A 132,062-nucleotide genomic window follows, 5' to 3' on the forward strand; every position below is an offset into this window, starting at 1 on the left:
CTTGACTGTCAAATTGACTGAATTTACAATCATGATTCTAAATTTGTTGGCTCATGCCTCTGGACATGTTTGGGAGGCGGTTTCTAGATTGGCTGGTATAATGGGTTTCTCTAGAAAAAAAATGATAAAATGAATAAATATAAATTTATATAGCTGGATATATATATAAATAAAATTATTTATTTACTTAGATTTATTGGAGCAACTTACAGGCTGTGGTTCAGATAGTCCAACCATGGCTGTCTCTGGACAGTAAAGTCAAAGAATCCAATAGTTGTTCAGTCCAGGAGGCTGTTGTCTCAGCTGGTCTTTAGTATATATCTTAATCCCAAAGAAATAGGCTCTAATACCAGAGAAGGAATGCCTCAGCAGCAGGATACATGAACTAGCTGGTTAGAGTGAGGGCAAGTGGGCAAAAGCTTCCTTCTTTCCTGTCCTTTTCTGTGGGCTGCCACCAGAAGATATGGTCCAGACTTAGGGTGGGTCTTCCCACCTCAAATGATCCAATCAAGAAGCCTGAAAGAAAGTTCCCTCACAGGTGTGCCCAACTGTAGCCATAAGTTTCTCTAGTCCCACCTGGCCCCACGGTCTCACAGCTGATTATAAAATAATCACTCAGAGGCTTAATATTAATTGCAAATTATACAACTTATGGGGTCAGGCTTCTTGCTAGCTAGCTCTTACAACTTAACCCATTTCTATTCATCTATATGTTGCCATGTGACCATGGTGTTACTGGTCTGCTGGCATCTTGTTGCTCCTTTGGCATCGGGCTGGCACCTCCCCGACTCCACCCTTCTTCCTTTTGTCTTTAGTTTGAATGTACCGCCTAACCTTATCCTGCATTGCCCTTACAGGCCAATGCAGCTTTATTTATCAACCAATCAGAGCAACACACATTCACAGCGTACAGAAAGACATCCCACAGTACCCAGCTGTTTGGGTTTTAGTTAATTCTAGATGTAGTCAAAAGTAGCTATCACAGCTGGGCGAACTGAGGTGGGAAGATACACCCTAAATGAAGGTGGTACCAATTCCATGGATTGGGTCCTCAAACTGCATCAAAGGAACTGAGCATCAGCTGCCACTCTCTGCTTTCTGACTGAGGATACAAAGTGATCAGCTGCCTCACACTCCAGCTGCCATGGCTTCCCTACATGATGGACTGTACCCCCAAATTGTGAGGGAAACCCTCTTTATTTCCTTAAATTACTTTTATCAGGGGACTTGTCACAGCAATGCAGAAGGGAACTAAGGCAAAGCCATCAGGATCCATGAACCTCTCATGGTTTGCTGGTAACCAACCCTTGAATGTATGGCCCTACAGATTCAAACAATAACATGGAAACAGAGGAGGAATGGGATTTGATTCAATACATGAAGTTGAGGCCAACAGGAGTGACAGATGACAAATAACAAAACTGGGATCAGTAGGGACCAAGGAGTGGGCACAGTAGGCAAGCCCACCCAGTCATTCATCAAGGAAACTGTTTTAGCACTTGGAAAAGAGCATGGCACAGTATTACAAATGGGGGCTAGAAAGGCCACACTCATACACTATTTTTCAATGATTCTATTGAAACTATGCAGGAGACCTACTTGAGAGACAGTTCCTCCTTCATTTATGACAACTGGGGAAAATCCCTAGTGAGCACTTTGGTTGAGATGAAACGAACATGGACATGAAAATACCCGAGAAGTGTAAGAACTTAGCATCGCTCTTGACACCTTGCACTTCAGTGAGTACAAAAGCTTTCAATGCTGTTGAATAGAAAACTCCACATCCTTATGTGAGTAATCTAAGAGGTAAAAATGCAGCTTCTGGACTACGTTTGCACCTTCACTTGTGTTCCTTGCAGTGTTTATGCAAATGTCTTTTCTGAGCTTCGGTAACCACACCAGTAAATGGGCTTACCAGTCATACAGGACTGAGAACTAAACGAATGTTAACTTAAGGTTACATTCGATAAAATACAGCATAATATGATGCATAGCAAGTTCTCAGTAAACATTACTCCCATTATTGCCTCAGCCAGTATTGCTGGCATGGACAGTCAGTAGCATCAGCCAAGGTTAACTTTTTCCTTGCCTTGCCTCCTCAAGTTCTTCCAGCTGGACCTTGCATCAGGCTGCACACAAGATCCTCGTTTGTGCACCAGGACTGTAGGTAAAAAATAGGAAAGAAATGACAGCTCTGACCTGGGAAGTAGTAGACTCTTTACTCTTGAGTGTTAGCCTTTGCAAGGTTAAACAAGTAACTAAATGCCTACTTTGTCACACTTTATGACACCCACGTGTGTACCAACGACAGTCATCATATAGGTTATGACCATATCTAATCTGTAAGCTAGCTTTCGTATTTTATTTTACATCCGACCACAGTTTTCCCTCACTCCTCTTCTTCCCCCAACCCCCAAATCCACTCCTCCTGTTTCTGTTCAGAAGGGGCAGGCCTCCCATGGGTATCAACAAAGCCTGGCATATCAAGTTGTGGTAGGACTAAGCATCTCCCCTTGTATTAAAGCTGGGCAAGGCCACCCAGTATGAATAAGTTCTCAAGAGCCAGCCAAAGGTTAGGGACAGCCCCTGCTCCCACTATTAGGAGTCCTACTAGTAGATCAAGTTACACAACTGTCACATATATGCAGAGGACCTAGGTCAGTCCCATGCCGGCTCCCTGGCTATTGGTTCAGATTCTGAGCATTCTTACCGGGCCCACGGTTAGTTATTTCTGTGGGTTTTCTTGTGATGTCCTTGACACCCTGGCTTGTATAATCCTCCCTCTCTTCAGCAGGATTCCGAGCTCAGCCTAATGTTTGGCTGTGGGTCTCTGAATTTGTTTCCATCAGCTACTGGATGAAGGCTCTCTGATAACATTTGGGGTAGTCACCTATCTATGAGTACAGCAAAATATCAGTAGGCATCATTATATTGACTTTCTTTTTCCAGTCATGTTTGGTTCTATCCTAGGTCTCTGTCTGGGCCATCCAGCCTCTGGGTCCTGACACTCCAGGCAGTGTCATGGGTAGGCTCACTCTCACGGCATGGGTCTGAGGTTGGATCAGTCACTGGTTGACCATTCCCACAATCTCTGTGCCACTCTTATCCCAGGACATCCCATAGGTAGGACAGACTGTAGCTCAAAGGTTAGGTGGCTGGGTTGGTGTCCCAATCCCTCCACTGGAAGTCTTGCCTGGTCACAGATGGCAAGTTCAGGCTATGTATTCAGTATTGCTAGGAGCCTTAGCTGGGGTTTTCCTTGTAGATTCCTGGGAGTTTCCCTTGCACCAGTTTTCTAACTGACCCCCAAATGCCTCCCCCTCATTTCCAGGCATCTCTTTCAGTACTCTCCCCTTCCATCCACCCCCAACCTCACCCCTCATATTCCTATCCCCACTTGTCCCCAGTCCACCCACAAGATCTCTTCTATTTCCCCTTCCCAGGGAGACCCATGAGTCCCCCCCCCCCCCCCCCCCCCGCCTTGGCCCACCTTGTTACTTACTCTCTCTAGGTCTGTGGATTGTAGCATGGTTATACTTTCCTTTACAGCTAATACCCACTTATAAGTGAGAACATACTATGTCTTTCTGGGTCTGGGTTACCTCACTCAGGATGATTCTCTTTCTAGTTCCATCCATTTGTCTTCAAATTTCATGATGCCATTGTTTTTAACAGCTGAGCAATACTCCATTGTATGTATGTACCCTATTTTCTTTATCCATTTTTTTGGTTGAAAGGCATCTAGATTGTTTCCAGGTTCTGGCTATTATAAATAAAGCTACTGTGAACACAGTTGAGCAGGTCTCACTACCCAAGCTGGCCTGGAACTCTTAATCCTGTTGCCTCTCCCTCTCTAGTATGGCATTCTCAATTATTAACAGTTCAATGACCTTTTAAATAAATATACTCATTCTAGCTGTAACTTGAACTCCCCTTTTATGTCTTTATAATGCAAGCATTTATGTGACATTTGTTATAGTTTTTCTGTAACTGGTGTGCATTCTTAAATGATGACATGTAACTGCAAATTCAGAAGCAGAATTTTCATCTTGAACACCAGTTACATGGCTCCACAGTTACACCTCCAGAACCAGGATGTCAGACTGTGTGGGCTGCTTTAACGAGATGCCCCAGGCTGGGTGGCTAATATTAAGGAATCTCAAGATCAATGTGTTGGCAGATCTGGTGTCTTCGAGGCGTGCCTCCAGGTTCAGAGACTGCGCTTCCTTCCTGTGTCCTCCCTCATATGGCGACAGGCATAAGGAACTCCTCCGTCAAGGCATAATCACCTCCCACAGGCCCACTCCATCATTACATTGAAGATGACATTTCACCATGTGAAGCTTGGGGTAACACGAATATTCAGACATATCCCAAAGTTTATAGGTAATATTATTTTTCAAGTTACTGTATGATGCAGTAAATGCATAAGACAGCAACAACTTTCTACTGTTTTTTTCTAAATTCCAAGTATTTTGAAAAGGAGCAATGTCATGGTTTCTGAAAATACTGAGTAGCATATAAAGTTTATGAGTGTTTCAATAAAATTATATCACCATCAACAAACAAATATTCAAACCACATTGAAGGTGAAATATGTTTACTGATTAGTCACTAAGGGATGAAAAGAAATCTTAACAATTTGGTGGCACCCTCAGCTTGAGCTGAAAGCAATTACAAAGCATCTGCTATGAGTGACTTAAATGAGTTGGGAAGTGATGTTATCAGTGTATGAACAGCAGCTCTCTGTGCTTTCCAGACAGAGCTGAAGAGGCTGTCTCACACCAGTCGGAAGGCAACACTGAATGTGTTGCCCCGCTGTCCACGCCAACCACAAAGCAGAGGCACTCTGTGAACCTCCACCCAGTACTGACTCGGTCCTTAACAACATAGCACCGCTCCACGGTCACTGCATTTTTCTTTACTCTTCAACAACTCCATTTGGGAACAGAGAAAATGAGGAAGCCAATGACACACACATGGACGCACACATGTGCTTGCTTTTAGTTCTTATCTTTAAAACAATGTCATGTAGTCTTACTCCTAATTTCAGTATTTTTTCCAGTGGAGTATTTTCTAAAACATTTAAACAAATTTTATAATGGATCTGCTATCAAATGCTCAAAGATATCCCTTAACCTATGTTTACTTTAAACAAAGTTTAAACTAAAAATCTCATATTGTCGAATAAATTTCCAAAGATCTTAAAGAAATAATTCAAAATGTGATACAGTCTAGTGTTTATTTATGTTATGGCAGATACACTTGAATTTCAAAATTTAAAACATATAAAAAGTGGTTTGGGACTAACACCTGTATCAACAGTTGACAAGTGTCTTGGTTGTTATTATACAGCAGGGTTGTGGTTGTGCTGATGCCAACTGGGGGCATGGGATGAGATCATCAGTAGGCTTTCTACAGGCAACAGCGTATGCTGCTGTTTGAGAGATTCAGAATCTGCTTCCAATGCTCACGCTGTCTAACATCTCTAAGGTTAAATAGTGTTAGAGTATTTAGTTTGGCAAATGTTCAAAATAAAGTAGAAATGTATTCGTAAGCATCACAGAAATGAACATCCAGTCTTGATCTTAGTAAGAACCATAGGTACAGATCAGAACTCTCCCTATATGAAATAATTTACACACAGATGAATGCTATCATATCACTAACTAAAATAATCACTAAATACAATTCATTTTCAGAAATAAACAAGCAAGGATTTTTTTCATTATCAGTTATCAAAAACATAGTGTTATGGTATTTCAAACAAATGATACTCTAAAATCATAGAATTTCACTGAGTTTTGAGAATGTGCAACTAAATCAACCAAGTATACCTTAGTACAACCATATTAGGAAGCCAATGATCAGAAAATACAACAGCATGAAGAAAATTTGATCCACAAAACTGTTTTCAGGCTTTAAGGTAAAAGAGTTCCACAGTTTACAGATAAACAAGGCAACAAACACTCGTGCTTGTCTTGAGTAAGTATTCTATGCAGAAGATGTAACACTTTGTTTGTAGACAGCATGGTATGCGTTTCTCAGCAATACATAAGGAAAACAAGATTCCAAGAGATCCATTGTTAGGAATGGTGATTCTTGTACAATCTGGAAAAGTGAAAAAATTTGTCAAAATTCAAGTTACTCAATGGGAGTAGTAAACAGCAACTCTAGATTCTTCTCACTAGAAACAGACACAAACCATTTTATTTCAAAATCTAAAATACAAATGTGCCACAGTGAATTCTATCAAAATACTTTTAAATGCTACTTTCAAGTTTATCAGTTAATCAATAGGAACACATGAACATAAATCCTTGGCAATAGTCTAAACATAAAGATGAATACAAAAATATTTAAAATATAATGGCACATTTTAAGAGGCCCAAAACCAAGCTAGAAAGTCAAGTAAAAAAAATAAGACCAACTATAATTAAATGGAGAGCAGTAAATTCTAGAGTTCAAAAGGAAGAGAAAAAGACTAATACAGGCCTGTGTGACTGGAAAGATCATCAGGGAAAACAATGGAGCTATGAGTTCTGCTGATTTCCCAAGGCTAAGGAAACTTCTCTGAGAAGAGCCTCAAGGCAGATTCACAGCCACCAGGAAGCTCAGAGAACCGAACTTGACATATTAGGCAAATACAAGGCCTGTGCACATCCTTACAGGACGTCACACAGTTACTGCTCACCTTTGGCCTTATTACTTCCTATTACTGACCTATGGCTAAATGGGAGTGGCGTCAGTCTTTGCAGGAATTTTTAGAAAGTGTATGGTTTGGGTGGAGTGAACATAGAAATGGAGAAAAACCAAAAATCACAAAAGAAACAAAAACAAAACAAAACACCAACAAAACTTTTACTTGCCAAGAAGGGGCAAGTTCTAAGAACTGGATCTTTTTTTGTTATCAGTAAAAGTTAATTAAACTGAAATGAGACATACCATATCCAGTAGCAAATAAACAGACTCTCTATTTCTTGTTGTAGTTTTATCTGTCTCTTGGCCGATTTTCAGTAGACTGGAAGACGCAAGCTTAAAAGTACATACATGTAGTCAATGAGGTTGGCGATAAAACGCTGCTCATTTACTTGTTCATTTTCAGTATGGTTCAATTATTCAATGTATCATGTATGATGAGCTAGAGACCTTACATCAATCAACAATTAAGGTACATATAATCAAATATTTGTTAAAACTGACATTTTCCTCACGTTTACCGAATTCAAACACATGGTCACTGAAGGATTATAACCTCTGCATCAAAGCTTTCATGAGTTAAACATACAGTAACTGCTGATTACAGTATTCTTCTAAAAGGTTTCTGTTAAATGCTGCTGAGAATCCCCAACTACCAACAGTACCTGCTACTAATGTCCAAGAACTTCACCAAACCACATCTGACCGGTGAACTTAGCACTAGTCTCTTTTGGTAGCAAGTCATGATAATTTTATAGATATAAGTAGATCATTGAATCTACTCTGAGAAAAAAGATAAATAATAGGATAAATGGGTAGATCATTGAATCTACTCTAAAAGGAAAAAGGGAAGATATAAAAATGACAAAAGGTAGATTATTGAATCTATTATGAAAAGAAAAAAAGAGAATATGGATATAATAAGATAAAAAGGGAGATTATCAAATCTACTTTTAAAAAGGAACTACTTGTTTGAAATAGGGTAAGTAATGAAAATTTTTTGTCTGAATTTGTCAAATGTTAATGGACTGGACATTGTTATATATTAATGGAGTTTTTTGTCTGAATCTGTCAAATGTTAATGGACATCGTTAATGTAATTCTTGACTGTGTATATTGTATATACTTATTCTTTTTCCTCTGTGTGTTGTCGCCCCCACCCCCTCCCTGAGCTGAGGACGGAACCCAGGGCCTTGCACTTGCTAGGCAAGCGCTCTACCACTGACCTAAATCTCCATCCCCAACATATGTGGTTCAGTCCTATCCCCTGGCTTCAGGTATCCTCTTGAGGTGAGAGACTATGAATGCATATTTTATTGATAAGAGGGAAATTTATTGTGTATTTTTTAGGTCTTAAATAAGAAGACAATTTCAAACTAGGTTTGAATTCATAGTTTGAATTTGCAAGGAAGGACATTAAACCCAGAACAAAATACAGCAAATAAAAGGAAAACAACTGAATTGTAATACTGTTTTCAAACTTAAGTTTTCTCCTTAAATTATATATATTTTAAATTTAAAGGCTTACAGAATTTTCAATAAAGAAAAAAACTCAAAAGAGTCTAGAGATTTTTTTTTAAATCTCTTTTCTTTAAGCAAATATGAAAAAGATATGCTGTCTGACAGATTTAACACTACTCTCTTTTAGTAGCAAGTCACATTTTTAAAGTTTATTTTTGTTTATGTGTGTATTTATATGCCTGCATGAGTTTGTGTGTAAGTGGGCATCAGATCCCAAGAACTGGAGTTCAGAGGCAGTTGTGAGAAGTCTGATGTGGGTGCTAGGAACTGAACCTGGCTCCTCTGGAAGAGCAGTAAGCATCCTTAACTGCTGAGCCATCTCTCCAGGCCCGCAAATCCTATTTTCATTGTTGAGTTTGCACTCATTAATAGTGTTTCTTCAACTAAGTGGAAGTAAGGAAAAATACCTTTTGCTACTGTTTTAAATATTTATTTTTCTTTTACATGTGAGTGCCTGAATATGCCATGTGTGTGCCAGTGCTGGTCAGAATGTCAGACCCCTGGAACTGGAGTCACAGCTGGTTGTGAGCTGTGCAATGTAGGTCTGGGAACTGAGAAGCAAACAATCGTAACTGATGAGCCATCTCTCTGGCCCCTTGTTTTTTGGAGAGAGGTTCTCACCCTTTAGCTCAGGCTAGCTGGCCTGCAACTTGTAACCCTATCTCTGCCTCCCCATTAGTCAAAGTATAGGCGGTCCATCACAGCTCTCAAGCAGTATTTTATGGTAGAGTTTGTCACCATGTGTGATCTTTAGCTAAGTAACTGGAAATGAGTAAATTGTATCTTTTAAAGGACACATTATCTCTCTTTGCTTCCATTTTTCCTTTAAAGGAAGAAAACAATCTTTCAAATGTGGAGACAATCTCTAGTCCAAACATTAGTTTAAGCAAAAAGGTCATATGGCAGAGAAGGGAAGACATCCAAGCAGGAGAGAAAACAATGATAAACTTGATGTAACCTGTTCTCTTTCCAAAAACAAAACATTAAAAAATAAGTGAGATTTATATATTAAATAAATTGGGAACAAAAATATCACTGGAAAAAACTAAATAAAATGTAAAAGTAATGGGAATTTACTGTTACGTAAATTTTGTTTGCTTTGTAAAATGTCATGAGTTCTGATATTTGAATAGACATACCGCCAGGAATTCTTTAAGTCGGTCTTCAATACTTCCTTTGTGAATTGTAAACAAAGCTGCAGCGATCTGGTTGATGGCTTTGGCCAAACAATGTATATTGTTGCAGTGTCCTGAGAAAGTACAAACAGGATTGTGTGTAGTTTGTGTGACCCCAAAACTTTGTAACATACAGAAGGCAAGCCTTTAATGACTCCTCAGGCTACATAAACAGCAGTATGACTGAGTTAGGGTGCAAAGTGATTTACTCTTCTCCTTTTATGGGCATGAGTGCTCTTAACACTCACAGCAAAGATGCATGTAATGATCGGTCAGTATTTCATTAGCAGGCAAACACTCACATGTACACCCTGGAAATGTTAACGGCTAAGCTGCTTTAGAGCACGACATCTCTCAGTCCCTAAAATCACCCCATGATCTGGGCATGCTCACCATCCTCTGCTGTACTTTCTAGCTGACCTACACACATGTCATAGTTTAGAAAACTATGACTTCAAAAAAGAAACAGATGCCCATTGCAAAGCTACTGTTTGGCAGAATATATTTTATCAGAAAAGAACATAAACTACCAGAACACAAAGCAAACAGTATATGTTATATTAAAACCAATGACCCTTCAGTGTCCCAACAATTTTAAGGCAGGTACCTTCTATAGCAGGGCTGTACTGCGACATCACATTGCTGGCCAGAGTAGGCAAGGAAACTGCTACAAAGACCATCAGGAGACAAGCAATCTTATACTCTTCTTCTGGACTAATGTTCTCTAAAGAAAAATGAGGAATAAAGATCAAGCTTTGCTTCAAGATCATTTAGAAGCTAATAATCTAACCTAGAAAAAAATAAAGGTAATAAAAATTTTTTATCTAAATTTTCTAATTGAAAAGTGATGAAAAATTATGAGAACACTATATATATTGCCATTTATAATTTTTTTATATCTCATAATCTGAAAACTCACTGAAAGAAAAAAATGTCTTTCTTTCCCCAAGACAGCTATGAATAATATCATTTTAAATACATTGCTTAAAGGACACCAATATTAAAAAGGGGACCGCATTACCTATTTCTCCATTCTAGAAAACAAAAGGAAGCAGTTATGAATGAGAATATCTAGCATGCTCTATAGCTGTAAGACAATAACCTTTACAAAAATATTTACGGTATTTAAATTGTTCTGTCTAGCACCTGACTTCTTACCTGATACCCGGGAACTTTGAGTTACCCTGAAGTTTGCAATTACACGTAACTATGGATTGATCACAGGAAAAAAACCAAATCACATAGTATTTTAAAATTTTGGGTAATCATAAGAAGTACTTTTAAGCAATAATAAATCATTTGAATGATGAAAAAAAGCATAACTAATAGGAAAAGTAATGAACTCAGAGACTATACTTTGGCTCAAAAGAAATTGAAAAGGGGGCTGGAGATGGCTCAGTGGCTAAGAGTACTTGCTACTCCTCCATAGGACCTAGGTTCAGCTCCCAACACCCACAGGGTGGCTCACAACCATCTGTAACTCCAGTCCCAAGGGCTGATGCCCTTTTCTTCACTTCTTGGGCACCAGGTATGCACGTGGTACAGATACATGAGTGCAGGCAAAACACTCATACACACAAAGTAAATAAAAATTTAAAAAATAAAATAAAATCAAGAGTAGAGAAGGGCATTTCAATACAAACAAAATAAAACAAAACTTTTTTACACAGTGGACAAACCTTGAATTATATGGAACATTTTTGGTACTATGTTTCAAAGGATTGGCCTTAAAATTTCTAAATGATCAGTATTACATATCTTTTTTTATGGTGAATATCTATTCCAATTAAAAGAGGACACTATTTTCTAGTTACCAACTTCCTAGCTATCATAAGGACAGTCTTCCACCAGTATACAAATACTCTCAACTTCTCCATCACAGAAAGTCCTTTTCATAAGCTAGGGCATAGCTCAAGCACACAAAAACAAAGCCTTGATTTTCCTCCTTCCTCTAGCTATTATGACATCATGTCCTTGTTCCAAACTTACTATGTGCAATCCCTTTCCTCCCATTCATCTGAGTGCTGTGTAGGGAACTCCACTGACAGTGATCTCATCATCACAGCTCACTACCGCTACACAGCTGATAATTCCCTTTCCACTTTCTAAGGAGCTTTCTCCCCAGTGTTCGTTTGTTTTTCTCTAACTCCACTGGTCCTTCCACTTCCCTGAGCTCATTAAAGCTGAAATGGTGTTGTTCCTCTGCACTGATGCATCTATCTACACTAAATAGCTCTGACAGACTCATCTGGAGTATGGCTCAGACAGTATGTATGCATGTAATGACTACACTACAGAAAACTCCAAACAGCAATTAAAAAATTAAAGTTCAATACTAAGAAGGCATTTGCAAAAGTAAGTACCACGTGCACACCTAGGCTGCCCTATAACTTTAATAGGAATACTACGTATCTGCTAACGCATTTTACCTGATTTTTGTGAGGAAAGAGCTACGACTAAGGCAGGATCAATCTCACACGGTAATCCAGCAGCTGATGACAACTCATAAACATTCATTGCAACCTGACAAGATACAAGAATTACAAAGAAATCAATGTTTTAACAGACTTGTGAGAAAGTTTACTTTAGTAAGAAAATATTTATGCCAATAAACATGCTAGAAGACTTCGGCAACTTGGCTGAAGCAGGCAGCTAACCCACAGTGGACAACGCTCTAACACTGCTCCTTCTAACTTCCCACTGTGCAGACCAGCGAGATCTGCAGCCCCTCTGTGGCAAGTTCCACAGGTTCATTCTCCAGTTACGGTTTGTCTTAGAATCACAGATGTAAAACATTAAGTCCAAAGGAATGGATAAACGAAGCCAGCTGTAGTGGCTCACACCTGTACTACCAGCACCTCGGAGTTCAAGGCCAGGCTGGGGAACAGAACGAGTTCCAGCTCAGCCGGGGTACAGTGACAGCCAAGAAAGGAATAAACACACAAAAGTGAATTAACATTACTGAATCTATGCTGAAGTCCACAGTTACTTAATGAAAAACTTTAGAGAGTCAATGCTTAATCAGTTATAGAAAAATTCAAGAAACACCACTTTAAAAATCTGATAAAGCAATTTCTGGTAAGAAATTTTCTACATCATACACGGACTCCAACTATTCGAAATAGTCTGACTGATACTTTAGTTAAAAACTGTGTACATAATTAGTTACCTTTGATATTACAGTTACTAAACCACAGACAAATGGAAACAACCATGCACTAAGATCCAGAGACATACACTGCTCACCACACACAAACACAAATTCAAAATGTGTCAAGGACATAAATGTAAAAGCTAAAATTTTAAAAAGTTTGGAAGAAAATACAGGCATAAATCTTGATGGCCTTTGTCAAGACAGTGCTTGATAGCAGAACTACAAACAAAAGCAAACCAGATAAGCTAAAGTACACTGAAATTAAAGAGTTCTGTGCTTCTTGGATACCATCAAGAAACCGAAAGGGATCAGGTGGTGGTGAAATTAAAGAGTTCTGTGCTTCTTGGATACCATCAAGAAACCGAAAAGGACCAGGCGGTGGTGGTGCACACCTTTAATCCCAGCACTCAAGAGGCAGAGCCAGGCGGATCTCTGTGAGTTCAAGGCCAGCCTGGTCTACAGAGCAAAATCCAGGACAGGTACCACGACAACACAGAGACACCCTGTCTCAAAAAAACCAAAAGAGGAACTGAAAAGGTAATTCAGTGGGGGAAATGTACAAATAATGATTCTACCGAGGATACAGTATCTCTTGACATTCAAAAGTAAAATGATGTGGGCCAATGATGACTCAGCAGAAAAGGTGCTTGCCTAAGCCTGGCACCTGGAGGTCAACCCTAGAGCCGGGTGAAGGTGAAAAGAGAGGGCCAACTCTGCACTCACAGATGACAACACGGTGTAAAAATGGCACAGGGTCCAAATCAGCTTCTCTCTAAAGAAGCCATACAGACACAACAACAGATGAGTGGCATGCTCCTAAATGAAGAAAATGCAAACCAAAACAGTGTGATACCACTGCACACCAACTAAAATGGCTCTTATCAAGTCGACCCGGACTGGATATAGGAAACCCTGGCACCTTCATTCAGCGTTGATAGCCATATAAAACAAGTTGCCATGGCCAATCAGTTTGGTGGTTCCTCAAAGCTAAATAGTTTCTACAACCCAGCAATTCCATTCCTTATACAAGAGAACAAAAACATCAACACAGACAAACGAAATAGCATTATTTACAGCATCTAAAAAGTAAAAACAACCCCTATCTCCAAATGATGGCGAATAAGCAAACTATGGCATATTCATACAATGGAACATTAAAAATTAAGTGCTAACACATGCTGTAACATAGTAGAACATGAAAGCATGCAAAGTTAAAGAAGTCTAAGAGTCAAAAGAATAGTTGTTGTGTGATTTACATACAGTACTCAAAACAGGCAAGTCTGCAGTCAGAGACAGTTATCTAGGACTGGGGGGTGGGATGAAAGTCAGGAGTGCCTGCTATGGGTACTGATACTCTTTGGGGATGATAAAAATATTCTGAAACTGATTGAAACTGTGATGGTCATGTGATTAACTCAAAAACCACTGAACCAGTTTAGATGAGTAAATTTTATGACATAAGAATAAAGTTGTTAAAAATCATGCTTGCATTCTTTAAATAAAGTAAATTTTATTGACAGTTTGCTAGAAACTAAATATAATTATACCTATACCAATGAATAAGAATTAGATGATTAATTCAACATGGGCAGAGTTTTAGAATTCTTAGCACCTGTACGTTAGTGAGCTCATAAGAACGGTTTAACCTTGTGCTTTCTGCAGTATTTCCACTTAAGAAAAACTCATTTTTGGCTATATTCATAGTTTCAGTCATAAATTCACAGGACACATTGCTCACAAATGCTTATTTCTGTAAAGCATTATAGGAAAATCAAAAATTAAAAGAAACAAGGCCTTGTCCTTTAAGATGTTTATTATCTAGTATAAATACAGGTAGAAGAACAAAAGTTCTCCACTAGCACTAAGAAAAAAAACTTGAACTGGGAACCTAAAAATGGTTTTTAGAAATTGGCAAGGGAACCTGGCCTTGACAGATAGGCAGGACTTCCAAACGCAGAAACAGAAGAGGGCAATGTTTCAAGTACAATAAATGAAGACGGTAAATGGATACACGAGAGAATGCTTACAAATCTGATTAGCTCAGATGATACATATGAAGAGAGGGGCAGATAAACAGAGCAGTAGATGATAAGCCATTTGAATAAAGCAAGCAGGGTGGCATAAATCAGTAATTGCAACATTTGGGAGGTTGAGGCAGGAGGGTTATTTAGAGTTCTAGGCCAGCCTGAGATACGTAGGAAGACATTCCAACCCTATCCCACTCTAAAGTTTGGAAGACATCACTCTGAAACTTGAACACTATTCAAGAGTCAAAATATGCAAGGATGTTGGCAAGATGGTTCATTGGGCAGAGGCACTTGCCACCAAGCCTGACTGACAACTGTGTTGATCCCTGGGAGACAGACAGACAGACAGTCAGACAGTCTCTCTGTCTGTCTCTCTCAACCAAGTATAAAATCATCTCTCAAACATGGACACTTGACAGTAACTATGCCTCCTTGTTCATCACATGATTTAAATACAGTAGGAAATCACAGCTGGGATTAAACCAGTGGTTGGATCACATGGACCAGAAAATTTAAAACAGATAACTATAGACCTTTAAAAAGCTATTGACTTCCTATCTTATATTCATTAATTAAAAATTAAGATGCCTACAGTATGCCATTATCAATGTTTTCCATTATGTATTTTGGATTGCAAGCTACTTACAGGAAAGCAACATATATACTTTTCAATGAGCTTTGTCATATTGCACATGATAAGATGTTCTTGTTATACTCATCATTTACTTTATTAAAACTCCATTTAATACTTAAAAAAAAAAAGACGCCAAAGAAAACTGGTTTTGATTAGACTACAGCAATCTTCTATAAGACTTTTAAATATTTATTTTGAAAACTGACTACAAGTGAATTTAAAACAACTCATCTTGTTGCTTTATGACCATGCAAGAAAAAGCTGTCATAATTAAAGGGGAAAGATCAATTTTTAACAAATTTTATGTCCTTTTAGTTGATCAAAATGCTTAAGAAGTTTTGGTGTTGTGAGCTCAGAGAGGAACAGCACAGGCATGCACGCTATTTTCAGGTTTGTTACATTTGATGAGTTCACATGTGGGCGAACATCTCACTTTCAAACAACAAACTACAAAAGCTCTACCTTCATGTCAGTTTCCCTTGGAATGTGATCCTTGAAATCTTCAATGGAACTCACGAGGAAAGGGATGTGGTAGGATAAAACCTAGGCAGGACAATAAACAACAAGGTCAGCACTGTACACTGATGATATACTACGATTTGATAAGGTCAAGTTTGCACACAGAAAGCACTTATCTACTTCACTGGACCTTTCTAAAAGGTCAAAATACATGGAAATGATACATATTCAGTGCTAAGATGAGTATAGTTCAAAAGGAACACTTTAATATAGAGCAAAGCTGAAATAGTGTATTATCCAAATTCCAATACCAAACCAAAAAACACACTTTATTTACCATTACTATGCAAACTACAATTTGACTCTTAATATTGCTGTGAATTTTAACTTGTGGAAAATAAAGAGATGATATGGAAATGATTTCTTACATCTCTCAGTGCTTCTTGTGCCAATGACCGGAAGGATAAAATGACACCGATTATCGTCATCCTTTTCAAGACACTGTCAACAGCTAAATTACAAGGAAGGCGAGAAGGAAAAAAACAACAACCATTAACTGACTTTTTTTAGCTTTTAGAGAAAATTCTCAAAATCAAAATTTCTAGAATAAATACTAAGACTAATTGCAACTTAATTCAACAGTGTTTAAAGAGGTAAATGTATTGATAGCCAATATTTAAACTTTAAATTATTTATCAATTCACACACATATATTAAAACTCTTTTCTTGTAAATGTATTGGAGGGTTGACATTCATCAAGATCTTGAAATACTATGCAATCCCCTCATAAACTTGGTGGAGGCAGGAGTAAGGGGAGAGCTGGGGAGAAAGCCATCAGGACGGTTAGGAGTTAAACCCTCAGATGGTACAGGAACTTTGAATAAATTATTTTATGTGTATGGATGTTTTGCCTGCATGTATGTGTGACAGGTACTTGCAGAAGCCAGAAGCTGGCATCAGATCCCTGGGACTGGAGTTACAGAGGGTTATGGCGCCATGTGGGTGCTGAGAGCAGAACCTAGGTTCTCTGGAAAAGCAGCCAGTGCTCTTAACCTCAGAGTCATCTCTCCAGGTATTTTAATTTTGGGGGGTTGGAGGAGGTTTCGAGAGAGGGTTTCCCTGTGTGTATCCCTGGTTGTCCTAGAACATGCTCTGTAGACCTGCTGACCTTGAACTCAGAGCCTGCCTCTCATGTGCTGGGATTAAAAGTGTGCACCACTGCCGCCTGACTTCCCATTTTAATTTTTTTAAACGCTTTTTTAAAAATGTGCATTTCTATGAGTTTCTCTATGTGACATAAATGTGTGAGTGTCCAAGGAGGCCAGAAGATGGTGTCAGATCCCTTGGAATTGGGAGCTGTGGTTACAGGCAGTTGTGTGCTACTGATGAGAACCCAGAACCAAACTCCAGTCCTCTGTAAGAATAGCAAGTACCTTTTAACTGCTGAGTTATCTCTCTAATCCCCTGGGGAAAATTCCTAAGTTGTGGCCAAAAATGGAAGAACTGCTTATTAAGTTCATAAGCAGGTCTATGAAAATACCACCCTGAACACCTGTGGTCTCAGAAGCTAAGCAGAACCATCCTGATCAGTGCTGGATGGGAAGGAGATTATAAATAGGTGGTGCAGAGCTAAGTTACTGGAACCCATGGTGATGGACTTGATCATGTGCATGTTGCTTAGAGAAAATAACTTTGAAGATGATTACTATATACTTAATACTCAAACTGTGCTAACAAAATAAGAGAGTGGGATTCAAAGGGAATATTTTACTAAGTACCCTATACAAGGGAATGGACTATGGACTATGTAATGACATAAATATAGAAAATGCACTGGGCGGTGGTGGCGCACACCTTTAATCCCAGCACTCGGGAGGTAAAGGCAGGCGGATCTTTGTGAGTTCGAGGCCAGCCTGGTCTACAGAGCGAGCTCCAGGAAAGGTGCAAAGCTACACAGAGAAACCCTGTCTTGAAAAACAAAAAACAAAAAACAAAAAAAAAAAAAAAAAAAGAAAAGAAAAGAAAAGAAAATGCAAGCAATCTAAATCAATAAGAAAGTAGGAGGCTAGGGAAAGAACTCAGTGCATAAAGTGTGGTTTGGATCTTGAGCACCCACATCTTGACCTGGGCATGGCTGCATACTCATGTAATTCTAGTGTCATGGAGTAGATATGGGAGGATCCCTAGGGTGTACTGGCTAGTCATCCTGTATGATTGAAGCTCCAGGTTCTGGGACAACCTCATTTCAAAAACATAACATGGAGAAACAATCGAGGAGGACACCTAATATAAGCTTTGGGGCTCTGGAAATGTGTATCCATGTACACATTCACTTAAATATCACACACACACACACACACACACACACACACACACACACACACACACATACAAGCCTCTAAAATTTGACTGCATTTATGTTAGAAACAATTCAAATAAGCAAATTTCTAGAAAAAGGTGTATAAAAAAACCACAGATGCAAGTTGAAGAGAAGGGATTGAGGTGTTCTGTCTGGACTTTCTAAGAATTTAAACTCACACTATAAAGTTTTTATTAAGCAATGAAGCAAGAATAATATGAGCTAAATGTGATAAATGTAAAAACCACTAACAAAATGACACAAATACATGATCAGTTCCACAAAAAGCAATCTATTCATCTTTTTATCTGTCTACAGTATGTTAGTACCTGCTGACCAGCAGACTAGCAGACAATTAATGAAAGCAATGTAACAGAAAACTAAGGAAACGCTTCTACCAGAGGAAAGAAATGAGTGGAAAACAAAAACAAACAGAAGATTCATCTGAGAAAGTTTCATCCTAGTTGGCATAAAGAAGGACTAAGAAGAAAAGACATTCCATTCCAAAAAGCTAAGCAGGAGGCACTGAAGGGGCTTGACGCCAAGCCTGTCAACTTGAGGTCAGCCTCCAGGACCTACATGGTTGAAGGAGAGAACCAACTTCTGACCTCCACACAACCTTCCACATACACAGATACACTCTAAGCGTAATTAAAAAAAGAAAGCTTCACTAACCACAATTTATAAAAGGGAAATAAAAGAGAGGGTGATCTGGAGAGTCAGAAACATGGGTTTTAGTGACTGACACAAGACCACCAATGGAACGGAGCACGGGGACACAGAACTCCAAACTCCAACAGTACTTTAGAATTATTTCCAGTGAAGTCACCATCTTCAATACTGCTCTGCAGAAACATGTATCTTTAGACAGGGTGATAGGAGGGCAAAGGTGAATGAAATAAATTCTCAAAAGGAAGAATCACAGCAGAAGGCTAGAGGAGAATGGTCTGGAATCAGGGGACAGCCTGGCTCCAAGAGAGATTGTCAGAGGACAGAAAGTAAAAACTGGGGACGCCATGAGATTTGCTTGAATGATACAGAAACCCTACAGTGAAATAAAAAAGAAGTCCCACACTGACTCCCAATTCAGAGCCACTTTTAATAAATCATAATACCTTGTCTCTTTAACAGAATGACTTGCTGATTCTAAAATAAACTTCTGGCTTTCTGCATATGGGGTGAAGGAAGCTCAAGAGGGGGTCAAGGACAAAAGCATTTTGGAAACATTTCACCCCAAAGAATAGACATCTGCTCGAAGAAGCCTCTCTCAAGCACATCTTTTCTTTTTCTAATAAAACACAAAATAGGCTTAATGTATTTTATTTAAAGGCTAATTTTATAAATATAGGTCACAAAGAGTCAGTTTAAATTTTAGTTTTACCAAATCCCCAAGTCTTATTATACATAAAATTCAATCATATAGAATCTCAATATGGGACAATAAATTTTATTTTAAAAGTCTGCAAATTCCCTTTGAAACTTAAATATGTTCCATTTTGTTTCAACTGCACAGGTAGAGTTAAGGACCAGGGTATTAAACAGCTCAGTGTATTAGTTGCTTCAAATGACAACATCCAATCAAAAAACTGCTTATTACTAGGAAAGTTAAGTATATTAAGATTGGGAGGGTAGTCACGATCAGCTGACTCCAAAAACTGAGAGAAACAAAAACAATGAAGGAGAATAAAGAAAACACAGAGACAGCAAAAATAATAATAAAAATTAAAGGTTAAAAATTTTCCATTTATAAGGGAATCCGTGGCTGATATGTAAAATTAAATTAAATTATAAAATAAAAAAAATACAACATAAAAAAAATTTCCATTTACTTCTACTTTTCCCTTGTAAGATTGTCAAGTTGATCTTTTTTCTTTTTAAAACAACCACATGATAAACTCAGCTTCACTCCCCACTCCCGGTGTCCAGTTCTATGAAATTATCACGTATTTGTTACCAACATCGCTTCTATGGCAAACAGCTCCATCATCCCCCAAACTTCCTTGCTGCTTCCTTTCTAAGTCCTGGAAACTACTGCTGTGCTCTACAAGACCATCTCCAGTGTTCTGTAGCACTACGCTCATTTAATTGGCTGGCGTTTTAAAGCAGAAGACAGGCAATAAAGTGATTGTCTAAGCATCTCAAAGGAAAATGTCAGGTGGTAAGTTCATCAGATGCATGCTTTAACTGTTTCAGATTACTGATACTGTTTCAGATATATTAATGCTAGAACAGAAGCCATGGCCTTGCATTTGTTAAGCATGTGCGCTATCACTGAGTCCCCCACCGTACCCCGGAGGAACCTGGGAATTTTGGTGAGATTTCTGGAGAGTAATAAACTCATTCTGCCTTTGTCCAATACAAATAAATTTTATTTTGGATTTCTTAAATTTTTAGTGCTGGGAAAACCTTTACCATTATAAATAAAGTATGTCTGCCCACCAATTTCAAGAAGATATTTAAAGAAAATTTTAAGCTGTAAATGACAGGCTCAGGGTTTTCATGTCATACAATACTAATTAGCAAAAAAAAAAAAAAAAAAAAAAAAAAGGAACAAATTATTACCTGAGTGGACAACACAGACAGGTGAATCCAAGAAACATACCACGTGAAAGAAGCCAGACAGGAATCTAATCTATGGGGGCAGGAATGGCTGTGCGAGAGCAGGGGGAGGAGGAGGACAACAGAGAGACAGGGGCTGTGGAGATGACAGAATGCTGACTATGGCCACCGTCAGAGACATGACACCTGTCAGTGTACTCCACAGCCTTCACTCCATGTCTGCACACTTCAGGGAAGCTGACTTTTAGGAAGTTATAGACTCCCAAGTTAATTATCTTGTCGTCTACTTAATGTACACTTACTGTATTAAATTTAATAGGTTCAAGAACTTATTAATAGCAATGTTTGCGAATAATCAACACATACTAAAAGTACAGTCAAGCATTTCTGAAGTAAAGCCAGTGTAGTGGTACATGTCTTTAATCCCAACAACGCAGAAAGCAGAGGCAGGCAGACCTTTGAGAATTTTAAGGCCAATCTGTGTTAAGACTCTGCCTCCCCACCCCAGGAAAACAACAACAACCAAAAAAAAAAAAAAAAAACACAAGACCAAAAACAAACAAAAAACTGAAGTAGATATATACTGAAAAGTTCCATTGACTGTAACTTTTTTCTAGTTCTCTTCATATGCTAATGAGCACTTTGCATAATTTGCGGCTTGCATTTATGTTACAAATTTTGGCTAGAAATTAAATATTGCATGTTAAATCTTTCAAATGTTTATAAAAAGGACCATGAGTTACTCACATGACAATCTTTTAAAGAGTGCAGCCATCTGGTCTGGCTTGTCAAAGCTGGTCCTCATTTGTGTTAGCACATCAACATTCTCCACCACAAGTTTCTTTAAAAAAGAAGAGTGAGCCAAGTCAGGCACAGACCTTTGTGATAATGACACAAGAACTTGCTTGTGAGTTACAATTGGAAAGTAAAAAACAAAATCCATGAAGTCTAGATGTTCTGTACTATACAGTTTTGTTTTAATAAAGGAATCTCAAATTGTTTACATAAGATTAATATTTTTCCAATTCAAGAAGAGGTCAGGAAAATTCAGCAGAGATAAGTAGCAAGAATAAGGACCATCATATGCTTATATACACAACAGTATTTTAAAACACACCTTTTTTGTCTGGTAAGTTCCAAAAGTTTTAGTGACCCAAAGTCAAATTATCTCAAGACCTACAGTCATTTTATAAATATATATATGTACTTATTTGATATAGTTCATCTTAGAACTGATATATTCCTAAAATGATAAAAATGGTAATTTAAAATGTTGCTGCCTTTAATATTTTTATTTAAACACTATGCAGCCCAAAGACATTTTTCACCTAGCTTAAAGGATTTAAGATAAAAGAAAACACATGAAGCTAGGTGTGCTGACTAGTTTTATGTCAACTTGATATAAGCTAGGGTCATCTGAAAAGAAGGAACCTCAATTTAGAAAATGTTTCCGTAACATCTGGCTGTACAGAATTTTCTTAATTAGTGATAGATGGAGGAGGACCCAGCCAATTGTAGGTGGTGCCATCCCTGAGCTGGTGCTCCTAGGTTCTACAAGAAAACAGGTTGAAGCCGGGTGGTGGTGGTGGTGGTGGTGGTGGTGGTGGTGGTGGTGGTGGTGGTGGTGGTGGTGCACGCCTTTAATCTCAGCACTTGGGAGGCAGAGCCAAGCGGATCACTGTGAGTTCAAGGCCATCCTGGTCTACAGAGCGAGATCCAGGACAGGCACCAAAACTACACAGAGAAACCCTGTCTCGAAAAACAAACAAACAAACAAAAAGAAAACAGGCTGAACAAGGCATGGGAAACAAGCCAGAAAGGCACACCCCTCCATGGACTCTGCATCAGCTCCTGTCTCCAGGTTCCTGCCCTGCTTGAGTTCTTATCTTGATTTCCTTCAGTGATAGACTATGATATGGAAGTGTAAACCAAATAAACTCTTCCCTCCCCAACATGCTTTGGTTCGTGATGTTTCACTATTGCATTTTAGTAATCCTAACTAAAATACCAGGTATGTGGCTAGTGGTAGAGCATATGCCTATCATGTGAGAGGCCTTGCATTCAATCTCTAACATGACCAATAACCTAATAATGCTCATGTCATAAGCTGTGGAAATGTGGAAAACAATATACTCAAATGATAAACTGAACAAATAACTTGGGCTAGAATTTTCAACATAATCAAATAAAAGCATCATTATGCAACAGAATTAAGGCTTGACTAAGAATACTGAGAAACCTGAACTCAGTCCCTTTTGAAAGTTAATTCGCCTTTTTAGATCTCTTGCTTTCTCGAGTGTAACTAAGCCAAAATACCATTCAGAGGCTTTAATTTTATTTACATATTGGTACTTTCATGTTAGGTTAATTTAAAATTCTAGGTTTTCTCACATTCTTGAAATGTTTTACAAGAGTTAATGTTTAAAAGGTGAATAAAGCCAGGTTTGGCAGCCTACATTTAGAATACTAGCTATTTGGGAGGCTGGTAAAGGAGGTTTGAGGCCTGCCTGGGAAATTTACTAAGACTCTGTTTCAAAATAAAAAATGAGAAAAGGGTTGGAGATGTAGCACAGTGGTAGAGCACTCACCAACACATGTGAGTTCATAGGTTCAAACCCCAACCCTGCAAACAAGGACAGCAAGATGGGCTGATGTACCTTAAGTTCAGCAACTTGTGATGAAATATGCCACATAAGACTCTCACTTAGGAACTTCATCCCATATGGGCCTAGGAGCTCTGATAATGATCTCATTTCTGAAAGGAAATGAATTAATTTCAGTTTTTTGACAGAGCAAATATATTAAGAAACACTGACATACTGCACTACCCCATCTTACAAACTAAATATTAATAGCCAAAACAACCAAGCCAAATCAAGTTATGTAAAACAATCAGGTTTTCTTCATTAGTATGTAATATTCACCTGATATGTCAGAATATTCCTCTGCATTGAATGTTAATTCATTTTCTGTGGGTAAATTCACAAACGCTTTCATTGCAGGAAAGTAAGCTATATGGCCATTGCTGACTTGTCTTAGTAAAGTTTCTAAGTACCTAAAGAGAAAAGTAAATTTGTAATCAGAAGAAAAGGTTTGTTCAAAATTTGTTATGGAATGCATCCTTATATATAAGTGTCAAGTCAACTGATAAAATATATGAGAACATGATGTTGGAGAGATGGCTCAGAGGGTAAGAGCACTGGCTGCTCTCCAAGAAGGCCCGGGTTTGGTTCACAGCACCCATGTGCTGGTACACAACCAGCTGTGACTCCAGTTCCAGAGGATCAGATCATCTAGCCTCTGAGGGCACCAGTCATACACACAGTACACATACATTCATATATAAGCACTTAATCATAAAATGATTTTCCTAAGGAGTTCATTACAAAACAAAACTTTCCATCATTCAAAATTTCTAAATGTGTTCCTTACCAATTTGTGTACAGACTTGTAATGGTTGGCTCTCCATGACTGTCTAAGTGCTGGGTTTGCTGAAGAAGAACATTATTAAATACTCTGGTGATATCGATCTGCACATAGTTCTCTATGGACTGGAGTACAGTCATGTACGCTCTTACACTTGTTAGAAGCTCTGATGGTTTTGCAATTTCCTGTGTAGCTTGATTATACATAGTCATTCCAACAATTGATCTGGGGATAATAAAGGAAGTAAGATTTTCCCACTTATGTAAACAATCTATGCAATCTGCTAACATCTAATATGACATAAGCAATAAAATTTTTAAAGATTTTTAAAATAAAGCCATGAAATTATTACTGTCATTACCTTAATAAGCTAAAAATGATAAAGTGGGAATACAAATAATTAAAAAACATTCTGAGAATGTAAATTAATGACAATGATTAAACATAAAAAGGACTTTAAAAACTACATTAATATAGCAAGGATGATGAGCTATTTAACCAATAGCTTAAATTTGCATGGCACCGCTGCTTGAACCTTTTGTATTTTATGAGAATGAACTATAATCTCAATATTTAATAACATGACTATACAGTTATCATCACTAACATTTCATAAACAAAAAAAAAACTAAGGTTCAAAACATAAGTAAACTAAAAAAAGTTACTGTTTGGAGGTGGTCTGTCTAGAATGAACAAAGTTTCCAAACACCTAAGAAGAAATGTAAACATATAACTACAGAAATAGTTTAATTAAGCATTTATGGAGGTATATGTCCTGCACCTAAAGTTGACAACATGAATGAGCACTTATCCATAAATGTCTGCCTGAATTAATGTTAATTTTCAACAAACTGCAAAACAGTTAAAACAAGATGACAACGAAACAGCACATTAAAACTCATCTTTATTCCCCTTGTACATATAAGCTAAAAAGAAACATCAATCTGAAAATAGTTCTTTTGGTAGCTTGAATGTAATTGCCCCCATAAGATCATAGGGAGTGACACTATTAGGAGGTGTGGCCTTTTTGGAGAAATTGTGTCACTGTGGAGGTGGGCTTTGAGGTCTCATATAGGCTGAAGCTACGCCCAAAAAGACAGACTACTTCCTGTTGGCTACAGGTAAAGATGTAAGACTTTTCAGCTCCTCTCCAGAACCATGTCTGCCTGCATGCCACCATGTCACACACCATGATAATGGACTAAACCTCTGAAAATGTAAGCCATCGCAACTAAATGTTTTTCCTTTATAAGAGTTGCTGTGGTCATGGTGTCTCTTCACAGCAATAGAAACCCTGAGACACTTCTCTAAGTGGTCTTTTTCTGCATTAGTCTCTCCTATTCCCTTAAATTTTTTTAAAATTTAAATTACATTTATTTACATAGGGGTGTGTGCGTGTGTGTGCATGTGTGTGCGTGTGTGTGTACACACGCACGCGCTCATACATGCCATGTTACACATGTGGAGGTAAGAGCACAATGCTGTAGTCAGTTCTCTACTGCCTTGTGTCTGCTTGCTTGGCAGCAAGCACCTGTACCTACAGAGCCATGCTGCCAGCCCCTACTCTCTTCTTTAAGAAGCCCCCTTAAGCATCTGATGTGCCAACATTTTCGACTTGTATTTGTAAAGATCCATTTTTGAGACAGCAGACAAAACAAAGCCATGGCTAGGACTACGCCCAGGCAAGTCAACTCAAGATGAAAACTGCTACTCTTGGTATACAACACCTAAGTACTAAGACTAAAACTAAACAAACAAAACAAAACAAACACAAAGCAAGTTGCTCCCTTGTTTTGATCCTAACCACTACACAGAGGTTCAGGAAAAAGAAAACATTTGTATGTCCACAGATTACAAACCAAACTATTTATAGAAAGAAAACACAGGGTCTGAAAATTGAGTCTCCGATTCTACTCAGGAGTCTGCAATCCACCCAGCTGAGAATGATAAGTAGCAGGTATAATGCCCCTTGGGTCTAAATACTAGAGTTTTACTGTCAGTATGTATATCTGATTTGATAAAGGGAACAAAAGGCAGTTCTCAACACCAGCTGCTTCTCTAGACAAATAATGGTTTAATACTCAATTTAATCCTGTTTTTATATAGTCTTATGCTGTTCTCTTGTTGCAGTATTCTTGCCACACCAATTGAAGTTTTAAGCACTATACTATTTCCTTACCACAATGTTAACCATATAGCAACAGAACTATTACTCATTAATGACAACAAAACTTTGAAAATCCTTTGGCAAAATTTTCAGATATTAAGACTTTCAAGATTATAAATTATGAAGTGATAAACACTTCCTTAATAATTAACTTTAAGAAGTTTGAAGTACATTCACAGAACTGAAAGGACTTTTTACTACTCTACGCAGTATTAGTCAAACACCTGTAAAACTCTACTCAGAACTGACAGCTTGGTGTGCACAGACAAGCAGTACTGGACACTAATGACAGTCAACGCTTGCATCTTTTCATATTCCTTCTCTGCTCTTTCTTTACTGACTGCAGCCTAGTAACCTCCCAGCCTTATTCACTTGCCCTCCATAAGCCTGAAGATAGATCAGCAAATCACCTTCTGTCTGCGTAAGACAACTAAAACTCCGGAAGAAACTTACTGACGTTAGCAGTGTCAGTAACTGGTGATAAGTGTGGGACAGGAACCTGCTGCCCGGGAAGTCTCAGTTCACTGTTCTACATGATTCTCAGTCCACTGCTATTTGTACTGCACCAGTTCACCTCACTTTGTCTAATAAAAGCTAGTATCAGATGGGTACTAGACAATGAAAACAGCTCATTAAACTGAAGCAATGATAGCAGTCTGTGTGCCCTCTTACTTAGTGAAGCGTATTTCCAGGTGAGAAGTCAAATACTCGCGCGGCGTGAAGGTGTGCTCCCACACTACCATGTTTGGAACATAATTTATGGAGAAGCATAACTCCGAAAGTGCAGTGTGCAACTTATCAAGGCTAAAAAACAGTAATAAATATTAATTAAAATAATACTTCATCATAAGCAATTCCTAATCCATTTTATAAAAATAGCAAGACTTACAGAGAATACTACAGAATTTGACTTTTCTATTTATTCTTAAACTGAAAGCTCAAAATGTTTAGGTTTAACTCAAGTAGGCAATGTTTAAAAAATTCGCGCTCTCTACATTCAGCTAATAATGAATATACTGAGCAACCATAGGAAGAGGTGCTTTTTCTGCACTCAACAGCATAACCTCCTCCTGATGGTGCTGATCTGTTATGGGAGATGGAGCAATTTATAAACTGGCAATGGCTTGTTCATCTTAGGAACAAGTAGAACATTCTAGTAAAAAACAGTCACCCAATTACTGACGACATATGCTTTCCTTCCCAACAATCAAAAACTTAACAAATGATCCAGTGTTTTCAAATGATGGTATCAGATACATTCTAATGTATCGCCAAATGCTAAAAGTCTCAGTTACAGTAAGGATTAAGATCGTTTCTACTGCTACTCAGAAAGTCTGAGGCAGATTCTTGACCTTAGTGTTCAGTCCATCAAGACAAATACCATCTCTTATATATGTGAGAATTAATACTGACTGTCATCTTGACAGATCGAGAGTCACCTAGGAAATAAACCCATGAGGGTGTCTGTGAGGAGTTTCTAGATGGAGTTAACAGAGGTGGGAGGAGGAGCCACTGTAACTGTGAGCAGTGGCATTCCATGGGCTGGGGCCACATGGACCAAAAACTCAAAAGGAAGCTGAACACCAAGCATTCCTCTCCCTGCTTCCTGGCTGTAGGCACACGTGACCAAGGCTCAAGCGCCAGCCTCTGTACCTCCCCCACCAGGATGGACTGCACCCTCAAACCATAAGCGAAAACAAACTTATTCCTTCCTAAATTGCTTCTCTTGGGTATTTTGTCACAATAACAACAAAAGTATCTTCAAAAATCTACATTTTAGGCCAGGTGATGGTGGTGCACGCCTTTAATGCCAGCACTTGGGAGACTGAGGCAGGTGGATCTATGTGAGTTTGAGGCCACCTTGATCTACAAAATAAGTTCCACGGCAGCTAGGGCTGTTACACTGAGAAACCCTGTCTTAAAAAAAAAAAAAAAAAAAAAAAAGAGAGAGAGAGAGAGAGAGATAGAAAGAAAGAAAGAAAATCTACATTTTAGAATAAAGTACTAACAGCTAATCAAATTTATAATTTTTTCCTTGGTAAGGGCTAGAAAAGAAAATCTATTTAGTTCCTACCAGTATCTCAGTCCTAATACACAGGGAAAGACTCTTTACCAAAACAAAGAGATACAATAAAAGTAGAAGGCTTACTTGGTCACGACCAGCCTGTTTTTCCTCATGCTCTCAACACCTGGTTTTTCCCTTTCAGGTTCCCCTTTCTTGCCAGTCTGTTTTTTTGACTTCTTATTCACTGCCTGACTGATGGTTTTGGCACAATGCTTAGGCAGTAACTGAAATTGAGTAAGAATGACATTATACTGTTGCACCAATTTATCAGAATGTATAAACGAATGCAGGACACCTTAGCTGAGTCTGAACAAGCAAGCAGGACAGAAATGTAGGGAGTATCTAGTTCACAAGGCCTACAGAGCATGGAAAAAAAGTAGGAACCTATTCAAGTATCAAGTTATTATTCAAAAGACAAATAAAAACATACAAGGCAAGTATGGGGTGAGAGATATAACAGTCACTACAATTATGTGAATGGCCTATAAAAAAGAAACAAAATCTGTTCAGGATCTAGTGGGCATACTATGTAGTGGGCATAAAGTGCAAAGTAAAGTACTAGTTTCAGCTGTCAAGAGAGTCCTGAGAATGAAGCCAGAGGTGAGGTTTTACATTGCAAGCAATCCTGAACACAGGGGCAGTTTTTACAAATGGAGCCACAGTATGAAAGGATATTTCCTAAGGCTAATTCTAACACTGACTGAAGAAACATTTAAAACAAGAAAAAATTAAACAAAGACAACCAAACAAGCTGTAGAGAAAGGGTATAAAATAAGACAAGACAGATACAAAAAAAAAAAAAAATCCAGATTTGAGAAAGATTTAGTAATCTAGATATATATAGAGGGGGATAAAAGGTTTCTACCTAGTACAATGCTAATACCACTATTACAAAACTCAAGTTCAACTAGTAATAATTTAGTTTGATAGATAGCATCAAGCAAAAAGAAATGAGAAGGTGGATGAGGGCTATACTATACAGCAGAGTTGCCTTATGCCACTTGTATACTCAAAAATGTACCTATCCAATTAATGCCCAATAAGTAGAAAAACATCAGATTTTAAAAATTTAGTACAAAGTATAAAACATTTTATGATTAGATGCTAAAATGATGAAAAATTTAGATATATCGCAATAAGTAATACTAATTAGCTTTCCTTATTTCTTTTTTTATATTTTTAACATGGTTACTAGAAACATTTAAACTACACATGTGGCTCACACCTCTCTGCTGGCCAGCGATGGCCTGAAAGCAATTTAGTCCTTAGAGATGTGCAGTAACTAACTAAAGACATGGGAATGTGTGAGGAGAAATGTATGTTGTCATGGAGTATCTTCTTTTAAAAAAGAGGAAAAATGAAATGTTTAAGGAACTCGTCATTGTTACGAATTAAAAGCCAGATGTTAAGTCTAATTCACAAACAACCTGCTGCAATACACACCCAAACCTATCAACAATCCTGACCGTAAAATCAAATCTCTAACATCCAAAATTCCACCCCAATAAACTTAGCAGAAATCTGAAGCTCAGTGTCCCCTTGGGAACAGACAGAGCAAATAGGGAATCTGAGACCCTAAGAAAAGGGCCCTATTGGAGTTGGGGATTTAGCTCAGTGGTAGAGCGCTTGCCTAGCAAGCGCAAGGCCCTGGGTTCGGTCCTCAGCTCCGGGGGGAAAAAAAAAGAGAGAGAGAGAGAGAGAGAGAGAGAGAAAGAGAGAGAGAGAGAGAGAGAGGAAGAGAAAGAGAGAGAGAAAGAAAGAAAGAGAGAGAGAAAGAGAAAGAGAGAGAGAAAGAGAGAGAGAGAGAGAGAAAGAAAGAAAGAAAGAAAGAAAGAAAGACAGACAGAAAAAGAAAAGAAAAGAAAAGAAAAGAAAAGAAAAGAAAAGAAAAGAAAAGAAAAGGGCCCTACAAATGCCCTGAAGGACTTCAAGTCCCACTAACTCTCAACATCCAAGTCCAAGCTCTACCAAGACAGTGCCCCCATGTTGAGCAGAACCTTCTGGGAATAGAATCAAATTGTACAAGGTATGAATTAAAGAGGTAAAAGAAAGAGAGGACATAGGTCAATGTGAGGAACACTGAACAGTAAGCAGCCATATTTGTTAAGGTCAAGTGGGAACAGCAAAGTGTGTGAAAAACTATCTGGCTACTAACTCCTTTTACAAATCCAAGACAATAAACTGCATAAGAAAGTAAGTAAGAAATAATACCAAGTTTTAATTCCACACAAAGGCTGATGTAAGAAAAAAGATTGATAAATTTTAAAAAGATTACTTCTATAGATAATCAAAGTACAAGGAAAAACCAAACCCAGAATATAAAATTAAATAAAAATAAAACAAAAAACTCCCAACAATAACAACAAAAAAATTTCATAGATGAATACCAGACTCAAAAAACACAAGTTTAAAAAATACATTACATAATATCTTAAAGAGGATAATAATGAGACATAATTTAATTTAAAAAACCAACAACTGAGGCTGTCCAAAGACTCTCAAAACATACAGTCTATTGCTATTGCCCTTTGGCTGCCCAGAGATGGAAGGTATATTGCTGAAGATACCATACACTTAAGAAACAACCCTGAGACCCCTCAGCTGGAACTAACTTGAATGTTACCCCCCTGAGGACTATACCAGAAGGGCATTATTCAAGCTTCCAAAGGAGGGAGGCAACCAACAGTCCTACCCAGCTAGGATACCTATGAACCACACCACCAACCAGCATGGAGAGGAGATAGCCCTAAAGGCGCAGTCATGGCGTACATACCTTAGTGATAACCAACAGCTCGACAACTGGACTTAAGACCCACTCAACAAGAGTGATACCATGTCTAGTATTGGAAACCTAGATAACTACTCAGTGCTAGTGAAGTCATGGATACTGGAGGAGAATCTCCAACACTAATTTATTAAGCCAGCATAATCCCTAACAACAATCTATAAACATCTGTCCCAAAGATTGGTTTCGTCTTCACCCCTCATCAAGGAAATTTCTCTTTTCACCACATGAAGACCACTACAGAAAACCACAACCAAAATGCAGACTTGTGGAGCCCAGTCCCAGTGGATAGATTTATAAAACACTCCTCTACCTAATACTCAGAGTACACTGCAAAAGAGGGGCAGAAAGATTTTAAGAGCCAGAGGATCAGGGAGTTTGCTGTGAGACTGTGTCTCCAGTAACATCAGAAGCTATGCCCAAAAAGCCTTACAAACATGATTGTCCAAATGTGAGCTGAACAAGGATGACACCAACGAACCTGCCAAAGTGGACAGGGAAAAGTCCAAAAGTCTTCAACCCTACAAAGAACTATAGGAAACTGAGGAAAACTGGGAGGGGGGAGGAGTTATCTTCCTCAGTGGAGAACACACCAATTTGTTGTCCAGTGCCAGTGCTGGTCAGCCCTGAAAACATACATATAAGTAACATATGGACTGAGCAGGTTATAGTTAGGAATGTGTGTGTGTGTATGTGTTTGCATGCAATAACAATTAATGAAAGAAGAGGCCATGAATTTAAAAGAGGACAGATATATAGGAGGGTTTCAAGAGAGGAAAGAAAACTGAGAAATGTTGTAATTATATTATAATCTCCAAAAACAAAACAAAACCCTCTCAAAAGAATCAACAAAAGCTTGTTGAAAATAGAAAGTGAACTTTAGCAATAAGTGCATAAATAAAACCACCAAAGAGATACACATGAAGTAGAACTGGAGCATCAAACACGTTTTCAAAGAAGTAAGAGTGGTAAAGTGAATGAAAGTTAACATTAACAGAGCGGAGCATGTAATACTCATAAGCTTGATGTCATTACATCATCACTAATAGGGTTAGCGCCAGGAACATATGAAAAAAACTATAAATTTCTGTCAGTAATTATATATCTGTGGTTAAAAAAATATTAATACTACTACTATGGAACTGTCCTGTGCATGTTTGAAGAAATAAATTTTTAATCATGGGAACTTAAAATTCTTCCATCTTCTGTATTCTAGAAACCAAGATTCTCAATGTGGAAAAAAGACATAGATATAAAATAAGAGAAGACAGCAATGCTGCAGTCCTGAATTTGAAATGGTGGTATTATGGACCCTGTGTGTGATGATGAATGACTATGTCTCGTGAGACCTAAACAAGACCAGGAAGCACCCTCATGTCCAGATTGGAACTTGATACATCCCACTGAAAAAAACTAAGAGAAGTTGTCTAAGTAAAAATATACACAAGATGAAGTTGGTACTTTTAAATGAACTCATTTGTTTATTTTGGCACTGGGGATTGAACCGAGGCCCTTATACATACTAGGCAAGTGGGGATGCATGTGCTATTCCAGGTCTTATCTTGCAAGAAAGCAGGAAGGCTCTCAAGTACTCTATAGGTTGCCACTGGCCAGAGATGAGCCAATCTGACTTTCAGTATAGAAATATAGTGAATTAAAAAATTATCAAACATGGTGCATTCCAGGAACCCACTATAGTATAAAATAATTTACTAGTCACCTAGGAAACAAAGGGAAACAGCCAAGTGTTTTCTTGCTTTCCTTTACAGTTATACCACTGAGTAGAAGCAGATGAGAAAAATCTATGAAAATGTACCACAACCACTAAATATAAGAGAACTGAAAGAACATTTTGCAGTCATCAAAGAATAATGAAATCAAGTACTAAAAATCACAAAAATCAAATTAAGTAGACAATGCATGTGTCTTGAAAAAAGAACAGGCATGGACAGATTTTACATATGTAAGAAGTTCGATTATTGGAGTTTACAACAAGAGGCAATAACTGAGCTTTTTTGAGAGTCAGAGAATTTTAAAAAGTCAAGTAAATTAACATCTAGTGATTTATTTTTTTGCATTTACACATTTCCTATCTGTTGAAAAACAGAAATGGTTACCTGGTCACTAAGAGTACACTGCTCTGTGCAGATATCAGTGATGAGGTTCCGAGCTTGTTTGGCCATCTCATCCAGGAACATATTACAGAGGGAAAGACTGCGGTCTCCAATGTGATGGCGCTGGCAGGCAGAGGATGGAAACAACACAGGTCACAAGAAAGTCATCTGAACAAAACACTTTAAGTAAGCTTGAAAATTCAGTTAAAGTCCTATTCTACCTGTAAGGGCTGGGGAAGTATATGTGTATTGCTTTCTCTACTACAGAAATAAAACTACGATTTTGTTTGCACAGTTCACATAAAACAGTATGTATTTTCTAACATTGACAATGTAAGAAAATTATGATTGAGCAAAATCTTCAAAGATCACTATTTATAAAGCATAAAACTATGTTTTAGCCAGGCATGGTAGCACACATTTGTAATCCGAGCACTTGGGAAACTGAGGCAGAAGGATCACAAGACTGAGACTCTTATCTCAGAAAGACAGACAATAAACTATGTATTTCATCATTCAAATTCACCAAGTTCTAAATCTAGATATTCAGTATCTAAAAATAAAGCACATAATGTACATGAGCATATTTAAGTTGGAGTTTTCTAATCTTAACTCTTTAATATTTACATCTTATACATAAATTCTGACATAGTTCTGTAATAAATAAGCAAGAGCTCAAGTAGATAAATAAAAGTATTAGAAATCAAGTTGGGAAAATAAATAAGACATTTAAAATTTCTGAAATTATCTCCTCTCTTCCTGCTTCCTGGGGATGGGGAAGAGAAGAAAAACAAAACTGAACATGCATTCTTTGAACACAGCAGGGGGAATGCTGTACTTCATTTCAGGATATTATTAACACATTTGTATGTATATAGAGCTTTATCTAAATATGTAACAGACAACCTACTTATCTCTAGAGAAGTCTGTATTTGTTTAGTTCTGGTGGATTGTAGCTGTTTGGTGAGATTTTGTTAAAAATAATTAGAGCCGGGTGGTGGTGGCACATGCCTTTAATCCCAACACAGCAGAAGCAGGTGGTTCTTTGAGTTCCAAGGCCAATGTGATCTACTGTGAGTTCGAGTTCCAGGACAGCTAGGGCTACACAAAGAAACCTTGTCTCGAAAGACTAAAAACTAAACAAAACAAAACAAACTGCTGACTGAAAATCTTCAAAACAGCCCATTTTTACAGAATGAGTTCCAGGAGAGCCAGGGATACACAAAGAAACTGTCTCAAAAACAAACAAACAAAAAACCTAGAATGTTTAGTATATGAAAGCATAAATTCTCCACTATACATGAGATATTTTAGAAAAATTAAGAAAAAAAGTCTTTCTCTGTTTTCCATATTTATGTAACATACAGAAAAGTCTATGTTGTTGAAATAATGCTATACAACATACAAATATCTGACCCATAAAATAATCATTCTTGAATCTATCAACCTTAAATTTTATTTTAAACGACCTATTAAACTTTAATAGGAATCCAAACAAAAGGGACTGTAGCCAAACACAATTCAATACTGGTCAATTTGTATGTGTATGTGTGGGTGGCAGCTCAGAGGATTTGCGGGGGGGAGGTACTGAGGCTTGAACCAAGAGCTAGGTACAGTTTAACTGGGTAAGCACTCTACAAATAAACTACATCTCCAACCTTCATTTGCCTTCTTTACTTTGAGACAGGATCTCATAAGTTGCCTAGCCTGGCCTTAAACATGCAATCCCCCTGCCTCAACCTCAGAAGTAGTGGAGATTATAGGCTTGGGCCAACAGACTCTGCTAGGCCTCTTAACATATCATACAAGTCTTTCTTTCAGTTCCCAAAAAGCTTCCTGTGGCCTCATCTCTATCTCTAAAGTCCTCTTCCCATGGAATACTCACAAGCTAGAGATATGCTACCTCAAGTTTCTTTTCAACATATTCTGCAGTTCTAAGAAAAGAGAGTAAACACTAAGTTACAAAGACATACATTACTCAAATTTAATGTATAGTCTTGCCATACTTATAAAATAATTTTTTTAAAGACCAGAGAAAACATCTTTTCATTCTATTTCCTTACTGGTTGTCAAACATAAGTGCATCTATGGGAGAGATAGTGTAATGTTTTATTTATTTATGCTTTCTTTTATTCTGGGGATAAACCCAGGGCCTTGTGAACACCCAACAAGCACTCTACCACACTAACGACTCCCAGCATCCTGACATTGTGATCTGTGTGTACACCATAGAAAGATTCGATCACTTCACCAACTTGATTTCTGTAGTAAGAATGTTAAAATTCTCCTCTTTTGAGCCAGTTAAAATAGTCATTATTATTACTCTTTTCTGATGGTCTCTCTAGGTAGCTCAGGTTAGCCTTTAACTTGCCATCCTGCTGCCACAGCCTCCTGAGCACTGGGATTACCATGCCCGGTGTCACCATGCAGTGTAACAGACCACTGAAACTCAGTTCTTCAAGCTACAACTTTCTTTTTGATACCCAGCATATTTTTTGACAGATACTTAGGATCTTCAAAATTACTGATTAGCTGTCCTCAGGAGCTGTGTGTTTATATCTGCCTCCCAAGTGTCAGCAAACGTGAGTTTTGTCTAACATATCCATGATGTTAATGAGTCAATAATCCATAAATTCAATTTTCAAGTCCTTTCAGTGTTAAGGTGAAAAGTATAGAAATTTAATTATTAAATTCAATATTCAATTGAATTATTGAATCTATAAACAGTAATACCAGTCATATCAGTTATTTTAAAAGGCAAAAGACTGACATACATGAATGTTTATTCACCCACGTATATTCTTAGTGGCCATACCTCTATCATACATCTTCCTGATCACTGTTTTATCATGTATTTATTCAAGTATTTTTCTGATCTACATAAAGAGGCTTAGGTGAGAACAAAAATTTAGTAATTGAGTCTTTTTAACCATTTGGCTGGCTACCCACTGATCTAGCTTTCCTGTGTGAACCACAGCGCTGTGCTGAAGTTACCTCTTCGGGACACAGCTCGTGTGTGCAGCTCATGAAGTGAGTGCAGAGGAGAGGAAATGCTATTGAGTATCTTGACTGAGAGGGCAACTCCAAGCACTGCTGGAACATCTTCTCAAAAGCACGGCTGTAAAAACTGTTAGGAGAGACAGCGAAGGCATCAAACAGCAACACTCGCAGCTTACATGCAGACAGAAAAATGATAAGGTGCCCAATGGCTGGTTAATTTAAACTCAAGTGAATAAAGGTTACCAACTGATCACATTTATTCCCTTAAGAATATCCCCCCCAAAGTACCCTCCACATATCAATAATTCATTCAGAGTAATACTCTTTCAATAACATCAAAACATTTTAAGCAAAAATTTCAACAGGTAATTTGCAATATCTATAGAATATGAATACACACATTCAAAACTCTTTATCTTCAAATTTTATCATAGCTAAGGAATTATCAATTATAAGGACCACTATTATTTTAAGTATCACTGAGAAAAATATTGCTAACTAAATAATCACATGCCAACAATTTTTAAAATATGGATAAAGTTAACCAAATATGACTGACAATTAACAAAATTTAAATATTATACAAAGTGCTTTTATCTCTAAAAACAGAGGAAGAAGTTTCTAACTATATTCTTTTACAACAGGAACCTTTCAAGGGCTAAAAAATAAACCAAACAAAAATGATTCATCCTCTTTCTAGGATAGGCTTTGAGTCAGACGGTAATAGAGGTATCCAAATAATCTTAAAATTCTCGTAAATGTAACTAACATACAGGGCTCTAGACCCGCAAACAGAATGGACTGATGTGTTCCTTTGAGAAGCAGGCCTTCATTCCTGGTGATTTCTTCTCCAGCCCTAGTAATAAAAGCTATCCTAACAAACTGCTAAAATCAAAAAGCTTTTGATACTCATCCTTATGCAACACCTTGACACCATTACTACTATCCATTTAGGTATGTCAGCACTTCAGAAGTAAGGAGGCATATTATGGTGTTCCAATTCACCCTTCTAAAAGGCCAAGAAGCAGGAAACTGAGTCAGTACCACACAGCTACAGAGTGACAGTACTAGAGTTTGACCATGACCTAGTTCACTCATTTACTCCAACATTTCTTAAACACTTAGTATTTTAGACCAAAATGGAGACAATAACATAAACTCCCTTTAAGAAATAAGTTTCAAGGGGTTGGGGATTTAGCTCAGTGGTAGAGTGCTTGGCTAGCAAGCACAAGGCCCTGGGTTCGGTCCTCAGCTCCGGAAAAAGAAAAAAAAAAGTTTCTGGAGAGAAAAGTGAATGTCAGTGCTAAGTGTAATAGGAGGCTGTGCTTAACAATGCAGGGAGCAGCCAGCACATTCCTGTGACTCAACTGTCTAACACTATAGGCATGAAGTTACCAGTTCCAATATTTGCTCTCCTTGATTTATCCACAACGTATTTACACTCAGAATAAATATGTGAAAGAGCCCTTATCGTGAGATTCACATCTTCAAACGAAATGAAAAAAGACATTTCACACCATGAACAGTTTCTCTTAAGAGTAACTAAAACCAGACATAAAAATCTCAATTTGACAAGCTTCTTTTTGTTACAAAGGAGACAGGGCTTCTCTGTGTAGCTCTGGCTGTCCTGGAACTCACTCAGTAGACCAGGATGGCCTTGAACTTAAGAGATCTGTCTACCTCTGCCTCCCGAGTGCTGGGATTAAAGGTGTGAGTCACCAGCCAGTTGCCAGCTTGTTACAAAGTTTTTATAAAAGTCTATTGTTCTCTTATGGTTAAGAGTCCAATACTGAACTATCTTAAGAATTGTACTAACAAAAACAATCAAGCAGCTTCAGATAAGAAACATTACCAGTTCAGATTTAAAGAATATTAGGACATACCAAAATATGGAGAGATCTGATGTTTCTACCAACATTTCCACCAAGGAATCTACCATTTTTGTATGAAATATTATTGTATTCATCATCTTTCCAAGTTCTCGGTGATCTGCAAGGCTAAGTGAAGCTTTGGAGACACTAGTGTATGCCTGTAGCAGGTCAACAACAAACAACAGTAGTTTAGGGAATATTATTGTATTCATCATCTTTCCAAGTTCTCGGTGATCTGCAAGGCTAAGTGAAGCTTTGGAGACACTAGTGTATGCCTGTAGCAGGTCAACAACAAACAACAGTAGTTTAGGGAGAGACTCAAATCTTACCATCACAAAATGGAGGAAAAGTCCATTATTGAAAAACACTGTACCAGTAACATCATTTTCTACAACTGTTTCAGCAGGTGGGCCTGTTTGTGGCTGAGCCAAATGATCTAGTTCAATCCCTAGACTCTCAAGTGTTTCCTTTTGACCTCCTTGTGTGCCCTGTCCCGCACCATCTGCACACATACACAAAACTGGACAATGTAATAGACTAAACTAATTTGATGGCTTTTGCAAACATATGCGAGTAAGTAAACTATTAAAATGAACTGGACAAAGAAAGTTAAGACTTAACTAACACTCTCAAGCAAGTTGTAGAGGAAGAAACCCCATGACTTGGATACCAAATTAAATATTAGAGTCCTGTCTGTGAATAATGGATACTGAAAAAGAACAGAGAGTAACAAGAGAGGTGCTTACAAATAAATATAGGTCACAGTGGCCAGAGTTTGAATGAAAACAAAAGAAAGGAAGTGGTAAAGAATGAGATTCAACCAGATTATGTATCATGCTAAAGGATTCAAAACCTTGGGTGAACCACTAATGGCCAGTTCTTATTTAAGAAAGTTGGCTGCGTATGGAAGGAGCAGGAAATTGGGTATAGATAGACAGCAAAAACAGAGGCAGAAGCCTATTAGAAGAACATGCTGGCAATGTGTCAGACCTACAATGGCTTGGTCTACAGTGATAGTCCCTCAAATAATTCACTGTAGGAAATGACTGTGTGTGCTAGGCAACAGAATTCCAGATGTTGATGACAGTTCCGGCTATGAGGGGGCACTTCTGGATGAGTCTCATGTACTCCTACTATTTGTTAAATATGAAAAAGACTCAAGACCCATACTATGGATGTATAGCAATCAAATTTGAAAGATGAGGCAATGTTTTTACGGAAACAATGAGCTGCATGTGTACTGTTAAGAGAACAGACAATTCCTCAAGCTCAGGATCCCTTAGCTGCAACATAATCTGCTGCACACAAGGCATCCATCTGCAAAGCCCTAACCTATTCCTGTAGGACTCAGAGACAAGGAGAAAATGATGCACACACGCTGACATGCATGCTGGAAAAATCAAGTACTTGGTCTCTTGGATTTCCATGTCCTGTCAATCAAGGAATGACAGGAAACTGAGTTCTGTTTTATAAGCAAGAGGAAAATAAAATCTTTAATCTTACAATGGCAAGAGGCCTTCAGGTAGATGACATTACCATTCACTAATAACAAGTGAGAAAACGCAGTTCTTTATGTTTTAGTTTTTGTTTACTACAAAGGAGAGAATAAGAAACAAACATGTCAATTTTCTGATGTAAATACTTACATTAAAAAAAGCCTAATTGTATTTATTTGCCTTTAATCTGTTTTAAAGGAGTTAATTGTAGCCATGACTTTAATAAAGATTTCCATTAACTAGTGCCTACTTACAAAGCTCAGAATTTGCCGGGCGGTGGTGACACACGCTTTTAATCACAGCATTTGGGAGGCAGAGCAAAGTGGATCACTGTGAGTTCAAGGCCAGCCTGGCCTATAGAGCAAGATCCAGGAAAGGCACCAAAACTACACGGAGAAACCCTGTCTTGAAAAAAACCAAAAAAAAAAAAAAAAAAAAAAAACCAAAAAAAAAAACAAAAAAAAAAAACAATGAAGAAAAACAAAAACAAAAACAAAAACAGCTCAGAATGTAAATAACATTGTGAAAATAGATTCAGAAGAAACAGTGCCAAGGGAAATGGCTGAAAACATACTGCTGATAACAATGGAAGAAGTGTGTCCCTACACCATTTTTAAGACAGGAACAATCCAATCCAAATAAAGGAAAGACAGGGAGATGACATTTGGAATGGAATTGAAGATGTCTAAGTGCCTAAAGGACTAAACTGATAAGGGAATGTGATCCTTTGGTAAGAGAAAATGACTAAAAATGCATAGATAAAGAACTCCCAAGAGTACGAAAAAGTGAAACATGAAAATGATCTATAAAAAATAACAATCTCAGAATTAAAACTGGGTAGGACTCCAGCGAGGGCAAAGCACACATCGCAATTCTCCCAAGGCTAATTCTGCTGGCTCTGCTCTACTGCAACAACTAACTGCTGGTGTTTGCAGAACCCTTCAGCTCCCCTGGCCATGCTTGTTTATCTGACCACTTTCGTTCTTCAACCTGGAATCAACTGTGAGTGACAGAAGTACTACCATCCGTATTTCCTTCTCACAAGAAAACTTCACACTCCTGAGTTTATTTGTACTTAACTGAGTTTTGTCCTTCTCCTGCACAAGCTACCTTCTTCATATCTAAATCCCACTCATCTTTCTAACTCTGTGTGAGTTATTTCTACCAGTTGAGCTTCCTCCCTCTCGATGCTGTCACTAGCTAACGGTCATATCTGTGGTGTCTCTTAACTCAATCCTTTAAAAACCATTAATTAATTTATTCATTTATTTAATGTGTATGGGTATTCCGCCTGCATGTATGTCTGTGCATCATTTGTATGCCTAGTGCCCAGAAGCCAGAGGAGAGCACTGAATCCCCTAGAACCAGTTACAGACAGCTGTGAGCCATCGTATGGGTGTTGGGGAATCAAACCCAGGTCCTCTGGAAGAGCCAGTGCTCTTAACTGCTAAGTCACCTCTCCAGCCCCAGTCTTCTAGATTTTCAACTGTTTTATTTTTTTAAATTTTGTATGCCTTGTCTCCATAGTTAGATTATAAAACTCTTAAAACAGGGTAACTTCCTCTTCTTTGTGTAATAACTAACAAAAAATACAGTCAACTACTGCTAATTTACGGTACACAAAGATAACAGGATACTCGAGAAATATATATGAAGTGATCCTACTGAAGTCCAAAACTATGTAGTTCTGTAGTTCAGAAATAAGTCTGGGGCAATGGATCAGGTGATGGTAGACCAGGGACTACAGACCAGTTGCCTATTTTTATAAACAAAGCTTTATTGAAATACATCACAACTCTATTTATGTATTGTCTGCAGCTGCTCTGGTATTATAATGGAAGTATTATTTATACCAAGTACTGAACAGCATAGAAGTCCAAGTTTTTATCAACCTTTTTTTAAAGTTTATAGCTACACTATAAATGTGTTTTATCAAAAGAAACTTTGCACTTTCACATTAAAATTTAAATATCTGAATCAGGATAATCAAGAGAGCTAGGGATATAAATTTACGCATATCATAAAATTATAACCTATTTTATTAAAAACTTCTACATTGGCTTGTTAGAAATATATTTATACAAGTTTAATAATGTATAAAATATTTCATGTTTGTGGTTCATCACATAAAAGACATCTTTTCAGTAAGTTAAATATTTTGTTTAAATAATGTATTTAAACAAAACAGAACAATAAAAATCAAGTTATTCTTACCTGTAACCTAAACCAATCTAATCTCATCCCTCTGAAATCAAATACTTCCCCATCTTCAACTGTAAGGAAAAAAGGAGGACAAAACAAATTAACCATTTTACAAATCGTTAATTATATTTTATACTTTAAGAGCTAACACACATGGGTTAGTGGTTCAGGACTTTAATCCTAGCACCTGGGAGGCAGAGGCAGGTAGATGTCTCTGAGTTCTAGGACATTCTGGTCTACACAGTGAATACCAGGACAACCAGAGTGAGATCCTGTCTCAAAAACAACAAAAACCAAAACAAACAAACACAAAAAGCTAAGACAATTCAATTTCTGGGTATATAACCAAAAGAAAAACAGAGTCTGAAAGTGGTATTTGTATGCCCATTGTCATACCTGGGTAATTCAAAATACTCCGTACTGAAAGCATCTTAAGTGTTTGCTAAAAATGAATGAATTAATAAAACATCATAGAAACCACAAAAGAATATTAGTTTTATATAGGAAGGAAATTCTACATATGGCTGAACACTGATGTTGAATGAGTCAGAGCCAGGTACAGTGGCTTACACCTGAAATCCCGGGTACTTGGGAGGCTGAGGCAGAAGGATTATGTAAAGAGTTGGAGGATGCCTAAAGTAACATACAAAATCACCTCTCAAAAGAGAAAAAAAAAAAAGGAAAAAACCAAAAGCAGCCAGCCACAAAAATACAGCTACATGGCTCCACTAAGAAGTGTTGTAGAGCAATTTACAAAAAAATGCTAAGTAGAAGCGTTACCATGGGTTGTAGGCGTGGAAAATGGAGTTTAAGTACCAGAGTCCAATTTTCCAACATGAAAAAGCTCTGCAGACTAGTGCTTAGGCAATGAATACCTAACTGTACAATACGCTGAAAAATAGTTAGGATGTTGTATGGTAAGTGAATTTTCTAAGTAAAAAAATGAAACCAACAAATTTTAATTTAGTTGCTAAGACTTCAGCACTTCTTAAATCCTGTAAAGGACAGCAACTGTGCCAAGTGAGAAGCAGGCTTCTATCGAAGAGCTGAGTCTTCTTGTGCTTACAATGCCAACCTAAGAGAGCAGGCCAGTGTTAGCACGCTAAAGCTCCTACCATAAGGTAATGCCACACAAGCCAAGCATCACTACACAACACTGTAGTAGGTGCCTTACTACATACTAAGCATAAAGCTTGATGGAACTAAAATACAGTTATCGATCTGATCTTTTCAGAGTTTTTGACATCTTTTTATAAAAAGAATACAATCCTAAGCACATCAATCTATTGGAACAGAATGTTCAAAACAATGGCCAGCTGGTGTAGGTGCAACACCAATTTTTGAGATTGGCATTCCTAACCTCTAATTACTATTCTTACTTATAAATAATTCTTAACCCTTTAGGGAAAATCAGAGTTTCCAAATCTGACAAATAAAAGTAGTAATTTTTTTTAATGTTGTGGATTAAATGGGACAACATATATAAAGTCACTGGTACAGACTTTGAATTACTATTATTACTTGGCCTCCTGATCAGTGCCTCACTGGAACCCACTATGTAGAGCTGGGACTGCAGGTTCCCAGCATGCCCGGCTTAGATAAACACGCTATACCTGACACCAATGCACTGTTGTCACAGGGTGCCAGAGCCACACACATCACAACACTCAGCACTCTCATGTCACCTGGTTGTCACAGGTGCCTCTTTTCTCCTAAGTAATAAACATTACAAAATGACTCTTAAACTTTTTATGAACACCATCAGAAACCCAATTTGGAAATCCTTGCTCTGACATAACTAAATTAAGACAAAAGCAACAGATCAAATATATCAAACAAAAAAATTTAACCATTAAAGTTCTTTCTGTTTAATAATTAAATTGAGTCTCTAACTGAAAGACAACATGCCCTTACTTACCTTGTTTTACACTGAGGGAAGTCATAGTGTTAACAAAAGATGACATGATAATTGACTCATCTTCAGGGCAAACAGAGAGATTCTGAAAAAACAAAAACAAAAACAAAAACAAAAAAAACCAGTAATATGAAAGTCATCTAATTAGACAACTCACAGCTCCATCAACAAGTGGATAGATAAACTGGTACATCCACACTTCAGAATTATTTTTCAGGAAGAAAAAGGAATTAAATGCAGATCTGTACAATTAAATAAATCTCAAGAACACTATGCTACTGGAAAGAAATAAAACCTAAAGATTATAAAGTGGGATCCCACATGCATGAAAAAAGTTTCAGAAAGTACAACTGCAGGGACAGGACATCAATCATTGGAAAGATCTACGAGGAATCCACATGAAGATACACAGTAAAATTTTAAAGATGCTGGGAATGTTCTAGGTCAAATGTGATGGGAGTTACATGAATACGTACTGCATCAAAATTGAAAAGAAATTATAAACATTATTTTAATACATGTAAAAAAAAGGCCTCAAAAATAAGGACCGCCCCCCCCCCAAAAAAAAACAACAACCCACAACAAAACAAAATACAAAAAAAGCAAGGAAACAACAAGAAAACTCCCACGCCGACCTTTCAGGGGTAGTTAGTCACGTTCATGTTCAACATGGCAGGGCCACAGTAGAACAGTAAAACTATTTTTAACTGGTTAAGAAAATGAGCAGTTTTCTGTGGGATTGGGATGTCACTCAGTAGTATTCTTTGCTTACAGGTAACAGGCCCTTAGTTTAATCTACAGCACTTCAAGAGCAAAAACAAAAACTGAATTTTAACATCTGAACCTCAAGTGGCCATTAACAACAAAATACAACAACAGAAGCACACTTGGTGCTGGAGGTGGCTCAGGGTTAAGAGTTGGCTGCTCTCCCAGGACCTGCACTGGACTCCTAGCACCACACGACGACTCTAAACTGTTTGTCCCTCAAGTTCAGGGGCATCCAACATCCTCTTCTAGCCTCAATAGACACCTCATATACAAACAGTATGCTGACAGAGATAGACAAAACACCCTTCCACATAAAATATAATAAATAAATAAATAAATAAATAAATAAATAAATAAATAAATAAATCTTTTTAAAAAGTTAAAAAAATAGCTAAACAATGGTAGATGCCTAGCTCATAAACAATGTATATAAAATATAGTTTGAAAACACTAAGACTTACACAGTAATATAAGTGTACATGTCACTGAACTATAAATTTAAAAATGGCCAAAATGCTCAAATTTTGTTCTTTATACATCAATGCAATATAAAAACTAACATCTTTGACAATAAACTTCATTAACAGGTTTGTAATCTTACTTTTAGATTTACACCTTAGCAAAAAGTTAAAAGCACCATGATTGTATCCTGAAAAGAAGATGGAAGTAAAAAGCTGTCTTTCCTGTTCAGACTTCAATTTGAACACTAGCTCTGCTCCTTATAAATGCCAACCAGTTATATTAGCCCCTTTCTTCAACAATGGTCGTTTTCTCTACCTTCACAGCTACAGCAGCTCACTAAGATATACTATCAGTGAGCACAGCAACTTCTAACATTATTATTCTTGCTACTCCTACTAATCTTCCTACAATCCCAGGAGAAATGTGAAGAACTTTCTCAGTGTTAGTACACTCTATTTTAGCTAAAACACACCAATATATATTAAGTGGTTTACACATTTTAGCAATATATCAAAAACCTGTAAAATTTCTTAGTAAAAATCCAAAGAGCTACAACATAGTTTTAAAAATTACATGAAACTAGGAAGTTTGGGTTTTTTATAAGATTATATGCTATTATGAGTAAATAATAAAAAGCAATGATAGGCTAACACTCATCCAGTCAAAAACTGTAAATAAAATTACAAAGCAATAATGCTCTTGGAATTTAACAGGTATTCTGGTCCATTTTAATGACCAGTCTCTTAAAAAAAAAAAAAAAAAAAAAAAGGTCTGAGTGCCATCTAGTGGATAAAAAATGAAGAATCCAGGAAAACCAGAGCCTTTAAAGAGAATTTTACTGCTCCTTTCTTGTATTGTTCATTAATTTACAGTAGTCTTAGGTACCTGTGAGTTTATAAGGTGAAGCAAAATAAAATAACTATTTTTATCATAGTTTATCTTCAATAAAATCAAAGACAATTTATGTTAAAGTAAAAAAGACTAAGTAAAGAAATTACAGAAAAAAAGTTTTTAGCAAAAGGCCAAGATTAAAAGCCAAAGAGGAAAATCCAAAATAAAAGTAAAATTAGGACAGTTGAATAAGATTCAGACAGAATTTCCATTCAATGGCCATCTTGCAACTTGCTGCTCAAAGGTGTCCTCCTCCCCACCCCCTTCAGACCGTCCGCCACCTCCCCACCTCCCCGTGTCTTTAATGCAGCAGCTGTCCGAGCTCAGGCTTGCATCAGTGCTACGTAGCCTACTGCAAGAACTGCTCTTCTCTCTGGTCTGTCTTCTCCTGGGCCTCAGGCAAGGCTGCAGCCACACTGGGCCAGCATGATCTTTCCAAGTCCTGACTTAGGACTACGCTCTTTTGTAAGGCCCTCTTGAATTTGGTTAGTATATACAACCATCCCGGGAATAAGTAACTGTCCTCTTTATTGTGTTCATTCTCAAGTTTGTACAAACTCACACGAAATAAACAACTACAATGTAAACAACTGTTTCTTGACCTGTAGACAATGATCTCTCTGGCGGAAAGTGACCATGGCTTACTTCTATTTATACCATTTGATACATGTTGTACATATGTCAATTACTCAACAGGTGGGAAACAAAGAACAAAGAAAATTAGAAGACTTCTTACCTGTACAAGCTCATTGAGGACCACCGCGTCAAAGCCAGAAAGGTACTGCACGTAGTACCTCTGCATTACTGGCCCATACTTCCTGACATGTGCTCTAAGCTCTTCCATGTAAAATATCAGCTCAGCAATGTGCCTTTGTGAAAAGTCAAAAGAAAGGTTTCAGAGAATAAGTTCACTGTCGTCACAGAATATACTAAATGTTTTGGTATTATTTCTACAACTATTGCCCTAAGAAAGGCTATAATTTTTAATGTCAATCACTTCCTTTTAAAATTCTTTTATATCAACAAAAGCATGGAAAGAAAAAACGCTAAGACTGAATATTCAAATGCAAGTAAAATTTTCCCTTCTCATAGCTACATCATTTTTTAAAAAATTGGTCAGAGTATTAACAAGAAATAAGATTTTCTGTATGTACTCATTTCTATTTTCAATCCTCTACCTGACTGAAAAACCAGAGACTAAAAGGTATTTCAAATGCCACACTGATGGCAACAAGACCATGTTACGATTCTTATTTAATGTTCTGTGCAGTATTAATTCTGAAAACCAAATGCATAGGATATGTATTACTGGGCAGAGCCAAAGAACAACTTTCTGATCACTACTATAATAGAAACACTAAAAGTCTTAAGAGTTTTACATTCTAATTACATCATTTAATACCACCTTACCAACATTTCTTCTATTACAAATATAAAGAACCCCAAAGAGTTTTTCAAAACATCTTTAACATTTTTGCTTTAATATAAATCCTCAGACTCATGACCCATAAATCAAAATAAACAGGAAATAGATGTTCCTCTAATGTGACTAACTTACTTATCTATAAAATCATCTGCACTCTTCTTTGGCATGTTATCTGCATGACGGAGTAGCCAGATAATTTCATCACGGGCAAAAGATAATGCCATGAAAACAAAAAGTGCCTATTAAAAAAAAAAAAACAACAACAACTGATTATTCAATGATTAAGGACCAAGACTGCTCATAGGCTTGCTCTAAGTGAAAAGTCCCTAGCAAGAAATAATACTAAGTTTAAAAGAAGCAGTCAGTACAAGACAGAGCACACAGCAGTACCCAAAAAGATGAGTGTGCATATAAGAAATGAGGAAAAGAGAGAAAGAAGTGTGATGTTGAGCCTCAAGTCAGCAAATCCATTCTTGGCTCAAACTTGAGTCAAATTTCATAAACAGGACATGCTTTTCCGCTGTTGACAGGGCACATTTTTCAGTCAGTTACCTTGGGACCAAGCAGGCCAGGCTGATCAGAGAGGACGGTTGCCAGTTCTTTCAGTGCAGACCGTAAGAACTTGCGCCTTTCTCTGTGCATTGAGCCACTGCAGAGAAAGATATCATCACATGTCACTCGTGCTTCACTCAGGCAGAAAACGTAGACACAGAATGATAACAGACAAAGAATGAGAATTAAAACTTGTGATTTGCCGTCCTCCATAGAAACACTGACGGATCAGACAGTATCACCATTTCATCTTCTCTAAGCTCATGGGAGAATATGTCATCATATATTTAACATCTATGTTGAGGTATCTAATTATTTCTTAGGGAAACTGGAAAGTTGTTTACAGATCTGAAATAGTCATTTCTATAGATTTCTTAATTTCAGAATATAAAACTGGAGCACGGTGAGGAGTTCACATATTGTGAAAGTGTATTATCTTCTCACACTGTTTGGGTCAGTGTAAGAACGTAACAGTTTTCCTGAAGGTGGACAGAAGTCAACCCAGCTTGGAAAGCACTGCTGTGGGGAACACAGTGGCAGTAGGAGCTAATGGCTAGGACCGTAGAGCACCTGCCACCAGTCTAGACCAGCTGAGTCTGCTCCCCAGAACCCACGTGGTGGACTGAGAGAACTAATGTCCACAAGGTGTCCTCTGGCCACAATATATGTACTGTGACACAAGCAGTCATGCACTCATGCCTATTCTCACTAACATGTAAAAAAAATTTTTTTAAACAGGTAACAACTAAAATAAAGTCTTTTGCATGGAATTTCTTTATCAGTATTTCAAAACATCTAAGATCTACACTAATTACAAAGTTACCAGTAATACAAAGGTTATATACTTACTTTTCCTTCAATACAAAGTTCTCATCTTATACATTTGCACATCACTAACCTGTCTTCATTTAACAAAGTAGTATTTTAAGAAAAAATTCCTCACAGATGGAACTACTCACGCATGTGATACAGCCGCCTCCTTGCATTCTCTTATGTCATTAATACGTTTATTGTAGCTGTGTGCAAGGAAAATATGAACCATGTCAATCTTGATTTGAAAGAAAGTCAAAGAAGTAAAATACAGAAAGTCAATTTGAAATACTTATTTTCAACAATAACAATGATTTACAAAGGAAATGACAGGTGAAGTGTATCTATCTAAAACGTATTTTCCAAGTACTTTGCATACTCAAATCAAATCTTAGAAAGATAGTATTAGTTACAGTAAATCCAAAAATAAAATGAAACCTCATGATGCTCATTTTCATTACACTTTGTTATTTCCTTAAGCTCTAGATATATTACAATTTCCTTTTGATGCAATCAGGTGACTGCCAAGTATCTAAAGTACTCAAAAAATGATTGCTCTGACTAGCAAGGCCACTCATAAGCATAGATAAATTCTAAAAGGGCACAAATGAGCAATTAACAGCAGCAACTTTGAATGTAGTTGTTTTGAGGACAGAAAGCTAAGGCAGGAAAGCATTTTCATTACTTTAAATTTTTTTGAGAGACAGAAAGAACTATGGCTTATTTTTACACACACACACACACACACACACACACACACAGGGATTTTTTTTATTTTTTATTTTTTATTTTTATTTTTTTGTGGTGCATGCCTTTAATTCCAGCATTCAGAGGCAGTGGCAGTGGCAGGTGGATTTCTGTGAGTTCAAGTTCAGCCTGGTCTACACACTGACTCCCAGAATAGCTAGGACTATACATGAGACTCAGTCTCCAGGAAAAAAAAAAAAAAAAAGGGCCTTCCAATAAAAAGTAAAAGAAACAGAATTCCAGTATTATTTAGTTCAGATATACCACTGAAGTGTATTAATAAATAACTTCATGAATATACTGATAAAAATTCAAAATTCATAAAAACAAAATCATCTTGACAACTTAGCTGAGCCATTAATACTAAGATGAATCCCAACTTCTTTATGTAAGCACTCGGAGTTTCATTTTCTCCTTGAGAAAATGTCTAAAATGTGTAAGATGGGCCTTTGTAATTAATACACTTTCATACTCATGATTTGACTATGACAATTCTTTTTAATGGGACTCATAACTTAAAATAGAAAAATAAAGGAAAAAAAAGAAGGAAGTGGGTTTGGGGGGTTAGGGACATGCCATCCAGGACCAGGGCTGAAGAGATGTTTCAGCACTTTAGAGTATCTGCTACTCTTGAAGAGAAACTGGGTTTGGTTCCCAACACCCACACGGCAGCTCACAATTCTACAAGTGTCCATAACTATAATTCCAGAGAATCCAACACCTTCTTCTGGCTTCCTTGGACACCAGCACATACATAGTACACAGACATACATGCAGGCAAAAATTCACTCACATAAAATAAAAATAAATAAATCTTAAAAAAAAAAAAAGCCTAACAGGATAAAAATAATTTTGGGGTATCATCAGACTTATACTATGCATAAATTCATGGAATATATATACATTAACTGGTTTAAAATGTTGATGTATTTAAATGATTCTATAAAGCGATGACTAATATATTAAGACATAATACAAGGTCTGTCATTTACAATCTCAATAAAATAAAAGCGGAGAAGCAACTTGGCACTGTTTATCCATTATGACTAATATGACAGAAGTCCGAACCCTGTTGCTTAGGAGTAACAAAGGAAGGAGTAAGAATGGCAGTGGTGTCTAGAGAGGCACAAGGCTCATCTGTGAAAACAGAGACATCCTACACTCTCATCTAGGTCATGGCTGCTCAAGAGTGTGCACACACAAGGTCACTGAGCTATATCCCTAAGATTTCATTGCTATGTATGGAAATATAAATGATAAATTACTCAGGGTGCACAGGACAAACTATTTTATTTTCTCCACAATAATAATGATGCTGGAGAACCTGTATTCAATTTGCATTGCCAGGGCAATTCAAATGCCCACTAAGATACAAGACTGGCTCAAATTATTAGTGCTAGACACATTGTTATTTTTTAACAACCAATAAAAGCTCAACTTCATGAAATACTGAATTGGACATGAAATATATACAAATTTCACTTTTTTCCTGAAGTTACCATATCCAACATATTCAGCTAAGTACAAGCAATTTAAGGGTATTTTATCTGCTCTTTATTCACAAGATTATACGACTACTCATGTGTGAATTTAACAAGGCTACAGGTCCTCAAGAGAAATGTAGTTATTAAAGATAGTAACAAATGGAACATCCACAATCATTCCAGAGAAGTATTTGCTTTGCAAAGAATGATTAATTAGAGTCATTTGGGTGCACTCTGTTGTCAAGAACACGATTCCTACGTGCTGTGATTAGGCTTCTGTAATTGTCACTATAATTTAATGACTTTGACTGCTTCAAACTCTTATAAACACGCTCTGTTATTTACTTGGGGGAGGGGATGAGACAAGGTTTCTTAGTATAGCCCTAAATTCACTCTATAAACCAAGCAAGCCTCAAAGTCAGAGTTTTGCCTGACTCTGTTACCCAAGTGCTGGAATTAAAAGTGTGAGACACCATGCTGGGAAATATACCCTATATTTTGCTTTCAGTAATAATTATGCATAAAATCATGTATGAATTAAAAAGAGGACACATTTATCTAGAATACAAATTTTAAAAGGGTAAGAAGCCCTAAAGATTTTAATTAGTAAAATTACCTATAAGGGTCTTATTTCTACCGTTACCAGGATGTTGTTAAAAGCAACCTGCTGGCATCAGAGACAGTCTAGGCCACACTTTCCCGTAGGACATGACCAACTCTCTAACCCCAAAATGTGTTACTAAAGAGACTGCATTTACCAGCTTCTCCCCCTCAAAATGAATAAACTGAAAACATCATACCCCCGAATGTTTACAAATAAGTCTTCTGCAGCTTTGTGAATGTGGAAAACTTCATCCCGAAAGAGAGAGAGGCAAGAGCTACTTTGAAGAGCTAGCTTCCAAAGGTTCAGTGCTGTGGCCTCCGTATTCAGCATCCCATGGCACAGGATAAAGCCAACTTCCAACACAAAGAAAAACAAGTACGAGTTAGAAGCACTGCACAGACAAGTTCCTTTGGTTACAGTGTAACTTTCTACAGATGAGGAAACAACCTCCATCACTGAATGGAGGCTCCTAAGAGATTCATAATATAATACATACATATCTATACATACAGTATGTGTATGTATATGTTTTTAATTATAATTTTCTATATTCTGCAGAGTAAGTTCTTTGAAGATGCACTAACAAGAGGGAAATATATCTTTTAGAAAGAGGTATGAATGAAATTTAAACAAAATTCAAACATTAAAAACATTTTAAGCAAAAGATCAGAAATCAACACATAATCATTACAGCTGTTAAAGTAACTGAAAAACAAAGCAGTCAACATTTGTGATCAGCAGACAGACTGCTAGAGTAACAGCAGTGCTTGGCTCAGCAGTCTCTCCCTTCCTAATCTCTGCACACATATCACCTCATGGGACTACTCTGTGAAGTAGACAAGACAGTAGCACTCTTTTACAGCTGAGGGAGTGAGAGTCCAACAATTCTAAAGTAACAGAGGCAGGCAGGACAGGATGGGACATGTCTTTAACCTAGCATTCAGTGGCAGGCAAGCAGTGAGTTTGAGTCCAGCTTGGTCTGCACAATGAGCCCCAAACTAGCCAGGTCTAGGCTAGGAGACTGTTTCAAGAAAGAAAAAAAGAAAAGGAAGAGTCCAAATATTAACTCTTGAAGTCCAACATTTTTGCATGTATTAAGCCGCTCTCTTTATATGAATTCTAAATATCTTTTACTTTTGGTTGCCTAATCTGGAAACCCTACACAAATGTTTAATGCTATATATATATGTTTACAAATGCTCTCTCTAGCCTTCTATTCAAAGGCATGAAGCCTCATTGTTCATTCAACATTTACTTGGTCCTTGCTACATATACACAGTTTCAACTTTTGTTGAAATTTTCTTCCTTCTCAATAGTCACTCCTATTTTTTTTTAAATGGAATTCCAAAGTGCTGGCTACTTTGTGTAATTTTAAACAAGAGGCATCTAAGACATGGGAACCTCAAGTGAAAAAATGTCTCCATAAAATGGAGCTATAAGGAAGTCTGTAGGTTATTTTCTTAATTAGTGATTGATGTGGAGGCTACAGCCCATTGATGGAGCCACCCTGGGCTGGTGGTTGGTCCTGGGGTGAACAAGAAAGCAGGCTGAGCAAGCCACAGGAACAAGCCAATAAGCAGCACCCTCCATGGCCTCTGCATCAGCTCCTGCCTCCAGGTTCCTGCCTTGAGTTCCTGCCAAGAATTTCCTCTGTGATCAGGATATGTAAGCTGAAATAAACCTCCTCGAGTTGTTTTTAGTCATGGTGTTTTATCACAGCAACAGAAATCCTAACCAGACAGCTATATGGTTACCATACAGCCAATCTTATTATTCAACCCAATTCTTCAATCACAGCCAAACACATAAAGTAAAAACTAAGAATCATTATATAATCAAGCAAAAGCAATACTTCAAACGCCTTACCTTTCTTTAAAATCAAGTTAATAGACAAGGCATAGAAATGTAAACTACCTTTCAAGGAAAAAATATTACTATCACAAATCTGAAAAGTAACAAAATTAACTACAATGTCTAAGCACAGGTAGCATGTGCTAGTAAATTTCTCTTTCATATTTAAATTAATGTTATTGGAAGTACCATTCTTTTTTCTTTTTTTGTTTTTTTTCCCAAGACAGGGTTTCTCTGTGTTGTTTTGGTGCCTTTCCTGGATCTCGCTCTGTAGACCAGACTGGCCCTGAACTCACAGAGATCCGCCTGGCTCTACCTCCCAAGTGCTGGGATTAAAGGCGTGCGCCACCACCGCCTGGCGGAAGTACCATTCTATAATGAAATTTTGTACACAGGTTGAGTACTTCAAAATTTGTCGTAATTTTAAAGTACAAACTTAATATCTAATTGCTAGATTATGCCAACTCTAACAAAACTATGGACTTTTATATCTAATACTTGTTTTTGTTAAAAAAAAATCCATTCATTATTTTACTGAACTATTAAAGAAAAATGGTCCTTCACTTTAGTTGGAGAAATACTGTAATAAAAAGTTGACAGTTAATACATCAAGAAATAAGCACAAGCTATTCAAAACTATTCCCTCTGGTAGTGAGCAGTGGGAAGAAGGAACGTGACTATACACTACACTAACTCTCATTCTCTATCATGTCTATTTTTCCAGTTTCTGAGCTGTCTAGGACCAGACACTAGTAATTTTATCTCTCGTAAATCTATCAAACTGCCAAACAGTAAGTCATTTATCACATGCAAATTAAAACCAAAACCCTTAACTAAATAGATGTGGCATTAAAAAAAAAAAAAAACAAAAAAAAAAAACAAAAAACTTCCTAAAAGCAAAAGTTCAACACTGAAAATGATACCGGCGACAATATAGCTCCTGAGCATTGGCATTAGCTCTCCCCTGGTCTCTGTCACTCAGGAGCTCTGTGATGTAACTTTAGATTCTCATTTCTATGACTATCTACATCTGATGGGATCAGCATGAGAAACGAATGAGGTAAAGCACAGAAGTGTTCACTACAGAGTGAAGGCACATTACCAGGTATTTCCTTGTTAAAGCTTAAACCTAAGAGGTAATCCCGTAACTAACCCATTTTACTTACAGATAATCCATTTCTCCATTGCATCCAAGGAGAGATATTCACAAGGCATCTTAAAAAGAGAACAGATACACCTGTGCTTAACATAAATTCTTTAAATAGTTTCCTGCTTAGTCTCTTTACACCTCTCTTCCTCCTAATTCTCTCTGTTCAATTCTTGGTTCAAATACCACAGAAATTGGAGACACTGGGTAAAAATGAAGAATTACTTAAACTTACAACCAGCAGAGGACAACAAGAGCTGTAGTCTCACATTTATACACCTTCAGCCATCTCTGACCTATACTGATGCCAAACTGTCTTCTGGCAAATGATAAATTTCCAATTCTCAAGTTCACTTTCAGAGTTTGCATTTTTGCAAATGATTTATTTTAGTCAAGTGAAAAGAGATTCCTGTGCCTGGATCCTCTGCATCTCCTCCTAAGTGAAACAATGGTTTGTGTGCATTCTCTGAAACAGTAATATCCATGTTCATCTACCAACAGGGAGTTGAAAAGAAACATAGCAGACTATAATAATTATTTTCTCTTAATTGGTAAGATATGACATGTGTTTGCTTTTTTCTTTATACTTGTCTACATCTTCAGATTTTTATACAATGGTAGAAACAATTTTGTAAAATGACATTGATTTGAGTGGGCACGCACGCACGCATGCACGCACGCCCACGTTGGCTCTTATTCCACCATGCCCTAGGTCTGGGAATCAAACTCTGGCTGTCAGGCTTGGCAGCAAGCGCTTCCCTTCACTGAGCCATCTCACCAGCCCCAGATAAAACCGTCATTTGTATTAACTTCAATTTCTGAGATCTAAGAAAGTTTTTTAAAATGCTGTGTGACTTTTACACTCATTTTACAATAAACCTGATGGACTAATGTTAATTAGAAAAAAATTGCAATGACATGTTTAAATGATAAGTGAACATGCGTTTAAAGGGTAAAAAAGACGTACAGTGTCAGACTGGGCAGGGTTGAGCATTGTACTAGGTGCACTGATGAGACTCAACAACTGGGCGTTTCTCCACTGCTCTGCCGAAAGGTTCCGTCTAGGATACACCATCTGAAGAGAAATCAGCGCGTCTGAAAGAGACTGATAAAACAGGAAATAAGCTGAAGAACAGTGTGCTTCTTTTCCATTTAGACTTCTGTCTCAAGGGCTATACATGTCTAACTGATTCCAACCACGATCCCTATAATGGGTTTCAAGTCTCTTCTAAATTTGTTTTGTTGTTTTAAATTCTACAAAAGTTATAGTCTAAATTCCTGGGCAACAACTTTACTCAGGAAACCACTGTTACTTTAAAAAAAAAAAAAAAAAAAAAGCCACAGTATTTATTTATTTTACTAGATGGGTGTTTGCCTTTATATATGTGTGTGCACCATGTATGTGCCTGATCCTTGTAGAGTTCAGAAGATCTACAAGAAGGGTACAGGGCTGGAGTTACATACAGGTTTTTAGCTGCCATATGAATGCTGGGGATTGAACCTGGGTCCTTTAGAACCCGAGTCCTCTAGAAGAGCATCCAGTGCTCTTAACCACTGAGCCATTTCTCCAACTCTACAAGTTACTTACTGAAAGGTTAAAATGTGTGGTAACCTTGGGAATCTTATTTATTTATTTATCTATCTATATCTATATCTATCTATCTATCTATCTATCAAACAGTAGCACTGAACTCTCGTGCTTTTTGTTTAAGCTATGATTCTTGCTAAAATAAAAGGACTCTGTGATCACATTCCTAAGTAGATTTGTGTGTTCCGTCTCCACAGAAAAAGTTTTGTCACACAACACCAGGTCCACTAGAATAAGAGCAAGAGTTCCTAAACATTAAGCTATCTCTCCATCCCCTATACTCTTAATGCATTTCTTGACAAAAGTATTTAATTACTCATCATCTGTTTCTTGACCTTTAAGTTTTTTTATTCATGTGTATGTGTGTCTAGTGTGTATATACATGTCCTCATGTGAGGTACATATAATCTAGAAAGGATGCTGGATCCCCTGGAGCTGGAGCTACAGTCTGTTGTAATAAGCTACCTGATGTAGGTACTGGGAACTGAACTCTGGTCCTCTACAAGAGCAGCAATGTGCTCTTCTCTACTGAGCCATCTCTCCAGCCCATTTCATGCTTTTTTATTGTTAGTTTTTGTTCTGCTTTTCTCTGAGACAGGGTCTCACTGTAGCCTTGGCTGACCAGGAACTCACTATGTACACCAGGTCAGCCTCAAACTCAGAGATCCCTTGTTTTTGCTTCCCAAGTGCTGGGATTAAAGGTGTGCCCCACCATGACAAGCTGTTTCCTACTTTGTGTTGTGACTGTCCCTGCTATCCATCTTTTCTTCCTAAAACCCCTGTATAGAGGTATTCTTTAATCTAATTGAACTGTTAGTTGAAAGAGAATCCATGTCTCCATTAAAATGTTGTATGCTTGACCTCTGCAAGAAGAAACCAGAAATCTCTAACTTAGGTTCTAACACAAGATTCCGATGTAGCTGTTTTAAATTATACAGTTAATTAAAATATATATATATATATACATATATATATATATGGCAGATGCATGATAGACATTCTATTAATTGCAAAACTGGTAAGTATCATGGAATATAAGAAAAATCAACATTACAAAATAACTAATCCAACTCAAATGAATAATTTTCCTAGGTAATTAGTAATAATCTACTAAATGCTAAAGATTGCTCGCTGTAACCATCACATTGTAGTTCCTCAAACAGGCAATACTTTCCTGACACATTTTTTTTTTTTATCCTAACAGAACTTTCAAAGACTAAAGAACTTTCAAGAAGGATCCTGACTTCAATGGAGAGGAGGGAAAAAAAAGTGTGCAGTAGTCAAATAAAAACAAGCCTACACCTGACTAGAGAAAAATCAGAACAGACCACAGAGGGAAAAAAAGGAGTAGAGAAGATAACAGTAGTAAGAAAAAGTACTAACAAAATCAGCTGTGGAGCAGACTCAACATGTGAAGTGCTTTAATGAATTCTGACATTTCTGGCCACAAGTGATAATGTTACTTCAAAAGTGATGACATCCACTAGCCTGTTTCAAACTCTTTCAAATTAATAACCTAATTAAGTTCAAGTTTTTTTTTAAAAAAAAAATATGTGAATTTATGGGTATAGGCTGAATATCCCTTAACTATAACATTGGTAACAGAACTGATATAGAGTTTTTAAGTTTTGGAATATATGCATATCCAATTCCAAACACAAAATATACTTATATGTCCTAGACATTTACAGAGAGCTTGAAAGCAGCTTTGTATAACAGTTTTAGTAGACCTGTATTCTCACCGAAACCCAAGCATGAGGTCAGAAGAACTTCCCACATGTGATATCATGTCAGTTCCCAAAAGGAAAATGCTTTAGACTTTGGATATTTTAAATTTGTGGTTTTCAGATTAGAAATGTTCAACCTACATAATATAGCTAGGCAAAGAAATTAAATTGGAAAAGTATCTTCAAATTTTCATGAGAGAAAGCACTGAAAAATTGTTGATAAGAACTGAATGTCAAGAAAAATTATAGCATCATATAAACATGGTATTATCCAAAAGTTTAGTTAATTAACAAAGAGAACAGTAAACCAAGACTCAAATACTCTGAGCCTTTGTCCTGGTTTTGGCACTGCTGCCAAGGGGCTTTCATTGGTCATCTTCCCCAATCTTCAATCTCTACCTATAAATGATGAAGTTGGATGACATACCTGAAGTTTTCTGGAAGCTTGTAGGTCTATGACAGACCCTGCTGCAGGACAGTTACCATGACAAGATTTCTTCCCATCAAATTTATATTATTAAGAAGTAACTTTCAATGTATCTTTAAAAAGGACATTACATATATTTCCATAAAGTCCCTGTCATCTTTTTCTTATGAATAGACTAAGACACCATAATACAGCTAAAATTGATTCAACACTATAACTCTTAGAATGAAATATTATGAATATTAATATTAACATGAAATCTTAGGATGGAATATTATGTAGCTAAACTTTTTAAAATGTTTTTGAGATTTATTGCATGTATATGGGTTTTGAAATCTATATTTGTGTATTACATGTGGGCAGTGTGTGCAGTGCCTGCAAAGGCCATTTTCCCTGGAACTGGAGTTACAGGTGGTTATCAGCTGCCATGTAGGTGCTGGGAATCAAACCTGAGTCCTCTGGAAGAGCGGCCAGTGCTCTTAACTGCAGAGCCCTCTCTCTAGCTTCAAATCTAAATTCTTTTTTTTTTTTTTAAAGTTTTTCCTTACTATACTAATATTCTTTCAAGGATAAGCATACAGCTAAGGACGCTATAGTGAGGAAATCTTATTTTTATGAGAGAGAAGTCATAAGATAATTCCAGGTGCTGTCTTCAGTGATGCTTCTTATTCTGGGAAGCTAGGAAATATTCAGCCCCTATAGCTACCCCAAGTGCGGCAAATCCCCTTTGGATCCTTTTATTAACATGCTCATGAAGGTAACACTGTTTGAAAAGCAGCCCATGGATCCCTGAGCCCTTGTGCAGCAAGCTTCTTCTGAAGTGTTCCTAATGGTGTCCCTTCTGTTTTCCACTGTCTGTAACCTGCAAGTACCAATATACTATGACCACAACCACGTTCATGTCCACTTAGGACACTCAGTGTTCAACCTTCCAGCCAAACAAATCTAAATTCTTAATGCAATATTATGTATCCAAACTTTTTCTGATGAAGTGATTTTTCATCATTTTTATAACAACCACATGAGATGACCAATATTTTAATACTATTTTAGCCAAAAAAAAAATGAATACCAAGGAAGTTGGTTAAGTGACATAAAATATTTCAGAGTATGCTGGCAGACCTGAGACTACTACACTGCACCCTTACTACCTCCAAATGCTACAGTCAATTTAATAACCGTATGAATCAATACATTCCCGAGTCTTCACACGATTGTGAATCTGAATTAGCTTTCTAACTCACAGATAAATAAAAAGTTATTCATAAGCCATTATAATCTTTACCTCCAAACTAAGTTATCTCTTTAATTCCCCAAGCTTAAGCAATCCCTTACATGTATTGTTACATATCTAAAAAATAGCTCTTACCTTGCTATGGGGTACAAATTCTTCCATCATCTTTTTTAAAGGGTTTTCATAGTCCACAATCATTTGACCAAGGCGTGGGTATTCTCGGTCACTTAAAATAACACACATTAAATTCAAGTGAGTGATAAGCCATCAAATTAAAAACTTTAGAAGCATCTGTATAATGTCTGCCTACCTTGCTCCGTGGGTCATTTCATGTGCATAGTTGTATAGTCCAATGATTGCCTTCCTTTCTTCAATCCGGGACAGCAATATCATTAAAGTTGTATAGGTTACAGTCAAATCTAAGTAGTTCTTTGTTAAATCAAAGTTCACAGTCTGAAAAAAAAAACCAAGTTTAACTCCTGTAACTCTTAAAACATACAAAAATCTACATACTTTTTCTATAGCTCTGTTTATTCCCATTTCCGGATTTCTAATTTTTTTCTCTAAACATGTAAAATTTGGGAGTTATAAGTAACAACTTTTTGTCTGTGACATAATTTTATGGGAGAAAGAAAAAGGACTTTGGCTACTGTATTAAAGCTGGTAATAAATGAAAATGACAAAAACCGAAAGAGAGAGAGAGGGAGGGAGGAAGAGAGAAAAAGAAAGAAACAAACACTGGTACCAATCTCACCAAAGCAAGAAGGAGTATTTAATTTTTCACATTTTTACTATTAAGTTAATGGGTATATTTCTCACCTCAACCTCCTGTATCTACAAAATGTCATACAAAGGAAAACTCTTATCAAATATGACTTTACAAGAAAAATATTGTCCAGTTTTTATAGTTGGGTGTATTAAGATAAAATGCTAAATTTAACAGCTATTTTACAAATGAATTAAGACTTATATTCAATAACATACAAAAGTACATGATAACAGTTTTACTTTTAAAAAAGGTATTCAGCAAGCCAGATAAACAATGTTATAACTTTATACTCTTATAAAACGTTTCTTTAAAGAAAAGTAATTGGTTCCCTGAGGTCTTTGGAAACAAGAGAAAATTAGGAAATTTTCTCAAAAATTATACTCACAATATCAAAGAAGACTTGGCAAACGTCAATAGTATTCAGCAAGTCACAGACATGGTCCTGAAAAGGAAAGCTTAATTAAACTTTTATCTGTATGACTTCTGGAGGGAAGTGCTAAGGATTAAAGCCAGAGTTTCTGCATGCTTAGCAAGTACTCCTTCTACTGCTGAGCCACATCTTCAGGCCCGAATAAATAACTTTAAATTCAGAAAACACAAATGCATAAAGTATACTTTAGACTTTAGTTCTGGAAGAATTCTTTTTCCTTACATAAATGACAAAGCAGTTTATACAATTAATAAATACTAAATCAATTTCTGTAATCTTAAAGTTTACATATTAAAATATATACCTTAAATTCCATAACATCTACAAATGTAAAGTAATATAACGCCAGGTTTTTCAGAATCTCTGATTTTTCTTTCTGCAGTTGTGCAAGCTGTTGCTGTAAAAACAAAAGCAGAGTTTATTTTCAGAGAGAACAGAAGTACCAAATTTCACTGTACACTATCTTTTTTATGGTTGCTATATGGAAGCACAAGCTTTGAGACTTCTAAATGATTAGGTTTTCAACCCTAATCACTTGAGAGAGCAACTGCTAATGTGATCAGCAGCTGACAGTGAGAGGCCATAACACAGATCAAGGCGGGTTAGTACCAAACTGCACTACTACAGAAAACGGGAAAATGTTAGAAGATACATCAGATGAACTCTTGAAAAAATTAAAAACAAATCATGATTATGTTCACTAGAAGTGGGAGAAAAAAAGATGAAAAACATTACAGCTTACACTACAAAAAACAATACGCTAGATAAAGTTGGAACTTACCAAAAAGAACATCCAGGCAAAGCCACGTTACGCATGCAAAATAAAATGTAGATACAAACATAAAATACAGTAACGGTTCCCTGATCAGACCCACAGAACACAATAATATTTTAAACAAAAGCAAAAATCACAAGAACAAAAAAGAAATGAAAAAAAAAAAAAGGCAAGACTAGAGCTTAGACATGAAAGAAGGAAACGTGAAAAAAAGTTTCCTAAACTTTTCCTATTAAACCAACTATTACCATAATTTCTAGAAGACTAGTCCTTTTTGGTGTCTTATGTAACAGAGTGTCCAGGATTCCAGGGGACCATCAGGCCTGGATATTCTGTGTGTTGTCTAATGATTATCAGTTAGGGCCTCATTAGAAAGGTGGAATCCCTGGTCCACCTCAGGCCTGCTGAGTAAGAATTTGCCTTTTAAACAACATAGCTCGGGTGATCTAAATACACATGAAAGGTCTGAGAAGCACGCAGGATGTCAGAAAACTACAAAAAAGCATTTAAAAATATCCAACATGATGCCAAAAGCCCATACAATTTTGAGGTCTTCATAAGGTTATATATACTTACATGGGAGCATTGAGAGAAATGCCTATACATAACTATATTGAGCCATTATGGTAAGTCAGAGAGTTTACAAAAGTGAGTCTAACATCAGGAAAAGATTCTTCTGGAAAAACTGACTGAAAACAGCAAGCTGTGTGGCAAATTACCCTAGATACCTCCATGTACAGACATCTAAAGAAGGAATTATGCCTGGGAAACATGAGTAACTGAAATCTCATTTCTCCCCATAAATCAAGAGTGCACCTGTAGTGATGTGTAACTTCTATGTGCAGCTTCCTCTATGAGAGTAGTTAACTATTTGTAGAATATATCTGTTTCAAAACAATTTCATGTTTCTCTGTATTCTTAATCACTACTACTCCAGCATTATCAGGTGAATAACTACTTAAGAATGATCCACTGTCCTCCAATTACACCTTTACCTTGTTCAATAACTTTACTGAACACTTCTTGATTGATAATAATTCTTTTTCTGATTTTTCAGTTCTATAAATTTGAGTTCCAATGTACAACAGAGAAAAGCAGGCTCAAAAAAACAAGCCATGAAAAAGCCAGGTGTGGTAGTTTATACCTTTAACCCCAGCACTCAGAGGCAGAGACAGGTGAGTCTCTGAGTTTCAGGCCAGCCTGGTCTATACAGTGAGTTCCAGGACAGTGAGGGCTATGTAGAGAAACCCTATCTCAAAAAGCAAAACACAAACAAGAAGATATGAAGAGCGTATGATTGCTATGGGACTTCTTCATCCCAATTTATATATTAACAGTATATACCTCAATATCCTAATTTGCAGTTAATGACATCATACTCTTACAAACCTTAATAATCTTTTACACAAACCTTCATTTCATGTATCAAGAATGTAATTTTCGTAAAATTACATTACTAATTTTCATAAAATTACATGTACTACCTACAAAATCCCAAACAAATTTAGCAAAATTAAATATCTACTTAGTAACAGTCAAGATCAGAACTCACTTTCTTCTCAAATGTGTTCTAGTCTCACTGCCATTTCCCCGATCAATAACAGAACCCCTTTCTAATTTCTCCTTTAATTTTCCCAAAGCATGTATTAATAGGCTCTGTATCAGCTACAGTGACTACACAGGAAGTTCTGAGTGAGTGAGTTCTTAATGTTCTCTACAGTCTGGCCCCTTTACTTTCCAGATTCAATCTTCCCTACATCCATAGATGACACAGTAAACAAATTTTGCTATTTTCTATGCATAGTCATGATTTCTTACTGTTCCCCTACAGGGATATCAAAATCTCACCATTGCTATCCAAATCCCACTACCCTAAAGCACTCATCTCAGATGCTAAGCCCATTTTCCAGACACAACCCCTGACTGAACATCCCCCTTCCTGAGGCATCACTGCTTTCCAGCTCGTCACTGTCATCCTCAGCACCAGAGACAGCGTTCAAGACTCCAGATCTTCGTTTCTAGTACTTCAACCGCACTATATACACATAAGTATGCAATCCAAATGTATTAAATAAAGATCATAACGCAGACTGCCAGATGACATATTTGTGAAGAAATGCTTTTAGAAAGTCCATCTCCAAAGGGGGCGGGGCACAGAGGCAGGCAATCTCTGCGAGTTTGAGGCCAGCCTGGTCTACAGAGCGAGTTCCAATATAGGCTCCAAAGCTACACAGAGAATCCTTGTCTCAAAAAACAAAAACAAAACACAACAAAAAACCAAACAGAAAAAAAAAAAAAAAACCAAGTCCATCTCCAATTGAGCAAACAGAAAAGGATAAGTGACTTAGCAGCTCAAAGTCTAACACCATTACCACTTGGAAACTAGCTCATACACTTAACCAGGAAAACTGTATAAACTGACACATGACAACAATGAATAGTGGCTAATACCTAGGAACTATGTATCAAATGTTAGGAGAATAATAAAGAAGGCCCCAGACCACCACTCCAAATAAGCAAAAACTAACACTTGTATAATTAATCCTACCACTACTCATAGTATACAGAATAAACAAGTATTTGCTGAGTGTGCACTGGGTGTCCAGCATTGTTCCTAGTATTTTATAAATATCACACGGTTTCTACTTAACAGTCACAACTATGTTCCCTATTTTAGTGAAAATAAACTTCATAAAACTGCACGAAAGGTGTCAAATAATTCAGTTCTCAGGGTTCAATTACAAGGGGAAAAAATGGAAAGAACTACATTTTGGTTTCCAAAGTGAATAACACACCTAAAAACCACTAATGCCAGGTCCAAGGTTAGAGATGATTTAAAATATACATGGGCAATAATTACTGATGTTGTAATATAGCAGAACATTACAGAGGTTCCATTTGAAAATCATGTATTCAACAATTTAAAAGAATATTCATGTAACACATGAAAATATTTTAACAAAACATTCGTATAATGCTTTCATTATGTTTTCTGGCTTGGTGCCATTGTTCTTAATATTAAAATAAGATAGGTAAAATCTGAAATAGAGCACACATCAGTCATGGAAATTGCACATCTTTACACTGAATATCTTACTGATTAATCTCAGTTCAATCAAGAAAGCATTTTTCAGACAGACAAAATTAAATGTGAATTGAAATTTAGCATTTGCTAGTTTTTGTTATTTTCTAAGAAAGACATTAGTAAATTACTGAAGGAACCAACACTTAGCAAGGCTAACTAATCTTTAACACAGGGAACATGGCTAAAGGTTTTAATTAAGTATAGTTATCACCTTCTTTATTGCTGAAGTTGCTGTGTATAATTTTTTTTTTCTTGATCTAGATCACTGCTCTCAAAGGAGTAGGGGAAGGTTGGGTTTTACAGGGACACACATCTATAATTCCAGCAATCAGGAAGCTAAGGCAGGCTTGAGAATTTCAGCCTAGCTTCATCTAGTATCAAAACTATGCCAAAAAAAACCCAAAACCAGAAAAACAAAAAGTCTAGTTTCAGGAAACTGTTCAGTGTCTTAGTAAGAGTCCACCATCAGATACATTTCAATAAGAAAATACTGAGATACCTTTTTCCACTGTCATAGCACTCACTCAACTGGACTACTACAGTGGTTCCTAACTGGTCTTTGGACTTGTGTCCTCACGTATCTTCACATAGCATCAGCATAGTGTACATCTCAAGGTACACACAGCTCCACCTTGAAAGAAGCAATTCTAATGAAGAACATGTAATATGTTAACACAGTGGGAAGTACAGTGTGAGAACTCTGTGTTTTTTAAAAATGTACGTGAGTCTAATGTTATTTCAAAATAAAGTTTTAAATTCCAGTAATCTCCTGACATGCTTAAAATAAAATATAATCTTACAAGTACTGGATGTTTTTTCTTTCTCAAAAATCACCCCACTATCCATAGCTGTCACACTGGCCTTGCTGCCTGTCACCAACCTCAGAGCTCTTGCATCTGCCCTTAGTCATGTCTGGGATGTCCTTTGCTCACTTCTCTTTGGTGAAGGCTATACTATTGAGGGCTACTTATCTAAAGTAAGCTTCCTTTCTAGTAGTCGCTAATGCAGTGGTTCTCAACCTGTAGGTAGTGACCCCTTTGGGGGGGGGTGTTGCATATCAGATATCCTGTGTATAAAATATTTACAGATTCCTAACAGTAGCAAAATCACAGTTATGAAGTAGCAATGAAAATCATTTTATGGTAGAGGTCAGCACAACATTAAAGGGTCCCAGTGTTAGGAGGGTGAGCAGCCCTGCTCTAAACCCTATCTTGCTTCCTATTTCTTTCTCCCACTTATCTCAAGAAGAAAGTGCGTATTTATTCACTGTCACCTACTGTGTCCATCTGAACTGAATTCTACATCTTCTCAGTGCTTCAGCATCTACAGCCTGAGTGCAGAGCACACTATAAACAACAGATCAATCATCCTCAAATTTCTCAAAGCAAAAATCTTAAGGGAAGCCTTAAACTTTTGTGATTAGTAAATGAACTCAAAACCTGGAATACATTCATCTCCCAGGTAAGTGTATCTTAACATATACAGTGACTGGATCCCCAAAGCTGGGCAAAATATTTATTTGATCATGCCATTCCAGAACAGGTAAGTATAAAAAAGAAAGAAGTAACTAAAAAGAATGGTATGGGTGTATCAATGAACAAATCTTTTAAAATTACCTAAAAATCCAAATTAAAACAAAGATTTTGTTCTCTCTTTCTTTTTTAAAGGATCATAGGATCCCACTTAAAATTCATCACATATATTATCATTGACTTGGATAGATTGGCTGACCAGCAAGTTCTGATAATCTACCTGTCTCTGAGGCTACTCCTTCTACTCCCAGCACTGGGTTACAGACACACTACCATGTCCAGCCTTTATATATGTGCTTGCTTGAGGACCAAACTCGATCTACTGAGCCATCTCCTTGGTTCCCACCCTCCAGGCACTGTATTTTTAAGGTTTTTATTTCTCTCCCTATCAATAATCATGTTTCCAAGGAAAAGTACCCTTTAATGTACAATGTGTTTAAAAATACATATATTCTTGGTACAATTACGTGTAAGAAAACTCAACTAGCTGGGACATGGAAGCAGAAAGCCCTCCTCTGAATAAACTTTACTGATTATAGAATATCACTTCTTATTTCTCAAGAGTAATTTTTATATAATTTTAGTATATTTATACTTACTAAGCCACCAACCCTATTCAGCTTAGAATATTTCCATTATCCCAAAAAATGTTCCCTGTGCTTACTGGCAATTAATCTAGGTTTGACTCTCAGCCCTGTGCTTCCTGTCTGAACAAACCTCTCTTCTGTAGACACCTCCTGTAGCAAAGAATCCAACAGTATGCACAGCTTGGTTTATTTGACTCCTTCACTTAGCATAATGTCCTCAACGTTTGGTTGTAGCACAAATATGTATATATCAGTAGTGTTTCCTTTGAGCCTCCAGAAATTTGGTTTGGAGCAGGGCAAGAGTTAATCACATTTTGTTTATTCATTAATCAGTTAGTTGATAGGCATCTGAACTCTTTCTGGTTTGGAATTATAAATAATCAATGCTGCTACAAACATGTCTTCAGAAAGACGTTTTTATTTTGTCTGAGAAAATTTGGATTTTCTTTAATTAGAACCGCTTTCTTTCTTAGTTTTCAGCTGTAATTCAGACAGCCAAGTGAATGCAATTCAATTGCTAAATAACATCATTCATTATTTGTGAACAAATACTGCATAGAAAGTATCAGACATTTTGGGAGAAGCTGAGTAAAAGTATGAACACAGACTATCTAAATGAGCTGTAAAGTATAGTAAGGGATGTACATATACATACACATATTGCTAAAGTTAAATATACAGTTTAGAAGCCAGTTCCACAACTATTTCTAGGTAGAAATTCAAAGATGGTGGGGAAACTATAGTTCCCACATTTGCTTCAAGCCACAGGGACTCACCAACTGGTAATGACAGGAAATGGTTAAGATCTTGTGTTGTAGTACAAGAAAGACCATAGTAAGAAAGGCCACAGCTTCAAAGAATTGTGAGGACAGTGAGTCTGTTGAAGGAAATTAAAATGGGCCTAGAACCGAGGAAACCCATGGATTATCTGGGGTACATACTGACAGGAGAGAATGATAGTTTCCTTAATTGGCAAGACAAAAAAGCAAAACTATAAAATTTATTTTAAGTTATCTTGGCTTCTTTTAGTTGTTTTTGGACATCGATTGTTCCTGAAAAGCTTGGGGATATTTGATGGCATTAGAGAGAGAATGTTTACACCTCCACCAAATCTCTGAAGTCAAGGCTCCCTTGACTATTCACCCTACTTTTTTTTAACTGTCACTCATCATTATATCCTAATTCCTTTCTTACCCATCTTAATTTTAAATGGCCCATCATTACAATTATCTCTGGTCCTTCTCTTCCTCTTACAATTGCCTGATGAAGCCTACAGTAGGAGAAAGCATACACACGCTGACTTGGGCTAATCTAATTCCATGATCACCAACAGTAACTGAGTCAGGACACAACTTCAGTTTCTACTGTCAAGTGACTCTCCCTCTTTCCTCAATGGGTAAAGCACTTTTTCAAGTATCTTCAAATCCCCAACAATTAGCTCTCTTTGATTCTTAGCTTATGCCACTCTAGTCTGAGTTCTAGATTGGAACATACAATTTGTTGCCAGTGTCTCCCCTCAGATTTCTACTAGGCCTCTCAAGCTTAACACATTAAGACTGAGCTGTTGTATACAACCTCCACTGAGTCCATGTATCTTTTGCTTTCTCTCCTCAGTAAATATTGGTATTTGTTTAAAACCATCAAGTCTTCTTTCTTGTTGTCATTTAAAAATAATAGTTGCCTCAGTTATTTCTCACTGTACTGAAATTCTTTTAGTTTTTTAGAATTCAGGTTCAATTTAGTTAAAACCAACATTCTAACAAGTTCCCATCAGGGAATGCATACACTCATACTGAAGTACACTGCCACAATGTATATAATATTGTATACCACAGTGATTCCTTCTAAACCAGTTTTATTTGTTGCCCTATATCTCCTAAACATCAGAGATTATATCTCCTAGACATCAGAGATTCAAAAATGAGTAAATGGTTTGATCCATAAAGACAGATATACGAGGTGTCAGGGAGAAATTACTTCCCCTGTTGGAGAATGGAAGGAATAGCAAGGGGGGAGATTAGAAAACATGAAAATCAATGTTTGGCTTATTATATAGTACTTGTCTCCACAGATAACATGCATCTGAATGAGTTAAGTTCATGAAACTGTGCAGAGCTGAAGACAAGTCCCAATGAAACAGCTTGATGTTTTATAAAAGTGAAAAGAGACTATAAAGATTTCAGTTTAAACAACCAAGTTACAGGATAATGGCTCGGGCAGAGAACACAATAGAAAGGAAAAAAATTTGCTGTTCAACTTGGAGCTGTTCAAAGGATAGCAGATATTCAAATCATAGAAAATAGGACGTCATTTCATCAAAGCCACAGAAGCAGAAGTGGGATTTCTTTGGGGGGAGGGGTCATTTAGAAATATACTTCACTGGCTTTGAGGTAAACCAGAGAGTTAAGGAGATAGTATAAACAACAGTTACCATTTCAAAGCTATTTGTCAAAGTGCTAAATGCTTTAAAGCATATTGAACCCCTTCAGATGGGAACTATTTTCATTTTAGACATACGAAAAATGGTGCCTTCAGATGCCAAATGATTTTGCCTAAAGTCTCTTAGCTGGTATATGAACTCAAATTCTGACCCCAAAGTCCACTCTCTAGTCACTATACTTCTCTCATAACAGAAATCATGGCAAAACAAGAAAAGCTCCTTAAGGCTGGCTAAGAAGGAATTTAAATGCCATTATCATTTCCTGCATATCAGGGCAGTCCTACATTTACTCCAGTACCACCACCACACCTACCACTCGTTATGTTTTTAAAGCTAGGAATCTTATTCTTTTACAAGGTTATTTTCAGGAACCCTACAACATTCATAATGAGAGTTGCATTAACTTTACTTTTTAAAAACCACTGGAATTTTTTAGCTTAAAAAGATTTTGGGATCTGAGCCGGGCGGTGGTGGCGCATGCCTTTAATCCCAGGACTCGGCAGGCAGAGGCAGGTGGATTTCTTTGAGTTCGAGGCCAGCCTGGGCTACAAAGCAAGTTTCAGGAAAGGCACAAAGCTACACAGAGGAAACCCTGTCTCCAAAAACCAAAAAAAGAAAAAAAAAAAAAAAAGGTTTTGGGATCTGATATAAATGTAGGGCAACATTTAATACAAGTGAAAGTTGGTACCAAATAGACTTGTTCTTTATCAAATATTTGATATTCTCTATTATCAGGCACCAGGGGTTAAAAAAAAAAAGGTGTTTAAACCGAAAATAATTGTTACACAGCCTCTTGTAATATTATGCTTCCCTAAGAAATAATATCCGTAACTTAAAATCTTCTTCTTTGGTTGAAAAATATGATTTTCAGCCAGGTGATGGTAGCGAATGCCTTCAATCCCAGCACTTGGGAAGTAGAGGCAGGCAGATGTCTGTGAGTTTGAGGCTAGCCTGGTCTACAGAGCAAGGTCCAGGATAGCCCGGGGTACACAGAGAAACCCTGTCTTGAAAAATCAAAACAAAACCAAAAAAAAGACTTTCCAAGTATTTTGACAATTGCCTGTGTTCTGGTACAGAATCCCTATTTCATCTCTGCTGCCCTCTGCTCACCAACAATGCCCTTGCTCTAAGACCTAAGTTATATCGAACACATATACGGCAGTAATTAGTATTTTCCAATTACACTGGGAAATAAAATCAAAATATTATTCGCAAATGCACAATAGGAAAATTCTGTAATGACAGAATTCTTTTTACACTTGTTTGTTTGCATTTTGAAACACGGTTTCACGTTGCCCAGGCTGGCTTGGAATTTGTAACTGAGAATGACCTTGAACTCCTGATCTTCCTGCCTCTACCTCCTAAGAACTAGGATTACAGGGTAGTATTTTTCTTATTTTAATATGACAAGCTAGATTTTAGATGTAAATACAAAGAAAGAAACAGAAGAAAAAAACTAAGTTAAAATTATTCTTAAAAATAGCAAGAATTTTTAAATATACACATGGACAATGTGAGGATTTAAAATTTTTCCTATGAAAAGTAGTATTGTTTTAAATGGATTTCTACTGCATTCCTCATACTGGATCATAACAGATTTTGAGACATCTAGGAGAAATATGGACATCTTCACAGTTGAACTTTCCAAGATAATGGAAAATAATAGTTCAGTAATTTGGACAGTCTGAAATGAAATAAAATCTACCAAAATGCACAGTCCAGCACATACAAGGACAAGCAAGTTGCTACTATAATTATAAAACCATTATGTTACAATTATAATGAAATTTCATTTTATCAACTTACTTTGAAGCATATGAGGCATTTAATTCAACATTATAGCCGGGGGAGGGGAGCACCCCTCATTCTTTGGTATAGTTTTTGTTCCCCCTAAATCCAGAATTAAATATACAATAAATGTCCACAAAGGGTCCTGAGTAAGAATATAATAAAAACAAGGCAGATGCATGACATGCCACCCTGCTCCTAACAGCACTGCTCTCTTTGATATACACTTGCAAGTTGTTCTCGTGGCTTCCAACAGAACTAAAAAGCTTAGATAGAGATAAGATAAGGTCAGTTATTAAAGAAGGGACCAAAAACCAGAAACATTTCTAGCTACAATGTTGTAGGAGTAACCCTTTTCTTAAAGAATCTATTTTAGAAACTTCAAAAAGATTGTTTAATTTTCATTAAAACAATCTCTATTCTTAAGTTCCTTTTCTTAAATGGAAGACAAGTATTATTTCTAAGGCATGAATCAAAGCAGAAATAGTGCCAACTGTGGGGTAAACAAAAGCATGTTCTGTGGCACAAAGACGACAGTGCAGAGCAGACAAAAGGTGCCACTTCCTATCAGTCCCAGACACTGCCATTTAGATCTTTAAACTTTCATTAACTAATTTTTGTTTTCAGACAGGGTTTCACTATATAGCCTTACTTGGCCTGAAAATCACTTGGTAGACCAGGCTGGCCTCAAACTCAAAGATCTGTCTGCCTCTGCCTCTTGAGTACTACAATAAAATGTGTAGCCTTCATTAACTAATTTTATGGAATTGAAAAATAATTAAAAAGCTCAACTTCTTATTTCCTAATCTAAACTAGCTAGCAGTCTATCATCAGTATTTTAGCAGACCCAGACCAAAGTTGAAATAAAACCTCTCAAAGAGTCAATACATAATATAATGTGTATTTAAAGACAAACAAAAAACAGATAGCACAGAATATCATATACAGAATAATTGTAAAAGCAAATGACAAACAGGCTCTGCAGAGTTAATTGTACATATAGTCCTAATAGTTAACATCATTATCAATTTTATAAGTTCAACAAAGAATAAACACCTATCAGAGCAAGTTTACTCATAAATGTATGCCTTAAAAGCAAACTAAGTGTGTATATATATATATATATATGCACATACACATACAAAAATGTTCAAAATACTGTATTATTCAAAGCCAAGAAAAGTAAAAACAATACAAACATCTATCAACTTGTGAATGAATCCATAAAATATTTTATGTTCACAGTGGGATAATTTTTACAATAAAAAGAAATGTAGTGTGAAATCTGCTAACATTTGGATAAACCTAGAAAACATTGTACTAAATGGCAGAACCAAGTCACAAAGTATGACATGTCCAGATTATATTTACAAAAGAGTTCTAGAATAGGCACAAACACAGAAAGTAGACCAGTGCTTTCCTACAACTGGGAGGCTGGCAGGGAATTAGGGATCCTGAATGCTCAGGAAGCAGAATTTCTTCTGGGTGATTAACTGCTCTAGAATTGACCGAGTTGTTGAATATACTAAAAACCAATGAACAGTTTATTTCACGTGGGACAACAGTATGGTACCTGTGGCTCAGCATTATTCTGTGCAGATACTAAAAACCCTCATCTGTACACTTCAGAGGTAAACTGTACAGCGTGTGTATATATCTCAATAAAGTGTTTACCAAAAATTTCAATTTTCTAATATTGAAAAGGCAAGAAAAAGTATTAAAAAACAAAGATCAGCAGAGCATTATTATCACAAGCAGTTTGCCAAGCATACTGAGGACGATTATCAATCAGCTTAAGAAAATGTTTATTATTACTAAACAGTTCATAAATACCTAATCAGCTCCTAATAAGATCTCACATTCAGTAAATGTGCCATATGAAAATTAACATGCTAAATTTAAGAGATTTTCATGTCAGACACTTTATTAGGAATAAGTATTTACAGAATTAAGTGACAGATTTTCTTTAAAACTGTCATTTCGGGTGAGTATATAATCTCTCAGAAGAAAGAGCAAATTAATGTTCACAGCTAACACACTTGTCTTTTCCATAGAGACTGTGAGACAGGCTCACTATGTGGTCCTGGGGGCCTGAACTCCCTATGTAGACCAATCTTGCCTGTCACCAAGAGCTACCTGCCTCTGTCCAAAGGAGTGCACCACCACACCTGGCAGATCATGCAAATATTTACTATGCAATAAAGATGAATACATGTTTTCTATTTACTTTGTTTTAATTTTTGATTTTATGGAAATTATTCAATGAAATACCATCATGCTATTTTTTTAATTATCTACATTAAATAACTGCCTTTTAAAAAGTGTGTGCTTTGAATAAAATTTTTCTTATCAAGACCTTTGTGATTACTTTATATAATCAATTATAAAATACTAATACAATCTTTTATAAAACCAAGATTTTTACCAACCAAAACTTAAAAAAAAAAAAAAAAAACTTTAACAAAATATTTAAAAAGCAGAAGAAACCCAACCCAAGACTTTTTTTATAGCACTTGACTTATTTTTACTAATTCTGGCTAACATTTCGCTCTACATTGAAATGTTTTAAGTATTTACAACAAGGGAAATATCAATCTTCTATGATCACTTATCATTTGAGGATAAAACCTGACAATGTATCTTTTAAATAAATTCTCAAGACTGGGATGCTCATAATAAGGGGAAATTGCTAGACTAAATTTTTATAGAAAGCAAAAAAGAAAGCAAGGGGTGCAGTATGGATATATTAGGGAAAATTAAAGCAAACTGATGTCTTGTGAAAAGATTCCAAGTCAATAAAACTTACAAAAATGCTACAGTAAAACTAAATTTTAAAACTGGTTATTCATAATATTACTATAAAAAACTGCCCCCAGATAAACACACCAGAAAGACTAAATATGACCAAACTTTACAAGAGAAAACTTCCACGTGGAACTAATATGGGAATAAAGACCTTAGCACCATAACCTCACTAATCCAGAAATGCTTTTGGAAACCAAGAAAATGCCAGGGAAGCAAATACATCTTATAAGAAAAACAGCTGCCTACTAAAGCAATAAAAGCTCTATGAAGCCACTGCCAACCTTAAAAGAAAATTAAGTTAATGATATAAGGATTACAAGATGCCCCAAGTAACCACACACACATTTGGGGTGTTGTTTATCTATACATTAACTATTCTTACTGTAACTTCAAAAAAAATAGTGTAAGAAATTAAAATTTAACATTTTCCACATAACATGTAGCTGGAAGCTTTTCTAGTTTCAGAGATATGAATACTGTCTTTGTAAGCACTTAAGTAAGGTCTAAACTCTGTGTATGAAAATGCTGCACATAGTTAGATAAACGGGAGACACAACACTCCACTGAACATTGCTCTTCTCATAGATGGGTGACACCAAGTAGAAAATTGGGACAACTTACATTGTTGTTGCGTGTTTCTACAGCAGGAAACTTTCTGACTATGAATTTCACAGCAGATTCCAGGTTTTTGTCAATAAGGTAGGATGGTTTAGCCTTGGGATCTCCACATGCCTAAAAAAACAACAGTAATGAAAAAGAGTGAAATGTATCTTTCTAAAATCAAGGAAGAATAGCAAATCTGAAATCAGAAATTAGAAAGATTTATTGTTTTTGGTGAGCAGGTGATAAAATGAACAGGCAAAGTGCAGGGATTATCACAGCTGAAATATGCGATGGGAGACAGTACAGAGATGTTCTTCTACTGAAAAAAACGCATGGAAAGTTTTAAAGCAGTTAGCGCAGAACAGCAGTGAAGGAAAAAGCTCAAACCTAAAAAAAGGAAAAGAAAATGAAAAACTTTTTTGGTTTGAGGTAGGATTGTATTCATCTGAAGCTAATAAAGTATTACAAAATCAAATACTAAGTAAAGTCCTAGAAATGTTTCTAAGTGTTATAAAATAAAGGCTTATGTCTGAAAATGTCTTTTCCAAAATGTTTTCCTCATTTGATATCAACATTTTAATACAAGAGTCCTAGTTCAAAAGAACTGGAAGCTGCTAACACTGAAGGTGGCCTACACTCCTAACATGTTGCCTGCTCCTCTGGTCATCTGCGTTCACAACACTGTGTTCCCTCATACCAGCAGCACCTCAAGCAATGCACCTACGTCTGTCCTTTATCTCATAAGCACAGAATAATGGCAAGGTCTCCATCTGATCCCATCAGCAGCACAACCTCCTCTGCAGTGAACTGGAAACCACTATACAAATGCTACTGGGAAGGATTAACAGGAAGAACCAACAGTACAATATGTGACAGTTAACTGCTTATGTGAGATGCTTTTTCTTAGGGAAATACCAAAAATCGTATCATTCTTGCTTAAATTTTTTATTCCATTTTTAAAGCATATGCTTTTATAGTGATGTCTGCCATATGTGAGGAGATACAGTACAGTAACCTGACCTTCTAGTTTACCATGGCTATGTTGTGGATTACAGAAAGAGAAGTTATGAAACATGAGACTGATCTGAAAGCGGGCAAGCGGGCAGAGGGAAGGTGAAAAGCTTTGCAAACCTTCCAAACTTGTCCTTGCTGGGGAAGCATTGTAATAAAAAGAGAGAAAATTACGTGTAAACAATGATTGTCAAATATGACATACTTTTCAGTAGAAAACTTATGCACTGCAGACTACGGATAACAATACAAAATGAGAACTGTATGGTGCTACAATTTATAAGGTACTTAAGTAGCGAGTTCTATTATACAGTCGATATATATAGTTTATAGTATTCATATAGATTAAATACTACTGTGTAAGTGTACAACCATGTCAGTATCTTGGTGGCCTTTCTAAATCAACTTAAAATAATACTAGAAAGAAGGAAAAATAAAGACTACATGCAGCTATAAAAATAGGAGCAAAGACCATTAGTGAAATTTTACATACCTTAAAAAGAAACGGTAGCCAAGAATAAAAATGAATTGTTACAAGATGAACTTTGTACTTCAGCTCAAATTGAAACTATTTTTCAAATATACTTCCAAGCCAAAGTATAAAAGAAAGCCAATAAAAAACATTCCTATTTTTATAACTGGAAATAGGAACGCAGTACCCATTCTTAGTATAATTAGATCAAACCATTTTTTAAATTGAGAACTTAACCTTTAATGAGACTGACAAGGCTACTATGCAAATCCACTTCTACATAATATTAGCATAATCTGACTTTTCCTCAGACTATAATTTCTTTGAAATAGTTTTTTTATAGACTGGTCTTCTAATTTGTCCTCTTTCTTCAAGATATAACATAAACTAGATTCACATAACCAAGACTCATACAACTAAGAAACTGCCCTTTAAAAATAGCTACAGATTACCATTTCCTTATATAAAGCATGCCTATGACAGTACCGAATCCTAAAGTGACTCAACGTTGACTTATCATGATATTTATTCCAGTTATTTAAAAATCCAGGTATTAACTTTAACAGTATTAGCAGCTATCAATAAAACAATGCACATTTCCCAAGATCACAAAAGAAATCTGTATATAAGCAGCTCTTCTTACATTGAAAACAAAATAAGAAAGGAATTTCAGTTCAGTGGACAAATAAAAGTATACATAACTTCTCTGCATGCTGCTCAGTGGGCCTCTGTAAGAGCATCCCTGAGAGGTGACACCAGATTCTGCTAAGCAGCTAGGCTCCGATCTCTACCACTCGCTAGCTCCGGGGCCTTACATATATAACATTTCCTACTCTCAGTTTCTTCTGTAAGAGGCCCAAGGGAGAGAGAGTACTTACCTCACAGTGTCATTATGAATGTTTGAAGAGCTTAGGTAATCCATGTAAAGCATTTAACAAAGGGACTGGCACATAAGTGCTCAAAAATGTACACCGTTATTAGGAATGGTTATAATAAAGAATATGACAATCACCTAAGCCAAAGTCTACTATGGAGACTGATCATCAGTAATGGTCTATAGCACGGTATCTAGAACCAACACATTTAGTGTAACTTCCTTAACAACCCTAAGTTTCTCTCTCAATCACATTATCCCTTTCTTTTACTTATCCTAGAGTCTAACATACTATATTTGTTTTACTTACAGGAAGAATATAGCTTTATGTTCTATTTGGGGTTTCTGGTGTTGAGGATTGAACTCATGAATGCAAATATGCTAAGAACATATTCTACCACTATATCCCTACAGCCCAAGAACATGAGTTTTAAAACAGGATGCCCATGTTCAAGTCCCGGCTAGGTCACATAGCTGTAAAGTATGAGTTAATGATTTTATCCTTCATCTCTTGGTGTCTTCTTTTACTAAACTGGAGATAGTATTTACAACCTGTCCTAAAAGTTCTACATTCACTACAGAGGTGTAGTGTGTTTGTGGGTGTGAAGAACTTATAGGTGTATTTCACATACCATGAACATGAAAAATAAAAATAAAAAACTAATACAAATAAAAGGAATATACACAAGTTCCATTCTACTTTTTCTAAAATCAACTTACTTAACATATTTACTTAATAAAAGAAAGATATTTATATGAGGAATACTCAGGGGGAAAAAGTACAAGAAAAACTAAACTATAACCTGATTAAGTTACCTAGGTAAGATACACCCTAGAAAGGAGCTATGACTGTAACTCAGTTATGGTTTCCACATAATACTACAATAGCAGGAAAATTCTAACGGGCCAGAAATCTGTCTATAAAGATTGATTTTCCCCACTACTGTTTTAGAACAGAAATTGTCAACATATTTGAAAGCATTTCATGCTATCAAAATTATAATTATCCTTTACTTTTAATTAGTCATCCTAGAAGTACAGATTTTTATTAACTACAAACATCACAACACTTAGCTACTAAAACTGTCTGTACTAATACATCCAGAAAGGCCCCATAACAAAGACTGAATCTGAACACATTAACAAAAGGAGCTGAGACATGGCTCATCAGGCCCAGTCCCTGCTGTTCAAACATGAGGACCCAAGTTCAGATCCTAGTAACCAAGCAAAAGCTCATGGAGCAGTGTGCCTCTCACCCCAGCACTGGGGAGGACAGAGGCAGGCAGATCCTTGAGGCCTGATGACTAGCCACATTAGCCTGAAAGCCATTCTGATGGGCTGGCTATGTAACTCAATGCTTGCCCAGCATGCTGAGCACACTCCCCTCCCCTCCCCCAGTATGGATGCACAGTATAGAAAGAAAGGAAAGGAAAGAAGGGGGGCGGGGGGGGGGGGGCAGAGGACCTGTCTTCTGGCCCAAGTGGCCCACAACCCATCTGATTTATTTAAAGATATTAATATTACCTATCGTATAGGTGGTCATAACATTAAAATATACATTATAGGGTAGGTAAAGTGCTTATCTCAATGCCTAAAACATAAGTATTTAATAAGTTCTAAATCACATCTTCTCAATTTAAAGTAAAACTTTCAATCTATGTGGATTTCCATTTTTACATTCATAATGCTAATTCAACATCTATAAGTTAATTTTCTCACAAAACCAAAATCGAATGTTGTCACCAGGAATAGATTTCCAGAAAACATATATTATGTAAGTCACAAAATAGATGCCTTTGACTAGAAACACTAAGACAAGATCTGATAGTTTTTTCCACAAACCTACCACTGAAACCCTTTTTAGTCCTCTCCTCAAGTGTTTACAGCTAACACTACATACCACAGCTTAATTTTACATGCTTAAAGCTACATGTTTTTCTAAGAACTTACCAAGACAAAAAAAAAAAAAAAAGGTCAAATAATGCACTCTCAAAATCCCACTACCTATTCATAAAAGATTATTAACGAAACTCAAGAAACAACAAAACAAGCAAAAATAAGAGAGTAGAAGCAACATTTACTGGGCAATTCTCGTATTCAAAGGCTCCCATGCTTTACAGATTACCTGAAGAGAAGGGCTTCAGAGAAAAAAGGTGACCTAGTCAAGGGTTTAATCACTAATCAGCAGGACCTAAATACAAACCTGTAACTTAAATTCTCAATACCAGAAGATGTATCTCTAGATGGATGCCAAGGCGATATATAAAAATATACTACATTCTTATCATAACTCAGCTGCTCAAAACTGACTAATCTGGTAAGTTTTTTTTTTAATATAGTACAATCAAGAATTGCAGAATCAGTGGTTCCTATTCCAATTTTTTTCTCCTGTGCCTCCTATATTTTGGCCAGACACTCTACTCTAAACTTTCCTCGAGTTTGAGCAGGGAAAAAAATAAATACTTCACTAATAGTTTAGAGGCTGAGAGAAAAGTGTGTCGAAATTACTAGAAATGCTTTCAAATTCATGTAATTTTATTAATAATTCTAGCTCTTAATTAAAGATAGTAATTGCAGATCTAAAGATAAAGAAATTATAATTTCTGTTCTCCAGGAACAAATCTTGGGAAAATCAGGATCTAAGAGGTTCAAACCATTACATTCTTCAAAATTATTTCCTAAAATTTTTTGTATTTCTGGGTTGGGGAGGTGGCTCAGCAGTTAAGAGCACTTGCTGCTCTTGCAGAGGACCTTGGTTTGAGTCCCAGCACACATGTGGTGGTTTACAACCATCCATAACTCCAATTCCAGGGGATCCAAAGCCCTCTTCTGACTTCCTCAGGCACACACATGGTACACATATAAACTTGTAGGCAAAACATTCACACACATATGTAAGACAAATCTTAAAAGGTCTTATTAAATAAAATTACTCAGTGCTAGCTATTGGGGTAAATTCTGAAAGATCAGAGAAGCAGAACAAGCCACAGCTAACCTCATCTCGCCAACTTCTCAGCCAATCCTGTTTCCTCAAACTGGAAGCTTCTAGAAGAGTCCTCACCTGGAAGGATCTCAGCTGAACAGCTGCTAAAAGCCTAAAAGCTTAAAAGCCTCTAGTTCCTGGTCCTCATGCCTTATATACCTTTCTGCTTCCTGCCATCACTTCCTGGGATTAAAGGCGTGTGTCACCATACCTGGCTGTTTCCAGTGTGGCCTTGAACTCACAGAGATATGGATGGGTCTCTGCCCCCGGAATGCTAGGATTAAAGGCATGTGCTACTGCTGCCTAACCTCTATGTTTAATATAGTGGCTGTTCTGTTCTCTGACTCCCAGATAAGTTTATTGGGGTGCATAATATATCAACCACACACATAAAACAAATAAATCTAAAAAAAGTTAATAAAATAATTTTAATGGCTCACACTAAAGTTTCTAACAACTATCCAATTCACAAGGAGATAACTATGTCACTACATTTCTTCCATGTCTGAGTTCCAATATACAGAATATCTCAGTTTATGAAACAAAGGTTTGTTTTTTTTTTACATTTTACACACTGACATACTTGTGCTCAATATTAAGTAGATCTTTAAAGAACTACTGCAGGGGGGGCTGGAGAGATGGCACAGTGGTTAAGAGCACTGGTTGTTCTTCCAGAGGACCCGAGTTCAATTCCCAGCAACCATATGGTGGCTCACAACCATGTATAGTGGGATCTGATGCCCTCTTCTGACATAAAGTTGTACATGTAGATAGAGCACTCATATAAACTAACTAAATAAATCTTTAAAAAAAAAAAAAGAACTACTGCAGAACACACTTCTGCAATTACTCTGTATGAACACTAATGTCTAACTATACTCTCAAGTATTGAAAAGGGTACTTAAGAAATGTTTCTAAAGGTGGAACAGAGCTGGACTTAATGGGAAGTGGCGTGAACATTTATGAAGTGTCTGCTTTGTTCTAAGACCCAGAAACAGAGTAACAGTAGCCAACATTTATCCTGTTTATTCCTTTTTTAAAGCTTAAGGGGGGGGGGGTGTTGTTTGCAGGTGTCTGTAGAGGCCGAAAGAGGATGTTGGATCCCCTTAAGTTGGAGTTACAGGTATCTGTGAGCCAGATATGGGAGCTAGGAACCAAACTCAGGTCCTCTGGAAAAGCAGTAAGAACCCTTAATCAGTGAGCCATCTCTCCAAGTTCACTTATCCCTTTTTACCAGGCACTGTACTAATACTTGACATAAATAAACCCATTTAGCTCTCAAAATATGATGTTAATAACAGTATTGCACCACATGGGAGAACTGGAACTTCTACTTAAGATTCCAAGGATGAAAATCAGTAATACTGAGGACTGGAGATAGAGAGCAACAGAGTGCTGGCCTACAACCAGCAGGGCTAGTAAGACTTTAAAAAACATGTAGGTCCGGCACCTAACAGGCCCTGAGGGCAGGTGCATACCATGAAGACATTTTGCATTGAAAGAGAGCCTGGTGCAACCTTCCAAGAATGTAGTTATAACCTGACAAACTGAATCCTGACAATGAACAGCTGTCTGAGGAAGAACTCGAGACAGTAAGGACTGCACCACTTTTTTCTTATAGCAGAGCTTCTCAGCATCACAACTATTGTCTGACTCATTAGAGTCAAGCCAAGACCCAGACTTTTTCAAGTTCTTCCAAGACAATTCTAATGTGTGCTGAAATAAAGGATTATTCAATTGTAGGTAAAAACTACTAATCTCACTTTATAAATTATAGCCAAGGATAAATAATTTGTTCAAGGTTAAAACAAATTAGTACTAAAGCTTTACCTAGACTGTGACTGTCAACACACAATATCATAAGACTTGGAAAAGAAATTCTAAGTACAGGGAAGTGCTGTGGGATGTATGGCAAATGTGTTGCTGATTAATCAATAAAACACTGATTGGCCGTTGGCTAGGCAGGAAGTATAGGCGGGGCAAGGAGGAGAATAAAGCTGGGAAGTGGAAGGCTGAGTCAGAGAGACACTGCCAGCCGCCACCATGATGACAAACAGCATGTGAAGATACCGGTAAGCCACGAGCCCTGTGGCAAGGTATAGATAAATGGAAATGGATTAATTTAAGCTATAAGAACAATTAGCAAGAAGCCTGCCACGGCCATACAGTTTGAAACCAATTTAAGTCTGTGTTTACTTGGTCGGGTCTGAGGGCAGGTGAGAGAGATTTGCCCTGACTGTGGGCCAGGCAGGAAAACGATAGCTACAGGCAAGTATAGTTTGTTTGCCTATTTAAAAAAAAAAAATTAAGGTTGACTAGATGGCTCAGCTGTTAAAGACTCTTGCCACCATGCCTGATGACTGGAGTCAATCCCCAACACCCATATAATGGAGGAGAAGAACACCCTCCCCCAAGCTGCCCTCTGCCTGACTGGGGTGTGTACACACACACACACACACACACACACACACACACAGAGAGAGAGAGAGAGAGAGAGAGAGAGAGAGATTAAAAAATAAAAATATCAGCATGAGTATTTTAGAACATGTTTTGTACCTTTATTCTACTGAACAAAAGGTGTGGGATTTGATCTTTGTTTATCCTGCCTGTGCACTGTGGGCATGCCTGGTGCTGCCAGAGGCCAGCCAAGGGTGTCAGATCCCTTGGAACTGAAGTGAAGGACAGTTGTGAACTACCATATGGGTGCTGGCCATCGAAGCCTGTCCTCTGGAAGAGCAGCCGGTGCTCTTAAGTGCTGGGCCATCCATGCAGCTCAGGAAATCTCATCTTTTATTCATTTATTTATTTCGTGTGCATGGGGGTGCAGAGAGAGAGAGATGTGGAAGGGGACACGCTCACATGTACCATGGAGCACACGTAGACATCAGAGGACAGCTTTCCAGAGTCAGCTCTGTCCTTCTGCCATGGGGACCTTAAATCCTCCTCCGGTCACCAGGTCTGGCAGAGGTGCTTTTACTCAGTGAGCATCTCACTGCTCCTGAAATTTTCATAGTAGCTTCTCCAGAAATCTGATTGTGGATAGAGCCAATTCAACTTTTTAAACATCTAAAAGGAATATACAATTAATAGTAATATGCCAATAACCTTACAGAAATGTACACGTAGAGGCATAACTTTTCTTTTTACTGTGGATTATTTGTGATGAAATTTGTATAAAAAGACCATTTTCAATATGTTATCAGTGTATCAGTGAGTACTAGTGGAGATTTGTTTGATTTTTGTAATGTATTAAAAGGAGAAATAATTTTAAACTAGCAATTTAAAATTTTAACTCAAATTTCTTTGGTAAAATATATTTTGTATCAACTTTGCCTGTTAAGTTTATTTTCCTTGTGATTTTCTTTACATGGGTCAACTGTAGGTGTGTGCACATGTATACACATGTAGAGGCCAAAGGTCACCTTTGGTGTCATTCCGTAGGAGTTACCTAACCTTTTTTTGGGGGGGGGGGTCTCTCACTGGGACCTGGGGCTGGCTGATTTGGCTGATTAGATTAGGTTGGCTGACTAGCCAGCAGGCTCTAAGAATCCACCTGTCTCTATCTCCCTGGAGACAGGATTACAAATCTGAAATTTTAGGTCAGTACTGGGGACTAAACTCATACTCCAATGCTTGTGTTAACAAACTCTTTTCTAAATGAGCTCTCTCCTCAGCTCCCTTTATGGTTACTGCTGAGATTCAGTCCCTGGTGCATTTTAACGTGTACAAGATAAAAACTAACCACATAAGAAACTTACAGAAATAAATAGGACATTTTGCTTAAACTGGGAGAAGTATATAGAAAACAGAAAATGAGAATGAAGAGAAACAGTGAAATACAGTTTTTCTTCCATAATTTTCATTTTAGATTTTTATTTTCAAAGACAAATAGTGAAGCTGGGAATTTAGCTTGGTGTCAGAACATGTCTAGCAAGCACAGCCTCTGGGATTTGTTTTCCAGCGCTGTCTTGGGTATGAAATCACAAAGTCAAATAATAACTTTGTACACTGAAAAACTATGTAACCTGCAATACACGAAATAAAATTAGGAATCATGATTAGCCTGTTTGTTTCATTAATAATACTCAAAGTTTGTTTAATAGTTTAATTAATAGTAATCACACACCTAAGATTTCTTGCTCATTGTTTTCAATATTGTATTTGTTAGTGAATATACCATTACCAAGAATTTAACAATATTGTTGTAGGCTTTGGTAAAATGTATAGACAATGATGAAACTATTCCCTGTTGAAGCAGAACACTGAGGTATTTTAATAATATCAAACTTCATAAAGCCTTAAATTGTTAATGTGTAAACAGATCTGTATATATGACAACTTCAAATAATCTCTTAAAAGAATCTTGGAAATGTTTCCTTATAAGCTCATCTTTTAAGTAGTCTCGATGTTGAGAGGGCTTCCCCCCACGCATTTAATCTCCGTCTACTGAATGTCTCCTTTAGCACTGGAGAAACAGGTATATTAAGTCCAGTGTCAAGACATTCATATCTTCTTGATTAGAGAAAGACGTGTAGCTAGTTAACCAAATGCAGTGTGTAAGTAGGATTGTGGGAGACTTGAGACTTTAAAGATTTTAGACTGGGAAAGAAAAGAAGATGGATACGGACATTAGTGCCAGGTTTTGAAACATGAGTAGAAGCTGATTACTATTTTACTTCCAGTTCCAGGGGCTCTCACACCTTCTTCTGGTCCCCGTGGGCATCAGGCACACAGGTGGAACAGAAGTACATGCAGGCAAAACACTCATACATATAAAACTTAAAAATCTAAAGAACATAAAAACAAATAAAAAGATTGTGATTTATATTGCCGTAAGAGTACAGACAACATGAACCTTATAGACACATGAACACATCTTACTTCTTTGGCAAGAAATTTGAACAAATGTTTCAATCCTTAGCCAACTGGGTACACAGACAGGCAGTTCCATGGGCTAAAACACGAAATTCTATCAAAAGAGCCAGCAAGATGGTTCAGAGGGGAAGGGCACTTGCAGCTACATCTGATTACCCAGTCTGATCCCAGAAGCCCTCCAGATAGAGGAGAGAACAGACTCTTACAAGTTACCCACTAACCTCCACACACCCCTGCTTGCTTGCCCTCTCTTCCTCTCACAAAATAAATATCAGATGCATTTAACACACACACAGAGTCGACTTCAGTGAGTACTAATCAAAGCCTTGTGTGCTAGATAATGTCCCTAGTATTGAAATGCCCTAAGAAATGAATTACTCTTCTCAGAAGAAATTCATAAGCCAAGTAGGCAAAATATTTCAAGAAACTAACTATACATAGGTGCTAAAATACAACGTTTCAATAACCCAAAATGCTTGACAATTAGATATAATGGTTACATTCACTTATTTCCCATTCCAGTAGTCAACACAAGAGCCTGAAGTTTCTCAAAACAGGAAGTGAAAAACACTTTGAAAAAGGCAGCAAACTGTAATTATGAGTTTAAATGCTTAGAATTCCATCTACTATTACCCATGAAAATGAAGTATTAAGAGTCTGTTTATATTTATCCTCTAAGAATGTTTAGTGACTTGACTGCATTAAAGAAAGTTATTTTGCTCAAACACCCAAACCACTTCTGATGTTACTCTCACTTCCTCTTCTAGAAAACCATCAAAACCATTTCCTTTAACCACAATACCACACGTCTGGTAACTTTTAGTAACATTTGATTTGCTGGGGTTTTTTTTTTGTTTGTTTTAAACACAGTCCATATAGAACTTGATTTCCAAAATTCTTAAGCAGTGAAATCCAAAAGTTGTCATCAATGCAACTCATACTACCTCAAATTAAAGTTTTTCCTAACCCCATAAAGTTACAATCAAGGGGTGAATGCAGAGGGCTTTGTCATGTCACAAACTGAATGGGCACATCCTAGCTCCAGATTATGCTGGGTTTAGAGACCAAAATTCATTGAAACCAAGTGGGTAACCAGAACAACACAGCTATCCTTTCCCAACGTTTAGCATTACTGACTTAAAACAGTGTGCTTCAGAATTACAGTGTCTAAATCAATTTGGAGGAGCAAAACAAGTTTATACTGACTTGAATTTTTAAAAGCATCTTCAGCAACACTCACAAACAACCTATACTCGATTGGTATGGTCTAAGGGCAATAGTTCACGTTATATTTTTTTAAAAAATGAGATTATGGAAAAAAAATGACACAAATACACAGAAACCCACAAGGACGTAGAGATATAAACTGTACTTTTTCTCTATTAAATTCACTGAGGCTTATCAAAGCTGTCCTAAAATAAGTGGATTTGGGGTTGTTTTCCTCTAAGGTAAGTTAATGTGGCATTTTCCCTATTTTTTTTTTTTTTTAAATCTCTACTTTTCTCAACTTCAATACTGCCTTCCACTCCCTAATCTGAAGACACGGGTTTCCAATAGATCCACTGGCTAGTTGCTCAAATCATCGGACTACGCTGCGAAGGGAACAGCAGTGGGCACAGATTTCGTCTTTATTTTATACAGCCATTGTACTTTAAGGAACGGTGCTAATCCGACAGGGTTGGGAAAACTACAGCGAGGAGGAGCAGAGAGGAAAGGTTGTTATTCCTGTTCCAGTGACTCACAGCCGACAAGTATTTCAGACGAAAACCGGTTCCACCCTCACTTCCCCCTCCCGTCCATCTCCAAAATGAAATGATCCTAAACGTCAACATGCTGTCGGGGTGGAGGGGTGGAGGGGGGGGGGGGCTTTATTCAGCGACCGAGGGGGGGAAAAAAAAAATCGAGTGACCAAGTGGGGAGCGGAGGGTCGGTCGCCACATTCCCACACTCACACGCCAAGAAACCCGGGCCCGCTCGCCGCAGCCCGGGAAGGCCGCGCGCTCCCCCTTCCCGCAAACCAACGCGCCGAGGCGGCGGCGGCGGCGGCGGCCATGCGCGGCCCGGCCGGTTCCCGCCGCCGGGAGCCAGGAAATGGCTCCCGCCCGCCCGCCCCGCCGCTCACGCTAGGCCGCGGCGCATCCCGGAGGGAGGCCCCCCGCGCGAGCAGGCCGAGCTCGCGCCCGCGCGGCCTTTTTTTTTTTTTTTTTTTTTTTTTCCTTCCTTCCCCCGCCGCACCCCGCCCGGCCTCGCCGGCCCGTGCGCACCTTCTTGATGTTGTAGAGGCGCGTGAGCATGCCGACGCCCCGGTCGTTGAGGATGGTGAGCTTCTCGGCCAGCTTCTGCTGACTGGGCTGCAGCACGGAGCGCGACATGGTGCGGCCGCCGTGGCCGCCGCCGCCGCCGCCGCCGCCGCAGCCGCCGGGCGCGCAACTCCCCGGCTCGCCGCCTCCCTCAGGCCCGCCCGCCCGCCCGCCCGCGACCTCCGCCTCAGCGCGGCGCGCCCATGCCGCGCGCCCACCCGCGCCGTGACACAGCAGCCGCGGCGCTCGCTTCCGCCCGCCGCCCTTCCGCCTCCACCCGCGGCGCTCTCCACCCCAGTTCCCCCCCACCCCGGGGCCGCCTTTCCCGGCTCCTCCGCTAGGTGTGGCGGTGGCGGCAGCGGCGGCGGCGGCGGCTGAGAACGAGGCGGCTTCCCCGGAGCCGGGACCGGCGCTCGGTCACCTGATCGGCCGCGCCGGCGCCCCCGCGAGGCCGCCGGGAGAACTGCGGCCCGCGCTCCTGGGCGCCCCGCCCGGCCTCGGCTCCCGGGACCCGACCCCCGGGCCGCCTTCCTTCCTCGACTTCCCCAAAAGTTGCCTCCGCTCCCCGCCCCCCCGAGGACCCGCGGCGGCGTCGGGGCGGGGAGGGTGTGTTTCGGGAGACTCTCCCCCACTCCCCCCGAGAGGGGGCTGGCGGCTCGGAGCGTGTTTGCCTCCCACGCCTTGACAGACGCTCCCGGGAGAAGGCGGCAGATGTGTGCTCCGCTCGACCGGCGTCGCCGCGCCACCTCCCGGGCCTCGCTCCCGCCTCCGGCCGGCTTTCGGAGGAAGGAGGTCGGAAGTGAGGGCGACTCGAGTTCCTGAGATGATCAGAATAGAGAATTATCAAGGACCGGCACCCATCCGGCACCCATCTGGCATGTGGTAGGCAAAAAAAAAAAAAAAAAAAAAAAAAATGTTTGCTCGGTGAAGGAGGGTTCGCCCCCAGCCTCCACCTTAAACCCCAGTCCTTTCGGGAAGCAATTCTACTTTTACACACACACACACCTCCCATCGCACATCAGGTCCACTCCTGATCACTCAGGGTTTCAAACATGAACAAATTGTGTCTCCACGTGAATGACTAGAGTGAAAACTTCCACCGCAGGGGACTCAGGTCACTTGGATATTTGGGGCTTTAACTAATATGAGCTAATTTTATAATGTAGTCATTAACTTAAATCAATCATGAAATGCCCCACCACCTTGAATAAAAGGCAGTCTGAGGTTAATAAGATATGGGATTCATCAAAGCAACTTTCCAATGAAATGTAACAAGTAGTTTCTAAGACATTTTAAAAAGCTACTGTATCTACTAGCTTACAGAAATCCACGGGAGTACACAGAATAGATCTTCCTTAAATATTGTTTAAGAGTTCTAGTCCCACGGGAAAAAAAAATCAAAAGTTTATCTGTCAGTGTGCAGTATGCATAGAGCTGCATACCCTCAATGTATATTCTCACTCTCCCTCTCCTGCTCCTTTCTCTCTCCCCTCCATCTCAGAAACCATCTGTTGAGCTATTTACTCTGTTATTAACTAATTGGGAAATTTAATTTACTCAGCTACTTGCCAGGCTGGTAGCTAACATTTAAATTTACCAGAGGCTGGGATCGGAACCCGAGACAATTAAGAGGAAACTGGGAAGGGAAAGCTGCTGTGAATTTGGGGACAGCCAGACAAGAAAATGTGAAGGCCCTGGAGGTAGAAAGCAGTATGTGTCTGTAGGGAAACCAGGAATCAATTCTGTCTCCATGGGTAGCAGTATTTTTTTCAAGATGCACTTATTTTTATTTTATGTGTATGAATGTTTTAGCGTACAAGTATGTTAGTGCACAGTGTGCAAGCCTGGTACACACAGAGTCCAGAATAGAGTGTCAGATCTCCCGGCACTGGAGTTATGGACAGTTGTGTTAGGTCCAAATCAGGCCCCCAGAATGACAGTGCCACTGAAAATGTCCTAAATGACAATCTGGGCTCAGCTCAGGCGGAACTCTGACTATCTAGACAGAGCAAGAAAATGACACATAAATTTGAACAGAATTCTTATTCTTCAAAAAAGGCTATCATGCTTCCAGATGATCTTTTGTTTCTTTGTGGTTTGAGGTAGAAAGGGTTGTTTTATTTTGTTTTGTTTTATAATAACATCTCACTATGTAGCTCAGGCTAGTCTTGAACTTTTGGTGGTTGTCTTAGTTACTTTTCTAATGCTGTGATAAAATACTATAACCAAGGCCACTTATAAAAGAACTAGTTTAATTGGGGGCTTATGTTGAGAGCATTAGAGTTCATGACCATCGTGGGGGACGTGATGGCAGGCAGGCATGGTGATAGAGCAGTAACTGAGAGCTTACATCTTGATCCTTAAATGGAGGCAGAGAGACCTAATTAGGAATGCCATGAGCTTTTGAAACCTCAAAGCCCATCCATTCCTAGTGACACACCTCTTCTAACAAGGCCACACTTCCTAATCCTTCCAAAATAGATCCACAACTGGGGACCAAGTATTCAAGCATGAGCCTATGGGGACAATTCTCATTCAAATCACCACAGTTATCTTCCTCCCTTGCCTCCTGTGACTGCTGAAATTATAGACACGTGTACCATGCCTGGTTTCCATATGAACTTGAATACTTGCAGCTGCTTATACCTTAGAGTATCCAATAGAAGAAGTCTGCAGATACTCATTGCCTTCATCAGGGTTACTGTTGTAGTGACTACAGCAGTCACTGTCCTATTGCTATGAGGAGACACCATGACCAAGGCAATTCTTATAAAAGAAAGCATTTATTGGGGCCTTGCTTACAATTTCAGAGGTTTGGTCCTTTATCATCATGGAAGGGAGCATGGCGTGGCGTGGCAGACTGGTGCTGGAGAAGTACTTGAGAACTACATCCTGACCTGAAGGCAGAGGGGGACTCTAGGCTTGGCACGGGCTTTTGAAACCTCAAAGCCTACCCCCAGTGACACACTTCTTCCAGTAAGGCCACACCTCCAAATCCTTTTAATCCATTTCAAATAGTGCTGCTCTGGTGACTAAGCATTCAAATATATGAGCCTAAGGGTCCATTCTTATTCAAACCACCACATTTACCGTTGCTATGATGAAACACCATGACCAAAGCAACTTGGAGAGGAAAGTGTTCATTTGGCTTATACGTCTACATCCCAGTCCATCTTGAAAAGAAGTCAGGACAAGAACTAAAAGAGGGCAGGAACCTGGAGGAGGAGCTGATGCAGAGGCCATGGGAGAGTGCTGCTTACTGGCTTGTTCCTCATGGCTTTCTCTGCCTGGTTGCTTTTTCTTTTTTCCTTTTTTTTTTCCCCTTTCATTTTTGGTTTTGTTGGTTTCTTGTCTTTCATTTTTTGTTTTTAAGACAAGGTTTCTTTGTGTTGCTGTGGCTGTCCTGGAACTCCCTCTGTAGACCAAGTTGGCCTCAAATTCACATAGATTCACCTGCCTCTGCTTCCTGAGTGCTGGGAATAAAGGCATGTGCCACCACTGCCTGGCTTCAGCCTGTTTTTCTGTAGAACCCATACCACTGGCCCAGGAGTGATCCCACCCACAATGGGCTGGTACCTCCCACATCAATCACTAATTAAGAAATTGTCCTACAGGTTTGCCTACAGCCTGATCTTATGGATGTATTTTGTCAGTTGAGGCTCCCTCCTCTCCAGTGACCCTGGCTTGTGTCAAGTTGACATAAAACCAGCCAGCACACTAATCTTACTTAATTTTTATACAACTAATTTTCAGACAAATTAACCTGACACTGTAATAAGCCAAATCCATTTGAGTAAAAGACATTAGGGAACCACACACACGCGCACATGCACACACGCACACACATGCACACATGCACACACACGCGCACATACACACACAATGTTTACAGGGCTGCCAGGACTTTTCAGTGCATAAGGGAGGTTACCACCAAGTCTGATGACCAGAGTTCAATCCCTGGGACCAACATGGTAGGAAGAAAGAAATCATTTCCACAAGTTGTCCTAAACAGACACACACACACACACACACACACACACACACGTAATAAAAAAAAATCAAGGTTATTTTCATTTAATCAAGGGAATTGAAGAGATATTCCAAATAATGTAGGTTATAGCCATTGTCCTTGGTTGCCTCACAGAACTTAAAGGTAAGATTTTATAGCTGAAGACACCACACATTTCAGATATAGGACTGTAGCTGAAAGTTTTCCTGTGTCCTGCCTGGCCCGTGGTCAGGACAAATCTCTCTCACCCACTAGTCCTGCAGCTGCTCGGACCCAAGTAAACACACAGAGACTTATACTATTTTTAAACTATGGTCATGGCAGGCTTCTTGCTAGCTAGCTCTTATATCTTAAATTAACCCACTTCTATTAATCTATGTTTTGCCACGTTTTCTGTGGCTTTATCTGCATCCCATTACATGTTGCTTCTTGGGTGGCTGGCTGGCATCTCTCTCTGCCTTCTTCCTGTCTCTCTAGTTAGAATGTCCTGACTAAACTTATTCTGCCTCACCATTGGCCAAACAGCTTTATTTCTCAACCAGTCAGAGCAAGACATATTCATAATATACAGAACAACATCCCCATCATAGGACTTCAAAGAATTGAGCTGGAACTGATCTGAAAGCCTCCTACCTGAGGACTGGCCCTCATAATATGGGTAGGTATACAAGCTGCTAAGAAAGAAAAACAGTCTTACCCAGATATAAAGCCTACCAACCACAACAAAGACCACTATAACAAGATATCCCCAAGAGTGCAATAGTAGCACTTATGTTTTGGGGGTAACCAACAACTATCATTTGGACTTAAGATCCACTCAGTAAAACAGAAGTCTTGCCTAGTACTAAACCCTAGCTAAATAACTGGTTGGAGAGGTCATAGACCCTAGAGAAGAACCTACTACTGCAGTTTTTCCAAACCAATATAATTTCTAACTGCATTCTAAATATTACTACTTACACCCATAGACAAATGTAGCTCTCACTTCTCATCAAAGAAGCTTCTTTATGCAGTAGATAGAAACTATGCCAGGGATTCACAACTGGTGAAATGCAGAGAATAAGTGGCTGTGGGGTACTCACCCCCAGTTGATACATCTACAACACTATCTCTACATTGAAAGCTCAGGAAACATTGCGGAGGAGAGAGTAGAGGGATTTAAAGAACCAGAGGGACCAGAACATCTGCTGTGAGATAGTATCTTCTGGATATAGTTGGGAAGCTGCACACTGAAATTTCAAAAATATGATCACCTAAACAAGACCTGCACAATGATAACACCAATTGACATGCCATTGTGGGTTGGGGAAATTTCACAAGACTCTACCCCTAAATGAAGAGCTGCAGTCAATTAATTAATGACTGCTGGGAGAGGGAGAATTAGTCCTCTCCAAGGATGAGCTCCCTGATCGGGAATCCAATTCCAAGTGTTCAGCCCTAAACAAATACACCTGCAGGCAACAGCTCAATAGGCTGTGTGTGTGTGTGTGTGTGTGTGTGTGTGTGTGTGTGTACGTGTGTACAATAATTGATTTGAGGCCTCTTGGGGGATGGATTTACTGCAGCAAAACTTGATTTTAATGATAATAGTTTCTTTAACTAATGTAATCTCTGTATTAAGAAAATAAAATAAGGAATAGAAATTAAGTTAGTGTTTATTAGAAACTCTTACACTATGTGTCAAATTTTAGTAAGCATACTACCTATCTCAAGAAGAAACATTTGAGATGTTGTATAATCTTGTTCTCTCTCTCTCTCTCTCTCTCTCTCTCTCTCTTTCACACACACACACACACACACACACACACACACACACACAACCTCCCTTCTGTCATTCTAACCCTTCTGTTTACTTTTCTTTGCTTACAATGCTGCAGTATAGAACCCAGGTCCTAGATGAATGTTAAGCAAGCACTGTACTATGAGATAATAACAAAACTGACATGTAGATAACTAATTTACAACTGCAGAAGGGCCACCCCATAGACAATAGCAGATCTGGTATTGAATCCCTTATCTTTCTGACTCTGAAATTCATGCATGAAGTTTACTGTAATAGTACTAAAGATCAGTTGGGCAAGATTGTATCTTGTTTCATCTGGTCAACAAGTATCTACATTTTCCTCTATAGTCCCCTAACCCCATCCAGTCTCCATGAATGTTTCCTTCAGTTCCCATCCTTCAGTTCATAGCTAATGAATATATGACCTATTTTTGACAGGTACAACAGATACATAAGCTTTGCTTTCTCCAGAAACTACAGAGAATTGCTTATGTAATACTCTTTACTAATTATGAAGGGATTTTCTTGATTATGTATTTTATTTTATTTTTTCACATGGAAATTGCATCCTGCAGCCCCATAGCCTTTGGAGCTTTTCTGTGTTGTGGGAGATTTTTATTTTGTCATTCACTGTATTTTGATCCTGTTTTTCCATCCCCTGACTTTTCCTAAATCCTTCCCACCTCCTTACAACTCAACTTCGTGTACTCTATCATTCTCTTTCTCCCCAACTCCTTCCCACCCTCAAAGCAAAAATCAGTTTCCTCCAATGGAGTGTCACTGAGGACATCAACCACGCTCTAGGGCAAGGAGTGGTTGGCCAACACAAAAGAACTCCCATGTTTTGCTTCTGTGGACTTTTTGCTTTGTTTTGTTTTGATTTTTCTTGTCTTACTGGCTTTTTGTTTGTTTGTTTTGATTTTCCTTTTTTGTGAAGACTCTTACTTTACGGTTTTTTAAATCAGTTAGCTGACCCAGCCTGTTGTGGAATATTTGTACACTGTGTGAAGATGTATTGCTGTAATTTTTGTAATAAAAAGCTGAATGGCCAATAGCTAGGCAGGAGGTATAAGTGGGATTTCCGTGGAGAAAAGGGAAGAGGGGGAGGAATTGAGGCTCACGGGAGATGCCAGGAGACACGGAGAGGAAACAGGAGGTGCAAGATGAAAGAGAGGTAATGCCACGTGATAGAATATACGTTAATATAAATCAGTTAATTTAAGTTATAAGAGCTGGTTAGGAACACTAAGCTATAGGTTGAGCTTTCATAATTAATAAGAAGTCTCCATGTCATTATTTGGTAGCTGGCTGGCAGGATAGAGAAAGACTCCTTACATATAGCATCCAATGTGGAGGTACATATTTCCACATAGAACCTGAGAAAGCTCTTTTTAAAAAGTTCCAAACATGCAAACACAGAGCCAAACTGGGCTTCCTAGTTGCACAGTGTCTCAGGCCACCTCGGCTACAGAGACATGGCTCCCTGCTGCTGCCTGTGGGCTTGAGCCAGTCAGTGCCATGTGTGGAGCTGCACAGCAGGTTTAAAGCTTGGCTTACACTGTCAGAAAAGGCTGCAGGTACACAACAAAGCGGTCCAGACCAAGAAAACCTTTAAACAGATGCAGTAAAAAATGAGTATAGACAGTCATAGAAAAAAATAGTTTAAAAATAATAAAATCTTTAAAGTAAAAATAAAGTAATAAAAAAAATAATAAGCCACATAAGGATGGGAATTGTGCAGGACATCTGTGTAGGCAGAAGTTTCTGTCTTAAATATGGCACTTAAGGTGTTTTCATAACATAAGGCTTTTCGTGACAGTGAAACACATCTGCTCTTGACAGCACCAGTTTACTTCAAAAAAGTATGATGGCCATTGAAGAACCTCCATATGGAGTTTGCTTTCTATGTGGCAAAGTTAGCCACTGGGCAAAGAAACTGCCCTTGCCTCGACTGCTGACAGTATGCTCTCCAAATTCAATAAGCAGGATGCAAAAGAAGGCAACTGCTGAACTTTGCCAAGACAAGGTAGGGCAGTTCTTCTAAATTCCTGCTTCACAGAAAAATCTGTCATATATACTAAGCCTGTAGACCAAAGATGGATGCCCCAATGTTGTAGCGGAAATTTGGGTGACTGTCCAGGCATCCAGCTGTTTCTGTCATTTCTATACCTTTGAAAGTTGCTTACTCTGCACTTCCTGTTTATTCAGGTAATATTTTATCCTTCTTAGGTTTTTGATGGGGTTGAAGACTAGATAGTTATACAGTTTTCCTTGTTACCCAATTCAGAAACAAAACTTATGTAAGAGATGTAAAATGCATAAGGTTGAGAGACATAAAAGTTTAAGTTGTTTATCTAAGGAATGTTTTTAGGTCTAAAAAGATATTCTTGGGATACTAATACAAGTTATGATAGAAAGTGGTTTAGGTATAAAACTTTGTACTCACTAAGATAGGATAGATAATGAAGTACTTTCTCCAAATTTACTAAATACAAATGGACTGGACATTGTGAATGTAATTCTTACCTAATGATTGTTCTTTTGTTGTTGTTGTTGTTGTTTTGGTTTTTTGAGACAGGGTTTCTCTGTGTAGCTTTGCACTTTTCCTGGAACTCACTCTGTAGCCCAGGCTGGCCTCGAACTCACAGAGATCTGCCTGCCTTTGCCTCCCGAGTGCTGGAATTAAAGATGTGAGCACCACCACCTGGCTAATTGTTCTTATTGTATATAGTTTTACTATGTTAGAGTTAAAACTTTCCCTTCTTATTTAGACAAAAATGGGGAAATGTTGTGGGATATTTGTACACTGTGTAAAGATGTATTGTTGTGATTGATGTAATGTGAGAGCCACAGTGATTCTAGCTTGTGGCTTGATTCCATCTTGACTTAAGGTCAGAGAGTTCAAGCTTGTTTTTTCTCCTCAAGGCTGAATAACAGGATGTTTGGCCAAAGGTGTGTTTACTAGATGTTTTGAGAATTAAGGATGTGTTTATGCATGTTTGTTTCTTGAACCATGGTAAGAAAGTCTTTTGCCCCGCTTGCTTTGGGTATAAAAAGGCTATGAGAAATAAATTCGGGGCTGCTGCTCAATGAGAGCCCTCCCAATTCTATCTTCGGTCTCTTGTCTCTTTCTTTCTTAATCTTCACTCCCCTATTCAGGTGCTGTTCTTCGACAGGTCGGCTGGTCCTGACAGTGTAATAAAGAGCTGAATGGCCAATAGCTAGGCAGGAGAAGATAGGCGGGATTTCCAGCAGAGAGAGGGGAAGTCAGCAGGATCAATCTAGGGGCTCAAGAGACACCAACCAGATGCAGAACACGTTGGACATACAGGACAGAGGAAAGGTAACTGAGCCAAATGATAGAATTTAGATTAATAGAAACAGGCTAATTAAGATATAAAAGCAGTTAGAAAAAAAGCCTAAGCTAAGGCTAAGCTTTCATAATTAATAATAAATCTCTATGTCATTATTTGCAGGCTGACAGTCCCAACAAGAAAGCTTACTACACCAGCCCTCCATTGTTTCTCTACATAATAAAAGAGCAGAAAACTTGCTGGCAGCATTTCTATGAGTGCTTAGGTTAAAAACCCTTTGATTAGGATGTCTTTGGTCAAAGGTGATAGTTCCCTCTTCTTAAAGACAAATACAACAGTTTTCCTTCTATCAGACCTCAAACTAGATACTGCTAGCTCAAAATAGATGGTCAAATTTCTCCTTGAAAGCACCCAGGACTAGAGTAGTAGACATATATTAGTTAAATATGCCATTCATCTCTTCCTTTGAGCAACTGCTGCATTCTGCCAAAATGGAATTCAGAGAGGAAAAAAAAAAAAGTGGGGCAAACTGTGGGAACAGTCAAGCAAAAGAATAGTAAACGAATGAAGTTTTTCCAAAGACTGTGTTTAGTGAGACTGTAATGTAAACAGAGGAATTAACTCTAGGCAAAGAGCTATGGGGAAGTATGGGAGGTTTTATTATAATTTTAACACTTGTCAAAGAAAGGACAGATAGTAAGATACATGCTAAATCATTACTGCAGTTTCTGTTCTCCAGCGTGGCAGAGACTATAAGATATGAGATTTACACCACTAAAAATGATCAAGAAAGAGAATTAAGAAAAGATGGTGCAATGGTATCCTAGTATCTGTAGAAAGCGGAGTAAGGAGTTAAAACTCAGCAGAGAGTGCAACACAGTATGACAGAAGAGTAACCCAAGACAGCCCACAGGAAACACAAACCATCTCCAGCAGTCAGCAGAGGAGATGCCAGAAATAGAACCCATACAAAAAGATAAAAAAGAAAGCAATGAAAAATTGATTATAGCCCCAAGCTTAATCATTCCCATCCAGATAGTGTCAGCTTACAGCTTACTAGATCTTCCATGATACACCTCATACACACTTACACTTCCGTACTGCACAACCAAGGTCCAGTTTAGATTCCTTTTTAAAATCATCCAAAGAACTTCAGCTTTTTCTATAGGAACAAGTCTGACCCAATAAACAACTTAAGTACATGATTGTTTTTTAATTTTCCTTGTTATTTTCATAACACAAATGACTCATGAGGTTTTTATTTTGTGTATGCAAATAGCATGTAATGGAATCCATATCAGTGTATACAAATATTTATTGAACTTTTTGGTTTGGTTTATTTTTAAATCTTAGACTATATATCTGGCAATGAAATTGAAAGGAAAATGCTTGTTTAGCATGTGTAAAGACCTGACCTTAAATAAAAATAAAATAATAAGACCTGGCCTCAATCCTCAGCACCTTATACACAATTATGTTAGATTGTAACATACAATTTTGGCAGTATTAATGTTAGAACAGAACTGGAGTTAGAATACAAGTTAAACCTGTGATAATCCCAACTCTCCGCTGAAACAAAGGTGATCTGTTCACAGTTTTACATTTGGTCTATTCCAAGTGTGAATGTTCTTTCAAAACTCGGGAGGGAAACCAAATATGATAATAAATGGGGCTTCCAAGGAGATGCAAATTGGAACCATAAGAGTAACAATTGGGCCGGGTGTAGTGGTGAATGCCTTTAACCCCAGCACTCAGGAGACAGAAGCAGACAGATCTCTGTGAGTTCGAGGCCAGCCTGGTTTACAAAGCAGGTTCTAAGATAGCCAGAGCCATTACACAGAGAAACCCTGTCTCGAAAAATCAATTGTCAAAAAACCAAAAAAAAGTACAGTTGGTATTTATACAATTAAATTAGATAATTTTGGGCAAATAGGTTGAGTAAGCAAAATAGGATCTTGCCCATACCTGACAGACTCCAACTGTAGGCCCTGGGTCAAGGAAATGGAGGTAGCAAATGGCCCATGAGGTACCTGCAAATCATAACAAATGGAGTCTGGGAAGTCAAGAGAGAAAGTATTTCAGTGAGTTGTGGTCAACTAAAACGAGCTCTGGACACTGCCTTGCTTTGTTTGTTTTATAGCACTGGGAACTGAACTCAGGTTGCCCCACACATGCCGTCTGTACTCTCTCATGGAGCGATGTCCCCACCTCCACTGAGCAGTTGACAATGAAAGAACTAAGCAGACATGCACTCATGGGACTTGTGCAAGGTCATGGCACGTTAAAGAGAGCAAGAGGGAAAGGCATGGCGAGGAAGCAGCTGACAGGAGTCCAGACTAATGTTTGTTTTGATGAGGGTGGGGGTAAAGGATAATGATGGTAATTCATCAGTACTGAGCCCTCGCAATGTGCTTGCCATTTCAGCTGTCTGATCTGGGCCACTGAATTCCATCTAAATAGCATAGTCTTGTAAGGAGCTAAATCCAATTGCTCCTGTTGAGCAGAGAAGGAAGTCCTGCCTAAACTCATACTGAGGAAGGGACAGAGCTCCTTCTCTGTACCCAACATGTTAAGGGCTAGTGAGATGGCTCGCTGGATGAACTGCTTGTCATGCAAGCCTAAGTCCCATCTTCAGCATCCATCCATGTAAGAGTAGGAGAGACTCACAAAGTTGTCCATACACAACATACACACACACACACACACACACACACACGCACGCACGCACGCACGCACGCACGCACTCACGCACGCACGCACGCACGCACGCACGCACACGCACACACAGGCGCGCACACATACCACTCTTCATCAGTGGATGGACTAAGAGCACTACTCTTGCAGAGAACCAGAGTTTGGGTCACAGCCACCTATAATTCCAATGCCAGGGGATCTGACACCCACTTTTGGACTCTGTGGGCACCTTCACTCACACATGCACATACCCCACCCCACACACAAGTATACACAAATTTTTTAAAAATAATTTTCTTGGGAAAATTAGAAAAGTTTTATCATATCTCCTAATTTTTCAATGAAGTAAAAGTATTTCAACTTCTTGAAACATGGGGCACATGTGAGAAAATGTTAAATATTTAGGGTAGATGGTATAATTCAATGGCGAGCATATGCCTATCATGTGAGTGTTCCTAAGTTCTACCCCAGGCACAATAAAAAAAAAAAAAAAAAAAAAACAGTGTTCCCTCAAGCTTCATGTTATGTGTGGTTAGAAGAAAACAGCCCAAGCTAAAGGTCAGATGCACAAAGGTAGAACCCGGCTCTGCTTCTCACTGAAGTGTGGCTGTGGGCATGTGGCCAAAGTTCTCTATAAATGTTGGGTTTTCACCTCAATAGACATCGTTGGACCTACCTCATTAGACTGTTGTTGTGTGAGACCATTTCAGCAGATGCAAATTTACAGTAAGATGGGCTGTAAATGTTGCTGCTGTCACTATTCTTTCGGTTATCATCGTTACTGTTATCGCCCCTCTCTGTACAGTGTACACTGTACAATGTTACATGCATTTGCATGCAGGAAAAATAGAAGCTTGTGGGTTTTCTTTTTTTAGTTGAGTACAGTGAAGGAAGGGAGCAGAAAAGGAGTAGGGTGATGGCTATGGCATAATAGCCTTCTTTAAATAGCTAACACATTGTTTTAGCATTCAACTAAAAAAATTACAAACCTACCTAATTATATCAAATTGCTTTGCTTGAAAAACTCCTATTTCAAAGTAATAATTTCTGAAAATGATATTTTCACTGTTTCATGTGAGGCACACACCATAATCACTATAATTCTAAGGTGATTATATGCAAATGCCAAGGATATTAACTTTTTTTTATTATAAAATATACAGTATGTTAAAGTATACAAACTCATCATAAGATGATTTTTCCTCATTAAGACATCTTTGCAGTCTAAATGTTTCTAATAATTCAGGTGTTCACTACTGCTTAAATTCAACATTGTAGGCCCTGGAGAGATGGCTTGGCCCTTGCTACACAAGCCTGATGACCTGTGTTTGATCCCAGGAACCCATGTAAAGGTGGAAAGGGACAAATGAACCCACAAAAACTCTTCTCAGTCCTCCACACCTGTACCATGATGCCTGCATGTGTGCACACACATACACACACACACACACACACACACACACACACACACATTGCCATACCATATACACATATATACACAAAAATAAATACAATTTAAAAATTAAATAAATTCAACTTTGCATTCACACTTACATGCAAATCCAGTGTTACCACAGTCATACACAATAAATTGCATTTAACCTTGAAAAAAGGAGGGTGGGTAGTACAGAGGGAGAGGGAGGAAGGTGAGATATGTAACACTAAGGATAATTGAAAACCTTATATAATATATGTTATATTAGTATATATCAAATGTATAAATATTTTAACATTAAACATAATCTATATATATACAATATATTAATATATGTTATCATATACATTATACATAATATAATATTAATATACATTATACATGTTATATATATTAAATGGAATTATGACACACAGGGTGATAGTACTTACCCCAAAAGGCATAGACTAGCTAACAAAACCCCAGTGCCAGGCATGGAAAACCTCTCTTCAAATTGTTCGTCGGGGGTTTCAAGAGACTCCCCAAACCGTATAGGCTATTGTCATCACCCTTGGCTACCTCACAGAACTTGAAGGTAAGACTTTATAGCTGAAGACACCACATACTTTGAACACAAGACTTGGAGTAATTAAGCTGGAACTGACCTGGAATCCTCCTCTCTGAGGACTGAGTCACATAATCTGACAAGAGAGAAAAACATAAGTCCTACCCAGATGTAAAGCTTGTGAACCATAACAATGACCAGTATGGCAAGAAGTCCCCCAGGGTGCAATAGTGGCACTTATATTTTGGGGCAAACAATGACTGTAATTGGACTTAACGTCCACTCAATAGATCAGAAGTCATGCCTGGTACTAGAAACCTAGTCAACTAACCTATGGCCGGAGAGGTCACAGACCCTGGAGAAGAACCTACTGCTACAGTTTTCTTAAACCAATATGGCTTCTAACTGCATTCTAAATGTTACTGCTTACACCCATAGGTAAGTGCAGCTCTCACCCCGCATCAAAGAAGCTTCTTTTTGTAGCAGATGGAGAATATTACAGAGATCCACGATTGGTCAAAATTGTGAGTAAGTGATTCTGTGGTGCCCAGCCCCAAGTGATCCATCTACAATACAGCCCCCACAGCTAAGCAGGGAATATCCTGGAAGGAGGAGGAGAAGGATTGCCAGAGGCCGTGGACCAGAATGCTGCTGCAAGATAGTATCTTCTAAATACGACAGGGATGCTGTATTCATGAGCTCTGCAGTGTGGTTGCCTGCACAGGACCATACCAGTTAATATGCCAACATGGATGGGGAAATTTTCACAAGGATCCATCCCTAGACAAAAAGCTCCAGGAAGTCTATTGCTGCCGAGGGAGAGAAAAATCAGAGAATCAGTTTCCTCCGGGTATGAGCCATATGATAGGTTACCAGTACTAAGTGGTCGACCCTAAACACATGGATATAAGACTGTTCAGTAAATGGACTGAACAGGTGTGTGTGTGTGTGTGTGTGTGTGTGTGTGTGTGTGTGTGTGTGTAAAACAACTTTAGAAGAGGCTGTGAACTGGAGAAGTGGTGGGAGGTCACATGAAAGGAGTTGGAGAGGGAAAGGAATTCTCAACGAGGTTTTCAACTGCAAACATGAAGATATACTAGGCCACCTAGGTGGTTTCCATACTAAAGTTGCACCGTTTCTTATATCATTTTTAATTGCTTCCACTCATTGCTGCTCTGAAGCCCTTTAGGATCAGAATTTACTCAGATCTTCTACAATTCCTTTTACATTTTCCCATTCCATGGTCTTAGTTTGTATTTATGAGAAATGAAAAAACAAGTTATTTTTAGCTTATGAAGAGAAGAAAATCCCATCCATTATCCATTTACTTATGTCATATAGTTGATTATATAATTAAAATAGCAAAGTGAAGTTTAGCATTTACTGTATATTAATACTTTCTTGTCTTGGATTTTTGTAACGCAATTGTTTGACCTGAGCAGGAAACATTGGTAAGTTGTTTTAAAATGCTAGCAATTCTGTCATGTACTGCCTGAGATAAACATGCATGTGCTTGTTTGTAAACGACAGAAACTGCATATGTTAGAAAGGAAACTTGGCTGACACAGCCCAAGTTGGAAATAACAGAGTTCATCTGGACAGCTTTGTTTGAAAAGAGGGTGAGGTGATTCGAATCCTATGAATTGACTCAGAAGAAAGGAATGGAATGAACAAGTCATCTTCACTCATTTCCCCCAGGAGTCAAAAAAGATCAAGACACAAAATTACAGTGTTTCTGCAGTCATTCCAAGGCAGGCCAGCTTTGTACAATGATTGTAGTGATTGCAGTCATTTTTTTCTTTACATGTTGATACAGAATTTATTCTGAGTACTAAGATTCCTCCTTAGCTTTTGGTCAGGGACCCTACTATAAATCCAAGGAACCATGGTATCTTAACAACATACAGTTGTGAGTTGTGGCTCATAGCACAGTTCGCTGTTTTTGTGGGTTTTGTTGTTTCTATTTGGTGCTAAGCATCCAACCCGAGACTTTGCACAGGTGAGCTCCATCCGTAGTCCAGCACAATTTTAAAGAGTTCATTGTTTCACTAAGTGTATAGAGAGCTTCAGAGACCGCCACAGAACTCTATTATAACAGCGTTCAACAGAGACAAAATGAGGCAGGCATGGTGAGCTATGCCTGTAATCCCAGCTCTCGGCCCATAAGAAGCACAGCAGGCAGAGGCAAGCGTATATGGAGCTCTAGTCCACCTAGAATATAGAGTGAAACTCTTTCAAATCAAAAAAAGAGAAATTAGGAAAAAGAAAAGAAACATAATTGGAGCAAGTAACTGTGAAGTGTCCATGTTTAAGCTGGACATATATGGCAGAAAGTGAAGTTTCTAATGTATGTCATCTAGAGCTGTAGAGTTTTCCTGATCAATTCAATACACTAGCCTCTGCAGCAGGGTAGCCTCTATCTATAATCAACATTTTATCAAGGCCAAATAGCCCACTGTAGATCAACCTCTCAAGTTCCTTATTTATCACACTCTCTGGCTACCAGGCCTGGCACCTCCCACAGAAGATAGAAGGAGAGATAGAAATGTGAAACCCAATTCGTTTTGCTTTTCAGTTGAACGCCTTGGCCAAATGTTTTCATGGAAAGGAAGAAGTGGAAACTGCTGGTTAGCACGAGGATTTAAACTGTCTGCAGGTTGTCATTTGTCTGCGTTTCCCTTTCCCTTATTGCTGTAAGTAGCACAGGGTTGGCTGTTTTGTCCTAAATTAAATGCAGTGTTTTATAGCAAGTCCGTGGTTTCTGCACATGACATAAGCCATTCTTAGTCTGCCTTAGAACGGTTGCAGAAACATTGCAAATTTAGACTCTGAAACCTGCTGCTGAAGTACACGCAGCCAGTTTTTCAGCTTTCAAAGCTGCTCTGTGTGAAGCAGTATGTCAGGGAAATCTGTTGCTGGTACACCCTCCTCATATCCTTTTCCTAAGAAGACTTAACAGGAGGAAGAAGAGACATAAGCTACTGCAAAGATCACAAACACCAAAGCAGCAGCAGTGAGTACTGCTAGGCTTTCAAACACCTAGACACCCACAGGCTTCAGAGCTGAGAGCCTCCCGGTAATACCTCCCTTTACTTTTGGAACAAGTGGCAATCCCACCCACTGATACAATTGATCCTCTGTTTCAAACTGCTAGTGTTTTCTTTAGAGAAAAACAGGAAGTAAAAAAGCCATGGATTATTCTCATGTAAAGTTAAAGAACAGTTTGTATTAAGTAACAATGGTTACCAGAGTTAGGGCAGTGGGCTGCACTCTGGAACAACACAGTGTAAAAGATACTCAGTTACTAGTAATGAGGAATTTGTTTTCTTCGGTCCATGCAGAACAAATTAGTTCAATTCATGTGAGTGGTTTCTTTTTCTTTGTGTCTTTCGAACTTAAAGGAACAGTCTTGCCTTTAATGAGAAGGTTCTGAGTGTCCTAAAGCTTTTGAGAGACAGACAGAGATATAATTTTGCCGGTACACATCACTCAGCTTTGACCTTTTTCCCTTTTTTTTTTTTTTTTTTTTTTTTTTTTTGAGGCAGAGGTTTGAAATGTGGCCTAAGCTGACCTCAAACTCATCATGATCTTCCTGCCTCAGCCACCTGAGTTCTGGGATTAGAGGTGTTCCCTACAATGCCCAACCAGCTTTAACTCATTAGTGATATTTTTCCAAACTTAAATGTGAAATAATTTATTTGCCTATAATCTAAACCAGATTTTTTATTACTGTGTCAAAAATTAGAATATAAATGATAACAAACAACTCTTTTTTCCTCTATTTTTAAAAACTATTTTTAAATTTTTTGTGAGTGTGTGTGTGAGAGAGAGAGAAAGAGTGTGTGTGTGTGTGTGTGTGTGTGTGTATCTGTGTGACATGTATGCAGGTGCCCATGTAAGGTAGAAGTGTGCTTCAGATCCCCTGGAGCTGAGTTATATAGTTGTGAGCCAACTGATTTGGGTGCTGGGAATGAACTTGGGTCCTCTGAAAAAGCAGTTCGAGTTCTTACCTCTGAACCATCTCTCTAGCCCATTATTTATTTTAGTCACATTTATTTATTTCTGTGTGGTCTGTGTGTTTGTCCCATGGTACTTGGATGGAAATCAGAGGACAACAGGGCTTTGTCCTCCCCTTCTACCATGTATGTCCTGGGGCTTGAATTCAGGTTGCATATGCCTTTATCTATTAAGCCATTTCACTGTGCTGTGGGGTATTCATGAGAGAAGACTACTCAGATGTGGTTTTAAGCCCATATTTATTAGCCAGCTGGTGACTAACTGGGTGTATAGGATCCCAGTGTAGCTCCAAGCTTTTCTCAGGGTGAGCTTTTAAGCACAAAAACCACATTCTGGATTGACATATTTCAGTTAACTAGAAGTGTTAGCCAGAAGCAGAACTACAGAAGCCAAACAGCAAGATTAGTACATTTAGAGTCTTTCATGGAGCTATACACTTTGATGGATTAGGCCTTTGTTTTATTTTGGCAGGTGGTGCTGTCTACAGCCTGAATGGTACTTCCACCACGGAGTCAGTTGCATTAAGGTCTTGGGGCCTGCTAAGTCTGGGACCCTGTTACATTCCCTACTGGTCTTAGTGAATGAGTCAAATCGTGGGCTCATCCTGCTCCAAAGAGGTGTAGTTGGTCCTAAGGTCCTCTAATTTTACTGAACTGATAACGTAATTGGCCATAGAGTCTAAAATGCAGGCAGGGGCCCACCATTAATCCAATCGGAATGAGAATTAAAGGCCCAATCAGTGCTGATAGCAGAGTAGTTAGCCAGAAGGACCAGAGAACAGAGACTGGTATCAATTATCTGATTTATGTCTTTGTCTCTTTCTCTTTGAGGTTTTTTCCCCCCCAAACATGGCAAGATTTTTTTTAATTACTCCTGATAAGTTAACATAGAAACAATGGTTTTTTTTTCAAAGCCAGAGATAGTTTCCTTTATCTCATGAGGGATAAGTCTAAGCCTCTCCAATTTTGTAGAATCATCTCTCTCTCTCTCTCTCTCTCTCTCTGTGTGTGTGTGTGTGTGTGTGTGTGTGTGTGTGTGTGTAGGATCATTTCTGTAAGGGGATCTAACTGTTGTTATAATACCTCTAGGTCCTGATCAACCTGTCTACTTAGTTTGGAAAGCATCTGAAGAGGCATGTTTAGTCGTCTTAGGGGCTTGGTCATATTGCTGTTATCAAGATGAATTAACCCATAAGGCAGAAGAGCAGGCATAAGAATAAGGGGAAGTGCCAGGGTTAAAGATTAGGATATTAGACAGCTTTCAGACCCTAAGCCCTCTACTGTTGATTTGGGCTGCCCCCAGTCACAAATGAGTTTTGTCAATCAGTGGGATGACAGTCTGGTTAGTTCCTATTCCTATGAAGTACAGGGGCTGCAGGTCTAAGCATAACCAGCAGTCTTGCCTGATTTCTGGCTGGGAATGATTAACTCTACTCCCAGGGTCCCTTCCTACAGCATAGAGTCTGATCCGCAGGTTTTTCCTGTTTCCCAAAGGCCAAAATCTTTTAAAAGGAATTTTTCAGTTTTACAACCCCAATTTTTGCAGTGGAAATTCCCTTGTTTCTGGAAGCTAGGGGGCCCAGCCACAAGGAATGCATAGTTGTGTTTAAACTCTGTTTTCCTATCTCAAAAGATAAATTCCCATAGCTTTCCTTTTCTCCATACAACCAGACACTTGAAGTAGACATCAGCAAGTAAAGGTCAAGATGGAATGTGGGTTGCAGGTCTGTAGTCACACTAGCTAATACCTTCCCTGTGTCTGTCTTCTTCGGTTTCCAGTCCAGGCCCGAGGGTAGTGGGGGCTGGACCATGACCCTGTATTCATACTCATACTGCAAAACACAAGACTCAGGAGGAAGTAAAGGGACAGGGAGTGGAAAGGCCCACAGTCTAAGGAACCTTAATTTCAACGGGCCCATAGTTCAGAGACTGTCCATTTGGTAGCAGTGTCTGTGGCTTTCACTTTCTTGGCCTGGGTGTGGTAGATCCATGGAGTAATGCCAGCTACCTTCACCACTGTAGGAGTGGAGAAAATCACCTTGCAGGGCCCTTTCCAGGTTAGTTTCAGCATCCCTTTGTCTATTCACCTGACCCAGATGGTATCACTGGACTCAAGCAAGGGGAGACTGGTGGTGGACTCAGAGGTCAGTTATGTCTCTCAGATAGCTCAATGAATAGCCTGTATGGAATACTGGAGGACCTGTAATGACTTGAGAAAGGAATGGTTAGAGAGTTCTACCAACTGCTGGTTTCTGAGCCTTGGAAGCAGTGGAGAAAGTTCTAAACATAATCTCATAGTGGGATAAATCCTTCCCTATATAGGTGTAGTGGGCCAGAGCAAAGCAAAGGAAGGAGGCCTGTCCACCCTTTGCTGGACTCTAATGAGAGTTTTGATGCAGGTTTCTTTTAATGTCCTGCTTATTATTTTTTTCAACTTCGCCAGAACTCTGAGGTCTATATGTGCAATGAAGTTTTCAATTTATGTTTAAAGCTTTAGCTATTAATTGAGAGGTTTTGGCTATGAAAGCCAGGCCATTGTCAGACCCCATTGCTAGGGAGGGAGGAACTTTTTAGCTACTCTTTGAGCAGTTTCAGTCCAGGTTGGGAATGCTTCCACCCACTCAGGAAAGGCATCAATAAAAACTAGCAACTACTTTTATCTCTCCCAGCAGGCCAGATCTTGGTGAAGTTAGTTTTCCCGGAGTTTGCTGGGGTGTTGGCCCCTCACTTGAACCCCTTGGTTGGTAAGGGCTGTCTGTTTTGGATTCACTTAAGCACAAACCTGGCATCTGGCTAAGATATCCTATGCTAGGCTATCCAGTCTAGCTGCAACATACCTTGGTCTGGGCAACTCAGAAAGTCTTGTGGATCCCAGATGAGTAGCCTGGTGAAGGTCAGTTACCAGAGTCCTGCCAGTTGCTTCTGGGAGAATGATCTTTTCCTCCATCAACCTGTGGGTTTGAGCTGTCCATTTCTTCTTTACCATGAGTCTCAGGCACTCCAGGGCATGGTATTGCATCAGAATATCAATATGCCCCACTGGTCTTAGGGCCGTTTGTCGGGCAGCCAGGTTGGTGGCCCGGCAGTGTAGGACAATAATTTGTAAAGGAAACCAAATAGCCTCTAGGAGGCCAAAACTTTTTTATGTCCTTTTCCCCCTGCAGTGAAAAATCCTCTTTCTATATAGATCATACTGTGTATATGCCCAGTAGTAAAAGCATACCGACTGATAGTCCATGTATATGGTGGTGAACTTTCCTTTTCCTAATCTGAGAGACTAGGTCAGATCAATCAGTTCTGCTCTCTAGGCTGAAGTACCTGGCTTGCACCCGAATCATTTGGATTAAAGTGACTATCACAGCTCCCACGTTTCTAGTTTTATCTTTCATCTCCTGTCAGTCATGGGTGAGCACCTGAGTCATCAGACAAGAGGGTAGCCAAATTGATGGCGGTGGGTTTCAAAGGCCAGACTCTAGGGTGGGCCAGGAGTAGGATTTGGTACTGGAGCCTGGGTCAGGTCAATCAGTTCTGCTCTCTGGGCTGAGACACCTGACTTGCTCCCAAGTCATTTTGGTTAAAGTAACTACTGCAGCTCCCAGGTACCTGGCTTCATCTTTCATCTCGTGACAGTTGTGGACGAGCACCTGTGTCATCAGGCAAGAAGGTGGCTGGACTGATGGCAGTGGGTTTCTCAAACCGAACTCAAGCGTGGGTCAGAAGTAGGGCCTGTTATTGGGTCACTCAGTCATTAGATAGCCAGCGTTTTGGGGTTCCTCAGAGGAGGGTCTCAACCATGTCATGGGGTGCTATGAGTATAAGATCTGGGCTCAGGGTTAACTTGTTTGATTTCTTTCATTAAACTAGCAGTAACTGCCACAGCTCTCAGACAGGTGAGCCATCCTGTGGCTACAGGCTCCAGTCATTTAGATAGTTATATCACAGGGCGTTTTTATGGCCCTGAAGTTTCGGTTAAAACTCCCTTCTGTCTTTTGTTTTATGGACAAACAGATGAAAAGGTTTTGAGATATCTGGAAATTCTAGGGCATGAGCCGAAGTCCAGAGCTGTTTTTAAAGCCTCAAATGTCTTTTGTTTAGCCTCAGTCCAGATGAGGAGCTTAGTGCCCCTCTTTGTACTGGTGTATAGAGGCCTTGCTGTTTTCACAAACTCTGGTGTCCAGAGGCAGCAATTTCCAGCTGTACCTAGGAACTCTGGAACCTGTCTGTTAGTCTTTGGAGTTGGAATCTGAAGGACAGCAGCAGTCCTATCTGAGACAGGCTCCTTTTGCCTCCCTTCAGCTGGTAGCCAAGATAGGTAGCCTCTGATGTACAAAGTTGGGCTTTCTTAGCTGACATACTGTAGCCCAAGGTCTGTAACTCTGGCCGCAGTCCCTCAGTGGCCCTTTTATAATCTATTTTTCTAAGAAACATCTTACAGAGAGACAGGAAGTCTGTGTTTGGCATCTTTAAATCCTGGGGCAACCTGGTCCAGGTATGTTGCCCACTGTAACATCACACTGGATCTGTCCATTTAAAAGCAAAGATGGGTTGACTCACCTCTGCCAATGGGAGGCTCAAGAATGCATCTTTTTGGTCCATGACAGTGTATACCTGTTTCTCTGGAAGAATCGGACTCATGAGAATCCGAGGTCCCAGGTTTCTTCATAGGCAGGAGAGGTGTATTCCAGAGTGACTGGCAGGGCACCAGGATGTCCAGCTCTATAAACCAGGCAATACGCACTACAACTTACCCTTTTGTGTCCAGGGTCATTGACTATTGTTTAATCTCGATGGAGGTAGCTGAGTTGGTTAGTTGAACAATTATGGGAGCTTGGTGTTGGGAAGTCCTGGGGAGTTGGTTTCTGCCCATCCCCCCTGGAATCTCTGTTGTCAATCTGAGAGACTGTCCAACTGTGTCTTTCGATTGGAGGCAGAATTTCAGCTAGGAGATAATCTTCCGACAGAGGGCATTTTACTGCATATCTGTAAGTCTAACTGTGTCTCATCATCAGAGAAGGTGACGGTGGCTTTCAGTTTATGCAAAGGGCCTTGTCCCCATCCGGTCTCTGTTGTTAAGCACCTTTAAGCTACCTCTAGCAATTGGGACCTACTTAATACCTTTAAATTTTTCTAATTTTGATAACTTTTTTCTAATATCTTGGGCCAACTGGGTAACAAAGGAAATCTTTCTAGCAGCTGTCTTGAATCTTTAAAAAGGAACTAATGAAAGTTGTCTAAAGTCTCCTGGGTCAGTGTTGGACAGAAGGGAAAATCCGTTCTGTCCAGACTGAGTTGTCTAACAGTAATTCCTCTCCCCAGCCCAGGGACTTTTTTGTTTTGTTTTGTTTTTTATTTGTTCGTTTTACAGATCATTGCTTTAAAAGAGATATAAATTATGAAAGAGAAAGGAGTGGAACTTTTTCTTTTTCTTCAGGCTTTTCTCAGGAGAACTTTCTCTGTTCCTGGGGCCACTTAGAACAGAGTGGAGCAGAGGGGATGCTCACCTGGGGGAACTGTTTCCCCCTCCCTGTGTGCATTCTGCTTAGGTAGCAGGGGCCCTGGATGAAAGGCCCAGCCTCTCTCCAGCCCTACACAAGGACCAACCCTGACCATGAGCGGGGAAACAAGCAAGTGCTCTTGCTCCCAGAGTGCAGGTTTTTTGGATTTCTTTGGGTGACCTGGCAGAGCCAAAAGGATTTAGGTCCCCAAAAGGAGGGGGCACAGGTCTTAAGCCATGGAGTTCTCACATGAGAAAAAGCCACTGGTCAATACAGGGAAACAGGACAGAAACACATAGAAACACACACACACACACACACACACACACACACACACACACACACACATAGAGTAAAGACAACCAGGGGTGGCCACCACACATTCATACACCTGAACAGCAGAGGGATCCAGTGATGTCCCACATGGATCTTGGACACTGGATCAGCAGCCACAACTGACCTCTCCTATGTGTCCAAACAGAAGGTACTTAGTTAGGGTTTCTATTGCTGTGAAAAGATGTGACCATGGCAACTCTTATAAAGAAAACATTTCATTGGGGTGGCTCGCTTCCAGTTTTAGAGGTTTAGTCCATTATCATCATGGTGGGGAGCATGGTGCCATGCAGGCAGACACAGAGCTGGCTACGTCTTGATCAAAGGCAACAGGAAAGTGGACTGACTCATTGGATGTGGCTTGAACATATATGAGCCCTCAAAGCCCACCCCCACAGTGACACACTTCCTCCAACAAGGCCATACCTACTCCAACAAAGCCACACCTCCTAATAGTGCCACTCTTTATGAGCTCATGGGGACAATTACTTTCAAACTACCACAGAGCCTTAACCAGACTTTCCTCTGGAGGTAACAGACCAGGTGGCTTTCTAATTTATTTTCTTTGGGGGTGGACGTATGTCTTAGGGTTTCTATTGCTGTGAAGAGACACCATGACTACAGCAACTCTTATAGAGGAAACCATTTAATTGAGACTGGCTTATAATTTCAGAGGTTTAGACCATTATCGTTATGGCAGGAAGCATGGCAGTGTGCAGACAGACATGGTGCTGGAGAAGGAGCTGAGAGTTATATATGTTGATCCGCAAGCAGCAGATGGAGGTTGCCACACTAGAGTTAGCTTTAGCATATATGACCTCGAAGCCCACCGCCTAGTGATACACCTCCTCCAACAAGGCCACACCTCCTAATACTGCCACTCCCTATGGATCAAGCATTCAAACACGTGTCTTTGGGGGTCATTTCTATTCAAACCACCACAAGTGTCAGACCTCTCTGAAGTGTTAGGAAGTGGTTGATCAAAGGGACCCCTGGGGACCTGGAACATCTCAGGTTGTGCACCTCCTTGGAGTCACCTGATCACTGCACACTTCCAAGCTCCAAGGGGCTCTGAGACCTCTAATGTCTCGAGGTCTGTTCTCTGGGGTCTTGCTGGAGCCTCGCTGGGGCCTCCAGAAATGTTGTGGGGTATTTACCAGAGAAGATTGTACATGGGTTTAGGCCAATAGAAAGTCTTTATTAGCAGGCAGGCAATTGCAATTCCAGTGTATCCGTGAACCTTTCTCAGGGTGAGCTTTTAAGTACACAGCCACGTTCTGGATTGACATACTACAGTTAAAAGGAAGACTTAGCCAGAAGCAGGACCACAGAAGTCAAAAAAGCAAGGTTAGTACATTTAGAGACTTTCCCAGGACTACAGACTTCGATGGATTAGGCCTTTGTTTTAGTTTTGGCAGGTGGTGCTGTCTACATCTTGTTTTACAACCTGAACGGTACTTCCACCATGGAGTCAGTTGTGCTAAGGACTCAGGGCCAACTAAGTCTGGGGACCTGTTACAACTAGCCCTCAAAACCTCTTAAAGTAAGCTCTGGAACATTTTTTCAGTGACAACTATTCTTAATTCCCTCAGGTAGGCATTGAAGCTATATACAATATTTTCTAGATGAGGCTAATTTTATTTTCAATTTTCCTCTTTAAAAGATTTTTTAATGGGTACCGGAGAGACAGCTCAGTGGTTTGGCAATTGCCTTTATCATCTGAAGTATCTTGCTGGTCCAGATTTTTTTCTTTTTCAAATTTATTAATGGTAATTATTAGCAAGTTTTGAAAGAAATAAGAATAAATTTCAAAATGATACTCCTGGGGGCTGGAGAGATTGCTCACTGAAAAAGTGGTGTGTAATCATGAGTACCAGAGTTTGTATCCACTGAACCTATGTAACAAGCCAGGAGCCGCACACATGTCTGTAACCAAGATCTGAGAGGGAGCAGAGACAGGAGCGTCACTGGGGCTTGCTGGCCTGCAGCCTGGCAGAAAAAAACAGAAGCTGGGTTCAGGGAGAGAACCTGCCTTAAGGATAGGAGAGTATGACAGAGGAGGACACCTGATGCCTTCTTCTTGTGACACATGCACACACACAAACACTACACACATACCACACACACTATATACACTACACACACAACACACACACTACACATACACACTAAACACACTACACACACATACACACACTAAATACACACACTGCACACACACTACATACACACTACACACACTACACATACATACACACACTACACATACACACACTACGCACAACACATACATGCATACAAGCACACACACACACACACAGAGACAAAATAAAAAAGTAAGTCTTTTTTCAAAACTGACACTCCTGGCAGCAGCCACTCCGGAGGGCCAAACTTATGACATCAGTTAAGTATGTATATCTCTAGCAAACGGAACCTAAGCTAACAGCATGTGATACTGTGGCCACATGACCCCTGCTTTCTAACTGTTTGTATCTTTGAGAATCAGATGAAGAATGCATGGGGTTTTTCATTGTGCTGAGTCACTGGCAGGAAAGAACAATAATCCCCCTTCAGAATAATTGCCTTTTCTTCTCCTAGCCAGTTCAACCTTTACAGACTCACAGGATAAACCAATCCAGCCTTATGCTACCTGTTCTGTTCACAACACTCCTCGACTATTGACTGTTCAGTGTATTCAGCCAAGGAGGCATGAACAGGGAATTTGATCATGTAAAAAGTACTCTGGCTGCTATGTAGATATAAGGAAAAACAACTTCTGATTTTCTAATCAGATAATATTCGTACTCATCGTGAAGTATTATTGACTGTCTCCCTCAATATTAAACATTGCTAGAGATTTATACTGACAAGAAAAACATAATAATTTTGAGTCAACTAGTAAAAATGACCCCTCCTTCCATTACAAAAGAAAATGAAAGAGGTTTTTGTTTGCATTTTGTTGATAATATCATCTGTAGCTTTATTAACAAGCTTGACAATATACTCATTTAATTCTTATTTAGTAAATTTTAAGTTTAATTTAAGTCATTGAAAAGAGCTATAATAAAATAGTGAAATATTAACCTCTATAATTTTGTGTCATTTGTGAAATAAAATTTCTGCTCTTGATGACACACAAAACTACCCACACCTAATTTCCTTCATTGTTTACAGCATGAGAAAAAAGTGATCTTCAAAATTAAGAGCAACAAGATTCTACATTTTAGAAAACAGAAAAAATTAAGTTTATAAAAGAATTGCTTTTAAAATCTTTATTATATTTTTATTTATTTTGAGTGGGTGTAGATGAGGGCACACACATTCCAAGGCACACACGTGGTGGTCAGAGGACAGTGTAACAGAGTGCACCCCAGAGATTGAACTTATGTTGTGAGGCTTCAGTACCTTTGCCAGCTGAACTATTCCCCCAGCCCAAATCGATCTTAAGTAAAAGAGGTACTTCCACATATGGCTCTAACCTTTTTGGAGATTAATTTAATATCTGTCAAGAGCATTCGAATTATTCATGGCTTCTAAATGTGAACAGGTTCTTACATTTCAAATTTTACTGGAAATTGCCCCTAAGAGAAATTCCCTTCTCAGATTATACACAAATACACTAATTATATTAATGTAGCTTGAGCACAATGTAGATTCTCAAAGAAGGGAGCGGTTATAGGAGGCATATAGCATACACACGCCCTGATATTTCTAAGTAATTCCACACCAATAAAAGAACACTTGGGTACTTGCCATTGAGGTGCCTTTCTATCCAAATTTTGGAGCACAGAGAATTTAATGGCACTGAAAACTGTGACGTGATATTGAATAGAGCCACAAAAACCGTGGAGCCAGGTTTCTACTTTCAGGCAATGGAAAGGGTTGAGCAGAGTCATCTTTGCCTTCAGGAGTCAAAGATGTCTATCTTTGGACAGTTTCCTGGCCACACTCATTTGATGGTCTCAGAGTATTTCCTGCTCTTTGGGGGGACTCTGAAGTTGAACCCCCAGCAGAGGAATGTAGAGGTGTGTTTGCAGAGTAAATACATTTTAGTAGGGTGTCAGTGGATTTATTTTTACTAGTTTTTTGAGAATTTCATACCATGTGTTTTGATCATATCCCCCACCCCAACTTTTTCCAGATCCACCTCCACTTCCTTACCCACCCAAACTTTGGGTCCTTTTTTGGGAAAAAAAATCTTCAAGACCAAATTGTGCTGCCCATAAAACTATGTGATGGTGTTTGCCCCAATATGAGATCCCCAAACCCTTTCTAATCTCTCCTCTTCAGGAAAATTAAGATATTTAAGATATTCTAATCTCTAATCTTTAAGGAAATGCAACCATCTCCAATAAAAATAAATAAAAAAATCAGACCACGGCTGGGAGATGGATCAGCCAGTAAAACACTTGGCCTTGCTAGTAGACATGAGTTTGACCCCAGAACCCACATGAAATGCTGAGCTTGGTGGTGTGTCCTCATAATCCAGGCTCTGGGGATACAGAGATAGGAGGACCCCTGAGGCTTGCTTGCTAGTGGGTCCAGCCTAATTAGTGAGCATCAGGCCAACAAAAGACCCTGTCTTGAAGTAGGCAGCCCTCCTGAGCATGACACCTGGAGTTACCTACGTCCTCAGGTATAAATATGCATTCCTACATACACAAACACATTTTTAAAATTAGATAAAGTATTGAGTCTACCTGGTTGTTAGGGCAGTTCTAAAACTCTCCTTAGCTATTGAGGCTTCAGCCCCCAAAGCATGAAACAGGGTTGGAGAGATGACTCAGGTAAAAGGCTCTTGCTGTCAAGTCCCACAAACCTAAGTTAGATCTCCAGAGCCCACACAGTGGAAAGAGAGAAGCTGTTCCCACACTAATGTGAAATGTAATATAAAAAAAAAATAGCTCTCCCTAAACCCAAAGACACACTTAGACATATTTTCTCCGCATATTTTCTTTGCCTGTGTTTGTTGTTGATGTGCTTATTGGTTAAGGAATGGATCAGGTTTTTCTAAATTGTTCTTTGCTGCTATGGTGGAAATCTACCAACATGGGTAATAGACTATTTTGGGCCCATTGTTCAGGAACACGTTTATCTTAGAAATGGTTGCCATAGAGATGAGCACCCGTTGTGTGACTCTACAGCTGGCGAGTCAGAATCATCTATGCTACTGAGACATAAATAGCCATATAGACACAAATACACAACAACCCATGCACACTGAAGTCACATCTTTCCCCTGTTTTTGTAAAATAATAACATTTAATTCAGCAATGACCTCTGGTGGTAGAAGGGCCAGCAAAGTCTGCACATTTAAAAATGTACGATGATGTGGTCTGTGTCAAATTCTAGGGTTAATAATGTACTTTTAAAATGAGGGCAGTGGTGTACATCCATAACACCAGCACTTGGGAGTTGGAGGCAGGCAGATCATTCAAGATCATTCTCTGCTACATAACCAGTTCAAGGCTAGCTTGCCTACACAAGAAGAAAACAAACAATAAAACACACCATGTAAATTAAATACTAATGTCATGTTCACTGACTAAATACAATCATGTTATTTTTGATGGGCTTCTGTACTCTGTCTTCTTCGGGGAAGACATTACTCTAGTTATTTTGAAGCAAGGCACCTGTGTTGACCTGTATGGGATCATCATGAAATCAACACTCCTTTCTGGAGGAAGATGAAAGCACTACAAGACTCAAGAGTCTCATGAGATCTTCATTTGACCCCTCCACACCCCGAGATTCCAGTCACCACTGTTTAAGAGACAAACAGTTGACTGGGATGGACATCTTGGTAGGGTTGCATAATGAGTTACCTATGTTCCTGTGAGTAACATTGATAACTTCACTGATTCACTCAACTGAACTTGGAGAAAATCCTTTTGATCCTTTGGTGCTCTCTCTGCCTATAGGAAAGAGACATTTCTTTATGTCTCATCAAAAATCCATGTAATGGCATCTGTCTTCAATTCCTATATACATCTTGACTATTTTTTAAAATTTAGATTTACTTACTTTTTGTGTAGAAGTGTTTTGCCTACATGTATGTAAGTACCCCACATGTGTGCCTGGTATCCATGGAGGTCAGAAGAGGAAGTCCAAACCCCGAGAGCTGGAGCTATGGATGGTTCTGAGCTAACCATGTGGGTACTAGGAACTGAACCCAGGTCCTCTGAAAGAGCAATGAGTGCTCTGAGCCATTTCTCTAGCCCCTATGAATTATGTTTTAAAACAGTGCCCGGTGAGTCATGTTTTCAAAAGGGTTTTAACAAAAATCAAGTTTTTCATGTCCCTTATAACTAAATTAATACTTTAGTTTCCTAATCGGTCCTCAGATACATTTTCTTCAGCTCTTGTAATAATATTTGATTATGACATCCCCAATGCTCATAAACACTCTAAACCCAAATAACTCTGCATGGTTTTTGAGGCTTATGTGATCTAGTATGGGTATGATGTTTAATCTTGACTGTCAGCTAAGATACACATCTGTTGGTGGGTCTGCAGGAGCATTTCTTGGGAGGATTAAAAGAAGAGGAAGACCCTGGTAGCACACAACTTTTTCCGGCAGTGGTCCTGAGGGGAAAGCACTGTTGAATTTTGCTTGCTCACCTCCACTCGTCGCTGGTGAGTGTGTCTAACTTGTTACTGTTGGCAATTGCCACCACTTCACAACAGTCACAACCCAGCTTTCTCACGCTTCAGCATGAACTGAAGACTGATATCTCCCCAGGAATCTTGCCAGCCTTACTTCAGTACCAGATTGAAACCACAGGGGCATCCTGCCCTGTAAATTGAGCATCTACCAATTTCGCAGCCTCCCCAGCATGCAAACAGCTATTGTTAGACAGCCTGTATCCTGTAAGCCAATGTAATAAATCCCCTTTGTAACAATATATTCACTCTTTAAGTTTGTTCCTCTAGGGACCCTTGATTAATACACAGTGTAAATATTAATTTAAGCTTGTACCTTTTATACTCCGGACGTATCCCTGCAAACATGTTTTAAGTTTTACACCTATGATTTTGTTAATAATGTGGACTTTCTTCTTCTATGATTTCTGTTTTCTTTTCTGGTTTGTTTTTTTTCCCCAAACAAAATTTATTTTATGTACATGTGTATATATATGTCCGAGTATATGTGTGTGCACCACAACTGTGCAGGGGCCCATGAAGGTCACAAAGAAAGCATCAGACCTTCTGGAACTGGAGTTACAGAGTATGGTGAGCTGGTGGCCATGTGGGTGCTAGGAACCGAACTGTATAAGAACAGCAAAATGCTCTTGACTCCTGAGCCTTCTCTTCACCTGTTCTGCCTTGGTTTTCATCCCTCTCCTATGGACCTGTAGGTTCTTGAAAATCAGAATCTTTTTTTCATTTTTGAGTTTTATCAATTAGAATGTACATTTAAAAAATCTTACTAGTTTTTCTGAGATTAGAATGCATATTATAAACAATAATATCTCAAACATGTGACATTGTTCAACTGAAAATATTTCTTTTCTGTTTGTACACAAAATAGTGATGTGTCTTACAATGAATGATCCCTAAAGTTCAGTGAAAGATATTTTTCTGTACCTTCCTAGCCTTTGATGAAGTACAATACTCATTGCAGATACTCCAGAAGTTTATTGGTTGATTTCCTGGTCATGAAGTTTTGAAGCATAAATGACTGTAATATAGTTCACATAATTAACATCTCAGTAATTAACATATATATCATATAATTATAATCATATAATTAACATACCATTAATTTCAAAAGTAAGTTATAAAATGTCTATTTTTTGAGGAAAGAACAGATGAAGAAGAAATTGACAATTATGCTAAGCCTACTTTTATGTGTATAAAGTATATCTCAGAAGACTAAAATTCTGAATTATGTCCTAAGCCAAATTTCTCTACATTTTGAAAAGATCTGCTTTTTTAGGCAATGCAGAGTACTTAAATAGTACCCTAAACGCTCAAATAATTAATATTTGTAGGGAAGGCAGGAGGATCTATTTATTGTTTCTTTTTATATTATTATAATATAAATAAAGCCATGCAAATAAGATAAAAACACATTGTGGGACAAAATATTCCATTAACAAATTCACTTATGAGGCATTTAATTCACAAAGGAAATTTGCACTCAAACTGGCTGTAAATTATCTAATTTCTAAATGTCTGTGGAAAGATCAGGGAGCAGGTGCCAAAACCCTTAAGAGGAGCTTTTCCCTGCGCTCATTTCAGTCTGTGCCTTTGCTTCCCGAGCGATTGCAGATGGGATCACCAACTCGGGCCAGAAACTGTAATGCAAAGGGAAGGATTCTGACTGCCACGTTCGCACAAAGACTTTACCCATCTAGTCATTCTGAATTAATAAAGATTACATGTTCCCATGGCAGATTTTATCATGCAAAATGTCAGGCCAGGTAGTGCGGCAAGATGAAAAGGAGTCTTAAAATCCAGCAGACCTCAGAGAGAACACAAGATCTGCGGCTTACTGGTTCTTTGCATTTTAGTTATTTTGTGGAAATTGAGGTTTTCAGATAGATTAGAGCCAATGCTGGGAAAATGCCCAGTGTACTACTTGGCATAGGCACTCTAAATCTGCCAAGACGGAGAAAGGGAGCCAGACCTGGTGGCACAGGCCCATAATCCCAGATACTCAGGAGTCTGAGATAGAAGAACACCAGTTCAAGGCCTGCCTGGGCTACATGTAATGAGTTTAGAGTCAGCCTGAACAACTTAGTGAGACTACTTCTCCAAACAAAACAAACAAACAAACAAACAAAAAGCAAAAATGGGGCTGGTAGAGTACTTGTGTGGCATGTTCAGGAGTGCAGGCTTAATACTTATTGCCGTGGGAGGAAAGGAGGAAAAAAAGGGGAAGAGAATACGAGAAATTATCTGGAGAGCAGAAAAGCGTGTTTCAGGGTATATTCACTTCTGGTCTCTTCCTGCTCTTCATTCTCAGACCCCTTGGCCCTTTGTTGTGTGACTCCTGAGAAGCTGTAAAGATAGTCATCCAGATAGAGCGGGCACAGGCATGCCACAGAAAGGATTCTACTCATGTCTAGCTTAAAGAGTAAATTAGAGCCGGGCGGTGGTGGCGCACGCCTTTAATCCCAGCACTCGGGAGGCAGAGCCAGGCGGATCTCTGTGAGTTCGAGGCCAGCCTGGACTACCAAGTGAGTTCCAGGAAAGGCGCAAAGCTACATGGAGAAACCGTGTCTCGAAAAACCAAAAAAAAAAAAAAAAAAAAAGAGTAAGTTAGTTTATCAAAGCTTCTTATAGGAGTATGTGTTGCTGGAGAATTTCTCTCCAGCTCCCGCCACCAAGTCCCGCCAGTTCCAGAGCCCACTTATAAAATAAACATACAGACTCTTACATTATTTAAACTGCTTGGCCATTAGCTCAGGCCTGTCATTGTCTACCTCTTACTCTTATATTTAGCCCATTTCTATTAATCTTTACTTTGCCACATGGCTCATGGCTTATTGGTACCTTACATCTTCCTTGTCCTGATGGCGGCTGGCAGTGTCTCTCCCTCAGCCTTCCACTTCCCAGAATTCTTTTCCTTGTTCCGCCTATACTTCCTGCCTAGCCAATGGCCAATCAGTGATTTATTTACTGACCAATCAGCAACACATTTGACATACAGACCATCCCACAGCACTTCCCCTTTTCTTTTCTTAAAAAGGAAGGTTTTAATTTTAACATAGTAAAATTACATATAACAAAACAATTATCAAGCAAGAATTACAGTTACAATATTAAAGAAGAGATCCTATCTATCTTATATTTGTAAGTTTAAGGTTTTATATCTAACTTATCTTTTATTATAACTAAGGAAAATTGTAAGTATCTAGTCTTTAACCATATCAAAGACCTCAGAAGGATATACTACTACCTGAGAAATGGAGAAGGATATAAGCAATTTTTAGGAGTCTTGTAGGGTAGACAGAGACAGCTGGCAGCCTGGACAGTCATTCAAAGTTCTCTTGTAAGGTTGGGGCATCTGTCTTCAGCCCACAGGCCTAGAGTCTCTTATTCATTTTTCTCTGTGTCCTGTAGAATGTCTGGCAGTTTTCTCTGCAAAGCAGGAACCTGAAGGACCATTTTGTCAAGCAAAGTTCAGTGGTCACCTTTGTATGGGTCCTGTATGTCCAGTTGATCAGACAGTCCAGGCAAGAACAGTTTCTTGCCCAAATGGCTATTTTTGTCAAGGTGAAGATAAACTCCATATGGAGTGTCTTCGATGCCCATCCTCCTCTCTGAAGTAAATCGGTGCTGTCAGGAGCAGACATGTCTCACTGTCCAGAAAGTCTAAATTTTTAAAACATTTTAAATGCCATATTCTGTAGGTCTTTGAAGTGTTTGAAGACTACCTATCTATCTGAAATATATCTATGTATACCTAGAAGACTTAACTAACATGGCTACAAATATTATCATAGATGACTAACTATTAATCTATTTTTTAATTATCCATTACAATTTTAAATGAGTTACATAAACATAATACCTCAAACAAGAATAGAAATATATATACAGTATAACAAAATTAAGTTTAAATTTGTATCAATAAACTAAAATCTGTAGCAATGTAAAACATTTTAAACAAGTTGTTACTCTTTAAAAGTAGGTTCATTAATCTACCCTTTCATCCTATCATATCTAAACTATCCCCTTTTTTTCTTTAGAAAGAGATTGTATTTATAATCAACCTGATTTAAATAAAAATATTGTTTTTTCTCTGTCCCACACCAGAGGGCTCTTCTGATTTGGGACACAAGAATCTCTTAACCATTTTTTTTTTTTTTTTTGAGCAATATGTCTGGGTTTAGAGGGGGGGTGAGCCAATTCCATCTCTAAAGCCAGCTTGGTATATTTGGGAATTTGGGCGTAGCTTCTCTTACTACTTCCTGCTGGAGGGGGGCGCTGTATCTTCTGAAGACAGAAAGAAAATTTTAGGATCATGGAGTAGTCCGTGAGGCTGTATATCTGAGCCAGTTGACTTGAAACCATTCTGGATGTTGAATCATCTGGGCCATGGTGTCATTGGAGACCTTTCAGGGGGTCTTGGCTGGTCAAACCTGATGTATCTTAATCTGGAACAAATCCATAGTCTCTGGCTTTCTGTGGAAACAAGAGCAGAGACTCTTTTCCAAAGCAACATATCCTTATATCCAAATTTTGAAGTCAAGGTACCTTTAAAATATACATTTTGGCATAACTCAACAGCTTTTACAATCAAATGTTTTTCTGCAGTTATGAATATCAAAGAGAACATAATCCAGATTCTCTGTGTGGTAGTCATCTTTACGTGGCTTTTTTTTTTATATTAGCTTGAGCCTATTGCTTTAAACTGCAGCCTTCTAAGCCTGAAACAGCGCAGTGGCTGCTGGCTCCACCCACTTCAGCTTCCCAACATGGCGGCCGCTTTCCGCCAGCTCTGGGAGCCGTAACTCTCAGAAATAGTGGGTCTACACTTTTACCAAAGTAGCGTGTAGCCCAGAAACCTCTTTTTTTGTTTTGTACTAGCAAAGGCTAAATCCACCACACAGTTTAATGTGCTACTTGCAGAGGCCTCATTCCCACCATACTGCAGGTCGAGAGCGCACGCTAGGAACCCGCCAGTAGCTCAAACCGGCAGCTGCCGCTTATTTGAGAGAGACAATTAGGAACTGTTTTTAGCTCCGTTTTAGAATCTTTTTTCTCAGTTTTTAGGTGGAAACTCTTGCCACCACGTTGGACGCCATTTGTTGCTGGAGAATTTCTCTCCAGCTCCCGCCACCAAGTCCCGCCAGTTCCAGAGCCCACTTATAAAATAAACATACAGACTCTTACATTATTTAAACTGCTTGGCCATTAGCTCAGGCCTGTCATTGTCTACCTCTTACTCTTATATTTAGCCCATTTCTATTAATCTTTACTTTGCCACATGGCTCATGGCTTATTGGTACCTTACATCTTCCTTGTCCTGATGGCGGCTGGCAGTGTCTCTCCCTCAGCCTTCCACTTCCCAGAATTCTTTTCCTTGTTCCGCCTATACTTCCTGCCTAGCCAATGGCCAATCAGTGATTTATTTACTGACCAATCAGCAACACATTTGACATACAGACCATCCCACAGCAAGTATGAGTGACTCAAAGGCAGTTGCAGCCTCAGAACGTTGCACACCATCCATGCCTTACTGATGGCGGCTGAAGCGCTGGAGGTCACCCCTCTCCATTCACTACTTCCGGGAAAGGTTGCCCTGGGAACCCTGAGGGCTTTGGGGACCTCCATCCTCCCTCCATGCGGAAAATTTTTGTTTTATTTTGTTTTTTTTTTTTGAGACAAGGTCTTTTCGTAACCGTGGCTGGCCTGGGACTCACTATGTAGACCAGGCTGGCCTCAAACACACAGAGATCCTCCTGCCTCTGCCTCCTGAGTGCTGGGATTAAAAGCTTATGCCACCACACCCAGCTCATGAGGGAATAGTAATAGGCTTGATCTCGTGAGACTCTGATGTGGGTCATTGCAGCTGGTTTGCTTCAAGATGGACTTCACCAAACTCTATTCTTCCTTTGGCTCTTACATTCTTTCTACTTCTTTTCTACAGTGATCTCCAAACTGCGTGTGCACACATGCATGTGTGTGTGTGTGTGTTATTTATGATTCTTTTTAAAAATTTTTATTCATTTTACATACCAACCACAGATCCCCCATCTTCTCTCATCCCACTCCCCTCCCCAGCTTTTCCCTCCTCCGAAAAGGTAAGGCCTCCCATGGGGAGTCAGCAAGCCTGGTACATTCAGTTGAGGCAGGTCCAAGCCCCTCCCCCGGCATTAAGGCTGTGCAAGGTGTCCCACCATAGGTAATGGGCTCCAAAAAGCTAGCTCATGCACCAGGGATAGATCCTGATCCTACTGTCAGGGAGCCCCTTAAACAGATCAAGCTATACAGCTGTCTCGATTATACAGAGGGCCTAGCCTAGTCCCATGGAGGCTCCGCAGCTGTTGGTCTAAAGTTCATGAGTTCCTACTAGCTTGGTTCGGCTGTCTCTGCTGGTTTCCCCATCATGATCTTGATGTAATAGCCAGAACCTGGAAACAACCTAGATGCCCTTCAATTGAAGAATGGATAAAAAAAAAAAATGTGGTACATGTACACAATGGAGTACTACTCAGCAGTAAAAAACAATGACATCATGAAATTTCCAGGCACATGGATGGAACCAGAAAATATCATCCTGAGTGAGGAAACTCAGACTCAGAAAGACATTTGTGATTCTTTTCTGTGCCACAGCACCAGACACTCTCAGCACTTTGACCAGTTGTCTTATGATGGGGGAATGTCTTTCTGTAGTCTGCAAATATGTGTTTCTCTGATTGGTTGATAAATAAATCCGTTTGGCCTATGGCAGGGCAGCTTAGAGGCAGGCAGGAAATTCAAAGAGGAGATAGGAAAAAGACCAAGAGGAGATGCCAGCCAGCTGCCTAAGGAGCAACATGTAATGGGACACAGGTCAAGCCATGGAACATGTAACAATATATAGATTAATAGTTATGGGCTAATTTAAGATATAAAAACTAGCTAGCAAAAAGCTAGAGCCATGGCCATGCAGTTATGATTAATATAAGCTTCTGTGTGTTTACTTGGAGGACACGAGTGGGAGAGATTTGTCTGGCAGGCTAGGACACAGGAATTCTTCCAGCTACAGTCTTAGTTACTGTTCCATTGCTGTGAAGAGACAACATGAGCAAGGTAACTCTTATAAAAGAAAGTATTTAATTGGGGGGCTTCCTTACAGTTTCAAAGGGTTAGTCCATTGCCGTCATGGTAGAAATTGTGGCAATGCATAGACAGGCATGGTGCTGACAGACAGCTGAGACCTTTACTTACTGATCTGTAGGCAGAAGGAAGAGAGAGACGGGACCACAGACCTCATTCCAGTGACACACCTCCTCCAATGAGGCCATGCCTCCTAATCCTTCCCAAACAGTTCCACAAACTGGGGACCAAGCATTCAAATATATGGGCCTATGGAGCCCATTCTCAGTCAACCACCACCCCAGTAACAAGCCTCCATGTTAACCACTGCAAAACAGAAGCCTCCTTTGACTGGTCTGATAGCAGCAGTAACATGCAGATGGTTGGGGCCTATGATTTCCTCAGTCACAGATTTTTGCCGGGGCTCACAGTACCAAACACAGTTTCATTCTTATGGGGAGGGACTGAGATATAATTAGAAGAGTTGTTTTCATTCTTAAAAGTTATGCAGTGATTGCACCTGTGAACATGTCTTCTCTACCCTATTGTAGCATAAAACACAAGCTCCATAGTTGGGAGTTCACTGACAATTCTCTTAGAGCAGCCCACATACTGCCTTCAAGCACTATGAATGCTGGACAATCAGGAAGGAGCTTCCAGCTCTGTCCCAGCCTGATTTCTTCATGTTCTTCAAGGTTTGGGGTCTTCAACAATAGTGATAATAGCCTGTATTGTGTTTCAGGATGGGGGTAATCAATCAGTCAATACTCTCAGCATTTGGGTTTTTGCACAATAACCTTATCTTAAAGTTCCTTTACTCACCCATGCAGGGTGTCTTGTCTTTTTCTATTTTCACTGTTATTCTGTATGGCTTTTTCAAATCCGTAAGTCACAATGGGAGGCATTGTATAATGGCAGCTTTGTGTCAGGTGGACAGGATCTCAAAAGGTCTGTTGCCATCCATCTCATGAGAGAAAATTGGACTTGGGACTTAGCAGCCAAGGGACTTACCAGTATAGTATAAGCTGATACTCCCAGGGGAAAAAAATCACACCTAGATTTGATAAGACTAGTGATAGAAACTTTGTGATGGTAGAGAGTTGGAACAGATCCAGAGCCAAAATTATCTCACAAAGTCTATGAAATCCAGATTTCTCACAATTCTGGCCTCTTGTCTCTACTAATGTCACTAATAATATTTATTACATGAAGAAAGCCCAGCTTCATTAGAAAAGAAATTAAAGTTATGTTGTTATTTGATTTTTTTTTTTTTGTACTGTGACTGTCCATTTAATTCCCCAGGTTAGAATCTGGTATAATGCCAAAATAATGAAACAAATGAAATTACTAATCATAAATAAAAAGTATAATAATTTGGACATTGTGGAGGATAAGAATGGCCCCCCTTGACTGTAACCCACCTACCTGATGATCTCACCAATAGGAAATAACTTGATTTTCTTTTGTTTTATAACTTTAAAAGTTTCACAAAGCCACTTTGGCATGGCACATGTCATTTATAACAACTTCCATCTGTTTCTGGACCATGATCATTCACATTTGGCTAAAAAGAAACACTTTCTTATTCCCTTTGAAATGAGGCCTGTGTTGTGTATATATGTATATAAAAAAAAGTATAAAAAGACACCCATCACTTGTATCAATTCTTCTGTCAAAAAAAAGTTATGGGACCAGCAAGATGGCTCTGAGGGAATGCACTTGCTGCACAAGCCTGGGGATGGATTTCAACCAGGAGAACTAATGCAAACATGTAAGAAGAGAACAGATTGTACAGTGTTGTCCCCGACTCTCACACTTGAGCCATCGAAGCACACACACCTATACTCACACATCACACACACACGCACACACACACACACACACACACACACACCTACACTCACACATCACACACACACACTCATACATCACACACACACACACACCTACACTCACACATCACACACACACACTCATACATCACACACACACACACACACACACACACACACACACACACACACACACATCCGGTGGTATTGTATTCCCCAAAATATTGTGTACCCTAATAAACTTATCTGGGGTCAGAGACAGAACAGCCACTAGATACAAAGGCTAGAAAATGGTGGCACTCACACATTTAATCCTAGCATTTCAGAGGTAGAAATCCCTCTGGAACTCTATGAGTTCAAGGCTACATTGGAAACGGCCAGGCATAGTGGCACATGCCTTTAATCCCAGAAAGTGAGCCTTTAATCCCAGGGAGTGGTGGTAGAAAGCAGAAAGGTATATAAGGCGTGAGGACCAGAAACTAGAAGCATTTGGCTGGTTAAGCTTTTAGGTTTTGAGCAGCATAGTTCAGCTGAGAGACATTCAGATATGAGGACTCAGAGGCTTCCAGTCTGAGGAAATAAGATCAGCTGAGAAGTTGGCCAGGTGTGGTTAGCTGTGGCTTGTCCTGTCTCTCTGACCTTCCGGTGTTCACCCCAATAACTGGCCCCAGGTTTGATTTTATTAATAAGACTCTCTAAGATTCCTGCTACACAGAGAGAGAGAGAGAATAATAAAAAATTTTATCAGAAAGTGGGAGAAAACATTTTTAAAAAGTAATAGTGAGTACAGCAGAGCATCATCAGGAAGGCGATCTACTACATCTAGCCTTTCATAAACCATGATGTTGCCTTGAAGATATCTGGGATCCTTTTTGGTCACATTCTGCCACTGAAATAGTCCCAGGCTGTGGGAGACCAACTCCAACCTGTTGAAGGGTTCTTGGAGGGAGGAGGGAGGAATGAGGAAGTATTAGACAGAAATATAGACGGAGCTGGGCAGTGGTGGCACATGCCTTTAATCCCAGCACTGGAAGGCAGAGCCAGGTGGATCTCTGTGAGTTCGAGGCCAGCCTGGTCTACAGAGTGAGATCCAGGACAGGCACCAAAACTACACAGAGAAACCCTGTCTCGAAACACCAAAAAGAAAAGAAAAGAAAGAAAGAAAAAAGAAAAGAAAAGAAATATAGATGGAGACGACACAGGATAGCTTCAGGAGGGTCCTGGGTCAATACCCAGCTGCCCCAACTTATTCATAATAGGCTTTTTATACATCAGCAAGAGGAGACACAAAAGACTACCCCCTTCCAAGGTCGAAGTATAAAGTACCAACAAGTGTAGACCCTTCAAAACACCTGGTAACCACGCCTTTGGCTAAATCATCCCATTATGCAGCCCTGCTGGGTAAAGCAAGCTCAGACTTTCGGACCTTGAGTAAGGCCTTAGTGGGGAGTCTCTGTGGGCCCCCACATCAGGCTGGGTAAACTATCTCTCAACTTCTTTGGTTCCAGTTTCATCCTACCATATTTGACTAACTTTAAAATTTGCACCTACAGACAAAATTTCTCCAAGTGTGATATGCAGTGTGTTTCCTAGTAGTATATCCATCCCCAGAATGCTTTCTTGCAGGAGAGAAACATACTGTTTGGGTGAACAGTCTACCCACAGATCAAGCTTAACCTTTGCACTTGCTCTGCTTTGTCTCCTTATCAACCCACTGCAGCCCATTGCCTCTGGGACTTTCAGAAGTCACCATGAATTAAGGTGCACTCCACTTCCATACCCAAGCAAATCTCAAATATTCTTCACATTAGTTGAGAATCAAAAAAAAAAAATCTATAATTCAGCATGGGTCCCTTATCACCCTGTACAATCCTTGCCTGTAAGAAGCATTGGTGCCAGGCGGTGGTGGTGCATGCCTTTAATCCCAGCACTCGGGAGGCAGAGGCAGGTGGATCTCTGTGAGTTCGAGACCAGCCTGGTCTACAAAACAAGTTCCAGGATAGGCTCCAAAGCTACACAGAGGAACCCTGTCTTGAAAAACAAAAAAAAACAAAAAAACAAAAAAACAAAAAACAAAAAAAAACAGAGGAGGAGGAGGAGGAGGAGGAGGAGGAGGAGGAGGAGAAAAGCAGCAGCAGCAGCAGCAGCATTGGTTACCTCATGAGGAAGTGTCTTGGGTGGTTGCCACCCAGGAGATCCTCTCCCTTTGTAACATGGTACAGAGGGGAGCATGGTCCTCTCCTTACCTTTCACCCCTTCATCAAACTCTCATGCAGGTATTAAAGATGTCCAGCTTATAAGCGTAGCATCTGGCTTTTTGTTAAAATTTCCCTTAGAAAATCTGGCTCGACACAAATCTTGGCACCACTGCTTTGAGTAACTCAGACAGCTTTGTCTGTCCCTTACACCCACAGCTGAGAGGTGGCAAGCCAGTGAATATCTCATCCTCATTGCTACCTACTTTTCCTTCCAAATCAGAACCTAACATGGTGGATACCTCCGATATGCTTATTTCCCATTTTAATTTCTCCCTTACATGGGTCACTTTCCTCTGAGCAGAGAGTGCAGTCTCAGCTGCATGTTCTACTTCTCATTGTAAGGGCTGTACAAGTGTTGTTACGACAAGGAAGCACACCATCCCACCACACTGATGAAGATGGCTATACCAGAATTTCCACTGTGATGCTCTACCTCTCGTCTTTGATTCTGCCAATCCCTGTTTGGGTGTCAAATGTTTCATTTCTTCTCCTGGGGAGACCTAAAGAAGTAAATATCTGATCAATTCAGATGGAAATGGCACTGAGTCTATTGAGTCCCTTTTGGTGAATCAGTGAGTTTACTGGGGTTAGTTACAGAAGCATGGGTGACTCAAAGGCTGATGCACCACTGAAGGACTCCCAGGCCTCTGGATGACTCATGAAAAGCTGCACAGCTGGGGAGTCCCACCCTGTAGCCAATGTTCACGTCATATAATTTCAGGGAAGGGAGGAGCCTTGTGAGCCTCCACCCCTCCACAAGGGAGTGTTACTATCTTGATCTCATCCTAATCTTTAAGTGATCATGCTCTCATTAAAGTTATCATGACCATGTGCAACCCAGACAGAGGTTAAATGATACTCCTGAATACCCCTCTCCCAGAATGACCCCTTACTGATCTTGGTGGAAACAGGCAATGCCACCCCATGGGTGAAATGCCTCCTTTTCTCTCATGGCATTTTGCTTCTTTCTCTCCTGCAAGTACTACAGGACCAAGAATAGTGCTTCTGCCAACACCTCTGCACCCAGGCTAGCTTTGTGAATAGTTTTACTTTTAAAATACTTTCAATAAAATAGAATCTGCATTATATATTGAATCAAGGGATCTGGGATCACAAGTGATGTGACATTTGGCAAATTGGTTTATTCCTCTGGACCTTACTTCCTTTCCTGAGAAATGGTGCATTAAACTAGATAATGTTGAATGACCAGTATATTGATATCTGCCCTAGTTAGCCTAATCTTGACAAAAACCTAGATCTTCAGAGAAGGGAGTCCCAGTTGAGATACCTACCAGATCAGATTGGCCTGTAGACAGTCTGTGGAGGATACAATATTATCAAGAATGAATGCGGCTACAAAAATATAAAAAATAATTCTATATGACCTCTACAAAATGTGTGAAGTCTACATATTTTTAAATTGCAGAGCTGTGTTAAATTAACCTTGTTACTAAAACTCAACAAAGAAATCTCAACCAAGGGCTACTCCATTAATAGCCAGATTAAATGAGCTTTTTCTGTAAGTACGTTGTATCTACCTCTCTGAGTTATCTGACAGCTTACATGGAATGGTGCTAGTACAGTGCTGGGCATAATGCCTATTTTATTGAGGGGGGCTCTAATCTAAATCTAATAATCTAATTTTAATTCTAATAGTCTCGGTCTTCACCTTGATGGCATTTATTGACATGTGACAACACAGACCACACTGTTTCAAAAACACTTTTTTTTTTGGTTTGTAGTCTCAGGATTCTCTCTAGTCACTCATTCCCTGACCTCTCCTCACATCTCTCCTCTGCTGAGGCCTCCCCCATTTTTTTCTGATGCCTGAATGGAACCATATATGGGACTTTTTTTTTTTCCCAATCTTCTGTACCAGATCCCCTCATTCAGTTTAGTAGTCTTAATGGTATCTTTAAGATCCAAATGAACTTTTTCAGAAGATACCTTCTTAGCAAGTTCAGATTCCTGTGAATAGTTGCCCACTGGACGCCAATACTCAAACAACAGTTATATTAAGCATAGTGTCTTAGGGTTTCTACTGGTGTGACGAAACATCATGATGCAAAAGCAGGTTGGGGAGGAAAGGGTTTATTTGGCTTACACTTTTGCATCGCTCTTCATAGTTGAAGGAAGTCAGGACAGCAACTCAAACAGGGCAGGAACCTGGAGGCAGGAGCTGATGCAGAGGCCTTGGAGGAGTGCTGCTTACTGACTCACTCCCTTTGCCTGCTTTTTTAAAAATTTCTTTTCTTTATTCTTTTCTGATATAATACATCCCAAACACAACCTCCCCTCTCCCTCTTCCTAGTCCCCCTCCCCTATATCCACTGCTCCTCCATTTCCCTTCAAAAAAGAGCACTCAGCCTGCTTTCATGTAAGAACCCAGGCCCACCAGCCCAGGGATGACACCACTCATAATGGGCTGGGTTTTCTCCCCCATCAATCACTAATTAAGAAAATGCCTTTCAGCTGGATATTATGGAGACATTTTCTGAATTGAGGTTCTCTCCTTTCAGATAACTCTAGTTTGTGTGTCAAGTTGACATAAGACTAGCCAGAACACATCATAAGCCTATCACAAATTGCTTCTCATTTCGGCACAATCCTTTATTAATAAATGGCACATTTATTACTCAGTTGCTCATGCTAATAATTTGGAATTATTCAAATATCCTTTACGTTGATCCTATTATCAGTTCCTTGTGGTTTGATTCCCATGTACAAACTGTCCCTAGTTATAATGTTTTGACTTACAGTGTTTTAACCTTATGATGATGCAAAGGTGATAATTACCTGTGGAAAATATACTTTGAAACTTTATCCTTGCCTAGACCAGCAATGTGAGTTCCTATGCTGTCTTGCAATGCTGGGCAAAGGCAGTGAAAGCTGCCAGCCGGCGTTTAGCCACACCATCTGGAGGAGAAAACAAACAAACAACGTTCTATTAAGGGTGTGTGACTATGCTCCAACATGCAATAGGTGTATCAGTGTATCAGATGTATTGCCAACCTAACAATATTTTAACGTACAATGGGTTTGGGGATAGAGTTTCATCTTAAGTTGAGGACCATGTGTATCTAGAACATGTCTTGCTACTTCTTCTGCTGCCTAAGATGTGTCATCTTACTTTCTGATGATGGCAGTGACCTCCTCACAAATTCTGTTGCTCCGGCCTTTTTTCCTATACAAAGTAAGTAACACATTGCTTTTCAATTCAGTTTCATTTGAAGCAGATTGAGGTATAGTTAGCATTCAATTTTTTTTAAAGTGCTTTTGGGGGTAGCTGGAGATGGCTCAATGTTTAAGAGCACTAACTACAGGAGAACCCAGATTCAATTCCCAGCATCCACAATGCAGTTGACTTGTAACTCCAGTTCCCAGGGATGTGATACCCTATTCTGACACCTGCAGGCACTCTGTGCATGCTGTGCACAGACACACATGCAGGCAAAACACCTATGAACATAAAATAAATAATATAAATCTTTTTTTAAGCGTTCCTAGGATCAGGAGAAAGGAAGAAAGACTGGGCAGACAGAAGTCAAGTGATTATACAGACTTTATGACAACTGAGGCCAACCACATACTGTCCTTTAGAGTTACAGATTTCTATAAAGTATATCATTCCTTCCCCATGTGATGCTTTCTGTGATGTTCAAAAAAGATAGACACACAGATTGAACACACAGACACACAGTCAGACAACAGATAAACTCACAGGGACTGTCACAGATATAGACAGATACAGGTGCAGGAACAGACACAGGCAGATAACAGATACAGATACAGGGACAGAGTCACAGACAGCCTCCAGGACAGGATGGAAGACTCAGGGAACATGAAGTAGAGAAAGTCTGGGCCCATTCTTGGTTAAACAACCCCAAGGGGAAGTGCTTTTATTTCTTTTCTTAATGT

At 38.8% G+C, this 132,062-nt stretch overlaps 1 protein-coding gene across 1 annotated transcript; it reads right to left on the reverse strand.

Annotated features, from left to right (window-relative positions):
- Nucleotides 1–5,223: 5,223 nt before the first annotated feature.
- Nucleotides 5,224–86,780, reverse strand: Nckap1 (NCK associated protein 1). The gene is made up of 31 exons (XM_059260792.1): nt 86,641–86,780; nt 74,180–74,290; nt 60,851–60,943; nt 60,502–60,558; nt 59,658–59,800; nt 59,483–59,573; nt 55,339–55,476; nt 54,391–54,439; nt 51,570–51,726; nt 48,688–48,744; nt 47,729–47,825; nt 47,309–47,415; nt 46,487–46,619; nt 43,633–43,714; nt 41,727–41,785; nt 38,029–38,174; nt 36,140–36,272; nt 33,149–33,268; nt 28,331–28,470; nt 26,854–26,985; nt 24,021–24,239; nt 23,513–23,643; nt 23,246–23,343; nt 21,336–21,429; nt 16,098–16,180; nt 15,673–15,753; nt 11,825–11,918; nt 10,003–10,119; nt 9,360–9,469; nt 6,946–7,035; nt 5,224–6,111 (listed from the first exon to the last, which is right to left on the reverse strand). The coding sequence occupies exons 1-31, from the start codon at nt 86,746–86,748 to the stop codon at nt 5,995–5,997; spliced, it is 3,387 nt and encodes a 1,128-aa protein (XP_059116775.1). The 5' UTR covers nt 86,749–86,780; the 3' UTR covers nt 5,224–5,994.
- Between the last annotated feature and the right edge of the window lie 45,282 nt (nt 86,781–132,062).

Source organism: Peromyscus eremicus, chromosome 4 (genome assembly GCF_949786415.1).
Source record: "Peromyscus eremicus chromosome 4, PerEre_H2_v1, whole genome shotgun sequence".
NCBI classification, from domain to species: Eukaryota; Metazoa; Chordata; class Mammalia; order Rodentia; family Cricetidae; genus Peromyscus; species Peromyscus eremicus.

Bases quoted from the DNA above. Each gene is read 5' to 3' on its own strand.
- Nckap1 (XM_059260792.1), bottom strand. From the start codon at position 86,748: ATGTCGCGCTCCGTGCTGCAGCCCAGTCAGCAGAAGCTGGCCGAGAAG. The intron at 74,291-86,640 runs GTGCGCACGGGC...TTGTTTTTTTAG, and splicing joins GCCTCTACAACATCAAGAAG to GCATGTGGAGATCCCAAGGC. The intron at 10,120-11,824 runs GTAAAATGCGTT...ATTTTTCTTTAG, and splicing joins TCTTTCCTCACAAAAATCAG to AGAACATTAGTCCAGAAGAA.